Source organism: Hevea brasiliensis, chromosome 4 (genome assembly GCF_030052815.1).
Source record: "Hevea brasiliensis isolate MT/VB/25A 57/8 chromosome 4, ASM3005281v1, whole genome shotgun sequence".
Lineage (NCBI taxonomy): Eukaryota > Viridiplantae > Streptophyta > Magnoliopsida > Malpighiales > Euphorbiaceae > Hevea > Hevea brasiliensis.
In genome coordinates this window covers 115,753,643-115,896,044 of record NC_079496.1, presented here as the reverse complement: position 1 = coordinate 115,896,044, position 142,402 = coordinate 115,753,643, and the positions used below count along the sequence as shown (strand labels likewise).

Here is a 142,402-nt window from a genome sequence, read left to right as displayed (position 1 = left end):
GGTCTATCAAACTAGATGATGCTTTATGGGCATATAGGATGCCTACAAAACCCTATAGGAACTACTCCCTTTAGGTTGGTGTATGGTAAGTCTTGTCATTTACAATGGAGCTAGAACATAGAGCATATTGGGCCATTCGGACCTTGAATTTTGATCTTAAGCAATTTGGTGAGAAAAGGTTGTTACAACTTAATGAGCTTGAGGAATTGAGGATGGATGCTTATGAAAGTGCCGTATTTACAAAGAAAGAACTAAAGTTTGGCATGATAAGCATCGAGGAAAAAGGAATTCAAAGAAGGTGATTCAGTTTTGTTGTTCAACTCAAGATTGAAATTGTTCCACTGGAAAACTCAAGTCAAGGTGGGTGGTCCATATAGAGTTTCTAAGGTTTTCCCTTATGGAGCAATAGAAATTTGGAGTGAAAAATCAGGAATTTTAAGGTCAATGGGCATAGATTGAAGCATTACATAGCGGAGACCCAATACTAGGAGCAAGCTGTTACAAGCTCTCCAATCCCTCACCTCTTTTGGTGAAATTCATGAAAAGTCGACTAAGGACTATAAATTAGCCCTCTTGGGAGGCATCCCAAGTCCTTTTATTTTGCTTTTGTTGATTTACTTTCATTTTCATTAATTTTGTTTTTATCTTAAATCTCCCCAAATTCAATTTTTGACATTGTTAAATTTTGTCTCTTGTAGATGTAATTCAATGAAGAAGAAATTTGGTGAACTATTGGGAAGTAATTCTTAACTTGACAAATTTAGTCCTTCAAAAGAATGATAAGCTTTTCTTTGCATAATCTGCGGGAGCTGCAATCTAGTTCATGCAGAGGAAAAATAAAATCTGCGACAAAAGGGGTGTCTGACCAATGACTTGTATTTTTGATGAGGTTGGATGTATATCAATGGAGAAAGGTTGGTGAAGCTGCTGAAATTGCTATCTGGTTTATGCAGAGCGAACAATAAAATCTGCGGCAGTTACATGTGTTTTTGGTGAGGTTGGGTGGGTAATTTTCTAATATTTGTGCTTATAATGATATTATGGTGGTAAGTGAGTCATTTTTGCAGTTTGAGCTTCTTTGGGTTGTAGGATTCAAAGTAGAAATGTTGAATTTTCTTGGCAAATCTTGGAGATTTCATTTCTCATTTGTGGTTTGATGCAACTTTATCTGATTTTTATGGAGTTTTATGTGCTAAATGTTGATTTGCGAATTTGAGTCAAAATGGCATAGCTCTCAAAGGTCTTTTATGTAGGATCCATTTTTACATGCTTATGTGATGCACTTTTGATGAATTTTGAATATATTGATGTGTTTTTGGTGAAAATTTCTCATGGTTTGTGCTTCATAGAATTATATTTCATCATTCAGGTATCTTTCACACTTGCAATCCATGTTCTATTGCATTCTTGATCTTGTTAAACTTGTGCATAAGCAGCTGCATAGCTTATGCAATCTGCATGACCAAAATTCTTGCCATTTTCACCTTTATTGCAAGTGCATAAGGAGAGTGCATAGCTTATGCAACCTGCATAACCTCATTTTGTCAAAATTCATATCTGTCAAAACTTGCATAAGGTGAGTGCATGACCTATGCACAATTGCATAACTTCAAATCCTTCATTTTCTCTCTGTAGAAGTTTGCATAAGGAAGGTGCATAAGCTATGCATACATAACCAAAATCCTGGCTCCAATTCGGTAGAAGGTTGCATAAGCGAGTGCATAACCTATGCATACGCATGACCAAAAACAGAAAAATCATCCTTGAGGGGTGCATAAGGAAGGTGCATAGCCTATGCACCTCTGCATAACCAAGATCTCCAAAAAAATCAATTCGTAGAAGAGTGCATAAGCGAGTGCATAGCCTATGCACTCTGCATAACAGAAACAGAAAATCCCAAAGTTGCAGAGACTGCATAAGGAATGTGCATAGCCTATGCATACGCATAACCAAAATTACGAATCCCAAAATTGCGCGAGTGCATAAGCGAGTGCATAGCTTATGCACATCTGCATGACCCAAGTTTACGAAAAACAATTATTGCGAGAGATGCATAAGGAGTGCATAACTTATGCACTCCCGCATGACTTCGCTCCTCACCATTTCAGGGTCAGAAACATGCATAAGGGCGATGCATAACCTATGCACTTGTGCATAACACTTTTACGAAATATAAATCCTTTTTGAAACACGCACAAGTTATGCATAAATCATTTTCTCCTTATGCAATCTCCTACAACCCGATTCAAATTCATTTTCAGCAAAAGCCATTCCCACCACCTCCACTTCGACTCTTGAACCCCACGACCGCCCTTCATCCTCCATTTCTTTCGGCATTCTGCCGTCTCTCTCCCATCTTCTCCAGCTCTAATCACAAAACCCTAAATCCCCTACATTTCCATCTCTTCTCCAATCGACCATGGCTTCCCCACCCCATTCCTTCGCCTCTCCTCTTGAAGTCACTCCATTGTCTTGATACATCCCCCTTCAATCCTCCACCACAAGCGACACCACCACCACCTCCATCAACCACATACAAGCGCAAAATTAGGTCCAAATCCGTGCGACCCATGCCCTCTGCTCCTCCTCTGTCCAAGCGCAAAGACCCACCCACCCCATTTTGGAACCACCTCCTAAAAACCAAAGGCTCCGGCCTCTACACCTTCTTCGATGAAGGGCAGTTTAACAACCCCATTTGTATCCAAAGCGCCTTGGCCTCTCACGATACAATTCAAAAAGACGCTTTCAAAATACTCAAGGATAGGAAAGTACAACCTACTAGGTATATATCTGCTGAAGCTCTACAATCTACGGGTTTATTTGATAATGTAGTTGCATTTCTTGTGGTATGGGTTGGATGGAATTTGTGCATAAGCAAGAGGTAGTTTATCAATTCTAGTTTTGGAGTTTATTTCTTCATTCTCTGCTACCCTCAACTTGCATGATGTAGACCATAAGCCAATTATGACATTTAGATGCTTGGGGCAACATAGAGAGCTGTCATTGGATCAATTTCATAGCATTTTTGGTTTTGCAATTGATGGGTTCTTTAGAGTACCACATACTGGAGTAGAGGTAGCCAATAAAGGCATCTGGAATCCTGCCCAATTTTGGAGAATCATAACAAATCAACCCCAAACCTTCTCTGCTGGTAGGTCCAAAACATCCCAAATCCTTGACCCTGCACTTAGGTTTATTCATAGGTTGATGTCTAGCACGATATTAGGCGAGGGACTAGTTACAGTGCGTGGGCAAATCTGAACTTTTTATGTTATGGTGTGCATTTCACAAAGTTAAGGTGTCTCCAGGTTACTTCTTTTGCGAACATGTGCTGCATATTGCCACCAAATCCATTGGTGATATTGTTTTGGGTGGACTCATCACTGTCATAGCCAAACATTTTGGCTTTAATCTGTGAGCACTCAATCCCGACTTGAGGACACTTCCTATTTTGATACTGCACACTTAACCAAAACAGGGTTCCATTTATCATATTTTGATGACACTGGCCACCCTGCAGCCGAAACTGAGCCTATTGCACAACCAGAAACCCAACCTTTCACACCAGCCCCACAGCACCCTACTACCCCTACCCCACCCCCTCAGCCTACTCAGGACACTCCAGCTACCTCTGCTCAGCCCATTCCTCCTACAGCTGAACCTACCTCATCCACAGCACCTCCTCCATTCAACACTAAAGCCTTATTCACCTACCTCGACAGGCTTAGTGATGATATCTACTTTGTGGATAGGAAGCTTGACAGTGGTCTTGATACACTAAAGGATCGTCATGAGCAACTGTTTGACCTTGTCATGGAAACCAGGGACAAACAGAAAGAACTGAAGGAAATGGTGAAGCAACTCATGATTTTCCTGGGCATGCCACCCCCACCTCCATCACCTCCTCCTGCACCATCATTTCGACGATGGCGTGCGATACCACCATTATAGCAACATCCTTGGACAAAGGAAAAACAATAGACATAGATTAGTGTTTAGTTTACTTTTGTTCAATCTTGTAGGACCTTTTCTTTGTAAATATGTTCAAACATTTATACTTTGTTTTGGATTTTGTTGATTTGCTCTGAATTAGTTTCTTTTAAATTCTGTTTCCTTTGAAGTTTTATTGAATAGCTATTACATTCGTCTTCTTTGATTTTTATTGCACTTATTGCCTTTTTGTACATATTTGCCCATACTCTGTCTATATTCCCATACTTTTACTGCTGGTTGTACATTTCCCCTTGCCAATTCCCATGCAGCAGTTTTTGTATACCCTGCACAGCTATGAATTTCCTCATGCATAACCTTTGCATAGCCTGTGCAACCCTTTCTGCTACTGTGAGCGCACGAGTTGTATTTCCCTTATGCAAGCATCTGCATAGCCTATGCCACATCTATTGCCTCTTATGCGACCTTTGCATGGCTTATGCACCTTACCTATGCACATGTTACGATGACACTTAACTCCGCATAACATGCGACTTCTTATGCATCCCTTTACCTTGAATGCTCTATACGGGTAACTCTTTCCTTTTGCTCTTAAATTTCACAATTCTGGTAATTTCTCTTTACTTTGAATTTTGATAATGCACTACTTGAGACATTGAGGACAATGTCAATTTTGAGTTTGGGGTGCACATTCATTTTGATTTTGCTTCATTTTTACATTTTGAGTATAGGAACATCTCATCACATTTCATTTACATATATTGTAAATATTTTACATATACATCCATACATATATATACATAACACATCTACACACACATTATACATCACTTAGAAATTATACAAATTGCATACAAATAGACTTCCTCCATTTAGTTCATGCATTACTCATTTTAGGAATCATGCATCATGCATTAAAATCTTTTGCCAAATCCCTTGAGTATTGAAAAGTTGCCTATGAGAGTGATTTGACTTACCTTTAGTTGGGTTTGTGGATTGAAAGTTTCCTAAGAGGTGCAAAGTTTTGAAGTGTCTATCTCTTGCCTATATCTTCTTAGCCAAAAAGCCACCCAAATAGTAATATGGAGAAGGAATTGTTAATAAGGAATTAAAGGATATAAGGTAGTCAAATGATGTCTCACCAATCCTAGAACAAATTTTCTAAACCTTTCAAGGCGAAATACCAGCTTGTACTTGAAAGAGAGATGATTAGGCATTCATTGATTTAAACCTTCTCATTTTAAACCTTTGGCCCTTTTCCTAATTAAAATTGACCCTTGCAAACCCCTTTGAGCCTTTTTACCTCTAATTTTTCTTGAAATCCTTATTGTTACCTAGCCAATGAACCAAACACTCCAACCCTTTTCATGAGAATAATTATTTACAATATTAGGTACATAAAAAAAAAAAAAAAAAAAAAAAAAAAAAAAAGAGAAAAAAATAAAAAAAAAATAAAAAAAAAGGGAGAAGAAATACTTGTCACCTTGTAAAAGTGCTAGTATATGTGCTTTTCACTATTGCCATTCAAAATGAAAGAAATCCACCCAAAGTATCAAAAGAAATGAGTTTGGGGGTGGCAATTTTAGGGACAATCATCAAAAGAAAATACAAAATACAAGTTAAAGTATCAAAATGTCCCTCCATTTTATGTGTTTTGTAAACTATGCTAGCACTTGACAGTCCTCATTGTGTATTCTTCTCTCCCATATAAAAAATATATATATATATAATAAAGTGTACCTTATGTTTCAAAATTGAAAATATTCTCATGCTTTGAATCCTTTTTACCTATCTTTCTTCTTAGTCTCATTTTGAACCCCATGGCCCCACTACATCCCTAAAAAGACCTTTGATCTCTTGATAGTACTTGCTACATTAGTGGAGATAGGAGTAGGGAATTTGCCTATGGGATTGGAAAACTATTCATCTATTCATTCAATTCTATCATTCCATGTTGAGATACTTTGGTTATCAATTGTCCTAGAATTCCTTTTGAGCATGACTCTCTCTTTTGACTAGTTGGTTTGGGGATTTGAATGATAATTGACTTGATGGCTAAGCGGTGAAAGCTTGGATAAGCATTAAATTCTTTGCATTTTGAAGGATGGGTATATGGATTGTTGGTATGGCTAAAGGTGTGTTAAGTTACCTTAATGAGTGATTTTCATAACTCTTTGGATAAGGCACCCCTAAAAACTTTGCATCACATTTTAAAGTTTGCTTGAGGACAAGCAAAAGCTTGAGTTTGGGGGTATTTGATGCACATATTTTGCATAGTCATTTAGGTCTAATTTCACAATCATTTTATTTGGTTATTAGTCATTTTTAGCTAATTTCATTAGTTATTTAGTTAGTTTTCCATAATTGTCAACTTTGGATTAATTTGTAATTTTTGCTTTGTATTGTAGGAAAAAATGGTGTTTTTGAAGGACTAAAGAGAATTTTGCCATTGAGGAGTGTCTTCTCTGACAAAAGATGCCAAAAACAAGTTTTCAAGCTGAAATATGCATTGTGGCTGTGCATAACTTGCCGCATAAGCTATGCGATTCTGCATAAGGAGGAAGAACACTATTCGAACCAGCGAAATGTGCATAAGGAGGCACGGCTTATGCACATTCTCACCTCCCTTATGCGATTCACGAAATTGTGCATAACCTATGCACCAAGTCATGCGACTTCGCATAAGTAACGAGAATCGGTAGAAATGTGCATAAGGGTGCATAACTTATGCGATCCACTTATCTGATCCCAAAAGAGCTCATTAATGGTGTGAAGATTCCTTAATGTATTCCTCCTAGAACATACTATTTTAGGGCTCCATGTCAGAAAAATGATATAAATAGTCCCATTTTCTCATTTTAGAAGGAGGAGGCAAGGAGCAAAGGAAGAAAGGAGGAGGCTAAGCAGAATTTGAGGAGTCATTTCACCTTCCACACCATTTTCAACTAAGATTTGCAGATTTCTTTCTTTCTTTACACTTTTCTACACTTCTAGTGTTTAATTACTTACTTCTTAGCCTAGATTAAAGCTTTATTTCCATTTAAACTCATCATATCTTGTAAGCATTATGGATAGTGAGTAGTTTACTTTTGATTATGGAGTAAGGGTTGTAATATTTGGGATATTTTGTGGATTTTGATTGGGTAATCTATATTTTGTGGTCTTAATGAGTTTTATTCATTTCTTGTATGCTTAATGACATGCTTAATGTAGGATCCCATTGAGTAATGTTCTTAATCCATGGTTGAAGCACCGAAAGGAGAAGGCCTTGTGATAGATAATCAGGAAGTGGACTTAATTAACTTAGACCTAGAAATAGGCTAAGGATTAAGAGGATTCATAGATTAATTAAAGAACTTAATGGGTCTTAATTAATTCTAACTCCACGAAAGTAGGATTAGTTTGATTAAGGCACTCTTTGTCTCACTCGAAAGGGAATTCAAAGGATTTAAGAATTAATCTCCTTAAAACCCATTAGTTTCACAAGATTGGATAACCAATTTAAAATCCCAAAATAGCTCGAATATGAAATCCGAACTCGGAATCGCTTTTTAACATTGTTAATTTCTAATCGAATTTAATCATTCGCCAATTTAAATATTGCCATATTTGAACTTGCTTATTTCTATTTGATGCAATTTTAGTTTAATTAATACATTGTTGAATAGAATATTAATTTTGCACAATTAGATTTCACACTCCATTACCCATTAATTCATCATTTTAATCTCATAAATACTTCAATTTAGTCAACTTTTATATCGAAAATTCAATCATTAACACAACTCCTCGTGGGATCGATATTTTTCTATACTACTTGTACGACCCGTGCACTTGCGGTTGGGACGCATCATGCAAGCGAAGAAAACTTCAGAAAAAGTCTGCTATAGTATTCCCAGTTGAGCCAGAAACTGATGAAGCACCCACTAACACATTCAAGAGTGGTCATATAAAGACAGATATTGTTTCTGGAATTGATGATAGCGTTGAATCTTCTATCATTTCTGGTGAAAAATGCGAGGAAGGCATTGGCAGCGAATGCCACAGTGATGAGTTGGTGATAGGTGAAGACATCCAAATAAGAGAACTATGCATTTCTGTTCTCAGAAGTCATGGGCTGCTTGTGGGAGATTGGTGTAAGAGTGCAAGTGTTCCCACTAAAATTGTAAGAAATAATAAGGGGAGCGACAGTTTCCAATCCTGTGAGCTATGCGTTAATTTAGATAATACACTAAATATGTTGCTTTGTGATCATTGTGAAAAGGCATTTCATGCACCTTGCTGCAATCCAAAGACAAAGATGTCACCCACTGACGAATGGTTTTGTCAATCTTGTTCAAAGCTAGCTGGCAAAGTTTCACTAGAGGCTTCCTTTATGAAATCACAAAGCATCAGTTGTTGCAATGGAATTCCTGAATTTAAGTGGGGTCCAATAGCGCTCATGTTAAAATACCCTGAGCCATATACATCTCGTCCTAGAATTGGTGGTTGTTTTCAAGCAACAGTTCCTGAATGGTCTGATCAAATGTCCAAGTAAGCTTTATCTATGTTGCCCAACTTAGATTTGTTGTTTGTCTAAAATTTCCCATTTATTCATTTGTTCCTTTTTGAAAGTTCCTTTCTTTGCATGATTGGTTGCATACCTATGGCTGATGTACTGCTTTTTTTTAGTAAAATCTTTAAGCCTACAGATGGTATTATTAGTGATCAATTGAGATAAAAAAAATTTGAAGACAAGCTTTATATGAAGGTAGCAGTTCATCATTTTTTCCGAACGACCGATTGATCAGGTTTTTGTGTCATTGAAAAGACAAAACTTTGTTAGATATAGGAGCCAAAATTATGATTGACTCTAGGGCATTGGATCTAGGAACTTACTTCAAACCAATGGAGATCTTGGATGGTTAAAGCTCAATGAAGACTTTGTCCAACGTTAAAATAACTTAGAAAATGTACTGCTGCTTAAGATTCTTAGTTTGCTTATAATGGAGATTGCCACTAAAAGAATATTTTATGCGGCAAAATTTCCAAGTTAGTTATGGCCATGTTTCTTACCTTCCTTTAACACTTGCTTCAAATTTCTTATTTGGGGAAATGAGCAGAGGATGTATGTCGTCTCATCTTTTTAAATTTATGTTCCTGCAGGGATTTTGATTCCATTGGTGAGCCACTGGAACTGGATCCAGCAGAGATTGTTGGCTTACATGTAAGGGATCTGTTTAAAGTTTAAACATGGTTTAGTAGTGTTTTTCTTTCTTTTTTCGCCAACAAAGATGAAGAAAGTGTGTGTTCCTAGTCTTTTCTATTGTGTGTGCTCGGGGCGCAATATTATTATTATTATTATTTTTTTTTTTGGGGGTTGTTGTGGGGTTGGATTATTGAGCCTTGCAGTGAAAATTATTCATTGTCTCAGGGATGCCCTGCGGACAAGTATCTGGGTGCTATTAGTAATTGGCTCCAATGTCAAGAAGTCTTATATGATGGTACAGGAGAATATGCAGAAGGAACCATATGTGGGAAATGGCATCGGTAATTTCTTGAAACAGATATCTATGTATTACGTTACCATTCATGTTTTTGCGTGAAAGTTCCTAATTCCTACGAGGTTTAAGATTGTGGCTATACAGCCACTTAGATAAGGTTTACTGAATTGGCGTAGGGAATAATCAAGTTTTAGACCACCTTTTTGTCTGATTTATTTCATCAATTAATGTCTCTAGAGATGTCATGTTTTTTTACTCCAGTCTATTAAGCTTACATTGAAGTTGATGAGGTTACACGGCACCACTTTCCGAAGTCCAAACTCATGATTGGGATTGTTCTTGCTCTGTTCTTTTGGATCCATCCAATTCGGACTGCGCTGTTCCTCAGGTGAACACTTCTTATTCTTTCGCTCTCTTTATTATTGTATACAAAGATTTTTCAATGTTATCCAATGATAATGAATATTCATGCAGTTTCTTTTGTTTTTCCAGGAGTTGGAAACAAGTGAAGTTTTATTTCAATTGAAGTATATAGAGCAGGTGTGCCCTTGTTTTATGATTCATATTAAGTAATGCAATATGTTAAGGAGAAAGTAAATGTGGATTTGCTGCTTTCTAAGTTGCATTAATTAAGTCTTCCCATTCCCTTTGGTTTAAGTGATTGTGAAAGTATTTTATGAGCATTGAATTGTCAAAAACTCATTATGGGATAGCTGGTCTTCTGTTGCGTTGGTTAATCCTGTGAACTTTGAAATTTGATCCTCTGCTCCTATTTCAATGTTGGAACCTCCAAGTACTCAATATTTTTCTTTCAATGATAGACATACACTTTTCGAGAGTGCTTTTGGACTCTTTACCTGATTTCTTGAGGAATGATCACCAACTAAATTGTACCTTTTTACAGATCATGCTGAAAAGTTATGGAGGCTTGAATATAAACGTGTTTATTCAGCAGAAATTAGGATTTCCAAATCTGATACATTTAGAACTTGCTTTTCTCTTCCTTAATTTGTGGTTTCTCTTAAAGAATTTGGGTTTTGGAGTTTGGAGGGGATGTCTACCACCGTAGTGTAGCCTTGTTATTGGACCAAAAGGGAAGGAGGAAGTTTGTAGCTTGCTTCCCATTCTGTGGCATATAGCTATAGGAACATTTATGAGGTCATGATTCCTAATCCTACGTCACACAATGTCTTTTGATTACAGTGATAACCTAGGTGTAAAATGGTCACTGCATTATTTAATTTTTGGAACTGAAGTGTTAGCGTTACTCTTAAATCTTAATGAATGAACATGTTGACTAGTATTGCTACATACATGATTAAATTCTCCTTTGCTTTTGATCTTTTCTGGATTAGAATATTGAGCCTGGAATTAAAAATTCTTTAGCTTGATTTTCAGACCTCACTATTTGCTTTTACCAGTTTTTTTTTTTTTATTGTCATATTTTTTAATGTTGCATCTGCCACAAATAATTACTGTGCAGCTGAAATCTCGCCTTGCGACTAAAAAGATTGATTTTCGTGGTTAGAAAATGGTGGTGATATTTCAACACTCTTGTAAGCATACATACATACCGTTGGCAACTAAGGCATAAATCAGAAGGTTCCTCTAATAACCAATCATTATGTTTGTCCAATTTTCATACACCATCAAAGTTTCCGTTCTTCCCTACAATGGACAAGTTTTGGCATTTGTTATTTATCAGTTTGTGTGGAGAATTTTCAAGTATAATCGATGTTGTAACATGTAATTTTTTCGATAATTTTCTGTACACCATTGGCCTCATTTCTGGTCCAAACAACTGGGATGTCGAGCCCTGTTCTACATGGCTAAGTGGAGATTTTGCCCCCTGACCAAAGCTGGTGAAACTCAATCTGGAAGCCAAGCGACGACTACGAGGTATAGCATTTTGCTCATCCACACGAATTTATTCCCTGGTTTTCCTTCGCTGGTTAGCTTCAGAATTTCTTTCTGGAAAAATGCACCAAAAGAATAATTTGAAGTTATACATTGCATACGTGCTTTTTCAGTATTGGTTTATACACCATCACACTGGTAGATTTTCCTTTTTCTTGCGTTATCCATTTATTTTACGTTGCCACGATTACATTTTGAACTAATAAATTAATTAAATCCCAAAAGTGCCTTTTTTTTTTTAATATCTTTTTGCACGTTTGAGATTAGTTCGGAAGTTTTTTCTTTTTTAGTAAAAAAAAATATTGTTTTAAATAATATGAATATAAAAATTTTAATGGATTTGTTTGAAAGGTAAAAAAAAAAAGGGTAAAATGGAATTGAAATTGTTTGTAATTATTGAAATTCTTAATTAATCAAATAAAAATACAGTATTAATTTGATTCAAATGAGTTATAAGATAGAATTTATTTCAAGTAAATTATAATTTATTTGAAAATAATTTTTATATTTGATATGATATAATTTAAAAAATAAAATTTAATTAAATATCATATAATTCATATTTAATATAATTCAATAATTTAAATTCATTTATTTTACTTTTTTAAAATTATTTTTAATAATAAAATAGAAAAAAGTTCATCCGAAAATACATATGAACCAATTGTTAGGTTAACAAAACATAAAATAAATTCAAGCTCTCATAATACTTATGTTATTTTTAATAACATTTAATACTATAAGTATTATTATCATTTAAATTCATAGAAATAATAACATTAAAGAATTTCTGAAAATGAAAGTAAGATATTTGAAATAACATAACTCATAAAATTTTAATATATTATAATTGATTATTAGAAGTCTATGCCTTTTTTTATGCTTATCAGGTTCAATATTAGAACATTCAAAATTAATACAAATTAACAAATCCTATCTCAAATTACAATCTAAATAATGAATACTGATAAATAAGATAAAGCAATTTTGCATAGAAAACCACGTAGTTATTAATAAAAATAATTAAACAAGTTTCATGAAATTTTTACAAGTCAAGATATGAATATTTTAGAATTAACTAACGTTATTTATTTTCTTAGAAAAAAAGAAATTAACTCAACTCAACTAAGCTTTTATCTCAAAAATTTATGATCGGCTATATAAATTTCCTTTCTCTACTCTAAATGATTTTGGGTTAAATTTTTAAAAATATATAATACTTCTAGATTATATTGTACTATTCTTTTTAAGTTAATTTAGATCTATCTCTTTTTTTCTTTCTATACCTAATGTATTTTACTTGTTTAATTGAAACTTTCGTAAACCAACCATTTAGGGTTCTCTTGGTTCAAGTTTTGATTAAATTCAACAGCTACATTTACAATTTTAAAATTTTGATTTTGGCTGGTCCATAGCATAATCTATCAGTTTCGGTCTAATTAAGTAAAACTCTTCTAGATGTGATGATTAATAAAATTAGGATAATAATTAGCGTCACGGTACACATCTTTAATCTGAATACTTCAGTCTTTTTTCAAAAAGCGAGCAAATAAAGAAGATGATAAACGAAACTCTATGGCTTAAATCACAAACACCCTCAAAATTTGAATGTCAAATCATCTAATTGTCGATCTTAACCATTCTACAGCGAAAAGTCAATGACTTGGACAATTTCTAAATCTTTATGAATCCTTTACCTTTTGGATCCTTAATTGTGCAAGAGAATTAAAGAGAAATTAAAGAAGAGAAATAATGAAAAAATTAAAAAAATTAAAAATTTATTTTTTTTATTATTTGGATACATTGCTAAAATAGCTGAAAATAATTTATGATTTTATTATTATATAATGTTAAGAGTGTATAAGTAATTTTAATATAAATAGTACCTAATTCTTTTTATTTTTTTTCATTTCACTTTAAATTGAAAAGAAATATTTTGAATTTATGAAGAGAAATTGAAAATTTTAATTTTCTTTCATTTCTCTTCATTTATTTTCATTTCTTTTCTCTGTTTATTATCCATAATTACATTTTTTTTTTCTCCATTTCTCTCAATTTAAACAAAGGATTAGAGTTCTATACTCAAAATGAGCGAGAAATAAAAATAATATCATTATAATTATTTTATAAAATGTATTTATATTAATACTTTATTTCTTTCCACATTTAAAAAAATAGATAAATAAAAAAATATTTTTCTATTTAATGTAAAAAAATTAAGTCAAGTAAAATGACTTTCTTCTTTTTTTTTTTAGATAAGAAAGTCATTTTTTATTTTTTTAATTTTAATAGTTTTATTAAAATATGATAATATTTATACATATATATAATTAATTTAATATTATAATTAAAAAAAAAATATTTTCATTTTTTTAAAAGTATAAATTATTTTGAAAAAAAAAAGCCTAAATTTTAAAACATAATGGAGCTTGTAAAATTGAAATTTATAATGTTTGATTTTTTAAAATAGAAATTTATAATTTTTTTTTATCAAACATCTAAAATGAGGAATTAAATTCAACAAAATCTGATGGAATTCATTTCCAAAATGACGCGCGGGGAAGAAGCGGGAAAAGTAAAACCAAAATGGCGGGAAACTTGTCCGATACAGTCCTCAATTCCTCACAACTCGCTCCCGTCTTCCTTTTTGAATATTATTTCCCTCTAATTTTTGATTCTAGGGTTTCCGAGATGTTTTCCAGCACCCAATTCGATGTCACTTCCGCCTTCTCCGGCGGTGGATTTATGCCCTCCCAGTCAACTCAGCTCACCGATTCGGCTCCATCTCCTGCGAAAGTAAGTCATAGGACCTCTATAGCCGTCTTTACAATTCTTATTCTCTGTTTGGCTGGTCAGAAAGTTTAGGAAAACTAAAAAAAAAGGAGCAAAACAAACCAAATCTATAGATGAAGAAGTAATGCTCTACTGTTGGCTTATCAGATTTAGGGGAGATAAAATAATAGTAGAAGAAAAAGAAAAGAAAGGCTCACTCCAGTCAAAAAACTGCTGTCTTCTTTATTTGAAATGGAAGATCTATTTGTCTATTTGTGCTTTCAGATTGATTCATTACTTCTTTTCTTGGCCTTCGATAGGGGTTTTATTTTCTAGGTTCCTTTTCTAATCGATTTTGTTTGGCTCCAGAGTCGCGATTCCCAGGGTTTGGTTCCGGCGACAGTGAAGCAGATAAGTCAAGCTTCTCACTCTGGTGATGAGAAATCAAGTTTTGTGATCGATGGCGTGGATGTTACTAATGTATGAATTTTCAGATATTCTCATTATTTTTTTTTATTCTAAATGAAAACAACCTCTGTTTTCCTTTTCAAGGAAGATTTTTTGAGGAGTATTTTTCACTTCATGTTGATCTAGGTTACGGTGGTTGGAATGGTGTTTGATAAAGCCGAAAAGGTTACCGATGTTGGTTTCATTGTGGACGATGGAACAGGCCGAATTGGTTGTAGAAGATGGTATTATGTGTTTCTGTGATTCTATCTATTAATAGAAGATTGTTATCAAATTTGGGCTTTTAATACCTCCCACCTTCTCTATCGCCCCGTGGATTGCTTTTTAGAATTTAAGCCAACTCAAATGTTGAGGACAAAGAATATATAAAACTGAAAAATTCCAGTAGTAATTTAGATCTTGGCTCTGTTCTATGTTTTTGAAATATAATTTTAACACGTTTAATACTTTGAACAGGGTGAATGAGAATTTTGACACAACCGAAATGCAGAATATACAGTGAGTCTTCTTTCTCACTTCCCTTGGTGAACTGTTTGGACTGACAAATTTATGCCTTATTTTTACTAATAAAAAGGTCTATAACATTGAGATATTTTGGATTTTTACTGCAATCCACTCTGTAATAGAGACGGGATGTACGTTCGCATTAATGGGCACTTGAGAAGTTTCCACGGTGTAAGGCAGTTGCTTGCTTTCTCTGTGAGGTATGAGCTTAAAAAATTCTCTATTTTGTATCATTATTGCATGCCTATTTATCACTTGCTTTCTCTTTAATAGTGTATATCATAAATTATCGCATCAGGGGCAGTATTTTTAAGCATTGTGTATTTCATACAAAACTCATCATGCTTAAGATTTGGAGAGAGACTTTTTATATACATGTATGTGTGCAAACCAGATATGACTTCTGGAATTGATAGGACCAACACTCCAACACATGATTATGTGATTTGGATGTGTATACTTTTAAAACGCAATTGGCTTCCATTTCTCTTGCTTGTACTTTGCATTTAAGCATGTGTAAGTTTTCTATGGCTTCGGATTTGCTGTGCTTTGCAGGCCTGTGACAAACTTTGATGAGGTTACTTTCCACTTCATTGATTGCATACACACCCATCTGCAGAATTCCAAATTGCAGGTACTGATCATTTAGAGCTGGTAAATGTGTTCACTAATTGAAAATCGGATTATGAGCATATGTTATATTTTGGTATTGATTGATTGTGTTTTGCACTAGTTGAAGCTGCAAGGAGGTGCCTCAATTCAGTCTCACATGGTTGAATCATCTGTGAACACACCTGTGCGCAGTGGATCAAATGGAAATCAGACATCCACATCTATCCAAGTATGAGACTACTGGGCAAAGTTTATTTTCCATTTCCCTTCTTTCTATGTGTTTGGCATTACAATCTTATTCTGTTTCCTCAGTTATCCAAGCAATATAGCGTCGATGGACTAAAGGACTGTGATCAGCTAGTTCTTGAATATTTGCAACAATCTTCAAGCATGTGAGTTTTGCATAAAATAATTATCTTTCACATTAATGCATCTCTCTTTCAAGTTCAACAATGGCTGTTTTGCCTTGTGGTTTGTGAGGTAAATTGAGTAGAAATATTATTAGTGGTGTATTCTAGGAAGATGAAATTATATTTATTGTAGAATTAGGAAATTTGGATTTATATTGATTAGAAATTCTATTATTAATTAGAAATGTTTATGGAGTTCTATTGGAAAGTGAGTATTTTATTTTATTTAGGAAATTAAGTTAATTTGGAAATTTTCTAATCCTAATATTAGTAGGATTAGTTATTTTACTATAAATATATCTTTTAAATATTTTATTTAGAAAGTTTATTATTATAATAGGATAATTAATTTAAATTTATTTTTCTTCTTAGAATTTGTATCTCTTAATCATTTGGTTTGTTATTATTTTACATCAATTAGTCTAAGTGCCTGTTTTACATTGCATTTAGAAGTCCAAAATTATTTTTTTTTAATAAAAGTACTATTTTAAATACTGTTGAAAAAAATTATTTTATTATTTTAGTGTTTTTATAATTAAAATTTGTTAAATTTAATTTAAATTATTTTTTAATGATCTCTAGCTAGTATATTTCAAAAAATAATTTTTTTAACTGCAATTTCAATAACAATGTTAAACAGGCCTAAGAACCTTTGACAAAGTTGTTGATGCACAAAATTCTATTCTTGTTTCTTTGTAAGATGGCTTGTATACAAGTAAGTTAATATATAGGTTTCAATGCCTGTTTCTTTTAATAAGTTTGGTGTCAAACCGTAGGTGTCCTCCATCTTAAATTATTATTTCATTTCAATTATTTATTTTTAATTTATCATAATAAAATTTTTTAATTTTATTTTAAAAAATTCATTAGAAAATAAAAATTATTTTATTCCTTTTTTCAAAAAAAAATCATTTTACCTCTTTTCTTTTCTTCTTTTTTTCTCTCATGATCAAATTAATTGACAAAAATTTTAACAATAAAATAATTATTTACTAAATTATTTATGAATTTATATTTTTCTATTTGTTATTTTTTTGTTAATTTAAATTTTAGTAAACTTTATTTGAGCTCATAATAAATAATTTTATTTAAACATTTAATTTGAAAATACTATTTGCTAAAATTTAATTTCTATTAAATAATTTAATTCAAGGGCCAACTCTAAAATAATTAAATTCAAGCCTTAATTTAATTAGGTTATAATTTTAGTTTATTTTAAAACATAAAATAAAATAATTTTTAAACATCAATGGCAGTTTCGTAATTAAACTATAATGACATTCCATAAGTAATTTTGATTATGGTTTCTAGTTTTCACTCCATGAGCATGTAGTTAAGCCAAAATAAACTAATATCAAATAAAAAATTAATAAATAATTTTAATTAATAAATTTAATAAATATTAATTTTATAAAAATAAAATAATTTTATTAGTGAATAAATATCCATTAATTTAACTATTAGAAATTAAAATGTGTGATAAAGCGAAAGAAAAGGAAAAGAGGATAATATAGTGATTTTCTTTTTTGAAAAAGATAAAAATAATATATTTATTATTTTTTACTTTGTAATCTATTATTGCAAGTTTAAGAAACTTTGTAAAATAAAATTAATGTTTGATTTGAGAGATTTATTTTAGTGATTGAAACAGAATAATCACTTAAATTAATGGAGGTGCAATTAACTCAATTCATTCATAATACCGCACTTGACTCATGGGCAGGAGAGATTGTATTTGTGGACTGCATTGATGGAGTTATTTTCTGTGCTGCAGCGTTTTAAATTTGTTACTTCTAACTCTTCGTACTTTATTATGGTGCTAACCGATTTTCTGAACGTTCGTTGCAATTCTTTTTTTCACTTGACTTAAGTCACTTGCCATATGTGTACCAAACTTTCGGAATTTTGTTCTGTTCACAGGGGGCAAGAAAAAGGCACACACATCGATGAACTTTGCCAGCAGCTAAGGCTTCCCATGGAGAAGATAAAGTATTCTCTCTCTCTACTTGCCTCTTCCTCCAACTATTGTCATTAAGTAATTTCTTGTACTATCTACTGTGTTGTGTTTGCCAGGGGATCTATTAGGTCACTTGAAGATGAAGGCCTGATTTACTCTACAATCGATGAATTTCACTACAAAGCAACCTGACAAATTTGTTAAATTGTTGCCTGGGATATGACTGCTTCTGGTGACATGATTATGTAATGAATAGTACTTGCTGTTGGAGACTAGTGAAAAATTGTAGATATTTATCAGATCCCTGAACTAAAGCACATGTTATGCATTGTTTTGTCCTTTCAGATCATGGAATTGACAGTCCAAAGTTCAACATTTTGCGTGTTCACGTTGCTTATACTGTTAGCGTGCTAAATCATGGAAGTGGTCCACATTTATTTGTGGAGATGACTCGCAGTAGGAATTTGGCTCGACTGTTCTCTTCTTTTTCCATATTTGAGCAGAGGGTAAATTGCTTAATTTCGGAATTTCATTTTAACCATTGAGATGTTTTGCTTTCAGCTTAATTCATGATTAGTTTAGGCTCGATTAAGTTAGCATGTTCAACTATTTCTTTTCATATATTTTTATTTTTTTTAATTTATCATTTTGAATTAGCCTAAGTAAAATTAAAGATGAATAAATATCAGGAATTAGTATGTAACAAGTTAAGAGTCAAATTAATTTTTATCAATTTAATTAATTCATTTAAATTTCAGACAATAACTATAAATTGTTAATTTAATTTTTTTATTTAAAATCTTAATAATTAGTCAAAATGTAGAAAATTTGGATACTTTATGTGATGGATAAATGTTATATAATTTAATAGCTAAATTCTCTATTACTCTCTTTTTCGGACGCTTAATTATGACGATAGAAGATAAGTTAGACTAGGCAGCATCAGGTCTCATAAATAATTTAGCTGAAAAACTTTTTAAAAAATAATGTCGCTTTTTTTTTTACTTAAATGTAAATTCTTTGTTAATAACTCTAGCGTCATGGCTGCTTGGGTTCCATAAAGTTATGAAGGAGGGACAGTGCCCATTCCTGTACCCAAATTTCAAGTGGCCCTCAGAAATCTCTTCTTTCATCTAAATTTCAACGCATTTTATTTTCTCTATAATCCAACAACTTTTCATTAGCAAAATAAAATAATAATTATATTTTATTTATAAGAAAGTACACTTCAATTAATTCAAAGTTTAAATTAATAAATGACGAGAATCAAATATTACATATTAAGTTTTAATTTTGTGCTTTTCAATATGTGAAATATTTTCCTAATAAATGTTTTTAATACGTGTTAAATTCTATTAATATTTGATGTAATTGAATTATTGAGTGGTAGTGTCCAAAAACATGATTAATTAGATTAACATGTTTAGGGCATATTTAGTATTGCTGTTGAAAAAATAATTTTTTTTAGATATACTAATTAGAGAGTATTAAAAATAATTTAAAATTAAATTTGATAAATTTTAATTATAAAAATATTAAAATTATAAAATAATTTTTTTTTAAATTATTTTTTAACAGTATTTAAAATAATATTTTTATTTAGAAAAACAGTTTTGAATTTTTAAATGGAATGTTAAACAGACATTATTAATATGTAGTGATTAATATGATGTACACGTATAAATTAAAGTACATATATATATATATTAGACTCTAATACCATATAGTAAAAGATAATTTAATTTAAAAGACTAAATGAATGAATTTTAAAATTTAAACATTATGTAGTATTTAATGTATTTTCACAACTCAATCTTTAACTCTATTATTTAATTATCACTGTTATCGATAAGGTAATAAGCCTAAAATGTTATTGTATAATAAGCACAAAATTAACCTTTCTCCATCATGATATTAAATTATTAACCTGTCGGGAGCAATATTGACGTTAACATGCAAAGGTTTAAAATATATCGTACATAATTAGTTGATTGACTCGGTTTGTCCTAAACAACATTTGACACTTTGTTTAGCTTATGACAAAATTGAAGAGTAATTGTTGTAAAGTACTTGATTTGGTCAATTTATAAAATATTTCAGTTGTATTAAAATATATATATATATATATATATATATATATATATATATATATATATATATATCTTATTAAAATATATATAGAATAAATCTTACAAGAAAAATAAATATATGCTTAAAAGTGCTGAATAAATTTTCTTTTATTTTAATGTAATTAATTTTAATTAAGATTTAAATTTAAAATTTCATTTCAGTCATTGAATTAAACTCATGAATAAATAATTTCTGATTTGGATTGAGCTTAGGCAACCAACTTTCAAGAGTGTAAAATGGGGGTTGCGGAAATGTTAGCTCGGAGGGAGAAAAACGGCTATGACAGTTAGACGAACATAGTCAAACGCAATGCCGGAATTAGGGGGTGCGCCAATAGGGTCATTGCCCCAAAAAAAAAAAAAAAAAAAAAGAAAGTTCAAGAGCTTTTTAGATTTTATTTTTGTGTATTCATTGTGCCCTTCTTAATTAGATTAGTGCCGCACTCTTGGTTTAATTCATTTATCATACTTAAATCTAATTTTTGTCATAATCATAATTTAGCACATTTCATAATTTAAACTCTTAATTAAATAAATATTTTAGTCGATCAAAATAATAAATCATAGTTACTTATATATATATATATTCTATAAGTTCATGATTTCAAGATTCAAGACTCAAAACTCAACTTTCTTTCTCATTCATTAACTATTACTATTCTCTTTTTTTTTCATTTTATTTCATAATTAAAATTGATAATTTCATTTATAGGTTATTTAGTATAGATGGAAGCAAAATTTTATGATTATTAAGTTATAATAACTTGTGTTTTATTTTGATAATTATATTCGTGCATAAATTATGAATTTATAAAATCGTTACTTTATAGTTTGAATGGTGAACTAATAATAATTGAAGTTAGTAAAATTAAAAAGTTAACATTATGAGTAAAAATAAAATTATTGATGTGTATTTTAAAAAAAGAAATTCTTAAAATTTATAAGCTATTTTCTTAATTTCAATTAAAAGTGATTACTATTCTTTTTGTAAGAGAAAGCAAAATTATTAAATTTTCACTCGCCCCCCTAATGTCAATTTTTGGTTCTGCTACTGAACACACAGCTATTCGTTTGGCAACATGCCTTGATTTTTTTAACCTTTTAATAGCTAACATTTGCTTGCATGAATGCATTATGTAATTATATATATATATAATTAATTTTATACACATCTCAATATAAATAATTAATTTTGAGTTCACATATTATTAAATACTTTGATATATATGTGCATCCTTATCCTGACTCACAATAAAAGCAAGTCTCACTCATACATTTAAAGAACAATTGCTTCTTTGTGATTAATAGATGCACTATTTTTTAATACATCAAATACACCCTACAATGCCATACATTAAATATATTATTTTGAAAAAAATTAATTATATCATATACCTTTTACCAATAGTAATTAACATGTATTTTAAGTACTTAATTCATCGATTTACTGATGGTTATATACTTACTCATATCTAACAATCATTTATTTATTGATTTGGTACATTTATAAATTTTTTTTGGCAATTTTACTAATATTATTTGTCTAAAATCATGTCAAAAAATTACTATTTGGTCAAAAAATTTAACGTGACAGTCAAAATGTCAATACCCAATCAAAAAATCAAAGCAAAAAAGAAAAGTCATCACTAGGGAGCCAAATTGGCTATCACACGCCTCAGGTTAACTGTATCGAGCATGTAAGGTCCGATAACTGCATCGAGTAAAAATAGCTCAAGTATCTTAGACCAAGTAAAAGGGTGCTCGAGTTAGTTAGGCCAAACAAACACAAACAATGATGACAAAGTAAGTTTAAACACTCACCTATTAGACCAAGCACCAATTATACCAAGCATCAGTAATATTAGTCAATAATAAGGTTAAATCTTTAAGAGAAAATATCGAGATATTAGTCAAATATCTGTGATTCTTATAGATAGCTACAACGGATATTTAGCCTTCAAAATATAAATATAAATAATAGATATTAATCAGGTATACTTACTCAGCCAAATTATTTATTGAAACTTTCATTATTACATTCTCTACTGGCACAAAATCTCTAACTTGAGCATCGAAATAGCTATCTAATAGACTATTAATCTCACCATTTTCTCTGTTTTCAGGTTGGCTTGACACTTGAGCTGATTTTTCGAGTCTCACGGAAGCATCATTTACAAAAACAAGAATTAAATAGTTCTTATTGGATGTGCTTAATATAAACTTAATTTTATATAAAAACAAAATTAATTATTTGTAGATAGAATATTTATACTGATATTTAAATATATAATTAATTAAAAAATATATATAAATGAATATACAAATTTCATTACAAATATTTAATATGATTATTACTAAATTTATTCTTATATAAAACCGAATTTACTAAAAAAGAGTTTACTATTATCAAATATAATAACCTGCTTAGGCCTTTAATCATGCGACTAATTTAAAAATCATAGTTAACAATTGTCAAACTCAAACATATGCTCTAAAGCTTACTAATAGAACTTGCGGGTATTATTAAGGACTTGTTTGGTTTAACTGTTGAATACAGCCGATAACTGTTAGTTGATAGCTGTTACTATTAGTTGATAGCTGATTCATGTTGAGTGTTTGGTAAAACTATATTTAGTTGTTGCTGTTGATATGTGAAATGACCAATAAGAGTATTTATTATATGATTTATTTTATTATTAAAATAAATATAAAATTATAAATTTATTATATTATATTATTTATTATATTATTAAATTAAATATATAATTATCAAATTAATATATTGTATCATTTATTATATTATTAAAATAAAAATATAATTATAAATCTATTATATTATATTATTTATTTTATTATTGAAATAAGAAAATAATTAAATTTTTTAAAAAATAATTAAATAATTTAAAAAATATAGATAAAATAATAAAGTAATTATTATTGTTGATAAAGAAAAAGCTTATAATTAATTTTAAGTTTTTAGATATAAATAAATATTTTATATTTTATGTTATTAATAAAAAATATTTTAACAAAGTTGAAATGTGTTAATTAAAATGTTAAAATTATAAATGAAAAATATAAAAATATTAATAATATTAATTTTTGAGTTAAATAAAAAAGGATAATATGGTCAAAATAAAAAATAAAATAAAATCAGCTATCAGCTAATAAAAAACAGTTCTAAAAATAGAGCTGATATAAATCGCAATTGATAGATGTATCCATTATCCATTATCCATTACCTTTATTTTTAAAACTAAACTTTACCTGCTACCTTGAGTGTCCATCAGCTATCAATTGTATTCAACATGTGAACCAAACACCCCATAAATCTGGTTCAGAAGTTCACAAGATAGAGAAACCAAATTATGATCAGCGGGTGAATAGTTTGCTCATTAAAAAAATTAATTAATTATAATATTTATTAATGCAATAAATAAATAAACAAAATTAATTAAATTTTAAGTATTTAAAATTAAATTTTTTTGATATTTATTAAATCAATTTATTTTTAAAATTTTATACAAAAATCTATAAATGTGTAATTATTTTTTTGAACAATTATGAAATATTAAATATAAATATTATTTGCATAAAATTTATTGTATTGTTACGAAATAACAGAGATATTTTAAAACAATAAACATATAATTATCTAACTACCTCAATGGTTTTACTTTAAAGACCTTTTACGAGGAGGTTTTGAAAAGATCGAACTTGTAATTACTGTTATGATATGGGTTTTTGCATGTTCTTTTCTGAATTATTGGTTAATAAATTATAGAGAAATTATTGTAAATTTTTGTTTTCAATGATGTGGCTTTTAAGTTTCACGAATTTATATTCAAATAATTTAATTGTATTTTACATCAAGCAATTCTTACTAAGATAATGTATCCAATTAATTGATAATTATCATTCAATTAAAATCATAATAAATCATACTTAAAAATATATTTATATAATTTTGTATTGTTTGAGTGTTTATACATCTTAATATAGGTAAGAAAATCATTAATTTTCATGGGTGTATCAATATGTTGAGAACTCTAATTTTTTCCTTTTTATAAAACTTTCCTATATATGTTATGCATAAAATTATTTATATGATTCAACAAAATAATTTTTGATCTATCAAAATTTTTAAAATATTGTTATATTTAATAAATTCAGACTTGTTTGACACTTTATCGTTGACACTTACTATTTTAATTTTTTAAAATAAATAATAAAATTTTTAAAAAAATTAAATCTATCTTATAAAAACTCTAAAAGATGTACCTTTTACTTACTAACTCTTTCTTTTTTAACTTTTATATCTTCCTCTCTCATATTATATTTACAGAATATTTTTTTTTAACTGTCGCATTTTTTTTTTCTTCTCTCATTTTTAGTGATTTTATTTTTTCATTTTTATATTAATAAAACTAGTGGGCAAATTTATTTTTTTAAAGTGTGTGTATATATATATATATATTTTTTTTTTTTGAAAGGACATTTTCAGTAATAGAAATTGTAAAAACTTGATTGTAAAAAATAATTGGAGATCCGTTGTTAAATAATTTTTAATTATTATATTGGAATTTTATATATTATTATATTTTTAATAAATAATTTATTATATATATATATATATTTTTTTTTAAATTGAGTAAAGCGTTTAATTTAGATACACTACTTCAATTTAATTTTGAAATTTGGTTAAAATTTCAGTTAATATCTGAAATATAGTCGATTATGATAAGAAAAAATTTAATTAAATTTAAAAATATACAAATAATTGAGATTTAATAAAAAAAAATTAATTACATTATGATGTATTAAATATATTTAATTATAATTAAACCAAAAAAAAAATGTCGTATTTGCGGTCTTCCAACGCTTCACGTGCTAGATCCTTCCGACAAAAACTTGCTATTATTGATTCAAGGACCGGTGGTTCTGATCCATGTCCACATTAAACGTGCTAGCACACCCATGCTAGAACAATTGCATGTCCTTTTATTTGGAAACGCAGCAGCCGATAGCGACTCTTTCCTTTCAAACACAGAACAAGAGAGAGAGAGAGAGAGAGAGAGAGAGAGAGAGATAAACGTGCTAGCACACCTATGCTAGAACAATTGCATGTCCTTTTTATTTGGAAACGCAGCAGCCGATAGCGACTCTTTCCTTTCAAATACAGAACAAGAGAGAGAGAGAGAGAGAGAGAGAGAGAGAGAGAGAGAGGGGGATGGGAAGATCACTACTCCCAAACTTAAAATACAATGTAACTTTGGAGTGTTTTGTCCAAAAAATATGAAAATTACTTATTAGAGTGATCTAACTCATCTCTAGCCATACTAACAATTTATATACCCATTATATAAAATGCAAAGAATCTAATACTTACTCATACTTTCACCATTTAGCCTCAAGTCAATAATAGTTAAAGTGTCTTTATATAGAATAATGAAACTTGATGAAAGAATGAATAAATTTCTAATCTCATAAGCAAACTTCTTATCCCTATCTCTACTAATGTAGCAAGTACAATCAAGAGATTAAAAGACTTTTAGGGATGTAATTGGGCTATAGGGCTCAAAATGAGGCTAACAAGAAAAGGAGTAAAAAAGATTTAAAGCATGTGAATATTTTCAATCTTGAAAATATAAGGTATACTTCTTATTTATTTATTTATTTCTTTTCTTTTTTTTCATTTTTTAATTTTTTTTAAAGATGAGAAAAATACACAATGAGAATTTTTTATAAAGTGCATAAAATAAAGGATCTACTTTGATACTTTAATATTTGCATCTTGTATCTTCTTTTTATAACTGTCCCTAAAAATATCACTCCTAATCTCATTTTCTTTAATACTTGGGTGGATTTCATTCAATTTGAATAACAACAATGAAAAGCAAATATGTACTAGCGCTTTTACATAAGATAGACATCTCCTTTTTATTTTGTCTTTTCTCTCTTTTTCTTCTTTTTTTTTTTTGGATAGTGTACTAAATATTATTTTACCATACAGTCATACGACCGGTCATATTATATGGTAGTGAGTATTGAGCAATGAAGAAGTCGTATGTATCTAAGATAAGGGTTGCGGAGATGAGAATGTTAAGATAGATGAGTGGGCATACTAGATTAGATAAAGTCCGTGATGAGAGTATTAGGAGTGGTGCCAATTGAGGATAAGTTGAAAGAAGGGAGTTGAGCTGGTTTGGTCATGTGAAGCGTAGACATATGAAGGCTCCAGCTAGACAAGTAGAACACATTGGGTTAGAGGATAGAAAGAAAAGAAGGGGTAGACATAAACTGACTTGAAGGAGAGTAGTACAATATAACCTAGAAGCACTACACATTTCCGAGGATTTAACCCAAAATCGTTTAGAGTGAAGAAAGATAATCCATATAGCCGACCCTAATAAATTTTTGGGATAAAGACTTAGTTGAGTTGAGTTGAGTATACTAAATATTATGCATAATTATTCTCATAAAAGGGTGATAGTATTTGGTTCATTGGCTAGGTAATAATAAACATTTTTAAGAAAATTCAGGTGTAATGTAGGATTAAAGGGGTTTGTAAGAGTTAATTTTAATGAGGAGAAAAGGCTAAAGGTTTAAAATAAGGAGGATTAAGTCAAAATATGCCTAATCATCTCTCTTTTCAAGTATAAGCTAATATTTTGCCTTGAAAGGTTTTAGGATTGGTGAGACATCACTACCTTTTGTCTTATAGCTCTTTGTGAACACTCTAATCTCTAAATAACTAATTTGGAGGCTCTTTGGCTAAAAAGATATAGGCAAAGGTAAACATTTCAAAACTATACACCGCTTAGGAACTTTCAATCCTTAAACCCAACTAGAGGTAGGCTAAATCACTCTACTAACTAACTCGCATTACTTAAAGGACTTTGCAAAAATTTTATTTCATGAATGCATGATTCCTAAAAATAAGCAATGAATTAACTAAATATAAACAATCTATATGCAAATTTTCTATATGGTTGCTATATAAAGTATGGTATGTATGTATGTGTTTGTAAAATATTTACAGTATGAATGTATGATGTATGTATTGTATGAAATGAAATGCACTTAGACTAATATGCTAATTTTTTTTAAGTAAAAATAGGCAAAAATCTTATATACACCCCCAAACTCAAAGCAGACATTGTCCTCAATATCAAAATAAATGTCAAGATAGGATGGAATGCAAAAAGTTGGTGGATGAAAGTGCAACAAATTCATGAAATGTAAGTAAGTGCTAAAATAAACAATTCCAGATAATGAGCAGTAAGGCTTACTTGTAATTGCAAGAATTAAAAATATATCGTATAAATGAAAATGAAAAATTGTAAGTGTTTACCTTGAATGGAAAATGGAGAATTTGGAGGTAATTGAAGTCTAAAAAGATCCCTCAACAACACTATTAAAGAGAATGAATATTATAGAAAAAGTGGTTCTGCACAACTTAGGTTGCATAGGCTATACAGGAGTTGCTGTGAAGAGTAAATTCTACAAAATTTACTATGTAAACAGTATTTTCTGTAGAATTAGCCATGTAGCAGTAAAACTGTATAAGTTGTGCACTAGGCTATAGAATTTTTAGCAGAATGAACAAAAAAGCGTAATCAGTACTGCAAACTTAAAAAATGCATTCTAAAATAGCTGCCGGTGCCTAAAACTCAATTGAAATGAAAAATATCAGTTGCATGAACCTCGTTAACACTAAAATCAAGACTAAACATGAATAAATACACTATTTGTGTAAAATAAAAACACCAAATTCTGCTGTGAATAGTAATTTCTACACAAATATATCTGTGAATAGTACCAATTTTTTGTATAATTGCTTAGTGAACAGTAAATTTTGTAGAATTATGTAGATTGTCATTTTTTTTTTATTAAGCAAACATCATTAACACATTAAGAATCATATAAAAAATATTCCAGTATACTCTCATTAAAAATATACACTTCAAAACTTAAAAAAAATTCTCTAAATAAGAATTTGCAATAAGGAATATCTATCTCTAAAAGCTTAATTCAAGCTCAACACATCAAAATCAAAATTCACACACCAACTCAATTCTCAATTCCACAATTAATTAAGCATTCAATTCTTCAATCTAAGCATACAATTCAATTACAATTAATTAATTGTAAGTTATTATTTTCTTAACAAATTGGCATTAAAGCCGAGGTTCGTGAGATCCAAAAATGATGAACACAAAATTTGAGGTGGAGTCGTTTGATGGGAAAAATATTTTCAATTGGTGGCAAATTACTGTGAAGGATATACTTGTACAACAATGATTAATTAAGCCTTTGAATGAGAAGCAACCGGTAACTAGCAAAGATAAGAATTGGGAGAAACTTCAATAAAAGGCGGTGAGTACGATTAAATTGATATTAGCCCCTGATATGAAGTACAAAGTCTTGAAGAAGACTTCACCAGTTATTTTGTGGAAGAAGTTGGAGAGCCTATATATATCCAAATCACTCACAAATCGATTGTATTTGAAGAAGAAATTGTATAAACTCAGAATGGAGGAAGGTACTGATGTTAGAGATCACCCCAACTACTTTAACAAATTAATTACTTTGTTGGCTAGTGTTGGCATGAAAATAGATGAAGATAATAAAACTCTTTTACTTTTAACCTCTCTCCCACAAGCTTTCAAAAGCCTGGTGATGACTCTAACAGTTGGAAAAGAGACATTAAAGGTGGATGAGGTCACTAGAATTATCTTGGATGATAAGAAGTTCAAGAATACAAGTAGTAGCAATGATGGTGGAGTTTTTGCAGCAGGTTATAGTCACGGTAGAAGTAATACACGTGGAAGAAATTCAAAAAGAAATAGTAAAATGGGCTCAAGACCATGGGAAGACATTGCAGATGAAGAGTGTTACTACTATTATCAGAAGGGCTACATTCAATATATTTGTAAGAAGATGAAAGAAGACGTTGTAGAGTTCAATGAATCCAAGAAGAGTTGCGGAAAACAATAGACTACTACAATTGCAACTGATAAAGAAATTAAATATGATGTTTTAAGTGTGGATGATGGTAAGGAAAAGACAAAGGATTCGTTACAAGATAAGCGGTTAATAGATTTTGTATGTCCTTTCCATATATGCTCAAAGCATGAGTGGTGTTGGATAGAAGTTGAAGTGAGGAAGAAGAGAAAGTGAGGCTAGCCAATGACAAAAAGATAGAAGTTGAAGGTGTTGGAAGAGTAAAGATTAAATGCATGGTGATCACATGAAATTGTTTGATGATGTGAGGTATGTTCCTAAAGTCTAAAAGGAATTTGATTTATTTGGGAAAATTAGATTCTCTAGGCTATAGGTGTTCCATTCAAGGTGGAGTCATGAGAGTTAACCAAGGTGCTCTTGTGATCATAAACGGCGAGAAGCTTGGCGTGAGGAATCTCTACAAATTGAAAAGTAGAATACTAGTTGGAGATATGCAAGATGAGGCAATGGGTAATATCGATAAAAATAAGTGGAAAGAATTACCCAAACGAAAACTGACTTTTATAGAAATTGTAAAAGTTAATTCTATATGATTTAAAAATGCAGAGGGTTGAAGAAATAAGCACAAGAGAATTCAAGTCAATGTGAAAATTTGTTGTATCAGTGCCTTGAATTCTTAGCTATTAAGAATTTCCTTTTTTTAACCATGTCAGTTTTGTAAGCTGTAAAGCTTTTCCTGGCTTTTGAAAAGAATATGTGTGTGTAACAAAATGCAACTTGTAAAAGTTGTAGAAGTTTGTCGACAGAAGTTTGCCAAGAGGACTGCCTATGTGCAAACTGTAAATAGATGCCAAGCTTACTATTTTGTAGTAGAGCCAAATTTTGATAGGCAAACCTAGTTTTCATAGAAACCCCAAATTTTGAGAGAAAAAAATTAGGGAGAATTTTTTTTGTGAAGTTTTAAGTGTAATTGGGTTTAAAAATTTGAGTGATTTGTATAAGAGAAAAATATTTAGTATTTATAATTATTTTTCTAATAATTAAAAATTTATTTATGAAATAAGCTTAAGTTAAATCATTTTTAATTCTATATTCTTTAATTATGAGTTATTATTTTCTTAACATATATATGTGGATTTTTTTTTTCACAAAAGTACGCAGAGATTGATTTAAGGGTCATGGAGCTATTATCATCACTTAGCTAATTAAATTATAACTTTTGACTTTGTTTATTGCAACTCAATCGATTAAAAAAAAAAGCATAGTATAATCTTTTTTTTTTTTACATGCATTTTCTTGCATTAACAAGTTCCAAATGGGCAAAAACAACACATGACATGAAGGGCATATACAACAAAAGCTACGTACCCAAATACACAAAGGTCAAAGCCCGTAACCTAGCCCCAAAAATCAATCTAAACCTGTAAAGCACTAGCCTTAGGAAATCGTGGCAAACAAATAGCAAAACCACCAACCGAAAGCACACAGAAAAGAAAACCACCAATTGCACTTGATCAATCTCATTGGGCATCCCAAGTTGGCTAGTGTAGCAACTGATGAGAAAGATAAAGATCGTCAAGGGCAAACAACAGCACTACCATCATATCTCCAATGCTCAAATCGAAACTCAGTCGTTGCTAGACTAAAGTCTCCAAAACCAATCAACCGCAACATTTCCAGAGAAGAAGATGGTCTGAAATGTAGAGGTCCAAGGTGTTCCAGTCTATTGTAGCCTTGGATCGGCCTTGCGAAGCAATTTCGGCAGACTCCTCTACATACCACCTTCCCTTTCTACAGAAATATCAATGGTTGGCTATTACCCAATCTACACAGTGAACCAAAGATACGTTCTCACCTTGCACAGCCCCTGCAAAACCAAACTCAAATCTATACATACCGAAACAGGGATGAGGGAGAGCAGCCTTACGCCTGATTGGATAAACTAACATCGATCACTTCTCTTACCCCGAAAGGCAGAAAAAACTAAAAGAAAATCTCCTTGACGATTCCGAGAGAAAAATGCTAGGCAACCAAATGAGAGAAATTCATCTATAATCTCACTCTCTATATTTCTCTACCCTCAATAGCTTTGAAATCTAATTATTAAGCTTTGAAGATTTGAAAACAAATCAAACAATCATGCATGATATGTATATGTTAAAGATCCAATTGTCTTATTTGTTCACTATTACCGGTGTTTGTACGTCGGTTTAGTACTTTTTCCTTGTTTTGATGCTTATATATGATTATCCTTGCAGGACTATAATCACCGGATCAAATAACAATCATGATAATTATAGTTCTGGAGATGACTTCGAGCTCTTATTTAGCAATAATTTAACTTATTTAATACGGTACCGTTTAATTTATTGACAAAATTGTTTTATTTAACCATGTCATGCTAACAAATTTTAATGAAGAGAATACAGGCACTGTGTACTACAACAACCATTCAACTATAAAAACTCTTAGAGACAAAGCTATATCCAATCACAAATATATAGATTGATTCAGCCTATTAGGGTTGATTCAAACTTGCAACGTAACAACATCATCTTTTTTTTTTTTTTTAAATTGTCAAAATTTTAATTTCTTTTTAATTTTTTTTAAAAGGGAAAATTTTGGTTTTAACTTAACATAGGATCACCCTGCCTGATGGACTGACTGGTTATGATCTAATTTCAATCAATTCAAATTTTATTTATTTCTGTTCAATTTCAATTTTGGATTGGATGGATTTGATTTGGGTTCTAAATTGCACTATCGTTACTTTTATATATATGCCATAAAACAAATATATTATTAGTAAATTTTAATTCAAATATAAGAGGCAAATAACCAAAAAGACAACTATAAAATGAGCCCATTTTCTAAGTGTTTCTAATGTGGCTAACAAATAAATAAATAAATAAATCAAAAATAGACATTATAGAATTCATTGGCTTATGCTCCGTCCATTTTATGGAGCATTTTCTTGTATTTGAAATACTCAGAAAATATGTTAATAAAAATATTTAATTAAAAAAATTAAATTATTTTTTTTAAATGATTTTTTTAAATAAATATTATTTTTAAGATTTTAATAATTTTATTAAAGTGTGAAAATATTTATATAATTATAATATAAATACATATATCATTAATTTAATATAGCAATCAAATAATTAAAAATATTTTTATAAAAAATATTTTTTTTATAAAATAATTTCTGTGAAACAAATCAAACATTAATTAGAAAATAAAATTTAAATATATATACGTTAACCTCATAAAATAATTTAGAGTTGGAGCGAAACTAGCTAGGAAAAGTAGGTAAATAAACGAAAGGATAAAAGACAAAAACGATTAAGAAGTTTGTGCCCACAATTTCAATAATAGGTCTCTAAGTTGAGATAGTAAGAGCGTGTTTGTTTTATTTATGAAAATTAATTTAATTTTAATTTATAAATATTTAAAATTTTAAATAATTATATATTTAATTAAAATATTTATAAGTGATTAGTAAATAGTTAATGTGTTTGGTAAAAAATAATTTATAAATATTTTTATGATTAAAATGACCAAGAATGACATTAAATGAAATTTTAAAAATTAAATAAAGATAATATAATAAAATAATTAATAAAACTAATTTATAAATAATAAAATAAAAAGTTAAGTCTCTTTAACTTAATTTTTTTCTAACTTATAAGTGTAATTTATAAATTTAAAAATTATTATAAATATATAAATTAACCTAATTTTTAAATTTATAAACTAATTTAATTAATTCATAAGCTAAAATAAACACCCCGAAGCACGATAATGAAAATTCTATCTGATTTCTCAGGTTGATAATAGAGAAAACATTAATTAAGAGTAGGCCTTCTGCCAATGATAAGTTTGAGATTTAAGTATAAAGTTAATTAATTAGATTTTGAAGTCAATTTTTACAATTATTAAAAAAATAATTTTAATATATAAAAATTAATCTAGAAATATTTTTAATTATAAATATTGAAAAATTAAATTTTAATTTATTATATTACAACTTAAGATGATTTATTTGGATTATTATAATTCTATAAAATATGTATTACATCTGAATAAAAACAGCTCCCGTTTTGATGGAAAACAAAATTTAAAATAAATAATAAAAAAAAAGAGAAAAACAATATTTTTGTATAGAGCAATTTAAACGATAATGCTAAATTAGTAGGTTGATGGCGTACCTCCGACGTCAGTGGCCTTATCTTTTTGAAGGAAACACCTTCATACATAATAATTGTAGCACTTCAATTCATCCACCAGTCTTCAAGTTTGAATTTTATAGCCCCTAGGATTTGTCCCTCCAAAACAAGGGCAATGTCCCTCCAAACGAAGGGCAATAGGGCATTACATAAAAACCCTTTCCCCTTCATTAAACCGCATTATATAAAGAGAGTTCATCGTCCCATCTTCTTCAAGCATATATTTGTTGTCACTAATTTAAAATTTTGAAAACGTCTATTAATTGAATTACAACTTATTAGCTGATATATTTTATATTAGCTTCTCATACTTATAAAAATTACATATCTTATCTTTCGAATGAAAAATTATATAATAAAATTAATATATATAAAATAATTTTATAATAATTATTAATTATAATAAAATTTATATAAATTTTATCATAATTAATAATTATAATTAAATCATTATATATATAATAATTACACCGAATAAAAATCCTTTTCAATCGTTTCCTGTGTCCAGATTCATTTTTCAATTATTATACTTTTTTAAATATTATTTGCGTTTAAAATGCTATTCGCGCGGTAAGCTTGTGGATCAAAATTAATCAGACCCACAAAAGGTACATAAGAAATTGAAGTATTTTGCTCTAATTTTGAGCACCTGTCTCCACGGGGACTTAAATGATCAAATTTTTTCCCACGTTGGTAATAAAAAAATTTTCCCATGTGAAATGATCAGTTAAATAATCTAAATTATGAGTCGGATTGACACTAAGACTTGGATCAGCATAAAACCCCAAAATTTCGTAGTAAGCCTAACTATTTTCTAACCTAATTATAAAGCCCATATTTTGAGTTCATTTTCAAGAAATCAACCGAACAGAGTCCGGTCATAAATTGAACTATCAAACGAGGAGTTTTTAATTCACCCGACTTGTAAATATAAAATGTATCTATTTGAGGAGCTCAACTCACCCTTACAATTCTCAATCAATCAATATAATCAAATAAGAGCTTAACTCCCTCATCTAAAATAAATATCCATTCCATACATTCACACATGCCATAGTATTAAGTTTACAATTTCAAAATAATAATCTTTTACAGTTCCCAGCCAAATAAAAATACTCCTAGCACATGCGGAGTTCTAGATTCTGAATCAGTACTATAAAATACTAGTATTAGCTGCTAGTAAACCTGCAAGGAAGGAAGCAGGTTAATCACAAAGAAAAAGTCCTCCTGTAACCTAGAAAAATTGAGTGAACAGGAGTGAATATTCGACTCATAAAGTAAGATATTGATTTTAAGTACAATTTCTATAACTATCTAGCACTAATGTATCATTAAGAATGAAATGCAACACATATCAACATATTCAACCAAATTCAAATAATATTCACATAAAAAATAATTTGGAGCACTTACACACCCATATGTCACATCAGAATATATACATATGGGAGTTGATTCCATATACAATTCTCTTAATTCAATGTCTGCTAGCGAGATCAATTCGAGCTGGACTTTCTCTTAATAAACCAAATGCGACTTACTCGCCCCGACTTATCACAAAAAGGACCGGGCCCTAAGTGAGATTAGCTCTAGCCGATCTGGCCGTCCTACCTGTATCAAGTACCACCATATCACATGCACGCCGACACATGCACACAGCTCCAAATTACCCTAAGACGACACCTTTAAGAAAATGCAATATATAACGTGCTTAGTATTTAGCTACATATATATATATATATATATATATATATATATATATATATATATATATATATATATATATATATATATTTATTTATAAGTGATGCATGGGCATGCTTTGAATATACAATAATATTGAAATTATAAATAAAATCAATATCTACTCACAGTATACTAAAAGTCACTGCGGCGGCTGGGCAAATGAGGAAAGCTGAACCAGCTCACCTAAATAATCATATTACAAATTTATCATAATTAATTGAAAATAAGACTTTAAAAAGTCAAAAGACGCCCTAATTTATGCCAAAAATCTAACAGAATTTCTCTTATACCTAAGACCTACCTAACCTACAAAGTGATTCAAATAACATTTCTAAAATCACACATCTCCAATCCACATTTCTACAACATTACATAGTCCCTCCTGAGCCAGCTAAACCAGGCAAACTCGAGCAAATCATAAAATTTAGCTATAAGCTTTAAAACTATCATTCTTCAAAAACCAACCAACTAGCTCTAAAAATTCTAAAATTTTACCCTACGATCCTTAACAATGCTATAAGGCTATAGTAAGAGGAATTATAATTTTTTAAGCACTCATAAATATTTTACGGATTTTTATTCTAAACCAGGTACTAAGTAAATAAGGAAACTTAGAGTTCGGATTTACCTATGCCGATTCTGACACTTGGAATGCATCTAGGACATCTAATTTTGACCCATTTCTAAAAAGGCTCCGGCAGCCTGTTTGTCCAGTCCGAAAATATAGATTCGAGCGTTGATGAAACTTCCGAGAAATAAAGGTACCTACGCGAAGCCTACAATACTAGGAGTTAGAATAAAATTTTTATAAAATTAAATAAGCTCATTTAAAGCTCGAAAAATTACTGCAAAGTCCATGGGACTCATCAGATTTTCGATGTCGAAAAATTTTGAAATTTATATCACCGCGAAGCTCTCATCGAGTAGAATACATTGTTACCCTCGGAATCTCCGTGGGGTTCCCGGTTGGGGAGAAATTTAGCTCAAAAGTCAACATGGACTAAAGCTGGACAAACCGCTCAATAAAAATTTGTGTTCTAGATGTCTTTAGAAAGCTCTCGAGGAGTAGAACACTTTTGGGACTGGACCTGATTCAATTGGTAGTCGGATTGGCCAGAATATAATCGAGAAGACGAAGCGTTGTGCTACATGAGAGAGCAGGCTTGGCGCGATTTTTCGACCAATTGGGGCATCGGCTGGCGAAGGGGAGGCACTTTAGTAGTGTGCCGGTGAGCTAGGGAGGGAGTGGTGGCGTTGGCTAGCGTTGGGGAGGAGAGAGGAGAGAGAAATCGAAGAGGGAAGGAGGGGTGTTGGGGAGCGCAGGGAAGGGAGAAGAAAAAGGAAAATGGGCCAGTTCAATTTGACCAATTCGATCCGGTCTGATTTGATTTGGCCGATTCAATTCCAGATACTCGAAATTAAATTTTTACTCTGCCCTGTGCCTCAAAACGAGACCTGAAAATTTCAAAAAATTACAAAAAACTCGAAAAAAATTTATGGAGTTCAAATATAATTTTTAATTTGTCAAGTGATCTTTAAATTAATTTTTAAGAATCAACAAAAATTAATGTCTCTCGAAAATCAAATTCAATTTTAAAAATCCAAAAAATTTCAAATAAATTTTCATAATATTTAATACAATAAAATATTATAATTCATATATAAAATAATTAATTAAAAATTTGGGGTATTACATTAGCTATGTCTCTGGAGAGGTAGCAGCATGATACATTTATCATGGCTTGATTATTTCTAACTAGATGAAGAATAATAACAAAGATAATGGCGAAAATGTTATTTGTCCTGTCGCAAATCCAATATAACTAGGCACGGAAAATCTTCTTTATATTTTTTTTTAAAATATATAATGCATTATTGAAAAAATTCTAGAATGATTGTTTTGATGTCCGCAACAAACTTTCAAGTCTAATATACATGTCTACAAAGGCTTGAGCAAATGTTAGTTCTAGAAGAGAAAAATGACCAAGAATGTTAGATGAGTAAATTATACATAGATCAAGAATGTACCATTGAATTTTATTTGTTTGATCTTGTTCATATTCTCACATAACAATGAAATGTAATGATTTTATACAATTTTAATAAAAACGCCATAATTAGTTTGGTACATTGAATTATTTAGTTACGTACAAATTAAATTTTATACTAATAATATATTTTTTATTAGAAATTATTTAATACACTCCATACACTTGCGTTTTCACTAACAATTATGCATCTTCATTTGCCCTTCTTTATAGTCGTACCCATCGATTTTCTTAATGAAAATTATTAAGTTATCATGCATGTCAATTTAAAACTACAAACCACCACTAAACACGCAGCCATTCCTTTGGCAGGATGTAGAGATTTTTCAATATATAAGCGTTTTAGGAAAACAATAATGTGAATATTTATCACAGATATATATATGAAATTAAGCACTTAATTAATCATGCACGTGACTAAAAGTCTTTTTTTTTTGGGGGGGTGTAGTTACTATAAGATCACTGTTTTATAAGTATGAGTTTAGCAGCAAAATTCGTGCAGGATCAATTAATTTATAGAATCATAAACAGTTTACAATGAAGTAAAGATTTAATATGTTCAAACATGCAGTTTGACGTTTTAATCACATGGGATTTCTGTCTAATCAACCCAAACTATTTAGTAAGTGATGTGATGTGATGGATCACATGCTTCTTCAGAGACATGATGCTCTTAGTTAAGTAATGAAAGAGCTCCATGTTTAAACCAACCTGCCTATATATATAAGAATCACTTGCTTGGGGAAAACAAGCAGATGGAATCAGCCAAATAAGTGAAGAAGTGATTTTCCTACTCCTTTCTCACAAACACACACACACGCATAGAGAATAAGAGAGAAGGAGAGAGATGGGAAGATCACCTGGCTGTTCAAAGGAAGGTTTCAACAGAGGAGCTTGGACTGCTCTTGAAGACAAAATGCTCATGGATTACGTCGCCATGCGTGGTGAAGGAAAATGGAGCAGTGTTGCTAGAAACACAGGTCACAGATTATACATCAATATATATGTTTATACTCCTTCTGAACATTCTTTCTCTTTCACTAGCTAGATTTCAGCTGTATTATATGTAGCAGAGAAAAAGAAAAGAACCCAATAATTGCAAGAAACATTTTAACACTATATGATGACTTGCAGGTCTAAAGAGATGTGGAAAGAGCTGCAGGCTTCGATGGTTGAATTACCTTAGACCTGGCATAAAGAGAGGGAACTTCTCAGATGATGAAGAAGAACTCATTATCAGGCTTCACAAACTCTTAGGAAACAGATGGTCTCTTATAGCAGGGAGAATCCCAGGTCGTACAGACAATGAAATAAAGAATTACTGGAACACCAATTTAGCTAAGAAGGCACAAGAGTTGCAATTCACCTTGCCTAAACTAGAGAAGAAACAACCTTATCTTGCAGGACCTTCAGCAACACAGCAACAAGATGTTCAACTAGTTAACGTGGCAATTGGACCAATATTAGAGACTGAAAAATCATCATCGCTGCTGTGTGAAGGAGAGTTTCTCAAAGATTTTAGTGTAGAAGAGTTATGCCAGATTCTTGATTCAGATTACTTGACAAAGCCAAGTGATGTGAATGTTAATGATGTCAGAGAAGAAGAAATGGATGGTGTTAATAAGAGTGAAACAGCTGAGTTTCTGATGAAATTTGAGGAGAATTGGGATGGCAATGCATCTTGTGTTGAAAATGATTACATGTCACGGCTGGTTTCCTTTCTTGATTCTGATGTGGAGTGGTCGGTGATGGCATCAATCACTAACATATGTCCTGAATAATTAATTTCAATCTACTAATAATATTTTAATGTCCCGAAATCTTATAATTCAACAATAATAAATTAAAAAAGAATGTGGTTTATATATATATATCTCAGTCTTAGTATGGTAAGCTTTGTGTTCTTCCAGCTGGTGCTTTCTTTGTTCATTGTTATTGATGGGGCTGTTTTGGCTCTATATTTGATCTGTTTATTTGCTATGGCCTATGATTACTCAAATAGTTTGATTTTAGCCCACTCATCTTTTTATTTTTTAGGTAATCATGCATTGCATTGTAAGCCAGAGGCTCTGGCTATGCAGTACAAAAACAGAAATATGGACATCAAGAAACGTGGAAATGGATAAGAAAACGACAATTTGACAGATATAAAAAACGAAAATGTGAGAAAAAAAAAATATATATATATATATATATAATGCATGACATTTAAACGTAAAAAAAAATAATAATGAAATTTATGACATACTCATTGAAACACATGACAATAGAATTGAATATGTAATTGTAAAAATTATTATAAAAATATAATTATAATTAGAGATAAAAACAATAAAATTGAAGATTACATATTGTTTTTTCCAAAAATAAAAAAAGATAACATATTATTTTTCTAAATCACAGCCAATAGTAGCATGTATGCTAAATCACAGTAAAATCATAGTCAAATTTTGTTCAGTCGATCAAAACCCATAAAAGCCAACAATTAACTAAGAATTTAACCCTCAAAACTCAATATACCCAAACCAATCAGAGGTAGAGCATGGGAAAGGAAAGCTAAAGAGTTACAGTACACGCAGTTGTGCCTTATGTCGTTCCCGTCGCTACCGTCGCCACTGAGTAAGTCCTCTTCCTCCTTTGTTCTTCTTCTTCTGGTGTAGCACAATTCCAAAGCCATGGGTAACTTTATTGCGTTTTTAATAAAAATAAATACTATTTTTTAATGCTCTAAATATATACAATAATTAGCCTTAAAAATATTACGTCAATTGAAAGATGATTTTTTTTTTTTCTAACAACAATAACAACAACTATGAAATGCCTGTTTATTTATGATTTACTAAACATGAAAAAGCCACAGCCTTACATAGCCGCATGTACTTTCTTCAAATAAGAATGCAAGTAATATAATGCAATAATCTTTTTTCTTTAATATTTAGTTTATTTATGATTTAGTAACATAGCAATAGCAACTGTTGCAACAATTTTAAAATTATAATATAATTAAATTATTTAAAATACAATTATAAAATTGAAAGTATAATTAAAAATATAGCTATTTTTTAATTAATAGCATTATTATGATTTATTGAGTCCATTATTTAATGAGTTTTAGATAATAATTAATAAAATTATAATTTCATTAATAATTTGACTAATTACATTCATGAACTTAATAAACAAACTAAATATAACCTAAGTCCGTGAATTTATAAACGAACTAAATGTAAATTGAGTTCACGAACTCAATAAATAAGTTGAATGCAAATTAAGTTTAAACTCGATAAAATCTAAAGAAATCAAACTCAACTTTCAAATTTAAATTCAAATCAAAATTAAGCTCAATAGAGTTTGAGCTATTCATAACTCCGATGAATTCAACTCATTTAAACCTCTAATCTATCAAATATATTGTTAAATCATATATATATATATATATATATATATATGTGTGTAAAATGAGACTTTGATCTAAATTTGAGGCTTTCAAGTAAATCTCATTATTAGACTTTTAGTATTTAATGAATTATTTATTTATTTTATATTTATAAACATATTTTCACTTAGTTTTTTTTTTTGGAAATATATATTTTTATAATTATAACACATTTAACATGCATCGTTGAATAGCAAAAAGAGAACGGGATGTACCTTGTCTTGTCATGAACTTACGTAACGAAATTTCATTACATAAAGTCGCATATATAATTAATTAAATATCTAAATTCCAAATTTTAGGTGTAATGATTTATTCTTACCTTATATGAAGCCTTGAAAGTAATACACACGTGCATGCTATGAAATTAAATATCAATTGTTTTCCTCTCATTTTAAAAATAAAATGATATCTTCTTAAATTCAACCTCAATAATTTAGTTCCTATTTTAAAAAATAATTCCTAATAAATATATACCAAAAAAAAACTTATGAATTTAAAATAAAATTTTATTTATTTTATTTTAAATTTATAATAAATCGATCTAAATAAAAAATTTTAGTAAAAAATATTAATAAAAAATTTGATATTAAATCCCTTGATTTTATCACTAATAAACACTCAAATCTCTATATTTTAAAAATTAAACTATTTAATCCCTAATATTTACTTCCGTTAAATTTTAGGTCCTTCCATTTAAATTTTCTATCAGTCCAAGCCATTTTTCAATTATTAAAAGTAAAATTTAGGGACTAAAGTGTGTGTAAACCTAATATTAATTAAGTGTCCATTTGGGCTGCTTAGTGCTTACTCTGTGTGGGATCTAAGGCCCATTTGGCCATATATCCACTGAGCTGCTCTGATGCACGAAGTGAAATATAAGATTTAGCTGGAAATGTATAAAGATAATATTAATTATTAAATATCTATGTAATATTACTATTCGAGATATCTTCAAGAAAAATATTATCATAAATATATTAATATTTCGACAAATCTTCTCTTTTAAGCTCACTTTTGAGTTGAGTTGATTTCATTTCATTTTTTTTTATATTGTATCAGAGTTTATTTTTAATTTAATGTTGAACATTGCAATCGTTCATATTTAGATGTGAAAAGAATAAATATATTTTTTATATTTTTTATTTGAAATAAAAAAGTTATGCAAAATAAAAAGATTTATATAAATCTCTTTTCTTAATTAATTTTGAAATTGAGTTAATTTCAGTTAATTATTTTTATATTTAATTAATTTATTTATTTATTTTAAAATTTATTTATTATATATTTATCATGCGAAAAAGACCATATGTTAAGATTGTCGGGGAGGAGGAATAATATTTTCTCTCTTAAAATTTTTTATAATTATAAGATACGGTACATCACATCTGCACTTAATAATTTTTCATATAAAAGTAATCGAAAGCAACGTAAAAGATAGGCTCTCCTCCAAACGATGTGGCACGTGCTCTATCATATCCCATTTGGACACTTGTCATCTCAATGTTGGCCTCCGATGTAAAAACTCAATCCAGTTCACGTGAAGCCCTATCGGCCCTCACTCCTTGGGGGGACCATATGAAGAATCATTCCAAATCAAACTTAATGAATAATGAAAGGGCCTTTATAAGACTCAGAAAAAGCCTTTATATGTATGGCCTAAATCTATAATATGATTGGATGACAGATTCTCTCCCTTGCAACACGCCCATTCCCTCTGCAATAATTATTAATTGGTATGTATTGTGGAAAAAATAGTGCTTCACTTGTCATCATGGGTAAGGGTCAGAAACTAATTCAATTCATTATGAATTTATGAATTTATGTATAAAATAAATAGAATTTATATATTTATATTTTAAATTAATAATAAGTTAAATTTAAATAATGTTTTTATATTTATATCTAGTAGTTTATTTAAAAATTAAAAAGTTAAATTTTTTTATCTTAAAAAATATTTTAAAGCATTAAAATTAAATAAAAAAATTAATGAATATATAAGAATTCAATCCTTTTCTTGCCTATAATCTATTTCAAAAGAATGTTATTCATTGCAAGAAAAATTTATGTCCCACATCAAAAGTATATAATGTATATATATATGGATTTGAGCTCTTTATATCGAAAGAAATAATATAAACAGCACTGTCTCTTTGCTAGAGAGATAAATCAAATGAAGGCGACATGCTTGTTTCATTCTTTTTTTTTTTTCTTTTTCTTGATGGGATGCAATGGAATATGATATGCTTCTGCGAAATAAGAGCCAATTCAGTATATTAACTTAAACATAAAACAAACTAGTACAATACAAAAAACACTAACACCCAATTCCCTTCTTATTTCTATACTGAAGAAAGGAAATAACCTTAGCCTACACAAACTCACAAGTAACACAACACACCAAATCCCAACTGTAATTCCCAAATATATAAGAAATATAAAGAAAAGGATTGATCAAACCAAGCTAGCAATATATAGTACAGATAGCAGACGCAGAGCAGCTTGTGTTACATATCGCGGACGTGGAAGATATTGGGGTTCTTAATCACTATATCGTACATGTAAACAGAGGTGAACTTGGAGAAATCCCTTGGCAGAGAGATTAGGTCAATGGAAGAGTGTTTATGGAATTGGAAGAGATCAGAGTCACCCCCATAGTACCTCTCCCACCCTAATTCTCTCAGTATTTGCTCCAGGGAAGGGTAAGAAGATATGACTTGCCCAGTAGGCAAGTGCACCAAAGCCTTTCTCTTGGAAGCGCTTTGGGTGGTTATTACGCCATTAGGATTATTGAAAACCCAAACTGACATTCTTTCTTTCTTTTTTTTTTTTTTTTATCCTTTCCCACTACTACTTGTTGTTGTAGTTATAATATATATTGTTGCAGATAGGGTTTGGGGAGAGTGGGTTGGTGAGTGAAGAAGGGAAGGGGGGGTATATATATCGTTCAAGAGAGCAGAAAAAACAAAGGGGAAATACTCAGGGAGTGGAGGAGTGGGGTTGAAAGGAGTTATTATGGGAATGTTTGGGTACAGGATCTAGAGACAGTGGGTCCAAATGGGTTTGAATAAGAGGGTGCAGGGATGCTTCAAAGGTGTGATTTAGGGCACATATACCATCCGTGGGGTTGTTTTTTAATTTTAGGAGGAGAAAGAATCCTTCTTATATGTTGTGGGCGCTCTCTTTGCTTTAGAATATAGATCCTCTGGGAAAGCATAGTTCATGCAAAATTTTATTATTATTATTATTATTATTATTATTATTATTATTATTATTATTATTATTATTATTTTCCAAGTCAATCCACATTATATAAAGATGTGGAACCACTTGCATCACGAGCTGTCCACGTGAAGAGAGTGGCAGTGATTGAGAGATCTTTTTCTGTTGATGGATTAGGCAGCTGAAAGTGCCATTTGGGTGCTGCTTCCAATTTTGTTTCTTACTCTTCATTGAGGATAGAGCATATCTGCATTTGAAAATTCATTTCTTGCGTAAAAATTGGGAGTTGAGGATATAGGTGTTGAATAGGTTTTGAGGGCGTGATCAATCACTATTTTTAAGGTATTAATTGTTCATATTAAATTGTTGTAAAATTATGGCCATGTACTTTTAGGATATAATAAAACTTAAAATTTCCAGACAACAATTTATAAAAATTTCCCTTGAAAACTTTTTATATGAAAATATTTTAAAGAGACTAAAAGAGAAAAAGAAGAAATAGAAATAGTACATATGAATTGAAAAACTCATCTATATGTATAGATAATGAAAAATCATAATATTTTTTTCTAGACAAATATATCTCTATTTCTAACAGATATGACTATTTGTTTTAAATCGGCACCTCTACCAATAGATGTGACTGTTTATGTATAATAGATATATCTATTTATTACATATATATCTATTTGCTAACAAACACCTCTAATTATAATTTAAATAATTATTTTATTTCACACATATATGTACCAAGGGTCATCATAGAATAATATATATTTATTTAAATATATATTGTTAGAAGAAAGAATATAAGTAATGAAGGAAATGATTGTGTATTTGTCTGTGTCTTATTTATAGAGATATTACATCTATTTATATATGAGAATATGAGCTAATTTAGACAAGAATAATAATTAATGTAATTATGCTACCCAAATCTCCTATAATCATGCTAATTGCTGTAATTATGCTAATACCTCCCCTCAAACTCAAGGTGGTAACACAGGTGCCAACTTGAGTTTGCTTAAGAGATCCTGAAAGCGAGCGGGAGGATGTGTTTTGGTGAATATATTAGCGGTTTGGCTGACAGAGGAGACAGGAATCAAACATATGGTGCCATGAGCAACATGATGACGTACAAAATGACAATCAATTTCGATGTGTTTGGTACGCTCATGAAATACATCATTATGAAAAATCTGTATGGCACTTCTATTATCGCAATGAAGCATTGTGGCAGAAGAATGAGTGACACCCAAATCAGTTAATAACACCGTAACCAAAGTAATTCAGATGTAGCATCAGCAAGAGCACGATATTCAGATTCTGTGCTAGAACGTGCAACAACAGTTTGCTTTTTGCTACGCCAAGAGATAAGAGAATTACCCAAGAAGAAATTATGATCTGTCAGATCACCAACCCAATCAGCATCAGAGTAGCCAGATAATACTAGGGAGGAGGTAGCGAAAAAGTGCAAACCATGAAAAAGAGTGCCTTTGATATAACGAAGGATTCGAAGCAATCGCAGAAATGAGTTGAGCGAGGAGCAGACATAAACTTGCTGACCAGATGAACAGCATATGAAATATCAGGTCGAGTAACTGTGAGATAAACAAGACTCCCGACAAGTTGTCGATATAAAGTAGGATCATCAAGAGGAGTGCCATCAAGAGATGTAAGTTTGCAATTGAGCTCCAATGGGGTTGTTACTGTTTTGCTATCAGTGATGCCTGCTCGAGAAAGTAAGTCGGATGTATACTTGGCTTGAGATAGATAATAGCCATCAGAATTTTGAGAAACTTCAAGACCCAAAAAATAACTGAGAGAACCCAGGTCTTTCATTTCAAAATGCTGATTGAGATAATGTTGTAACTCTGAATTACCAGATGAATCATCTCTTGTTATTATCATATCATCAACATAAAGCAACAGAAGAACAATACCACCGCTACCATGAGTGAATAATGCAGAATCATATGGACTAGAGAGAAAACCAAGTTGAGCAAGAGTGGAACTAAATTTGGCAAACCAGTCCCTGGGAGCTTGTTTTAATCCATATAAGGCTTGCCGAAGTTTGCAAACCTTATGAGGAGAATGATAACCAGGAGGAGGATGCATATAAACCTCTTCTGTTAAATCACCATGAAGAAAATCATTTTTGATATCCATCTGGAAAAGTTTCTATTTACGAACTGCAGCAATAGCTAAGAGACTGCAAATAGATGTTAATCGGGCCACTGTAGTAAAATTTTCTTCATAGTCGATACCATAATCTTGAGTGCACCCTTTGGCCACTAAGCGAGCTTTGTAGCGTTCAATAGTTCCATCAGAACAAGTCTTGATTTTGTAAATCCATTTGCAACCAATAGGAGTCTTATTTGGTGAAAGATCAACTAAATCCCAAGTATGAGTTTTCTCTAAAGCCTGAAGTTCGTCAGTCATAGCTTGCTGCCAAAGAGGGTCAGTACTTGCCTCACGATAAGAACGAGGCTCATGAAGGGTTGCAATAGTAGAGTAACAGTGAAAATCAGAAAGATAATGAGGAGTTTCTCTTACACTGGTAGAATGACGAAGAGTAGTGCTAGGAGGAGATGCAGGCGCAGGTACTGGATCAACAACTGGTGCAGATTCAACAGGAGCAGGTGTAGTTGGGCTAATATTGAGCACATCACAATCACATGGATCAGGATTTGGAAATAGCTCTTTGGAGGAGTCAGTGAAAAATAGAGAGTCAGTATTGACAGAGTGATGAAATTTGGAAAGAGAAGAGAACATAGTATTATCCCAAAAGGTAACATGACGAGAGATGCGTAACTTATTAGAAATAGGATCCCAATAACTATACCCTTTGTGTTCAATGCCATAACCAAGAAAACAATATAGATGAGCACGGGGTTCTAATTTGGTATGTTCATGAGGTTGTAAAAGAACAAAAGAAACACATCCAAAAGGTTTAAGGATGGAATAATCAGCAGGTTGTCCAAACAACTTTTCAAAAGGAGATAAATTATGAAGAACCAAGGTAGGAAGACAGTTAATAATATAAACAACATGAAGAGCTACTTTTCCCCAAAATTTTTTTAGACATGAGGCAGAAAGAAGAATAGTACGTACAGAATCAAGAATATGGCGATGCTTGCGTTCGGCTCACCCATTCTGTTAAGAGGTGTGAGGACAAGAACGTTGAACAACGGTGCTTTGTTGACTAAGAAACTGAAGTAAAGAAGAATCCCGATATTCCATGGCATTGCCTGTTCGGAGAATTTTAATGTCACAAGAGAACTGAGTTTTAATCATTTTTGCAAATGTGATGTAAATTTGTGATAACTCAGATCGATGTTTCAAAAAATATATCCAAGTAAACCGAGAATAATCATCAATAAATATCACAAAATAACGAAAACCATTTATTGAAGAAATAGGAGAAGGACCCCAAATGTCAGAATGAATTAAACCAAAAGGAGTGTCTGAAGTAGTATTATTATGAGAAAAAGATAATGCGGGTTGTTTTGCAAGCTGACAATTTAAACAATTAAATGACTCAAACTTAGTAGATCCTAATAATCCATGAGAAATTAAAGGTTGAATTTTACTGGCAGAAGCATGACCAAGACGAAGATGCCATTGGTGAATGGAGGAATTAGGGATTGTAGCTACAGACACAAATCTCTGAGGAAGATGTAAAGATGCAAGCTCAAATAATCGACCCACTCTGCGACCCTCCTCAAGAATCTGTCCCGTTTGTGGATCCTGTGCCTGGACATCATGGAGAGAAAAAATAACATTTAGTTCTTTTTCACACAACTGACCAACAAAAATAAGATAGAGTGCCAAATTAGGGATATAATAGGTGTCAGGGAGATGAAGATTTGAGATAAACATATGACCAGTATGTGTGATATTCATTTCAGTACCATTTGCAGTATGGATTGATGGTAAGGAAGATACAAGTTTTACAGAAGACAAGAATTTAAGATTAGTGGTCATATGATTACAACATGCAGAGTCAAAAAGCCAATAAGAATTACCCGAAGTGGCAGACATGGCAGTAGGAGAATTAGAAGAAATAACCTGTTTGAATAGTGCCTCAAGATCACTCATGGTAGTAGAACCCTCAGTAGCAGCAACAGTAGTGACAGAGGAAGATCCAGGCTTTGAGACATTCTTAAATTTAGAATGCCCTCCTTTTGGTCTTGGAGGGCATGTGGGACAATATTCAAGATTATGACCGTAACCATGATAATATCTGCATTTTATAGTAGGACAATATGCCAAAGCATGACCAATTTGATTACAATGCTTACAGAGTTGATTGCCAAATTTCTGATGTGAGGATCGAGTAGTTGCAAGAGCAGTTTCAAATTAAGGAGTTTTATCCAAACTGAGATGAGTCTCTTCAAAAATAATCTCTTGAATAGCAGTATCCAATGATGAGAGTGGATTTCGATGTAGTAGGGATGCTCGAACGGCCTCATATTCTGATCGAAGAGCCATTAGAACTTGAATGAGATGAAGATGATCTTCACTGATTTTGGCCTGAGATATTTGATTCCAAATGGGTTGAACCTGGGCAAGAAAATCATTCACAGATTGACCTGCTTCTTATTTCAGATTATGAAGAGTAGTCCACAACTGATAATAGTGGGCAAGTCCAGTGGTCTGATATCGATTAGCAAAAAAATTTCAGATTTCTTTTGCAGAGAGTCATAATTAGCAAATTGGATGTGGATGGACGAGACAGAGGTATTGCGAAATTAGGTGATGATCTGATGATTTTTACTATCCCAATCCTCAAGACGGTCAGCAAATTTTGCATCAGTTTCATCGTTCTCTCTTGTCAGCATAATGATATCTCCAGTAACAATACGCCAAAGCTTGCGACCTATAAAAAAACTTTTCATTCCTTGAACCCAAAGATTATAGTTGGAACTAGTCAGAACTGTTGCAATAGGATTTGAAATATCAGATTTCTCTATTGATAACCAGATGAGAAGAAAAAAAATGGTATAATAACAGGAATGAAAGAATGAACCAGAACAGGTTGTAGAGAGAGAAGAGAGACCCCAGAAACTAGAAATAAAAGCTTTATGGCTCTGATACCATGTTAGAAGAAAGAATACAAGTAATGAAGGAAAGGATTGTGTATTTGTCTATATCTTATTTACAGAGATATTACATCTATTTATACATGAGAATATGAGCTAATTTAGATAAGAATAATAATTGCTGTAATTATGCTACACAAATCTCCTATAATTATGCTGATTGCTGTGATTATGCTACACAAATCTCCTATAATCATGCTAATTATTGTAATTATGCTACACAAATCTCCTATAATCATGCTAATTGCTGTAATTATGCTAACATATATAATTCTATATATTTCACTTTTTTTTTTTGTCACTTATTCCCTTTGTTGTCTTCTATCAATGTATAAATTCTTTCTCTTTCTACCATTTAATATATAAGTTATTTATAATATTGACTTCCTACAACTCATATATAATACTCAAACTAGAATTAACTTGAATTTTTTTTATTCAATAAAATTTTAATAGGATTAATGATAATAAATGTTAGATTACACAATGAGAGATAGTTTACCTCTCTTACTTTTCTTAGCAGAAAAATATTAATGGATGAAAAATAATAAATTTGATACATCTCTACGAAGAAGACCAATTGAAATATATGTGGAAAAAGGTCAATTCATACATAAATGTTTGCAATTCTTCTCAGGAGGACCACTGCACTAGATTTCAATTATCATTATCACTTATAAATATAAATATAAATGATCGTGGTAATTTTGTTATAGGTGAGTTGCCCACATGAGATCACATGGGCTCAAATGGTCCATGCATGATTAAGGTGGTGCTTACCTCTAGCCTTTGTCAAGTATATCATTTTCATGGACATCCTCCTTCAACATTTGGATATTTCTTTTTCTCAATCCAAAATTTAAAAGCTATTGGTCGCTTTTATTTTCAAGTACAATTTCCTTTTTATATTCTTATTTCTTGATTAATTTATGAGCAATTAAATTCTTCTTTCAATAAATAGTGTGTATATATTTAGATTTTTTAATTTTAATAAATTGTTTTAATCTTTTTTCATTTATTATATGTTTATCATAATTAATAATTATGGCTATTTCTAAGATAATGAAACTTAAAATTACCTTAAATTTGATATATTATAACTTAATTTTCATGATATTTATATTTAAAACAAGTAATTGATAAGTATGACAATTTATTTTTTTACTTATCAATCATGATTTAATTTTACTAAATATCATTCAAGAATAATTTATTCTGAATACACTTAGTTAATATATAGAATTGCATCTTTAAGATTGCACAGAAATATTATTATAAATTGGAAAAAAAATTAAATTACATTAAAGGTCAGCACCTAGTAAAAGTAGGATTTGTTTGTATCAAGAAATTTGATGTGATCCAGAAAACCTTTTTCAATATGAACAGTGATCAGGAAACACCAATTTGAAGGAAGGTAGAACCTAGGAGAAGGTATCACTTTTGCTTCCTATTGTTCCTCTTTAGCCATACCATAACATCGAAATGACACAGACCCATATCACAAAGATGCTTATTATGAAGATGTCATCTTCAGTTTAAAGAAAAGAAAACTGCGATTCCATAGAGGAGAAGCATAGGAGCATTTGTAATTTGTATAATTGAAATAGAAAATGATGATGAGTTGGTTATTAGTTGGCACTTGACAGCAGACAAGTTGCATCAGTTTCCCACATCCCAATCATATGTTTGTTCACACTTGTTTAATTTCTGGAGGACAAATTGAGATGAGCAAGAATTTTCAATGGCTCGGCTGTGTGAAGGGGACATTTCATATATGCACAAGAAGCCTTATCAGAAATGCTTTGCTTTTTATTAAATTTTATCTCATTTCTCGGAATAAATTGAGAAAGCTGATTGTTACATATATGTCAGCACTAACCTAATTTCTGGAGGATGCACTCTTTACCAACCCCAGATTGTCTAGCTGGATTGGATAACATTATTGGGATTCCTCTATAGAAGAAAAGTTTTTTAAAAAATAAATTCTATTTTTTTTTTCTTCTATAAATGTAACGCTTTGATTTGGGATAATCATGCTCTTTTTTTTAGTATGAGAATGATATAAGCATTTCATATAGTCATTTATGTTAAGTTTCATAGTTATTTTATTTTTTTTAGTCATTTTTAGTTAATAGTCAATATTTCATAATTGTCAAATTTTAGATTAATTCGTAATTTGGTTTTATTTTGTAGGTAAAATGGTATTTTTAAAGAACTAAAATGTAATTGTAAGAGTGATGAGTAAATTCCATATTGAAAAATGCTAAAAATGGAGCCTAAAAATTGAAGATTCTGAAGGCCGTTGAAAATTGTATAAGGAGCTGCATAACCTATGCAGCTTGTGTCTAAAAATGCAAGAAATTTTGAAGGTTGCCAAAAGTTGCATAGGTTATGCACCATCTTATGCAATAAACCGAAAAAATATTGCAAGTTTGCTAAAAATGTGCATAGCTTTCTGCATAACCTATATATCTTCATGGAATATAAACTTAAACTTGTCGAAACTTACATAGTCTCATGCATAGGTTATGTAATAGCCTATGTAGCTAACGGGAAAATCTCCTAGACTTGTCGAAGTGTGCATAACCTTTCGCATAGTTTATGCACCTGATTATGCACCTTCACAGAAATTCTCTGAAACTTACCAAAACATGTGCAAAGACTTGCATGGCTATCCAAACCTTTCTCTACTTATTTTCTCTAGTTTTGACTCTGCATAAGACGTTGTGTGAGCACAGTTCTGATTATGCACTTTCTCATTAATTGGCTGAGGGAGCAAGATTTTGTCACATGTGCATGACCTCACCACACACTATTTTTAGTCCATTTTGGGGTTTATGTCAGGGGGTATAAAAGTATTATTACCTCATTTTTGCTATAAGAAAAAAGATTTAGAAAGGAGGAGAGAAGGAGTTGTCAACCTCATTATTTCCATCTGAAGCTTCGATTCTTCTTCATTTCCATCATTTTCTACACTTCCTTCGTCAGGTTTCTTCAGTTTTAGTTTTTTTTTTTTTTTTTTTTATCTTTTACTTCTTCTTTTGCTAGAGTATTTGCATTAAATATGAATAGTGAGTAGTTCTTTTAAGATTCAGGAGTTGGGTATGCAATATTTAAGATATTTTATGAATTTAAACTGGTTAGACTAGATTTTATAGTTATTATAAAGTTTTATCTATTTTTTGTGTGCCTAATGACATGTTTAGTGTAGAATCTCATTAAGTTATGTTTTTAATCCTTGGTTGAAGCACTGAGAAAACCCAGTGATAGATAATCAATAAATTAGATTTAACTAACTTAGATCTAGAAATAGACTAAGAATTAAGAAGTTTAATAGATTGATTAAAGAAATAAATAAGTCTTGATTAATTTTAAACTTCACGAAAATAAAATTTAATTAATCAAGGTACTCTTTGTGTCGCTCAAAAGTGTGTTCAAAGGATTTAAAAATTAATCTCTCTAAAACATATAATTAGCATATGTTTGGCTAACCAATCAAAATCCCAAAATAGCTTAAATATAAATCCCAAAACTCCAGAATCATCTTTTACCATTATTAATTTTTAATTGTTTTTAAATGCTTAACACCTTTATTTTTGACATATTTCATTTAGGTTAATTTATTTCTCATAATTTTAGTGAATTTTTCTACTCAAGCAATCTCTTTATTAAATTTGCAAATATATATTTTTAATTCTCAATCTCTTCATTTAATTAATTGTTAGTCCAAATTTAGTATACATTTTAATCCAAACACAATTCATCAAGGGAATGATATTTTTTTTATACTACTTAAACGACTCGTGCACTTGCTGTTGAGCCACATCAGAGAATTTGGGGTGTTGAATTTCAAATTTTGATTTACCGTTAGATGAATGATATAATTTCCACTATTGAACTAAGTCAAAATAGGTGGGATTCTGCTTCTTGATTGAAAAATCACTCAAGTAATTAGACATTAATTAATAAGGACATGGGAGTGATGGGTATATGTATGCATTTGTTTACATGGAAAATTCTTACTTAAATTCAGTCTAGTATATATCCAAAACATAAATATGTGATACTCATATATTTAATAAATTGAGTCTCATTATATATTTTGTATTTTGAATTCATAGCGAATCAGGTCTAGGTAAGAAAAATTCTGTTTATGTATATTCACACATAGTGATGTTAATTAGGTAAATATATAAGATTTTTGTGGTATAATTGCTGATGTTAATTTAAATTAATTAGTTATCAGAAGCAATCTAAAAGGATTAATTATACAGAGAAGAGCATGCATCATTATATTAATGATAGCAGACAGCATAAGTACTCAATAACATTATCATATTAGTGTCATTAAAGCATGATTAAAGGGGTATTACATAAGGTATAACTTGAATTTGCAAGAGGGTATCTTGCAAAAATCTAGCTTAAATGGATATTGCAAAAGCTCAAAGGAAGGAGAATAAAAATTAATTAAGCCGTATTCCCACTCAAAAGAACAAATACTACCATTTTATTAATTATTACACATCATTAAATTTAAAAAAAAAAAATTGCCGCACATTAATTAAAACATGATTAAATGTCTTTTCAGAAACTATGCCATTATAACTTTAATTATATCATACAATTATAGACCTTTATTCAAAGAAAAGCTATCCAAAAAATCAATAAGCCAGCTTCAGCTTGTTCTTGTTCTTGAATAGGGTTGTTGTAGGCTTGAAAACAGAGGGTACAGGGAACAATAATGTAGCAGTGAATACATAAATCAATATACTTAATTGAATACATAAATCAATAGTTATATATTTAGATGGAGATAAGAATTTTCAGATTGAATTCAAAACAAGGCTTTGACAGTTTGTTAATCTCAATCCATGCATTTCCTAAATATAGTGAAACCATTCAAAAATCATTACCCATAGCCAGAGAAATTCACTCTTGACCTGCAAATTTTCAAGACCCCCTATTTCTGCTCACAATCTCCACAGCTATAAGAAGGAAAGAACTCTCCTTCATTAAGCAGAGGGCATCATCCCAAATAGAAAACCAAGGGGGGGGATTTGGAATCACCATTTTTTCACTAACATATGGATTCCAAGTCCTCTTCTTTCCTCTTCCTCGCTCTTTTTGCCCTTTTCTCATCAACCTCTATGGCCTTCAACATCACCAGGATCCTTTCTAGCTACCCCGACTTTTCCACCTTCAACAACCTCCTTACTCAGACTGGCCTTGCCCAGCAAATCAACAGCCGCCAAACCATCACCATCCTTGCTGTATCTAACGACGCCGTCGGTAGTCTTTCTGGCAAACCCCTCGATCTCACCAAGAGGATCTTGGGCGCCCATGTGGTTCTTGATTACTATGATCAGACAAAGCTTAAAAACCTTGAGAAAAAGAGCAGCATTCTCACCACCTTGTACCAGACTACTGGCATTGCAGATAATCAGCAAGGCTTCTTAAATATCACTAAGACTCCTAATGGAATCATGTTTGGCTCTGCAGTGAAGGGTGCTCCACTCACCGCGTCTCTGGAGGGCTCCGTAGTTTCACAGCCATATAACATTTCTGTGCTTAAAGTCAGTAGGGTTATTGAGGCTCCAGGGATTGATAATATTGCTCCTTCTCCACCACCTGGGGCTCCCGAGAAGGCTCCTGCTCCAGCACCAACCAAAGCCAAGTCTCCTGCACCAGTTGCTGAGGAACCAGTAGCCGATAATGCACCTATAGAAGCACCAACCGAGGCACCGACTCCTGCCGACGCACCAGAAGCTAATGCACCCATCAGCTCTCCTCCAGAGCCCAACTCAACACCAGCAGATGATGCAACGGCTCCGGCTGTCCCACCTTCTCAAGAGTCGGTTTCTTCACGTATGCATGCGGGTGGCATTGTAGCCGTCATTGGGTTGGTAGCCTGCATGGGTTTCTAAGCTTTTGATGAGAAAAAAAGGGAGAAATTTTTTTTGTTTTTAATTTTTAAAAATGTGTGATGAAAGGCACATCCTTTCAATGCAAATCCCTCCCTTTTCTATTTCAATTCTATGTACAACCCTCTAAATTCTACCTACAACCCTCTAATTGTTTTAATTCGAATTGAAACTCTCTAGCTCTTCATAAGAAAATATATTCAGTTAGCATTGAACCCTATTTGCTTAAATTGAACTTTTCTAGATATTGACAATTTCGGAGTTGAAACTTGCCGGGAGAACAACAATTTTCATAGATTGCACCCTGTGCAACATAACACACTCAAGCCTCCATTTATCAGTTTATGTGATGCGATATACCCTGCAATAATGTCTTTATTATCAATTCCAAAACAAAACATTTATTTCATTCCACCGTGTACTCAATAATTCAGTATCGTTGTTGCAGTGTCAAAAATCAATAATTCAATCATTTATTTAATAAGTTTCCAAAAATGTACGAAAGGGAAAAATAAATTAAAAATATCATCACATGAGAGTTCAATTAAGGGCTAGCTTCAATATTGGTCTTCGTTTGCAGATAGCGGAAGCCACAATAGACAGCGAAGCCAGATTTTGGACACAAAAAGCAACAAGAAATGCGACATGAGATTACGGCTAGAAAGGGTTAATCTTCTAGATATGTATATCCTTCTGCAAGGAAGAGGGATAACAAATGTGGATTATCCGCTTCAGCAACAAATTAATAGGCCTAGATTTGGCATTCAGACTAACACTTTCACTTGCATATCACATATAGATGCCGACATCATGACAATGAAGGAAACAAAGGCAGGTCACGTCCACTGCCTTATGTCACGGAGTAAGAAGTTTGCTCACCTCAAACTTACTTCAAACCGTGCGGCCTTAGTCTTCCCCCAAGACTAAGTCAGTCTTCTCACACTCAAAGTCTATATAGAGATAGACTAACAAGGATGACAAAGGGTAAAAATGGTGAGAGAGTGAGTAAAGAACAAGGAACACACTTGGAAAGAGTTTGGCAAAGGGAAAGTAACTTTACTACTCAATGAAAATTGCTTTACAAGCCTAAGGCTTACAAGAGAGTAACAAAGTGGGCTAAATTTACAAGAACACACTAAAGAGCTTTGGTATGACTTGAATGCTTGTTGAGACTCTTGGATGCCCAAATGAAGGCCAAAATCCCCTATTTATAGCCTTCATGCCGAGTTAGAGTGGTTTGGGCGGCCAAAATTCGAAAATTGGCGGGCTGGCAGAAAACTGGCGGGGAACCTCGTTTTGGCGTAACGGTTCTGAAGTTCCCCACTAATATTCTTGGCAGTTGGCAAGGCCGTCACAAGCTGTCTCTTGCCCTATGGAGCTAACCAGTGTGAATCTGTACAGGTATGTGCCAGAAACCTCGAAGATGCTTAATATTTGGGCTTATGCGAGCTTGCCAAATAGGGGGAGACTGACCTTGGGGCCCTGGCCAAGGGGGACCTAGGTACCGCACGGGGCTAGAACTCCTGTCCCGTGACAATGTGGTATCAGAGCAAGGCCCCAGACAATCCGAATCACGCCAAGCGCCCCAACGGGATCGGGGTAGGCAGGGTGCCGATGGCGACAAAGGTGTTGCTGAAATCGGGTTGGGGAGAATGTCAGGCCTCAACGGGACAGAGGTAGACATGGGTTTCTCAATCCCACATCGGACAAGAAAGGGGTCGATCCGAGGGACAAGTGCGGCCTATCATGCAGCATCTGACGAGCAACATGATGAATCTTGGCAAAGGCATTTTGGAGGATGTCTGTGTGCGAAAGTGGGTGAGTGCATTAGCAAACTAGTGGCCAACATGCTGCTCAAGTGTTTGCGTTGGGCGAGCACAACAAATGGTGTGTGGACCCCTAAGTGCGAGGGAGTGTGGCCAAGTTGCGCAGGGAAGCGACGCGAATGCACGCAAATGAGGGCGTTTGCGGGATTGGGTAGGGGAGAATGTAACGGTTCGGAAGTTCCCCACTCCTATTCTTGGCAGTTGGCAAGGCCGTCACAAGCTGTCTCTTACCCTATAAAGCTAACCAGTGTGAATCTGCACAGGTACGTGCCAGAAGCCTCGAAGATGCTTAATATTTGGGCTTATGCAAGCTTGCCAGATAGGGAGAGGCTGACCTAAGGGCCCTGGCCAAGGGGGACCTAGGTGCTGCACGGGACTAGAACTCCCGTCCCGTGACACTTAGCTCTGAGTAACAACATTGAAATGCAGTTCTGTGCATTGGTACATCATTGTGCTTACCAAGAATATATCCAAAATAATTTATTCATAGTGATAATGACCTTGATGCTATCACAACAAATAAACTACAAACAAAATCAAAATAACCGAGTTCAGAGGTTTCCACTGTTTCCACTTCAGAGTCATGTTAGCTTGGTTAATTTCCAACTCAACAAAGTACTCTCTGCAACCAAAGTACACTTGCAGTCCAATGGCTTATGGCTCATCATTTGATCTTGTCAATTATATCTGAGATGACTTTTTCCATGTCAAGATCCTTCATTGGTTTAAATGGTCTATTCATGTCCTGCAAAAGTTAAAGATACAGGCATAACTGAGAGTCTGAGACTACACAAGGAACATAAAAATTTTAGCAATATATAGGAAGAAAATGAATCAGATGCTACATCACCACATCTCTCAGCCTTTAAACAATTTAATAAATAAATAAAAAAAAAAAAAAAAAAAAAAAAAACACTGCACAAAAAGACAATGTGAAGGCAAACCTAGAGCAAGCACTATTATATTTATACAGAATGAAACAACACGATGCATCCTGTTTGAAAGGGAATCTCAGATCATGTCCATTCAGTAAACAGATCAGGAAAAGTTATAATCCCATCAACAGACCTTAACAGAACAGATCTGAATAAGCTACACTGTGGAGAAGAAAGACTTTGGGAATTCCCAGGATTAACGACTTGATAGCAAAGTGAAGACCCAATCAAAAGGAGAAATAATGCTACTTTTAACAGTATGATCAGTGAGAATATTTTGACTTCGGTGCCAGAATATTTACACAAAGACATTTGCAATTCTACATATCAATAAATATATGTGACCAGTTAGTTGATGCAACTGTAGGATCTACAACTTCAACATGTCACAAAGCTGAGACCAAAAGACTAGTAATATCTTATAAACAATTCCAAATCGTTTTCTATATGCACCCTGAAAGAATCAATTATAGCAGTCATTTTAACAGCAAGAGTAAACTTTCAGACCTTGATTGCACAAGAATGGCATTGCTGTACATTTTATTGACAGAGACATAACTAGCGTAATTTTAAGACTCAAAAGAAAACCATGCAAAAGAATAAAATAAATGTGCCACTTATAGATACTTCTATTGGAAGTTTTACCAGAACACTGATGAACTTTTCTCCACCTTCCTCCCATATTTCAAAGCAACCCCTTCTAGGCTGTCAAAAAAATGCATCAACTAAAGAAAAATGTCTACAAACAATAGATAAAGCTCAATAGTAATATACACATTATATGCAGATGTTTCTTTATGCAAAGTAAGCAGGCATACAGTACTGGTTCTTTAAAAAGCTTACTGCGCCAGTATTTTTATATGTTACTGAAGAATTATGAACCAACACAAGCAGGGAACACTTAGTACAACTCAGAGAAAGCATAAAAATCCAGTCACATCAACAGAAAACGATGAAATATGTATATGTGGAAGTTTTCAGGACTTGAATTTGCAAAACATGTGAGTGGCCAACGCCTAGTTGAAATCTATACACGGATTTGACAAAGTTTGGCTCACACATCCATGACAAACCTTCAATGATTGAAGACATTATACATATATAAAAAGAGAATCAACATCCAAAAGACCCTTACAGAAGACATGACCATAAAGTCGATGTATACATATCCTTGAATTTAATGACATATTCTCAGAATAAACTCAAAATAAAGTCAAATAACACAGAATTTAACTCTAACACAGTGACACCAAGCTCAAACTTTGCAGCATTAAATAAAAATCACATTGTTAAATGACTTTAACAAGTAAATCTTTGACTTTTCTTACAAATTTACATAAAGGACGTGAAAATCAGATGGTTTCTATTATATGGTCATTTAAAGTCCTTGAACTGAAGAAATCACAACAGTTAGGCTGAAACACACTTTTTCGAAGGAAACACAAATTTCTAAAACTAAAAATAGATCTGTTGAGAATGAGATACAGCACTTTTAACCATTAGCAAATCTGATAACATTAGCAAACATACCTTATCAGGGTTAAGTAGCACATTGATGCCAGGGACAGCATTCTCTAGACCATTTTTCACCTGTATAGCCCTTGTCTTGAATGATGTGCATTGTTTGCTGCATCAAGCAACAAATTAATTAGATCTAACACAATGATGGAATATGTTTTTGTCTTAGGCAAAATGGCATGAGCCAGGCCCATGTAGCAGAAACCAGAAACGTAGCATGTGCAATAATACCCCTAACAATCACTACATTTAGAGATACTTTATGCAATATATAAGCATCCCATAAAACTGAAACCAAGCAAGTAAGCAGAATTTTTTATTCACATCCTTGTATTTTCAAATGCGAGATTGTTCGGAAGAAAATCCAAATTCACTCAACATAGTCGTTCTTCAATGCCACAAGACACTCATTGCAGGCAAAACAAAATATTTGGTACCACTTTATATCATCTTTATTAAGCACTTCTATTATCATATTGTTATGAACTGGTAATTGTAATGTTCAAAATAATAAAAACAGGTCCGAAAATAAAAGGCACTAAGGGGTTTCATAATCTATATGGGGGTTTAACAACAAACACAACAAAAAATGCAGTCTACTCGATTTTCTCCGCAAATAAACAGGTCAATAAAAGAAGATAATAACTCCATCTTCCAAGGATTGTAAAATCCTCAACAAAATTATCCTTTTCCCGGTTTTTTTAAACAGTTCTCTTAAAGGGCTAATTATTAGATATATTGGGAGTACTATGCTCCGTCCTTGTGCATGCGCACCGGTACACCTAAACAAAAGGGATGTAATCAACACTAAATACCGGAAAAAGAAAAAGAAAAGTGTCAATGTCTTGTTGATTCAAAACCCTGTAAACCAAAAGCAAGAACAAAAACACATATCGGTAGGCTTCCAATAAAATTTTGCTTTTCAAAATGAGTTTGCCTTCTATTCTTGGACCAGAACCGCTACCAACCCTCGTACAGCTAGGGTATCTTGAAATATGCAAGCTGAGGTGCTCAAAGTACAAACCATATAACTTACCCCAGGAAACAGAAATTTATAATCTTCAGTTCTTAAAAAGCCAGTTTGTTCAGTATAATTGTTTAGGGCTTAAAATTTCAACTTTTCTCTCCTTTCCTCCGTTTTTATCAAACATAGAAATGTGACAAGAACAAGTAACGAGTCTTTTAATATTTTAAGCCCTAACTCCATTATTATTTACCTTATAGGAGATTCAACTATTCTTTAATCGAAATCAAAACAGCAGACACTCAAATCTTTCTCATCAATCAAACAGACCAAAACAATTAAAAAAAAAAAAAAAACTCACCAGTGTTCAATCACAATGGTCTTCCTAGTCTCATCGTCACCATTCTCCTCCTTCTTAGACTCTTCTTTCACTGCCTCGGCGTTAGTCTCGGTCTCTTGTTTCCCTTCAGTCTTCAACTTCTTCTTTCCCGCTGCTTTATTCATTTTCTCAGTAGGTAAATCAGCCGGCGGCAAGGAAGAGTTGGAGTTGGCTCGGCGAGTGGAGCTCCGAGTGACCCTGGTGGACGTGGCCATGAGTGCCTCATCTTTTCCCTCGGCCTTTCGCTTAGGGTATGTTTGTCTATTTTGAAAGGGAGTTATTCATGTTTGGATAAATGAAAAATAAAAGATGAATTAAAAAAAAATAAAAGAAAATAATATAAATTATCATTTTATCTTTTCTATAAATTATATTTTTATTATATACTAATAAATTTATAAATAATAATAGAATCAAACTATTTAAATAATAACAATATCTCACTTCTCCTTTCTACTTTTACATGTAACGTAGACAGAGACAACATTAATATAAATAATATAATAATAATTCTTTCCTAAATAAAAAATAACATAATAGGTTTTACAGATCACATAGTATAATTAATTTTCTTACAATACTTGGATGCTTGGCATTCTTATAATCATAATTGACATTGCCTATTGCTGCTATTATTTCAAGCAAAATCTAATTTCGATATTGATGGTATGTACTAGTAACCATTAAAATTTATATACACAAATCAAAATACTAATTAGCATTTATGCCTAATATTACATACAAAATAAGTTTACATAACACTATATATCATTAGTCAAACAACATGCAGTCAATTGGCCTTCAACTTTAGATCACTTGTCATTCACAACCCTCATCAACCATTCCAAACGCCTTGCACGTGGAACACCAAAAAATGACTTTGTTGCTGATGGATTTTTTGAAAGGTAACAATAAGCTGTCATCACGAAATCCGAATGGACCCCTATTAATTCCAACTCTGTAAATAACTCTTCCTCTTTATAATAATGGGGTCAATCACTTTCAAGAATTGCAAGAGATTTTTCTGCAATGGCATTTCCTCTTTCTAAGACTTCTGACACCCTTTCAATTCTACTATTCAACCTTTCATATTGCCTTTCTAACATCTCCATCATTGAAGCTTTGCGTTTAGAACCTCTAGAAAAAGTGCCCTAAGAATGAAGTGAAGGCTCAGGACTATTCATATTGTTATCATTGACCTCATTAGCCCAATTGAACTCACTGTAAGACATTATGATATTTTCAAATGTGTCATTTAAATCAATTTGAGATGAACTTCCCTCTCGTTGCCAGCGTCTAACCTTTTCTCTTGCACTTTCTGCATATTCACTTGTAGCTCTTTGGTCACCATAACGCTCATATAGCTTGTCATAATTATTGATTGGTGTATGCATCCACTTGCGTGCTTCCAGTTTTTCCTAAATTAAAAAAAAAATGTCATTTTATTTAGTACACAATTACTTAAATAAATCTAAAGTAATGCAAAAGCATATAAATTACACTACTAAACTTTAACTCAATATATTCTTATAAATATGATAAGCTTTACCTGAATTAATTGCTCCCAAACATCAAAAGTAGCTTCAAACAATTTTGTTACAGGATTCCAGGCAAAGCCACTAAGACCATGAAATAAATCTTTACACTCAGCAAAGGTTCACTTCAAGGTCTTCATTCGATTCTTAATGTTTGATTTTTGAATTACAAGGCCAAATGTCGCCCTTCACACCTGTAACATATTGTCAAAAGCTCTAGTATTCCATGTTCCTTCAGGTCGATTCCCTTTATGATCTTCTTCCAACATACCATTTATCAACACATTGTCCATTTCATTTGTCCATACTACATGGTCTCTTCCTGACATTGAACTTTCCTAGTTTGGAATCTTTTTTCTCCTTGGCATTTTTCATTTGCAAGAAAATTACATAACATATTTTTGCTAAATAGAAGATGTTAAACATGGAATGTAAATTGAATTCCACACATGTATATATAATAACAATAAATATCTTAGCAACATATATTTACTCATTAACGTTAAAAGATCATACATACTAGTTACACATTGCTAGTAATTGTGATTAAAAGTTATTATGATAGTCATTTCACATTTGTGATGCTATTTGTTCCCTTAACATAACTCCTATTCTATAATATGCATCTGTTGCTAAAGCACTAATGCTCACATGGTGATCAGCCTCCGCATGCAGAAGCTCACGATCAACTTCAGCAATTAAATTTTCATCTGGATCAACACCCATTAAGAAGTTGTGTATTATACAACATGCCAAGACCATTTATGTCATTCTTTCAAATGAGTAATAAGGTTCAAAGCCACTAGCTATAATGGGAAACCTTTTATTTAAAACACCAAAAGCTCTCTCGGTGACATTACGAAGTGATGCATGACGATGGTTAAATAATTCTTTAGCATTTTGAGGACCACGTCTAGAGTATTCATTCAAATGATAACGAACACCTCTATATGGTGCAATTAATCCACTCCTCAATGGTAATCCAGCATCCACAAGATAAAATTTTCCTACCAAAGGGGGAAATTAATAAATTTTTGACTAATAAGATACTTAAATGCAAAAGCTTTCCATATTCAATTACACTTACCTTATGGAATTAAAAGTTTATCCTCTCTATCTAATGCATTTTTTAGGATTCTTGAGTCAAAGGCAGTTCCTTCCCAACCAGGCAACACCTAAGTGAATTTCATATCAAAAGAACATGCTGCTAACACATTTGTGTAGGCCATTCTTTTCTCCCTCTAAATCTAGGGGCAAGTTCTCTTGGCACTTTAACTTGAATATGTGTTCCATCTAATGCACCAACACAATCCTGTATAGACAAGTACATACGCCTACATCTTTTTAGAAGTTGCATTAACTAAATAAAATACGTAATATATATTCATTTGATCTGAATTTTGCTTACCTTGAAGTACAGATAGAATCTATTATTATTCAAAATTTGAGGGGGAACATCAACTCCAGTTGGTTGGTTAAGGAACTCGGCTTCAAGTGCCACTACTACTCTCAAGACGTTATGAAAATGACGACTTATGATCTCACCTGACTGATGAAAAAAAAATTCCAATGCACGATTTTTAAAGTTTTGACCTAAAATATGCAAGAACTTAGCTACTTACTCTTCCACTTTAGCACGTCTAAAGTCTTTAAGTAAACCAGTAGCCTTGAGCTTTCCACAAAATGCACCAAATGCCACGGGACCCATGCGTACAATATCATGACAAATGACTTCATTTGCAACGAGCTCACGCATTAACTTATGTCGTAATGCATCTCTTTCCGCATTTATACTACTTAAGGGTTTGACAATAATCATTGCTTAGATGTCCAATAACCATAAAAGATTAATGATATAACATAATAATTGAACTATAGCCTCTACTCATTGTCGTTGCCAAGTGTCCATGACATGTTTCCACATATTTTCAAACTCTAAAGCATCATTTGTGTTGGCTATTGACATGTCGTCACTTGCATCATCTATATTATCGTCTAGGTGATTTCCTCCACTATGTTCCCTATCCATCTACAAATTAAAATATTAATAAACATCTCCTAAATAATCAAACAAACATAAAAGCATTGAAAATATGGCATAATAAGATAAAGTAAACAATTTCATAACAAACACATCTATATTTACTTATACTTTTTTTGTTAGATTTTATAAAGTTCAAGTTTTAGGTAATTGATTTGTATAATGATTTCCTAAGGTAACCTTAAATATGAAACTTAGGCCAACATAATGAAAGTAGTACCATAGCTAATGAGTAGCATGAATTTAAAAGCATTATAAAGTAGAAATTGTGTACCTCAGATTCAATATGTGATTCAAGAATTGATAGATTTCTAAATTCAGTAATAAATAATTCAGGAAGAATCCACAAATGTCCAAAGAAAGCGCACAAGTGAAGCAAATTTCTAAATTACAAAAAATAGTACAAAGTCATAAATAAACAAACAAACAAACAAACAAATAAATAAATAAATATATATATATATAAATAAATATATATATATATATATATATATATATATATATATATATATATATATATATATGTCACGACCCAACTTATGGGCCGGACCAGCACTAGGATTTGGGCCTACATAAAGCCCCCGAGGCCCGTAGTAAACCTTACTGTTCTCAAACCCATGACCAGGCCCACAATTTAGACCCAATATGCATATAAAATAATTTAAGTTAAACTGTTATAATTTTATTTCGGGCCAACTTAGCCTAGTAATTATCAGAAAGTAAAATTAGGGAAGCCCAGCTCAACCCTGTTACATTATTTACAACTATTTAAAACTCATTAAAATTTTTCATTTGTTAATACAAAAACTTAAATTATCAAAAACTAAAATTAGCATTAACCCTGACAGGCTTAATGCTACTACTAGTACATGCGGGGTTCTAAATTACAAATTTAGATAAGAATAATACAGTTAAGTAATTTTTATTTTTATAACCTGCAAGGAAAGGAACAGGTTATTCTGAAAAAGGTCTTCTCCTGTAGCCTGAAAAAATATGGTGAACAGGAGTGAGCGTTCGACTCAGAGAGTAAAATATCAATTTTAATCATAATCTCTATAGCTATCTAAAGCTAATGCATCCTGTAGAGTGAAATGCAACATCGTCATAAATTTCATACAAAACACATCAAAAAGGCAATTTGGAGCACTCACACACCTGAGAGTGTCAAACAATACATATATGGGAGCTGATCCCCTATACAGCCCTCTTAATCCAACCTCTGCCAGCGAAGATCTAAAGCCGGACTTTTGCTTAATAAACCAAATATAAGGTTCTAGCGAAGAACTCAAGCCGTGTCTACCCCGAAAGACCGGGTCCCAGCGAAGATCTCAAGCCGTGTCTACCCGTCCTGTCCATATCCAACACCATACCACACGCAAGCCAACGCACGCACACTGCTCCAAATTACCACAAACAACATCCATGGCACTTTAACAGTTGTGAATGCAACATAAAACGTGCCTAGAGTTTAACTACATAGACACATATTTATAAGTGATACATGGGCATGCTTGAACATATAATAATATCGAAATTACAATTAAAATTAATATTTTACTCACAGTACACCGATGACTATTGTGGCTGCTGGATGCAGGAAAATAGCTGACCTCGATCACCTAATAATTATATTATAAATTCATTAGTACTAAGTCAACATAAAACTCTAAAGAGACAACAGATAACTTAATTTATGCCAGAAATCTAGCAGAGTTTCCCCTATACCTGGGACCTACCCAACCTGTAAACGGGTTCAGAATACACTTCTATATCCACAAATCTCACAATCGCAACTCAATCACATCACAAGGCCCCTCCTGGGCCCACCCAAACAGTCAACGACCACAATTTGGAAAATTACAATTTAGCCCCTATAACTAGCCCTTTTTCAAAAACTACCCAAACGAGCTTTAAAAATTCTAAAGTTTTGCCCCGTGGTCCTTAATAATATTATAAGGCTATTGCAAAAGAAATTATAATTTTTTGATCATCCACGAATATTTTATGAATTTTATTCTAAATCGGTATTAGCCGAAAATTAGCAACTTGGAGTTCGGGTTTACCTATGCCAATTCTGACACCTGGAATGCTTCTAGAACGCCTGAAAATGTTAGGATTAACTATAATATTGATCACGTTATGAGACGGGCTGCCAAGCAGCCGGATCTGGCTAAAAATGCAGTCCCAATGCTAGTGAGCTATCCTGTATCCGATAGCACCTAAATTAAGTCCAAATTTTATTAATAATTATCATAAAATTATTTTTAAATTTTGAGAATAGAAAAAGTTCAAAAATCTTACCAAGTGATTTGAACCGTCCAATTATCGCCTTTTTCAAACGGTGTCCGATCGGAGCGGGATCAGTCCTATCTCGAAGATCTGATCGTCCTGAGTCCATCGGTGGCCTCGGATTTTCAATCCAACGGTCGGATCGCCGAAAAAGTGGCCGGAAAGCCACTACCATCGCTTTCTCTCTACTCTTTCTCTCTCTTTGTTTCTTGCTAGAAAACTCCATTAAAACCGGCGAGTCTTGGTCGGACGAGGAACCCAGTGCTGCCAGAAGCTCGCTGCCGGCATCCCCTGTCTTCCCGTCATCGGAGATGGCCGGAAACGGCCTTGGATGGTCCTTACCGTCGCTCTCTCTCTCTTCAATTCTCGTTGCCGCCGCCATCTTCCATCGCCGTTTCCTGTCCCTGGTAGTCGCCGGGTCACACTGAAGCCGCTGGGGTGGTCACCGACAGTGGGCCCCTTGCCGGCAAGAAGAAAACAGGAGGGAGGAGGAGAGTCGGGGAGAAAGAGAAGGAGAGTTGGGGGGGGTCTGCTGCGTTTTTCAATTTCTGGGGTTTTTTTTTTTTAATCTTTTAATTACATTATTAGTCCCTCAACTTTTTAGGGGTTTACAATTAGGTCCAAAATTATTTTATTATGTTAAAGTTTAATAAAATTCTAGTAATGATAAAATAAATATAATCTAGGAACTTTAATTATTTTATCCTCATTTAATAAATTAACTTTAATTAAATTATTTATTATTATCATTATCTTCCTTTATTTTAAAATCAATTCAAATAAATCTTATGATATTAATAACATAATATTTCCTTTTTATTTTATTTATAATTTAAAAATTTATATATATATATATATATATATATATATATATATATATATATATATATATATATATATATATATATATATATATATATATATATATATATATCGCATGCCTTACAACTACTAATTTTATACATAAAAAAAAATCATAATGAGATTTAAAGATGTGGATGATAGATAAATTTGGTGTGAACTTGAGAGAGAGAGAGAGAGAGAGAGATTAATAAAATAAAATTTAAGAGATTAAATTATTTGAAATTGAGTTAATTTAAACAATAAAAACTTATTTTTTTAATGAACTCAAATTATAAAAATTAAATTATTAATTTTTAAGTTGTATGAAAAATGATAATATGGTCCAAATAAAAAATAAAATTGAACCAGCTATCAGCTAATGAAAAACAACTCTAAAAATAGAGCTGATACAAACTATAAACGTACAGGTATCGTATCAGTTACCTATCAGTTATCATTTCTATTTTTTAAAATTTATTAAATACCCTAATTCACCTATTTAAATGTCTTTCAGATACACCTAAAAGATAAACTAAATACCCACTTAATACTAGTAAATTTCATAACTTATCTTGTAATATTATAAGATTAAAAATGAAATATTAATAAAAATAAAAAAAAAAAGCTCCAATTTCTCTTTCTTCTCCTATAAAAATCACATCAGATTCATAACTTATCTTCTATATGTGGGAAATAAGGTTTATATAAGTTTAAGAAATAAATAAATAAATAAATATATATATATATATATATCGAGGGTTTGTTGAAAGAAAGAAATAGCTAATTGACGCATTCTTATAATTAACCTAGTTCATTTCAAATATTTTTGTTTAAAGGTAAACTTGGATGATGCATTGAAATCATAAACTTGCAGGTATCTACATGATGTTGCTGCTAGAGGATTGGATGTAAATATAAAACATTATACATAAATATTAAGTTTCCTACTAGAGAAGGAAAGAAAGGGAAAAGTAGGTTATTATCCCAAAATTTTTTTTCTATAGATACATGATTACCAAGGACCAAAAGAAGTTTCTTTTCAATTCAATCCAGGACCACATTCGTTAAAATGCTCTCACCAAGATTTAATAAACAAGTGGGGAACAAAATTGAAGGATTTTTTCTTCAAAGAAAAAACTAGCCATTACAAAATCATGAAGTTCAGTGTGTATAGGGCTGAACTCTGGCCCACTCCCAAAAATTTCCCATTTTTTTCCCTTTCTCCTCGCCACATTGATCATTGAAAAAGAATTTACCTGTAGCGTTGCTAAAGAGAAAAGGGAGATCCCAATATTCCAATGAGCAGTCCACTAAATGCCCTTTGATTCACTTCCAAGCCTCAAACCTGTAGCCCACCCGGCAATCCCAATAGCATAGGCATAAACCTGGCAAGAAACATGGAGATAAAACCACACTGGATCTGCAGATTGGAAGAGTCTCAGCTAACGTGCTATTATAACTCCAATTGGAAACAGAACTCCCCAGCTCACAGCATTCAGCACCCCATGAATCTGGTAGGAAAATCATCAAATGACCATAATTTGGCAACATCCCACAATAAATTCCTACATATCTAGTCTATAATTTCACTTCTTATATGTAATCCAAATGCTTTCTTTTTTATTGCCCTTCAGTTAGTATTATTGACTGGTTTTTTAGGGGGCATCTTGTTAATTTTAATTTCATTTTCCTGATCAACAAAAGATCAAAAACTATGAAATTACCCATGTTCAATTATAGCAAGAAACAAGCATGAAACTTGGTGTGCTCAGGTTTCCCAAAATAATTAAACATAAAAAACTTTGATTTTTAAGGAAAATTTCTATTAATATAAATTTCCTTGTTGAAAAACAAATCATACAAGAAAACAGTAAATAGAAAGGGCAGCAAGCTTTGAGGTGCTAAGGAAAAACATGCTTACCAAATTTATCGATTCCAAGTTGGGCATAGATTGAAAAGAAAATCCATCAACAAAATGAATAAACCACCATGTTATGTAGAAGGTGACAGCAATGGGGAATAAGATTACATTGCAAAAAAAGTGAAAGAAAAAATAAAATAAAATAAAATAAAATATATAATTAAGCAGCATCTATTACGGCATTGAGCACAATAAGCAGGACAGTATACAAATTCAATTATCAGCATTACATATTTTAGAGGAAAGAAAGGATATGCAAGGATATGTCATTGGCTTACTATAGCAAAAATCAGAAACAAAAAATCAAGTTAATAATAATAATAATTATTAGAAAAAATACTATTTTAGCCCTCATCTTCTCTCAAGAACAGAGATCTAATGGATGGACATGGAAGTGGGATGTTGAGAAAAATCATCACAATGCTGCAGTAATCTTTACTGCAATTGCTAAAAACAGGTCCGTTGAAGAATTTGAAGCCAAACGTTAAGGTTGAAGTGAAAAAAACAATTTATGGACATTCACCATTACAATATCGAAATGGGCTCAATATAGGAAAACAATATAGATCTCCCTCTAAATCGGCAAAATACCTATTTATCCTCCATTTATAGAGCTACAAAAGCAAAACCCCTAAAAAAATAAGATGGGGGTACAAACCTATAGGAGAAGCTGATGGAGAAAGAGTTAACAATCCGGTGTCCAGCAACTCTCTTTAATTTTCGATGTTTCAAATCTTCCTTTCGTCGTGAAGGAACAATCCAACAAAGATAAATCAATGCTTGAGGAAGGAGCTTTAATGATTTTTGTAGCTGTAGATGGGATTGAAAATTTTGGTAGATGGTTAGATTTAGCCAGTGAACCCTACCATCTGTGAAAAACGAAAAAAATAATGCAAAAGAGGGCAATGAGCTCAGAAGGATAATTCTATAATTTCACTAGTTAAATGGTAGATTTCTCATCTGATTCCTTCTTTTCTCTCCAATTTGGAGAGAAAATTTTCAGATGAAAATAAAGGCTATTTTCCTTCCTATCTTTATTTTCCGCTGTCTATCCAAACAAAGGAAAATGTCAAATCAATCCTATTTTCCCTTGGTTATTTTCTTTCCCCTCCCCATTCCACCTATCCAAACAAGCTGTTAGGAGCCATAGAAGGGGAGAGGAAAGGGGAAATGTCCGTGCAGTTTAGCTACTTTTCTGTGCTCTCTGACTCTTGCTATTCGTGTGTGACCACTAACGTATGTGAGAAGAAACCTACTCGTTTTCCTGCACTTTTTATTTGGCCGATTTCGTACGGACGGATCGGTGGAATCACATTATAAAATTACTCAACAACAATGGATTATAGGTTTGCTCGATAATTCACTGGATGTGACTATATCGAAGGGATGTACCAAGAGTTGAAAGGTTGGGATGCTGGCACGTGAGTCATTTTTGGTTTAATGCTATGGTAATTAGTAAGTGGGAGATAAAAATAAGTGGGAGGGAGATAATAACCCTTAGATTTGAGGGAAAATTATTGTCACACCCGTCATTAACGTATAGAAGTTGATGTAACATGAAAAAATTGATAGAATTTTCCTTAAATCTATAGCTGAAAGAACATATGAAACATGTTAAAAATATACCTAGTATGCAAAACATGTTAAAAATATATCTTGTATACAAAACATGTTACTATAGCTTCATGCTTATTAAATATATTTAAATACACAAATATACATATACCATCTTTGTGAGGATCAAAAGAAAATACGTACACCACAGAACTTCTAGCTGCCTATACATATGTGCAGTAATCTAAATAAATAAATATACATAAGAAATATATTGGCCCGACCTCTACTAGACTCTATAGTTGATGAAGTAGAAGAGAGGACAATACTGAAAGAGAGGCTGCTAGTGCTGGAATCAGCAAAAAAGGATCTGAAATATTAAAAATTAAGAGGATAAGTACAACTACTCAGTAAGCTGATAAATAAATAACTAAAGAAAACAAATAAGGTTTTTGTACTTAATAGTATCAATTTTACAATATTTGAATAGGTCAACTAAATAAATATTATTTAATTTAAATCATGTGAAATCATAAAATTTACAATATTCTCATACACTCGCAATATGCTTTCTGTAGATAATACTGGCATCTCAGGCGCAATAATAAACTCTGGCAGCCTGAGAGCAATGCTAGCATCTTGGGCTCTACAATGATAAAAATAATCCAAGAGCAATAAAAATATTAGTCATACACATATGCAGAGCTACCCCTAAAGGGGACGACCACTTGATATATGCCCCAAATGTTATATGTATATCAAGCGTTGTCCCAAAGACAATATAAATATAAGCTTAGCTGAAAATAAATTACCTGTTATCAAGGTGCTATTTATTCGGTACATATATTGAGTGTATTTAACCATTTATTCAGCTGTAAATTGTAAATATTATTTATTCAATAATAAAACATAAAATTAACATTTTCTATTCCCATTTTCATAATTAGAAATAATATAAATAATTTATATTTAATAAAATACTAATATTATATATTGATCCACTCACTCGTACTGAAAATAGACTGAAACCTAAATCGCTGGAGCACCCCTAATATCTATTACAGGAGCTGAATCCTCTTGTAAGGTTAAAGAAAATTAAAGTGCATCAAGAAAGAAATTTAAATCCTAGGATGGAAATATGAAATATGAAATGCATGATCTTATTCTAAAAAAATTATGAGAGAATCTATATATATTTTAGTGTAATTCAAATGTTTCCAAAATTTCCAACGGCTCTAACAAGCACTCTATAAGCTACAACAAATCACAGGATAATTAAAATGTCCATTTAAAACTTGTACAAAGATACTTATACTTTTCTTCATCATTTCTTCATTTCCTGCACATTCATCTGTTCATAATATCTCTATTTACAACATCCCTTATAATTTCTACCTTTAAAATGAAATTTAGCAACACAATAATAATAAACTCCAACTCATGAATTCATTCTTAAAATAACATACCTAAATTGGAATTAAATATTAAGCTTACTCAACAAATCCTAAGACATATATATGCAATTTCTTTACTCAATTTGTAACACCCCTATTTGCATAGCCTGGTAAATTATACTGTTCCGGTGACCAGTGTCGGTCCGGATAATTAAGAGGATTAAAAATATGTTTAAGACACCTAGAAAAACCCAGAATAAAATAATTAGTAATTGCCAAATAGTTAAGTATAAAGAAGAAAAACAAAGCATAAGAAGTTAAATGAGCCGGGAGTCAAAGCGATGGGTGACCTTCCTGGGAAATGACTGCAAGGTCAGTCTTAGCTCAAATTTCGAATCAGAAAATGTGACGCCGCGGTCCTTAGGACTATTACGAACACAGTGGAAAAGAGAAAATCACGAAAAAGAGTTGTTAAGCAGGTCAAATAATTAGGTCAGGGATTCGGAAAAAATACCGAATAACTTGCAAACCGAATTGAACCAGCGAGGGGCGATTTGGTCAGTTCATCCCTAGAGCTGACTCCTGACCTAACTGTCAAATAAAATCGGAGAAAAGAAAATTTGGGGATCAAGAATTAAATTAAAAAACTAATGAAAAAATAAATACAAAAGAAAAAGAAAAAGAAAAAAGTTTATTACATCATGCTTACCTCATTGGATGATATCATCATGATGTCAAAACTCATTTTAATTTTCCTACCTAAATTGACCAAGTCAAAAGCATTTTTTAAAGAAATAAAATACCTAAAAAAAAAGAAAAGAAAAATCATTTTGGTCTTCTTCCCTAGTTGTCGCCCTACCTCTCTCTCTCTCTCCACCATGGATGAACCTCCATGAAAGCTTGAGTTCAAGCTTTAAAACAACCATTTAACCCTACTTTGACCCCAAACTAGTCCATAAAAACTTGTTAGATCAACTTGAGGAAGCTTTAAAAGAAGGAAAGAGAACAAGGAAAAAGCAGCAGAGTGAGCTGCTGATTGTTAGGACTACACTGAGGCTTTTGTATGGGTATTTAGTTATACCCTTGTAATTAGTTGATGTAAATAATGTTATAATCATATGTATTTTTTTGTAATTAAGCAGTTGTACAGTCATATGTAAAAATATTATCTTTTGACTTATTATGGCTGTGAACTATATTATGAATGAAATCAAATATTTTCAATGCAATGAGAATGGATTTACTTAAATATTTTGCAATTATCATAAATTATGGAGATTGGTTGGATTTGTGATGTTTTGAGTTTTGGTGGTTGCAATTGGGTTGAAATGAATTATTTGGAAGTATTTTTACAGGTGTTTGAAGAACTGTTTTTCCCAAATATATACGGCATTCTGCCGAAAATTTTTCAAAATTTGCATAAAAATAAAAGTGGACAAAAATTTTAACTAGTCTTTAAACTTTAAGTAAATGTTTTTAATACCTGCTATAAAAGCTCACCACTTTCAAAAAGTAAGAAAAAAGTTTTTAAAGAAAAAAAGTTTTTAAAATCCCATGTAGTATATTTAATGGGTTACCGGTAGGCAAAGTACGGTAATTCATTAGATGTACTACGTGATTATGTTACATCTTACTGAGGGATAGGGTGTGACATGTTTAGTGGTATCAGAGCATGGTTTTGAAATGAATTTTGATTGTGCATGTACACATTTCCTTTAATAAGTACAACTGCTCAAGTGTCCTAAATTGATACATATGACATATTTGCATCATAAATATGAATTAATGGAGAGAATTCTCCTTGTTTAGGTTATCCCGAGAAAAGAAAATTTTCTGAATAGAAATGGAAGAGGGGAATAAACCAGTAGAACAATCAGATATGGTTGATGCATAAGAGGAGGTCTCAGCTCCTCGGAGTGTCGAAGGCTTGACTGTACCAATTTCACGGGTACAAATCACTGCACAAGTGGCACAGCAAATGGCCATCTTCTTCCAATAAATGGCTGATAGTTTGTCAGCCCAAGCTCAAACCTAAGCTCAAGCCCAAGTACAGACTCAACCCCCACAAGGCCAGTATGAAATAAAAAAGAGTGAGAAATCTATGGGTCAGAACTCGAATAGGCAATTGGGGAAAAGAAAAAAATTTGAGGAACCCCAAATTTATAGATATGACAGAGGCGGATCTTCAAGGTGAAAGCAATCGAGAACCCGTTGGCAAAGAATTCGAAGTTCCTACCCTATCCGTGTCTGTGAAGTATGTGGCAAGTTACACAGAGGTATTTACTATAAGGTTACTGGAGCTTACTTCAATTGTGGTGGAATCGGGCATTACGCCCGAGATTGTACTAGTGCATATCGATTTATGCCACATACTACACCAGAGGAATCAGTCCAAGGTTCTGATTTTAGAGGCTCATTAATAGTCAGTAGGGGCAGAGGCAGAAGTAGAGACAACACTTCGCGTAATCCTAGCACAATGGACCAACCTGAGCAGAGGAATACACTAGAAAGATTGAATGTCATGCATCGAGGGGAAGAAGCAGAGACTTCGGATGTAGTTGCCGGTACGTTCTTAACTTTTGAAATGAATAATTATGTACTATTTTATTCCAACTCTACTTATTTATATGTTAATACTAAAATTATATGTTCTACTGCTATTTCCTTGCATGAAAATATATTTTGATGTATTAGTAATTAGTCTTTTAGGATAAGAATTACGATAATAAGTGTGATTGGAATTAATTTTGAAAAAGTTTATAGTGAGAGACATCTCCTAGACTACAATAAATTATAAAGTTAATTATTAAGCCTAATTAGGTAAGGCAAGAGGACCTAAAAGTAAGTTATAGTAATATAACTACCTTAGATGCGGGTAACGGTATTACTACTGATAGATGTCAGTGGGTACCATAATGAAAATAAGTTTAAGATATTAGTGGATTTGAAAGAAATAAGATATAGGAAAGTTTGATCTACTGGGATGTATCGTAGTAACTATGCAATATTCTTGATATTTGTGCTGTAAGCTGCAGATTACAATACTGACTTGAGATTTATTGTGTAGAGCTACGTACTACCCTATAATGCACCAAGATAAGAATAGTTACAAACGGCATCTGTTTTGGTAAAATTCTGCCAGGACAGAATTTTATTATTGGGAGGGAGTTTGAAAATCCTAACTCGGGATTTAAAACTCTAAAGTTAGAATATCGAAAGGTTATAGTACAGTACAAAATCAAGTAATGACTACACATCAGTGCAAAATAAGCTATGGAATATTAATAGATAAAAGAGTTATGGAAGTAAAAAGTTGAATAATTAGTTTAGATATAATAAAGAAATATTACGAATATTATCAAGATTATTGACTAGAATGGTCAGAAAACCAATGATTAGGTAAATAGTATTGGTTAAAGTGCTATGGACTATTATTTAGACTATGAAGCTATGTAGAAATGTAAGAAAAATATGAAAAAATAACACGTATGACTATTTGTGGACAGATAGTGGACACAATTTCGAGGAAGAAATTTCTTTTAAGGGGGGAGAATTGTAATACCCCTATTTGCATAGCCTGGTAAATTATACTGTTTCGGTGACTGGTGTCGGTCCAGACAATTAAGAGGATTAGAAATATGTTTAAGACACCTAGAAAAATCCTGAATGAAAATAATTAGTAATTGTCAAATAGTTAAGTATAAAGAAGAAAAACAAAGCACAAGAAGTTAAATGAGCTGAGAGTCACAGCGATGGGTGACCTTCCCAGGAAATGATTGCGAGGTCAGTCTTAGCTCAAATTTCGGACCGAAAAATGTGACGCCGCGGTCCTTAGGACTATTGCAAACATAGTGGAAAAGAGAAAATCACGAAAAAGAGTTGTTAAGCAAGTCAAATAATTAGGTCAGGGATCTATAAGAAATACCGAATAGCTTGCAAACCGGATTGAACCGGTGAGGGACGATTTGGTCAATTCACCCCTAGAGCTGACTCCTGACTTAATTGTCAAATAAAATAGGAAGAAAAAAATTAAAAAATTAATAGAAAAATAAATACAAAAGAAAAAGAAAAAGGAAAAAGAAAAAGTTTATTACATCATTCTTACCTCATTGGATGACATCATCATGATGTCAAAACTCATTTTAATTTTCCTACCTAAATAGACCAAGTCAAAAGCATTTTTTAAAGAAATAAAATACCTAAAAAAAAAGAAAAGAAAAATCATTTTGGTCTTTTTCCCTAGTTACCACCCCACCTCTCTCTCGCTCTCCACCATGGATGAACCTCCATGAAAGCTTGAGTTCAAGCTTTAAAACAACCATTTAACCCTACTTTGACCCTAAATTAGTCCATAAAAACTTGTTAGATCAACTTGAGAAAGCTTTAGAAGAAGGAAAGAAAACAAGGAAAAAGCAGCAGAGTGAGCTGCTGATTGTTGGGACTACTCTAAGGCTTTTGTACTGGTATTTAGTTATACCCTTATAATTAGTTGATGTAAATAATGTTATAGTCATATGTATTTTTTTATAATTGAGCAGTTGTACAGTCATATGTAAAAACATTATCTTTTGGCTTGTTATGGCTGTGAACTATATTGTGAATGAAATCAAATATTTTCAATGCAATGAGAATGGATTTACTTAAATATTTTGCAATTTTCATAAATTATGGAGATTGGTTGGATTTGTGATGATTTGAGTTTTGGTGGTTGCAATTGGGTTGAAATGAATTATTTAGAAGTGTTTTTACAGGTGTTTGAAGAACTGTTTTTCTCAAATATAGACGACACTCTACCGAAAATTTTTCAAAATTTGCTTAAAAATAAAAATGTACAAAAATTTTAACTAGTCTTTAAACTTTAAGTAAATGTTTTTAATACCTGCTATAAAAGCTCACCACTTTCAAAAAGTAAAAAAAAAAAGTTTTTAAAATCCCTTGTAGTATATTTAATGGGTTACCGGTAGGCGAAGTACGGTAATTCATTAGATGTACTACGGGATCATGTTACATCTTACTGAGGGGTAGGGTGTGACACAATTCTCGAATAAAACAAACTTTACTATAAATTATTCAATAATATTAAGCAACTATGGAGCTCATAATATAACTTAACAATCTAAAAAAGAAAAAAAAAATCAACTTCAAAATCCTAATATAGAGAAGTTGAGGTTTGACTACCTATTGTCCATATCATTCATTAGTTTCATTGTTAACCTAAAGGAATATCAACAACTTATTAAATCATGGAAAGAGGAAGCTATTATTGCTACCTTGATTAAGAAACGACAAAGAAAGAACTAAAAACGCTAGAATTGAAAAGGATGGCTACTGTTCCTCGTTCTTCTCCTTTACTTGGAATAGAGCTTGCAAGTTGAAAAAGAGAAATATGGCTCATGAGAAGGATCTGTTGTGAATAGGGACTTATGGCATGTGAAAGTGATGTAATTTAGCAAAAATTATAATTGGAGAGTTAGGTTTTTGTAAGAGTTTTCAATTCCCCTGTTCCTGCTCTAACACCCGAGGTTTGGTATTTTAACCTCTTTACTCTGTTTCCTTTTTAATATGTAGAAAATTCTACTTTTTGTTTTTTACTTTTCTTTCTTTCTTTTTATTATTTGTTGTTTTATTATGATTGGACCAAATGTTATAATTTTCACCTCTTAAAAGAAATTTCATCCTCGAAATTTATATATCTAGTGGAACAAACAAGTGTGGGTACTAAGCCCACATATCATCCTCTCTCTCTCCTAAGTACTTTCTTTTTTAGAGTGGTTGCTCCAACGAATCTTAACTAATAGAACCACTTTGTTCCTCAAGACTTTCTATTCTCTGCCAATAATTTTCATTGGTTCTTTCTCATAAGTCAAAATTGTTATTAATTTTTGTATTTTAATAAAATTAATTATTTAATTTTTATATTTTAAAAATATATTATTTAGATTATATATTTTATTTTCGTTCAATTATTTAATTCTTTAAATACATTTTCCATTAGTTAATATATCTAATAAGTCGATTCCATCATATATATTATATTTTGAATCTATAATAAATTAAATTTAAAAAAAAAACATTTAATATCCTCTGACTATCATTTTTAAGAAAAAAATATATATATATATATATCAACAATAATTTCAACAATTCTAAACAGACTCGACCTATATTTTTGATATAGGCGCAACTCATATGTAACACCCTTATATGCATAGCCTAGTATATTTCACTATTCCGGTGACCGGTATCGGTCCGGACAATTAAGAAAATTAGAACCACATCTAAGACACATAGATAAGCCCTGATTGCAAATAAGTAGTGATTGTCAGATAGTTAAATATAAATAAGGAAAACAGAACATAAAAAGTTAAATGAGCCGGGAGTCACAGCGATGGGTGACCTTCCCGGGAAGTGACTGCGAGGTCAGTCTTAACCTGAATTTTGAACGAAAAAATGTGACGCCGCGGTCCTTAGGACTACTGCAAACACAGTGGAAAAGAGAAAATCACAGAAAAGAATTGTTAAGTAGGTCAAATAATTATGTTAGGAATCCGGAAGAAATATCGAATAATGTGCAAACCGGATTAAACTGACGAGGGGCGATTTGGTCAATTCACCCCTAGAACTGACTCCTGACCTAATTGTTTAATAAAATTGGAGAAAAGAAAATTTCGAAATCGGGAATTAAATTAAAGAAATAAAGAAAAATAATTGAAAAAGAAAAAGAAAAGAAAACTTTATTTACATCATGCTTATCTCACAAATATGTTATCATAAATGGATTTTCTTATTTTCCACCAATTTTGACCAAGTCAATTAAGTAAAAATACACCTAAAATACATAAAATTAAAACAAAAAAATTCACTCTTCTCTCCCACAAGTTTCGGCAGCCTCACCCTCTCTCTCTCCTCCATTGCTAAAACCACCATTAAAGCTTAGCAAAGCTTGAGTTCACCCAACTAAACCCTAAAATTCCCCAAATTTAAACCACAAAAGCTTGTTATCTTCACTTGAGGAGGCATTAGAAGAAGGAAAGAAAAGAAGAAAAGGAAGAAAGTGAAGAATTGAACATCAAAGAAAGGTTAATAGTTTGAATTAAAAAATTTTAATTTATTACTTGTGTTCTTGGTGTAAGTAACTTAGAAATTAACTTAAAATCAAAAGAAAACAATTGTTGGAGAACCAAAGGGAATTTCAGCCAGCTTATGTTAGGGTTTGAAATGAATAATTTTGATGCAATTGATTGGTTATTTTGGTTGAATGAAGTATGTAGACATTGAATATGCACCTTGGATTTCATTAGATATTAAATTTATGTAATTAGGGTTCTTGGCATCTTGGAAAATTGGGAAAAATTTGTGGAATTGGTCAATTGGTGCCATTGACCTTACTTGAGTTGAGAAATGGTTAATTGTGACCATTTGTGGTGTGTGTGAATTGCTAGAACCAAGTTACAATTCGGATTTGGTTAGTGATCAGATTCTGGCAGCTTGACCTAGGTCCTTTTCAGGGATCAAAACTGAAAATTTACTAATCCAATTGGTGTGAGGCCAGTTGGGAATAAAACTAGACACATAATGGACCATTTTTCATTTAGGAAGCATGCCCAGAAAATAACCATAGCCTAGTGAACAATTAGGTCAAAATTGGGTATAGTGCACTGCCACTGTACCAAAATGACCAAATAAACAGTTTTTGTTCATTTGGCCATAACTGGAGCTATACAGGTCCAAATGGCCTGATTTTTGTGGTATTGGAAAGGTATGACATAGCACTACAACTTTCATGACTAACACTATCCCAAATTCTGTCCATAACCCAGTCTTTTTGCCACCCAAATTTAGTAATTCAAAACTGCCAGAACCAAATTAGGTGCCCAAAAATTCTGGGTAGACCAATCCTGCCAGCCATGTTCAAATGGCCATAACTTGGGCTACAAAACTCCAAATGGAGTGATTCAAAAAAGAGAATTAAAGTTAAGCCAATAAGGAACAAGTTTTATGAAAAACACTTTGCCAAATTCTAACAGAAACATGACCAATAGAACAGTACAAAATAGGACACCAAATCTAGAAAATTTGAAATTGTGCTTAGAAAACCTAAAAATCTAAGGAGCAACTAAAACCAACAAAATTGGTAACCAAAATGTGGTATGTGGGTAAAATTGAAATTCCCATACCTATTAAGCATAAGAAAGTCAACAATTTGACTTGAATAGTATCGTGAATAGTAACCCCGAAATACAAATTTGCAAAGAACGTTAATTTAAACATATTAGGGCTAGACATAAGTAATTGTGAATTTATTTATTGGATTTATTATAATTTGTGATACTGAAATACTGTAAAATTGTGTGTTTCAGTTGAAAAAAATACTGGGAAAGAATCTGAATCACCGAGTCAAGGCCTAGAGGCGACTCGTACGAGGTTTGTGCACAACATAAAATTTTTCTGTAAATTCTCTTGACAATTTGTTTTGATGAATAAATTGTGATTTATTTTGATTGCAAATTTGTGACTGAAATGAATATTATGCTTTTGACCTAAATTGCTGGAAATTTAATTGTATGTGTTTGAATTGTCAATAAATGTTAAGTAAATTGCTAAAATAGTTTTGAAACCAGAGTGTCATGACCATATATTTGAATGCCTCACTAGCATGACTAGTGGGAGGAATTAGTTTTGAATTTTGATTCCCTCTCTGACTGAAGTGTTGAGGTGTGTGCCAGTAGAGGAAGAAATTGAATGGGTACCCATAGATTGAGCTAGCTAGCCTTGAGATTCCTCATAAGCCTTCGGTTATTGAGATGAACATTGTTCTGATAGCATGATATAACTGTGTGTTTTTATGAAATCTGTTTTGAGACTTCCTAAATGAGATTGTTTTGGACTAAAAATTTATAAATTATATTTTATATCTATTTTTCATTTTCAGTACCATATTTGAATAAATGTGATTGAATTATGCATAAAATGTTATTTTAGTATGTTGTGCACCACTGAGTCATAGTAATCAGTGATGACTGTTCATTACTGTCGCAGGTAGAGAGACTGGTAGAGCAGCTGAATGAGCTGCTAAGGAGTACTGAGCTACTTTTGGATATTTTATCGGGTATAATTTTATACCCTTATTGTATATATTCATTTTGATGTAAATAACTGTATTTACCTTTGTAAATGGGTCTTGAGCATATTGTACATATTTTGTAATAATATTATTTTGAACTTCTTGATATAATTTTTGTGTTGATGAATGTAAATGAATTTTTCTTTAATACAATGTGTAAGAATTTAATTATTACTAATTTTGGAAATAATTGAATTGACATTTTGAGTTGTGAAATATTGATTTGAATTATGGAGTTGGGAGAAATTGGGTTGAGTTGAATTTGGTGGTTGATTTTGGTTGAAGTGTTATATTAGAAGTGTTTTCAATAGGCAAAATTTTTTTGTTTTCTCAAATACAGTCGGCACTCTGCTGAAATTTTCCTAAAATTTGCGGAAAAATGGAAATGGATAAAAATTTTACATGACTTTTAAACCTTAATTAAATATTTTAAATTCCTACAAAAAACGCTCACCACTTCCAAAAAGTAAGAAAATAGTTTTAAAATCACTTGTAATAAATTTAATGGGTTATCGGTAGGCGAAGTACGGTAATTCATTAGGTATACTACGAGATTATGTTATGCCTTACAGAAGGGTAAGGTATGACATCATATCCTTTTGATCTTTTTGTATTTTTTCTTGGAATTGTGCCCTCAATGGAATGAAATTAAATCACTGCTAAAAAAAAAGGACAATAATAACTTGAGACCGTTAGGCGGTGGATTTACATGTGCATTTGCTTGCCATTGTAGTCGAAACCGAAGAATACAATAAAACAAATAAATCCTATATTGTTGAATAGTTAGAGAAAAGGAACATCAATTTATCTAGAGTTTCTGGATAGAACTTTCTAGCAAATAAAAAGCAGGGTCGCCTCAGTCCATTCCACAAACAGGGTGTCCTTCTCACTCTCTGCATTTGCAAATAAATATAACCCGCTTCAATGAAAACATTTTCATATCTTGTTTAGCCATTTAATCCAATACTGCAAAAACAAACTCCATACCGTTGCATCACTTGTGAGATGCAAGGCCTCATCAGTAGACTACAATGGGTAAGAAAATAACTCCATCAATAAGTATAGCTGATATAAGCTCGATCTTATATAAAACAAGTTTAATACTACTTATAGCGGAGATTCACACTCTCTTGTATAAAGTCCACCTTGCACCAAAGGATACGCAGTCATACCGTAATGTCTTTCAGGAGGTCGTAGGCAATGTCAGGGGCCCTATAAGCTTTTGGATGCCATTTTCTTTCAGACCAATCAACGTATGTTACTGACCATTTAGCAATCCCATTGGGATCAATCATCTGAACGACAAGAAATAGCAAAATGATTATCAAACTGAATATGTTTTTCAGGTTTATGAAGTTTAGAGTTCGAGTTTTAATAAAAACCGAAAGGAAATGACAAAGAATTGTAGAGGTTTAAGGTTTCCAGTACTGACATTAAAAAGGGTTGGCAAGTAATGCTCATCAGCATAGCAGTTGCGCCCATCCATGTTTGGCTGCAAACACAACAACACAAATGCAAGATATAAACAATTAGTATTCAATTTCCATCTATGATCAATGGGAAAATTCTTGTTTATATCTGATTTAAAAGACATAAAGTGTATGATGAGACTTATATGTATTTTTCTTACCTTGCAGTAGAGCCTAAATTTTGTGTAATACAAGAAGTCTGACATAACTACTATAGCATGCTGCCGCTTCATGGTGAACCACTGGAAGTATCAAATTATAATTTAGCTGAAACCTACAAGATCAGAAAAATGATTCAGTACAAAAACCTTGAACCAACACTTAAATTACCTGTGATCCCTTTCGAAAATCCTTCTTGTCAACTTCAGGCATCATATGCTCTGAATACCTGCCACTTCCATCAGGGCCAAGGTCTTCGAAGCTATAGAGAGAGACGATTATAAGGAAATAACAGGTTAATGTTTCCTTCTTCTTCTTCATTAGCAGCGATAATGCATCCTTACAGAAGACAACAACTTGCATACCTTTCAATATAGCTAACGTTTGTGAACATGAGATAATTATACACATAGTCAAAGGTATGCAGCGGCACACAACTGAAAAAACAAAAGAATTAGACACTCTTTCATCACGGGAAGATAGAGAAGTAAAGTTGCATATTCTGTAAGAGAAATACCTTTCAGAGAGCAAGACAAACTGTTGGTTATTAGGATCTAAAAGTGCACGAGCCAGTAGTCTCTTCTCTGCATCAACCATGGAAATTTTTCCCCATTCCACCTGTAAGTAATAACATTTTTTTTCGGTTTACCAATGAAATTATTGTGAAAGAAACTTGGAAAAGTGCTCGGCAACTACAGGTGAAGCAATTGATCTATTACCTTTTCACTGCGAATGTCTCTGCCAACAAAAAAACGACTCACATGAACGGCTGTTTCCCTAGAAGCATGCACATAAACTGAGAATCTATCTTCATGGCCCTGCCGAAAGGTTGAAATAGTTGTGAAAGCTAATTAATTAAAGAAATAAGAAAGACACCTACTAGGGAACAGTCTTTGCTTTTTTTTTTTTTTTTTAAGTAGCTTTCGTGCATGGAGATCAGTGCTCTCGCGGGTGTCGAATCTAAATAGTTTTCCTTCAATTTTGATGATGTAAAGACAGAACATGGTCTCAAGCTATTTATTATGAAATTTATTATCCTTGTCTAACCTATGGTTATTATTGGGCTCATTAATTGGGTCTCTATTGCATTAAAAAAAAAAAAAAGAAAGGCTTACATAAAAGAAGCTATCCCAGAGTCTCTCAAAGGGTAATGAGCCTGGAGTCAAAAACATGAAAGCAATTTTGGGGTTATTTGAATAAAGAGGGGGTTTCTTGAGAATTTCCCTAATCACAACGTGAGATGCAGTCTCGTCATCAGTTAATTCCCTGGAAGGAATAATCTGAGGCTTCTCGTACCAAGTACAACTCTTGGAGGCCGGAAACAAGTAGCAGGACGCAGAGCTTCCGGGTCGAGAAACAGATGCAACGATCAAGAAAATGCTCACAATACAAACCATTACAATTATCCTCTTTGCCCTCTTCAGATTCTGTGCCCGTTGGTGTCGATACCCAGACATCACTGCTACTGGAAAATGCCTCTCCTCTCACACTGCTTTGCCATGCATTAATCCAATCAAACACCCTTCATTATTATAAAGCAACAGAAAAAAAATGATAATATTATCGATTTTCAAGCTCATATGATATTAATGAAGAAGAAGAAGGGAGAAATGACAAACCTTATTGATGAGAATGGAAATCTGGAATCGTGCAAGCACAAAAGTAGGGTTAATGATTTATTAGAATGATAATGATACCATAATAATAATTACTTGGTAATTAAGTAGTTATTAGTACGTGTTCACTCTCTCCTCTCTTTCAGTGTCTCCTTCCTTAAAAATGCTCACAGTTGCAGACTGAACCCTGCTAATTTCTCCACGTAATTAGTATCAAATTTAAATTTTCGGATCATATATACATGAATTTATTTCATGTGCCATTTTTCTATCTTTGACTTTTCTTCTGTCCTTTATGACAGTGATAATATTGTTTTTTAGGAAAAAATAATTTTTCTTTTTCTTTTTTTTTTTTTAACTATATATATAGTAGATTAGATTTTTTATGATTTATTTCAAAATTAAATGGTTTTATATATTTTCTCAAAATATTTAATGATCCACCAAACCGAAACGCAGAAAGACACGTGGCAGCAACCAAAGTCTACGTGTTCGAACTGTTAGCTACTTTCCTCTCTCTCCACCCTGCAGCTTTTCACGATGGATTTGGTTTTTCCAAATTGCATAAACGCACCATCTTTCTCCGCTTATAATCACGTAAAAAACTACACTATCAACGTTCCAAGATTTCACACTTAACGGTTCAAACAAGAAACAGATGCTCGCCGATTCGAGTTTCGAGTCTTGCGGCGGCGCCGTTCACGGCTGAAAATTCCAGAACTGGAACCGCCACCTCAGACACGGGGACTAATAAGAACTCAGCGTCAACGACGGAGAATGAGAACAAAGCTTTCTTTACAGTTGCTAGGTAAGTCTCGCGTCGCTATGGAGCCGCTCCACATTGAGCGCAGAGTCTGCATTCCTTTTCGCAAGTACTCTCCCGAGACAGTATGAATCATAATATACCATCAATTTATCATTTTTTTTTTAGATTAACAGCATGTTTGCTATGAACAAATTTAAGACTCCGTTTGGATAGGATAGGTGTGTATTTGAAATGACGGCGGATTTGGATTTGTGTTACATGTGAGAAATTAGAAAATGTCAAACATAATATCAAATTCAAATACCTAATCTTTTGAAATTTACACCAATCTTAAATTTTGACTTGATTCAAATAGATAGAATTTGTATGTGATACATTTGCAAATGGGATAAATTCCATATTCACTTGTTCTGCACGTAATGTTAAATAAATTTCAGGTTCCTAACATTTGATATGAGAATGATTTTTTGTTGCTGTGAAAATAGGTGAGGAATAAGGTGTTGGAATCTAGAGGGGCTACAATGTCTCTTATGTTACGTGGAGGGGAGATAGCTTGGAATTTGGGATTGTACTGGTCTTCCTTGACGTATGATTGCTTGGTAGTAAGGGACAAAGAGGTTGTTCCATATCTTGCTTGTCAGCTGAGGAACCTCTTGTGCGAATTAGGGCCTTCTTTTATCAAGGCTGGGCAGGTTTATCACATGTTAATCCCTAAGAACTTATGGGTTCATTGAATTATTCTCTGCCATTTTAATTTTTATAATTTTAAATTGCAAATTCTTTTTGTGACTTTTTGAATTTCAGGATGGATTTCTCAATTTACCTGATAGTAGTTTTAGACGTCAGCATTCACTTGATTATTTACGCCTTTTGCCAGTTTCTCGCCAACAGGCCTGATATCATTAGAGAAGATTACATGAATGACCTCTGCATTCTTCAGGATGATGTTCCTCCTTTCCCCAAGCAGGTAAAAGCATATGCTTTACTGGCAATTAGTTTGTATATGCAATGAGTCTATTTCCTTGTAGCATTCCCTGGATTGCATTGTTTTGCGTAACTAGTTTGAATAATTTTATAGGTAGAAGAGGAATTGGGCCAATCTCTTGAAGCTGTATTCACTAAAATTTCAATACAAACAATAGCAGCTGCAAGCTTGGGTCAAGTTTACTGAGCAACCTTACGAGATACAGGCGAGGATGATTCAATTAAGATTCTGTAAGGTTAATAGTAGGCAAGCTATCTTGCCAAGGGTATTTTTTTTTAGTTTTTTTTCCTTTTCCTTGTGTTCTTTAAATGTACATTAGATGATTAATAGAACATACACTAATAACATATGTACTGTGGATGATGTACCTTATTTCATTTTCTGTAATTGCAAGTTTATGACTGTTTTACTCTTTATAAATGTAAAGTGTGTCACGAGGTGGGGCAGTAAATATTATAAAAGGTTGCTGGAAACAGTAAGCTTTAAATTAGAAGACAAACATCTAGGTGTTAAAAATTGCTCTTGCAGGATATATCAAGGTACTGCAAAATTTTCTATATAAAAAATATAGAGTCATTTTATTTGCAGGTGCAAAGGCCTGAAATAGAGCCTATAATCTGCCGGGATCTTTTTCTGTTCATAACTCTTGCTTCATTCCTAATTGGTATCAGCTTACAGAAATTGGGATGCAATTCTGAGCTGATAGTTGATGAATTCAGTGAGAAACTTTTGGAGGAGCTTGATTACCCCTTGGTATTTTTCAAAACCATCCTTAATAATCATGTTTTACACCTTTAAACCTACATAAAGAGTTATCATGAGCCAAAACATGTCCCAGCATTTTGTACACTTGATATCTATTTCCACGGCAGCCAAACTGATAGATTTTTTTCCCTTTCCCCTTTAGCAAAGATATATATATGTTTTTTTATATGTTTTACTGATAGTTCCATTTTCTTACTCAGGAAGCCCGAAATACTGAAGATTTCCTGGAAAACTTCAAAGACGATCCTATTGTTAAAATTCCTCAGGTTTACAGAAAGCTTTCTGGTTCACAAGATTTAGTAATGGAGTGGATAGATGGTATTTGGTGCACAGACCCACAGGTTTGGCTATCAAAATCATTGTGCACATTCTGTCTCTTCTTCTTCTTCTTCTTCTTCTTTTTTTTTTCAATGCATGAGATAACGTATTGCTTGATGTAACTCAGGCTATCAAGGAAGCTGGCCTTGATGTAAATGGATTTTTAACAGTTGGGTTGAGTGCTGCTTTGCGGCAATTGCCAGAGTTTGGGTTATTTCATGGAGATCCACATCCTGGGAATATTTTTGCTATGTGAGATAGACGTATTGCATATGTGAACTTTGAGAATGTTGCAGTACTTAGTCAGGTGACGTGTTTGTTTCCAAGACATGCAGGAAGAAAGACACATCCATGTAAAATAAGGCCTCATTTCTCCTTAAATTTTAAAGTTTAACATATACGGGAACTGATGTTAAAGAGGAGAATGACTCTTAAGCATTGCTTAATGTTAGTATAGAAGGAAATTATTTTAACACATCAAGTGGGAAACTGTAACTTCTAGTTAATTTTACTTACATTGAAGCATTCATTTTTACTGCCTTGCGTACTGACATGATTTCTATATTTCAGCAAAATAAGCAAATCCTGATTGATGCTATTGTGCATGCTGTAAGTGAGGCCTATGCTGAGATGGCAAATGATTTCACTAGGCTTGGCTTCTTGGCTAGTGGAACTGATGTCTCTCCTATCATTCCAGCTTTGGAAGCAATTTGGCAGAATTCAGTTGGGAAAGGACTTTCTGATTTCAATTTCAGAAGTGTTACTAGTAATTTTATGGCCTGTAATCCTTCTTTCAGCTTTTACTCTAGTTTGTTTGCTGACACAATACAACATATCACTGGATGATTCCATAATCTTTGTCACAGAATCATTGGATTCGACATAGCTAATTTGGGGTTTTAAATAATTAAATGCTTGTCATAATTAGACTTTAATTACACTAATCATGAGTTACTATTCAGTATATACTCTGCAGGGAAATTTAAGCAGTTGATTTACAATTATCCTATCCGTATACCAGAGCAATTTTCCCTTGTTATCCGTTCTTTATTGACTCAAGAGGGCATCTGTTTCACCCTGAAGCCAGATTTTAAATTTCTTAAGGTGAAGATTTATCTTTCCTTTCTTCTATTTACCTTTTCTTTTCATAATTGTTTAATGTTTCCTTTGTTGCAGCTTATGGGCATTTTTATTGTTATATTGCATTGGAAGAGTGTATGGCTTGTAATCTTTTCATAGTTTGATCCAGCTTGATCAGTACAGGGTTTTTTTGGCTCTTAAAATGCTTGAATGCTTGTGTTACACTTTGTCTAATCAAAAGTTTCATTTCATATCTGATTAGGTTGCCTACCCATATGTGGCAAAGCACCTACCAACGGACCCAAATCCAGCTCTTCATGAACGCCTGATACAGGTGAGTTCAAATCTATTCTTAGCTACAAGTTATCTCCTGCATATAAGGTTTAGGGTGCATATATTTTACTTTTTAAAACTTATATTTAGATGTTGTTTTCTAGAGTCATTCTGTGCCTGTTGCCTATAAATGGATTATTTTTCACTTTCAGAAACTGTCATTACTACAATATTGCATGAGTACTGGAGAATTTATTAACCAACTTTGGTGTATCGGTGTTATTTTTGTTTTCTGTCCTCCATATACTTATCACATCACCATGGTTCTTACTTGCCACTGGGTCCACATTGGCTTGACATGCTAATACATCGATTTGCATATCATGATTTGTGTATATAGTGGCCAGACTTTCTCATTATTCATTGTACATTATACTCTAAAGTTTCATTTGTTTCACGAAAAATAATTCATATTTGAAAAATATTTTTCATGGAAATCATTTTCTCAGAAAATGTTTATAAAAATATTTCCGTTGTTTGGTATAACATTCAAAATCAGTTGGAAAATAGTTTTTAATGTTTAGAAAATCATTTAGAAAGTGAAGTTGGGAAAATGACTTCCTGTTTTGAAAATGAGAAGTCATTTTCCCTCTTTTAAGGGTTTTTTTTGGACCAATAATTTATTTTCTTTTAATCAAAATTTATTTTCCTTCAAACAATAAAATTTAATTTTTGATTAGTGAACAGAATTAAATTTAATCCTTTACTTTGCAATGGTAAAGTTTTCTTGAAATGCTATGTGAAATTCACAGAAGGAACATTAAACAGTGGGTTACTTCTAAATTCATCATTTTCTTAACGCCCACAGTATTGCAAAGTCACTGAATAAAAAACAATAACATGATTCCCTGGCGTCTATCATTAAGAGGAGTAGCATAACTCTTGATTCGAATGTGCCGTAATATCCAAACAATAGCTCTTGGAGAGTCAAGGCTTAACCCATGTGAACAGGGACACACCTGCCATGCCCCAAGTGCTGAGTGGTACTAATTGGGAACGCTGACTGAGTGATTGGTTAAGTTTGAATGCCTAATCAGTAATGATTTGCTCTTCTGTGGCAGCTTTTGTTTAAAGATGGTGTTTTCCAGTGGAAACGGCTTGAAAGCCTTATTGTTGTTGCAAAGGAGAATGTAGCTAAGATGAGCAGCAACCCTGCATTGCAAGTAAAGAATATGTCTCTATCTTTTCATGGCCCAATACAACTAATTTTGCTTCAGATTTTGAAGAAGCTATTTTAACCTGTATATATTTTCGCTCATCAGGCAAAATTCAAGAAATTTGCAGGTGGTAAGGAAGCTAGATCTGACAGACACTATACGAGACGGAGCTTGTCTTTTCTTTACTGATGAAGGAATTCTTACACAGCTGCTTTTGTCCCTGACTGAAGATTCAAAACTTCACATTGAAGAGGTTTGTCCGTAGTGTGTATAACTTGTTTTCATGTTAAAGCTGTAAATGCCATTCTTTTGACACAATTTTTGGATTCGTTAATCTGTATTCTGAAATGCCATTTGTCTTCTGTAGCTTATGGATGTTTATAAACTGATTGAGGATGAAGTAGATATACCCTCAGTCGCTGTCGAAGTTGTACGAGGTAAAGTATCGTCGACCTTTTGGATACGATTGACCCATTGCTGTTGAATTAGTTGTTCCGTTTGCATAATAAAGCCAAATTCCTTCTTTCTTTTCCTCTTATTCTACTCTTGCCACTCAGAAATTTTATGCCTTTCGAATTGCAGGCATTCCAACTGTTATCCGGGATCTCATGCTTTCATGGAGCGATTCTGTCCGATCTGATAGATGATTAATGCTTGGTGCAACAACATAAAAATTATAAGGGGTGTAGCTACTATAAACTTTTATTTATGCGCGCACTTTAATTGATACTCTATAAATCTTAATATAAATATTTGATTTAAATGCTGGCAGACTTGTTCTTGTAGAAGGTTAAGTTTAAGCTAAGAATTAAACTATACATAACAAAAAAATAATTCTAGCATGTTTAAAGTTGAGTTTGAAATTAGAACATGTCAAGTGTTTTGACATTGTTGTTAAATTACTGTTTTAAAAAATTAATTTTTTTTTAAATATTTTTTAATTAAAAAATTAAAAATTAATTGAAAATTAAATTTAATATATTGTACTTATAAAAATATTAAAATAATAAAATAATTTTTAAAAATTATTTTCTTAATAATATTTAAAATTATATTTTTTTTCTTAGAAAACGCCTTTAACTTTTCAACTTCAATGTCAATAGGATACTAAAAGTTTATATTTCAGACATTAGAGAATCGATTTGGTCTCCCTTTGCAGCCTATCCTATGAGTTGAGTCCAATTGGAATTAGTGGTCCGATTTGATAATCTAATCCTATTTAGCCCGCTTGTTAAGAAAAGTTATAAAATTTTTTTATCATTAGATTCCATCAAATCTAAAGCCCGAACGCATTGTTTTCGATTTCAAATTATCCTTAAAATCAGGCTTATGCCATTCAATTTAAGACCCTCTCAACCAAAATCGTTAATCGGTATGTGGCTAGGACTACTATGGGCTACATGCCAAAACACAAAAGTTGAAGGTCTCAATTAAAAAAGATAATTTTGTAAGGAATTCAGTGATAAAAACTTCTAAAGCTTGAAATTGGGTTTAGCCTAAGCTATTAAGATAAGGGTTTGATTTAGCTAATTATTATTAATTTTTTTATTTAAAATATATATATTTTAATTTATAAGTCAATTTAAAATTAAATAATTAATTATTTATTTGATAAAATTAAAAATTTTAATTTATTAAGATGATATTAAAATAAAAATAATATTTATCTTTTTATAAAATATTAAAATAATATAATTTTTTACTTAATTGATACAATTTTAAAATAAGTTATTTATTATTTATTTTTAAGTAAATTTTTAACTAATGAGTTTTTTTTTTTTTTTTTTTTGACTGAGTTAACGAATCCAAATTTACTTGTTACAGTTAATAGGTTTACCAAACAACATCTAAGATTAACTTTTAATAAATAAAAAGTGGAATCGAATTTCAGGTTGCACATTGCAGTTGCTCATGTTGCGAGAGTGAAACCAGGAAAGAATTCATCTCGGACATTCGGTGGCTTTCGTCTCTGCGATTTCCCAGGTGAACCCTAATTTTCTCTTCGCTAGTACTTATAATTACATCAAACATTGAGACAAATTTTAATTATTCGCCTTATTTGGTGAATTACATTGAATTTTATTAATTTTGTGTGGTCTTGAACTCCAATTCTCTCAAATTTTGGGAAAATAAAAGAACTGGGAATGGATTTCTCCATTGTGATTCTTGACCTTTTTTTTTCTTTTTTTTTTTTTGTAAATGATTTTTATTTGTCTAAATCTCCTACCCCAACTAAGTTTTGAACGCTTTTGAGCCTTTGCCCCCCCTCAATTTTAATATTGGATGTTAAACATAGTATTGGATTGAAATAAACTGGAATTTATTTCTGTTTTGTCTGTGGGCAGTTTCATTCATGAAGAGTGGAGAGAAAATATCTTTCTTTGGACACAGAAATGTACCACTTTCTATCGCTGTTCTTGCCGCATTCTATAGATCAAAATTATATAATCTGTATCGGTGAATATAGCCGGTGATCTTATTCCTGTATAAAGTTGGGTTGGCATGTGGAGTCGCTAACTTATTAGTTAGCAACATCTTTTGGGTAGGAAATTTTGTGGCTTTTTATTTTTAATTTTTTGTATTTTTTTAATGCCATTTAAATGAATTATATTTGATAAAAGGCTTGTTGCTTTTCTGAGTTCTTGTTATTCTTTTTCATCAGGAAAACCATGCCCCGTAAAGTAAACTATGGGGTTGATTATGATGAAGATTATGATGATTATGAGGATTACGACTATGAATATTATGTGGAGGACAATGGTCAGTAACAAAGCAATTATATGGATGTCTCTGTGTGTATACATACATTCATACGTTGATTTGAAAATTTGAATTCCCCTTCTTGTTGTTTTAACCAGGCTTCTGCTTTTGATCCTTTCTTTCTTAAGCCAGCTGCCTTCCTATTTTTGTACTGAATATGTTGGACATTCGAGCTTTTATAAGTATTCTAGACTTCTTTTTGCTTAAGATACTTATTGTATGTTAAAAAGCAAATTAAATAGAAATTGAGGGTGAGTTTTGAGAAGGGGGGGGCGGGGGTGTTGTGTCGACAGCAAGCGATAGCAGTATTGAATATAAGATGGAAGATTTATGTATATACCAATAGAGATAAAATTTGATCATTACCATAGAGTTTTCTAGAATCTGTTTATTAGATCATTGCCTCTCTCCCATTACTACTTGGTTGGCATCTAATCATGCCTGGCTTTTGTCACATCCTGTGGGTTGCTGTTGGCCTTTCTGGGCATCTTCTTCTTGCTCTCTCTATCTTTGTACCTGCATGAGATGCTTGATTTGCAAATAGTGTCTTTGGTCTTTTATTAGAAGTATTCAACTTCTCCTGCCATCACATAATCACTCAAACAATCAACTAGGTTTCTGATATTCTGTATATTCTACATATGCAACATGCTTGACTTTTTTTTCTGCAATAGGTGAAGCACGCGAGCCTAAGCAAGAACTTACTAGGCGTGGGCAGTGGTCTTGCGCCATTTGCACGTATGATAATGACGAGAATATGTCTGCATGTGACATTTGTGGGGTGATTCGTAATCCTACTGAGGGCAACTACATCAACAGTGATAAGAGAACAGGTGTGCAAGTTTTTTCTTTGGCTACAGTTTATATGCATTTAATGTTCTATGAAGATGTGAGCAACTGTGTGGATTGATCTTCATGCAGTCTAATTCCAATGTTACATGGAAATCTTTTTTTTTTTTTTTTTGGCTTCCTGGACAAGTTTAGGACATAAAACTGTCAGGCATGGGACATGGTTATGGCAGTGACTCCCATGTCTGATATGTTTTTTGGTTTGATACTGCGCAGAGAGCTTGCATCACAGTCCTTGTTAGTTGGTTTCTTTCCAAATTGTTCTCCTTTTATAGAATAGATCTCTTTCATGCAGCTGACAGTATGTGCAAGGATTCTGGCGTATCCATATTGGCCAAGTCTCTTTTTGCATCATTGCCACATCGGACACCCCACAAGCCTGTAATAGCTCAACTGCAGAAAGATGATTTTATGACAAAAGGGGGCAGTAACTTTCTCAACTGTGAGAATTTCCAAGGAAATTTTCATGAGTTCCATAAGGCTTTTAGTTCTCATAGTCACTCCCACATTAAAATAGGTCTAAACATGTTCGAGAACTGTAGATATTATACACTGTAGTTCTTAAACTTGAATATCCTTTGTCTAAGCTTCTGGCACTGAAGTTGGAGTCATTTTGCCATTTTGCTTTTTGAAAATGTCATATGATATGCTCTAACCTTGCACCTATTAATTATACAGCTCCTTTCAAGTTTGATGTCCCATCTCCAGATGATTTGGTTTCTAATGGATTGCATTCCTCGAAAAGGGGCTCAAGAGGTATCCTTCTATGGATGCAAATTTGATAGATCACTTTATATCCAGCGTTAAGAAAATCTTCTTTTTTTTTTTTTTTTTTTTGCCCCCCCCGACTGTCAAGAAAATCAATTTAAAAAATTTTCACTTTATCTAGCCATATGAAGAACTAGGAGACTGTGCATATTTGCAAATGAGAGCTTAAGTATGTGTAGAAGCATTCTCATGTAGTGGTGTCCTCTTTTTGTTGAGTGTCGCATAATTTCATAATCAAAAGAACAAGGAAGCCACTGTTTTGGGGCCAGTGAATTAAAGGCATTTTTCTAGTTTAAGTTTTATCATGGTAAGATCAATTCCATTTGTTTACTATTTTTCAATGCACAAATGAATGTCTTGTCTAGCAGAAGTAGAGGCTGAGTGAAATATTGTTATTGCAACTTGTAAAGTCTGGGGTATGATCTAACAAATGTATAGGCAAGTCATGTTCTATTCTGATGACTTATATGAAAAATGTGAGTTAAAGAATTAAAAGAAAGAAATGGTATCTCTTGTATTGAAAAATATGTCTGATTAGATGACCATATGTTCCACATGCAACTGCAACAAGTGAAAATATAATGTTTTAAAGTATCTTCTGATCAACCTTGTAGTTTCAGCTATATGGTGTTTAAGAATTTTAAGGATTGCATTGGATTCTGGGATAATTAGAAAACACTTTCTCTTTATTTATGTTACAATTTTATTTTCTAGTAAATTAAGAGGATTTTTTCTGCTGCATATTATGTAGAGCATGACTTGGAGGAGAGTAGTACAACATGACTTAGAAGCATTACACATTTCTGAGGATTTAACCCAAAATCGTTCAGAGTGGAAAAAGCGAATCCATATAGCCGACCCCAAATTTTTGGGATAAAGGCTTAGTTGAGTTGAGTTGAGTTGTATATTATGTAGAGCATACTGCCTTTTCTACAATACCACTGAGTTGGCCTTTTTAGGATACTGAAATTTTGAAATTTTATTTTATTTCTTTTTATATAAGAATTTGTGGCAATTGGCAAGTCCCCTATCTGATAGCTTTCTAAATTAATTCAACTTAGAGACTTGCTTATAACAATGGACATGTATTTAATTTTCGTTTTATGCAAACTTAAATGTTCTTGTATTTGTGCATGTACAATTTTGTTCCTTATCATCGTCCTGTTTCCCTGAAAATATTGATCTCAATGTGATGTTCTATTTTGTGTGAATTCTTAAGTCCCATTTTGTAAATGCAGTTTTGCTTCATTTTGATTCTCTGCTTTTTGCTTGTAGCCAATTCTCTCTATCTCAAATATCCAAGAGGTTCTTTGGGCATAAATGAGAAGAATGGTGCAAATAATGCACAATCCACTGTCAAAAGGCCAGATAGTTCTTCTCTTTTGATGCCAAAAGGCAAACAAGGTAGTGTGAATGAGAGCATTTATGCAATGAATGGAATGGCCTGTACGCAGTCAAGTTTTGAAAGTTCAGATAGTTCTTCTGCACTTATGCCAAAGTCTGGACCTAATAGTATGGACAAAAGCAATTGTTCAAAGAATGATTCACTCAGCATCCGATCAGGTGATGAAACTTCAGAGAGCTCATCTTCATTGATGCCAAAAGGCAAAAATAGTAATGAAACATCAGAGAGCTCATCTTCATTGATTCCAAAGGGCAAACATAAAAGTTCGGATGATAGCAGTTCGTCTTCAACGATTATGGCTGAGCCTCATAGGCTTACCAGTAATTTGAACAAGATGACTTTGTCTGATAAATCTCAAAATGTGACCAGCAATAATGCTTCAAAAATCAAGTCACATAAACAGTATGAACCTGATAAATGGATGCTACCTGACAAAGCAGCAGACCAGTTGACTCAACTGAATCTTGCAATTGTAAGTCAGACCTTGGTTTTAGTCATATAATCCAGCGAACTGAGCTGTTAATCCCCTTGATATGAATATTTAGATAAAATATCTAATTGTTGAACCTAACCTAATATGTCATTGCAGGTTGGCCATGTTGATTCTGGAAAATCAACACTTTCTGGTAGATTGCTACATCTTTTAGGACGAATAACCCAAAAAGAAATGCACAAATATGAAAAAGAAGCCAAGTTACAGGTAATGTCACAAGGATTTTGTGTGTTATATGCTCATGTTGTTAAAAGAAACTTGTTTTGGCTGGATTGACATAATTTTTAATTCAAGCAGGGAAAGGGGTCGTTTGCTTATGCTTGGGCATTGGATGAGAGTCCTGAAGAAAGGGAAAGAGGAATAACTATGACAGTGGCCGTTGCTTATTTTGATTCCAAAAAATATCACGTCGTTGTGCTTGATTCCCCAGGCCACAAAGATTTTGTTCCAAACATGATATCTGGGGCAACACAAGCTGATGCTGCAATTCTTGTTATCGATGCCTCTACTGGTGCTTTTGAAGCTGGTATGGACAGCAAGAAGGGCCAAACGAGAGAGCATGCACAACTCATTAGAAGTTTTGGTGTTGATCAAATTATAGTTGCAATTAACAAAATGGATGCTGTGGACTACTCCGAGGATCGGTTTAAATTGGTTAGAGCACAACTTGGAACATTTCTCCATTCTTGTGGGTTTAAGGATTCCCTAGTGTCATGGATTCCATTAAGTGCCATGAAAAATCAAAATTTAGTATCAGCTCCTTCTGATGTCCATTTGTCATCCTGGTGAGTTCACTTGATTACGTAACAGTTCAGGTTATTACTCCTTTTGTAGTAGGACTTTCACCTTTTTAATTTACACAAACTTCTTACCTTAGTATGAAGCTGGGAATTTTCTGAAAAATGCCAATTTCATTTAAATATAATAATAAAAAAAAAACTGCAGGATTTTGATGATTGACCATAGTAATTGAATTGCAGGTATAAGGGACCTTGTCTGTTGGATGCAATTGATTCTTTTCAACCTCCTACAAGAGATTTCTCAAAACCTCTGCTTATGCCCATATGTGATGTTATTAAATCACCTTCATTGGGACAGGTGTCAGCCTGTGGTAAATTAGAGGCTGGAGCTCTTCGGACCGGAACAAAAGTATGTAATTTTACTACTAGTAATCACTTTAATAATGGTAAATTTGGAAAATCATTCTGAAAAAGAAGAGGTGGTAGTGCCTTGTCATTGGGAATTTCCCTAGTAAAATCCATTGAACCTGTAGATGCTTGTCATGCATAGAAAATTAAGTCCTTTGTTTTTTTTTGGCTTTTTTTTTCTTTTACTTGTAGAGTTTGCTGCATCATTGGGGAAAATGTCATTATGACTTTGTGTAGGTCTAGTGCTTGTATTAATTTAATATTATATCTAGGACTAGAATGCAGATGATTATTTGTTTTAATAAAAATTATTCTGGTAACCTTTTTGATGAATTTGTATTGGAATTAAATAAATTAAACTTTTTTTCTTACTTGTATTAGTATAACTGTGGCTTTAATGAGTGGTTGGTCTGTGGTGATGGATGCAGGTTTTGGTTATGCCATCAGCAGATGTAGGGACTGTACGCTCCCTAGAGCGTGATTCTCAGGCTTGTTCTGTTGCAAGGGCAGGAGATAATGTGGCTGTCAGTCTATTGGGCATTGATGGGAATCATGTGATGGCAGGTGGTGTTCTTTGTCACCCTGACTTCCCAGTTTCTGTTGCGAAACATTTGGAGTTGAGGGTGCTGGTTTTAGATTTTGCAACCCCAATTTTGATTGGCACTCAAGTAAGTAAGCTCCTATTTACCAGACATCATCTTACTTTTTCTTTTCAGAGTGTTGGCTTTTGAGGTGACGTTCTAATCTTCTAAATGGAACTTACAGCTGGAATTTCATGTACACCATGCAAAAGAGGCTGCAAGGGTAGCAAGAATTGTATCATTACTCGATCCAAAGACTGGCAAGGTGACAAAGAAGGCACCTCGCTGTCTTACTTCAAAGCAACAAGCAGTGATTGAGGTGAATTAAAGATGCAAGATAATTGCTTTGCTTAAAATTTTCCCTGTAACAGCGCCAAAGTTGGTCTTACCTTTGTCTGTTGTCTAATTTCAGGTTGTTTTGCATGGGCCAGTTTGTGTGCAAGAGTTCTCAAGTTGCAAAGCTCTTGGAAGGGCATCTCTGAGGGTATCAGGTAGAACGATTGCTTTAGGTGTTGTAACCAAGATAATTGAGGATCAGGAGGAGCAGCTGCTATTACTTTAGAGAGATTCCTTAATGGTTGCCACAGGTGACAACCTCGAAATTGAAAGTCGCAAAAAAATGCTAAAAGTGGAGTTAAATCTGGTGCAACAGTAACAGTTCATTTTTTAGTTATATATTTAACTGTATTACTTTGATGTCAATATGCCTGTACAATGGAATTAGCAGTGCCCATGTATTGATTTTTTCTATGCTGTGTCAGCAGAGGTATACTATATTATGTTTGCTACACCGTAATGTAACATCCAATATAAAATTTAATTGCATTACATTGCATTATGAACCATGAATTGATGATGAGGTGATGATTGTTTAGAATTTGGCTGCTTATATTTGTAAGATAGGATAGTTTAAGCTCAACATATACGAAGTATGTGCTTGTGCAATTGTCATATACTTGAAAGCAAAGACATGCTTGTCGTGTCCAACTGCATCATTGCTTTTAGGGAACTAAAAGTGGAATAATTAAAGTATATTCTCTTCTTTTAGTGCTAGTTTTATTAAGGGAATTCATCTAATGTGCTTTCTCTGTTAGTTTTATTAAAGTTGACTTATCGTAATGAATGAGATTATATATCAAATGAAGAAATCTATTTGTAAATGAGTTATATCAGAAAAATTATCTGTAAATGAAATAAATTTTATTATAAAATTAAATTCAATAGGCCTTTAATTCAGAAATGTGATTGCGAGTTTTCGAATTTAAATTAATATTATAAATTAAAAAATGGATTTGATTGTATTTAAAATATTATAAGTTTATTCTGCCTTGACTTTGGTGGAAAACTTTTTGACATTGTGGAACCATTGATCAATATATTATATTTAAACTCGAAACAGTTTTAACATCACTAATTTAATACTAATTAGTATATTTCACTACACTAACATCACTAAATAAATTATTGTTTATATGGACAATATTACTAATTTCCTACTCTAATTAAGATTATTATAAAAAAAAATTAATCAAACAAGAGATAAGTGTTATATAATATTTGTACCTAATTAAAATTTTAGCCGGATTTAAATACCTTAATTAGTTTAGTATATGAATTTTTTAAATTTATAATATAAAAAATTATGACAAAAACTCCATTTTAAGTCTACTTTATATTAAATTTCACAATTAAAATTACTATTCAAAAAATTATCATTCGAGATGATGTTAATATTTTTATAAATATATTAAATTTAAATTTTAATTAATTTTTTTATTAGTATATTGAAAAAGTATTTTTTAAATATTGATGATGACATTAATTAGGAATATATTCGAATCAGATAATTACCGTTCCCTATGGCAATTAGGTCATTTACTTATATATATATATATAAAGAATACGTCATTTCCCTTGCCTTATATTTGTTTATTTATATTTATATTTATTTATTCTGCAATGGAAAATGAAAGAGTTACGAAGTCAAGCTGTATAAATGCTTTCAGAGGTAACGAGGAGAGACCCCTATCATACCTACTCCTTTGAAACTGACTGCCCCCCAATTGCACATGATCTCTGCGCGCAGACAACAAGCTCTGTCTTCTCCTTTTCACATCTCTTAGGTGTTATCCCTTTGTGGCTTTTCCATTTCCAATCCAATTTTAACCTATACAAGGTAAGAAGGTTTCAATTTTTCTTTTTTCCCCCTTTTCTAGTTGATCGTTTCTACTGCTTTAACTTGGGTCATGCAATTTTTGTTCGCATAAATCATAATAAAGGCCTTCCGGGTTCTGTTTGAGTTGATTGTTTTATTTTACTGAAAACCCATAACTGTGATTTTTTTTTTTCACGTACTGCTAATTTTGATTTATTTTGTCTAATATCGATCTTTTCTTCATTTTTATCATTGACACCTTCACTTTAATTTGGTCAATTTTTTCCTTCTCTTTTAGATGCTTTATTAAGCACAATAACTATTGAATCTGGTTGGTTTTTTGGTTCTTTAATTGTCAGTGAATATGGAGTATTAATCTATGTCGCTTGTAATTTCTTTAGATTGTTTGAATTACTTGGTGTCATCCAAGCAGCCATCATTTTGGACTTGTTAATCCAATTCAGTCTTGAGGTCAATTTTGATGTAGTTTTTTGGGTATGATGTAGATCCCTTTGATATTTTAATGTTAATATAACCATGGACTTATAACCATCTGTGTTGGCTCTTGAATTTTAAGTGTCTATCATTTAAAGGTATGTTAAATGGTAATCCTAAAAATGTACGAAGAGTGGAGCATAATCTCCATTTTGGCTTCTGAAGAGAAGTGAGATTTAAATATGATGACTGGATTCTCTTTATCTTTGTGCTTGACACAAAACTTAATTCGTTTATGGATATTACTATTCAATTATAAAATGAATTGAACTGAATTTTATTAATGAAATTCAGATGGATTCTATTCATGTTTTGTTTGGGTAAGAGATGCAGTTATCTGAGTGATCTGTAGCAAAGAAAGTGTTTGTCTTCTAATTTGAGTGGGATGTTTTCAACATGATGAACAATTTGTTGTTCTTCCTAGCTGGTTTTTCACTGTTTCTCACTGCTTACCTACTTTTGTTTTTAGTTCCATGCGCAGCTATTTATATTTGTATGGTATGCTGGATTGGGGCTTGTTTCATTTGGTTTTGAAGAAGGAGCTTGGTTAATTTTTTCTTGCTACATTCTGGATATATCTACCTTTTTTGGGCCAAGAAAAGGAAGACTGTTGCTGTGTGCTTTTAGATTTTAATTTGAAGGGTTGATCATGGCATTGGAACCTTATTATCAAAGAGGTACGCAGGTTGGTAGTTTCAACATGGAAGATATTCAGTTAAATACGAATTGGGAAGAAGTGATTTGTCCTATATGCTTGGATTTCCCTCACAACAGTGTACTCCTTCAATGCTCTTCTTATGATAAAGGCTGCCGGCCTTTTGTTTGTGATACAGACCATTTGCACTCAAACTGTTTGGACCGTTTCAAAAGTGCATGTGGTATGCCATTTCCTTCAACATCTGATGAATCTCCTACAACAAACACACAGCGTATGGTAGTGGAGAGCAGTTTTAGACTAGCTTGTCCCCTTTGTAGAGGTGAAGTTACTGGCTGGGTGGTGGTTGATAAGGCTCGTGTACACTTAGATGAGAAAAAGCGTTGTTGCGAGGAAGAACAATGTACTTTCACAGGGACCTATTTGGAACTATGTAAACATGCTCAACTAGAACACCCTCATGCCCGTCCTTCAAAAATTGATCCTGCTCGACAACTTGATTGGGAGAATTTCCAGCAGTCCTCTGAGATAATAGATGTTTTGAGCACTATACATTCAGAAGTCCCACGTGGGGTTGTTTTGGGAGACTATGTGATTGAGTATGGGGGCGATGAGACTGGAGATGAATTTGAGGACTTTCCTGGGGATGAAGGCAATTGGTGGACTTCTTGCATCTTGTATCAGGTATTTGATAACTTTAGAAGTTCAAGAAATAGAAGAAGGTCAAGAGTAGCTGATACAAGGAGAGGAAGTCGCCGCTTGAGTTATGATAATTCGAATTCTGATGAGGGTTCTGTGACATCTGTGGAATTTGCTGAGTATAGACTAGATGAGACTGATGATGAGTTTGCTAGTGCAAGTGGCCCCTCTAGGGGTAGCTCTGGTCATCGCAGGTTAGTAAGACTTTATTTTATGCTCCTATATTTCATCATCTCTGATTTTCCTATGGATTTTCATGCTAATACATTATGTTTAGTTTGATATTTTTCCATTACATGTTGCTTAGACATATTGCATATCATTTTCTGTGATAGAAGATTATTTAAAAATAAAAAATAAAATTTTGCATTATCTGACAACACTTACCCTGCGCGTAATTTATTTGTCTTTATTTTTACCTATGTCCGCATGGTGCTATTACTCGAGAACATTAATATTCAAAATTTTATTGTTGTTATGCTGGATGATTTGTGGTCAGGAAACCAGATTAAATATTCTTTTTGTATAATTTGGCCTAGTGTTAAAAACCACATTCACAAAAGCTGTGAGCAGTGAGCCTTCTTTCATTCTTATCTCTCTCTCTCTCTCTCTCTCTCTCTCTCTCTCTGGTTAGAAGTAATGTTCGTCATTAAGCGGCAACTTTAGCAGTTAAATTATTTGGAAGTTGAAGTTATAATGACATGTCATTATGATGACATTTCCAAAAGGCACATGCATATCCATGGACATATGATATATTTGATGGTTTTTGGAATAGATGAATAATTGGAACCAAAATAAGGGCACCCTTAAGACCTGTTCAACACAATTTAACTGGTCAAATTTGACATGATTTTTCTGATTGGATTAGTTGCTTTCCTTTTTAACGTTTATATTGCTAGATTCGGAATATTTACATTTTTCAAATTAATATTTATTCAATTGTTGGTTTTATCATATTACTTATAGTCTATACCTAATGTCCCTTATTCCACAGTTCCCGAAGGCGTCGTTCCCGTTTTCATGACAATTAGGTATGTACTGCATGAACACTATGGACAATTCTTCCACTTTTTAGTCAATCCTTTATGTTTACTAACATTTACAATATAGATCCTTTATCTCATCAATCTCAACTATGTATTTGTGCTTATTAATTATTGGTGATATACCTTATCAGTGCACTCAATATATTGGCAGCTCATTAGTGAAAAGTGAAAGTATTGAAAGAAAAGTGATAGAGATGCTGGAAATTAAGGTAGTAACATTGATAAGTTACATGTGGATCGGATCTTGTAACATATGTAAATAGATCTGCTGGTTAGACCTGAATTTTTTTGTTTGACTGGTTATATGGTGACTGAATTTGTTATTGGGATGATACCTTTGAATTCGAAATTGATTGTTAATTTGCATATTAGGATTTGATTTAGTTGTTCATCCATAAAGAATGTGATCTCTAGTACTTATGGCTTTCCAGGCCAAGGGGCTTTTCCGGTTGGCCAATTCAGCTATCATATGTGCTTTGTGTTATAATGATGTGGATTTATTTGAAGAAATTCACTTGTCAATTGTGGTTCAAATGTATAACTATCAAGTACTGTCACCAGGGCAGTGTCCACTTTTTTAAGCGAGCTTACCAAAGAAATCTCTTTTGGCACACACCTGCGACTTGTAATATTAGGAATTTAGCATTGGATTATTGGGTTATTAGTTCAATATCAGTGAAGCAATCAACACTGGAGTAGCCTTATCCTGACAGGAAGATCATTCAAGAGACAAAAATGATCGTTTGGTCACATTATAAGCTTGTTTACAGGCTCGTTGTCATAGCCAAATACGGTCCGCCCGATACGCTAATCTCTTCAACTATCGTGTGATCGGTCAACGTCTGGTTCCGAACAATCGAATAGAAATCAGTCAAACCTGAATTGATCGAATTTTTTAGCCAAAACTGAGTTAGCTTATATCTCCTTTAAAACCATCTATTTTCAATTTTAATCTCTTCAAGTTTTGGAAAACCCAAGGAGGTACCAAGGCACCTTACTTTATACGTAAATTTCAACAAAAAAAAAATACATATAAAAATAAACTACTGGAAATCAGCTCATTGAACAGGTAAAACTACTAGTTAATTTAGTAAATTGCACACAGTAACATATAAAACCATACAACATGTTTCATGGAAAATCACACGCTCTCAACATCTAGCAGAATGTGGTCTATAATATTAAATTAATCACAAGTTATTAGTTCCCAGACTAATATGGAACATTCTTGGGAAGGTTTCTAATAACATTATTCTTCAACCCAATTTTGGTACGCATGGTCTCCACACCTGATCGATTCATTTCCTTCATCACTTTCATCCTCACCATCTGCTCTTTTGACTGCAAAGTGGCCAATCCCATGCTTCTGTACCTGAAAAGTACACTCCAGCAATCACTGTCTTTGTACTAATTTGTCAAACAGGGGAACAAAAGGAATTGCACAATTGAATTCAAACCATTTGTTATTCAGGACAAATTATTTAAACAACGAGATTAGAAGCTGACCTAGAGGCCAGTGCAGCTGTAATGGCCCCGCTATTGGCAGGTGAAGGATGTGGTTCCTGGCGATAATAGCGCAAAAATTCCCGAGAGCCAAGGGTTTTTGATGATATTTTATTATCAGAACTTGTGGTTATGATGAGCTCTGAACCACCACTCCCAAGTTCCACAGTGTTGGCCATATCACCCGAGGTAGTCAGCTGTTTCCCATCCTCGTCCACATAACTGTAACCACAAAACAAAATGCGACATATTAAACATATCTGCAAATGAACCTGAAGATGATCCATCAAATGAAATGACAAAAAGCCAAGTCACCCAGAAACATAAAACTCTGCTTCTAATTATAATTACTGCTAATCAAAATGATAAAATAAAAAAAAAAATCTAGCAAAGGACTAGATCTAAATTATCATTCCAAAGAGGGGGAGGAGAGGGAGGGCATGAAAAAGACATAAACCTGCTGCTATAATCATAGAATTCTTCTAACTCCACTTCTTCATCATCATCACCATCACCATAATGTACTTTACAATGACTTTTAGCTACCATATGTTTCCTAACTGCTTCTAAGCTGTTAAAAGGATGGCATCTATCATTGCAGTACAAACACATGAAATCCCTCTTCACCTGGACAAAGAAAGAGAGAATAGAAGTGAACAACTTAGGTAAAAATAAATAAAATAAATTGTAAGAAGAAAGAACAGAGAATTTAATATAGTACCTTGAGACCCAGATAAGTAAGAAGGCCCTTAGGATCCTTCAAATACTCAACATCAGGAATAAAAAAGCCATGCCGCTTGTGCATGTGAACCATGCAACTTTCTAAGTCATCATGCTCTTGATCACACATAAAACAACAAGATGGATCTAACAAGTGATCATTTTCATCCTCATCCATATCTTCATCAGAGGCCTCATTTACATTCAAATCAGTTAATGACTTTGTCGCCTCAGCAACCAACTCTTCCTCCGGATCAACCTCTTCCCATTCATCATCATCTTCACTTACTTCATCGTCTACTTCCCTTTGTGAGGGATGGTTACTCATGACACGATGGGGAAGTGATTTAATCACTGCCTTATCCTCATCTTGATTTGTTCCTTGAGAAGCACGCATGATGTGGCTCCGTGATTTAAGATGCTGAGCATGAGCTTTGGCACTTCGATATCCCTTACCACAGAGAACACAACTATATAGCATGGGGGTCTCTTTTGATTTATCCTTCTCTTGAGCAAGTGCAGACTGTCTAGCTAGAAACAATGCTTCAGTCACTCCTGGAACACCAGCTACCTAATATATTTTTTGCAGGAACAAGGACAGATTAAGAAATAAGCATTTAAGTCAAAAAGGTGATACTACATCATTAATATTTATGATTCTCATTGACAGACAGAGAAACAGATGACAAATCTGTCAGGATGATCACTGATTGCCCAGCAAAGGTAAGACTCTTTTGCTAGAGTAGCCGGAATCATACGTTTCTAAGTTCAAAAAAACTCATGCAGCGGCACTTGTCCTTAATGAGTTGTTATTTACGTGCAAAACTCACTTTCTACACAACCCAAATCACAATAATCCCATTACTTGGAAAGAAGTAAATTGTTTAGCTAAATACAACTGGTAACAAAAACTATAAAAGCAAGTTATTCACTGAATCAAATCCAGCGAAAATGAACCACAAATAGCACCATAATGTCTCCTCAACTCCAATTACGAAAATGAACATATCAACATTAACAATCATGACTTCTAAGAATTAGTTATGCAAGAGTGCAAACAAATCCATTGCTCTGATGAAAACTTATATAAATCTATCAGCCATAGAAAGAATCAAAAACCGCATTAAAAAAAATCCTAAAAAAAGAGAGGAGATTTTAAGGGAAAAACAAGTTGAGATTTCACCCAATTGAAAGCCACGATCCATATACAAAAAAGGAAAATATATAGAGAGAAAGGAAAGAGAACCTTGCGTTTGAGATTGTAGCGATGCCAATCGGACTTGTAATGGAGCTTTTGTTCGGCATCGTCATGGAATTCTTTATTACAAGCGTTGCAAGTTAACCCTGGCATTTCTTTTCTTCTTCTTCTTCGATTTGAGTTTTAACTCCTATTAGTCCCAACTGCGTGCAGATGTTATAATGGAAGGAAAATATACGACGGTTCGTTGTCGTAGTCGTAGTCGGCGTCGGCGAGACGGTGGTATTATACTCCAGCCGTTTTTCGCAAGCGCCTATGCAACTACAACCACAAATTATTCACTATATTTTTCCCCGACCCGTTTTATGTTCTGGTATCCGACCCACTTTACTGCGTGATCCGATCATACGAAGTTACGAACGTCGGCCCACCAAGGATAATCGGTTGCTCATGTTTGGATTGGGCCTTGTTTTTATATATTTCACATAATAATAATAATAATAATAATAATAATAATAATAATAATAATAATAATAATAATAATAATAATAATAATTTTTAATCGTTTTTAAAAAATAACAAAATATAAATAGGCAATAATTAAATGTTGTTCACCTAAACTTGTTTTGCGATTTGTAATATATATATATATTTCAATTTATTTTAAGCGGAATACATGTAAATTAAAAAGGAAGCTTCATTTATATTCTATTTAATATATTAACATGTTTTCTTTTATTCATAAGAAATTTTATTAATTAAGTAAAAAAATTGATGGTTATATAATGAGAAGTAAATCTCTCACTTAAATGATTCTACTTAAATTTTTTTTAAATTTTAATTAAGATTTAAATTTAAAATTTTATATATTTTAAAATGACTTTAATATTATTAAATTAAAGTTATAATTAATAATAAATAGATTATTATTTAGTGTTTAATCTAATAAAATCTTATTGAAATAAGTTTAAGGTAGTGTTTAGTATAAATTAATTTTATAAAATTTTATTAAATTTATTTATAAATCTAAAATTTAAGTATTCGATTTAAATAAAAATTTATTTATAATTCTTAATAATTAATTTCATAAAATTTATTATAACTAAATTAAATTTCATCAAAATTGTTAAAATTTATAAATAAATTATAAATTTAAAATTATATATATTTTGAATCACAAGATTTTACTTTTATTATATATTATTTTATTTTATTTATTTTAAATATAAAATTTATTTCATTTGAAATGAATTTCATATTTAATATAAAATATATTAAATAAAAAAATTTATTTATAAATAAATTTTATTATGAAAATTATTTATAAATAAAATAAATTTTACTATAAAATTGAATAAAACAGAAACTAAATAATATATTATCAGATTTAGAATATATTCTTGAATTTATATAAATAATTAATTAAATATAATATATATTTTATAATAATATTTATAATAATATAATATTTATATATTATATTTTAATTAAACATATTTAAATACTTTTTATTAATAAAAATTGAATTTGAAATAAATTTTACTACTTTTAATAAATTTAAAATAAATTTAAATATTAAAAAAATCAATAAATTTCAAATTTAAATAATTTTTTTTTCCGAATGTCCTAATCTCATTCATAAAATGGACTTATATTAATACGATTTATTTAAAATATATATATATATATATATATATATATATATATATATATATATATATTAGATTTTTTTTTAAATCATTAGAAAATAAGCCCGCAAAGGAATATGTGGGTACTTGTAGTGACATCTAAAGACGTACTGTCTGTCGCCACTTATACTAACCGATATCACACTAACAGCTACAAAAACTCAAGTGGATCAAATCTAATTATTCCTTCTTGTCACGCATATGGCCTCCATTTCCAGAACTCAACGCGCCGCCGAGCTCCGATCCGGCGGCAAAATAGTCCGAGCTAGGCGAACCGTTGCTCCCAGGACTCCCTACGAGCGGCCTCCTCGATTCCTGCCCAATTCGCCTCCTCAAAACCCTAATTGGCTCTCAAGACTCATTTTGTCTCCTACTCGTATGATTGCTAACGGTGCCGGTAAAGTTCTTTCCTCTGTCTTCGGTCCCGTCTCCTCCTCCTCCTCCTCCTCCTCCTCTTCGTCTTCTGGTGGCGATTTCACTTCAGGTATAACGGTCATATTTATGTATTCCATTAGCATTTTGACAATGAAGAAATAAATTGTTTTGAAATTTTTGCTGCTTAAAATTTCTATCAAATTAATGTTCAATTCAATGCAGTAGTGGACCTTTCTAGTTGTTTGTAATGTAATTACCTCATTAGCACGTTTGGTATCGATATTTTCCCCCCTCAGAGGCTACCCTGATCTTTTACTACTAGAATTAGTTTCTGTATAGCCCTAGAGATCTATCTTTTCTGTTCCTTGTAGTTCAAACTAAAGCTGTATGTTAGGAGTAGTATCAGAGAGCCAGTGGTCTGAATGTTGATGTATGTAAAACAGTTGGTATTTTTTCTATATTGTTGGCTGTGCTGTGGTTGTGCCACTTTGAAAAGGTAGAATGAAAGCTGGCCTATGTTTTGTGGCCTTACTGGATGGTTTCTTTGTTTCAATTTTGCAGAGGATGATGCAGATGATGCCAATGATGACAATGTTATCGCTTCTCAGGATGCTACCAGACTGGAAAAGGTAATTCTGCTACTGGTCATATACTTGCATTGTGTTAGACATGGTAGTGTGTCGTGAATTGTGGATGATTTAAATAAGACATTATTGAACAATGAGTTTTCAATATGGTTATGTTGCATTGTATAGAGTTAGGATATCAAGAGGAACAGTGCTGTAGAAAGCTTTTTGTCTAATACTTTCCTTTGGCTGTTCTTGTTGTCTTCTATTTTTAGCCTTACCAATTTATTTATTGCTTTATTCTTGAAGAAATGGAAATTGTTGATGAATGCAATAAAGAAAAGTTCTCTTCATAACATATCATGTTGCATTGTTTGTGTATTATTTTCCATGTGATCATATTAGTTTAGGTTATTCATGTAGCACTTAAAAGGCTTTGGTGTAACGGTAAAGTTACTCTATTTGTGACCTAGAGGTCACGGGTTTGAGCCATGGAGACTGCCTTTCTACAAAGCAAGGGTAAGTCTGCACACATCAACCCTTCCCAGAGCTTGTGGGATGTTTAATGAATTGGGTCACCCGTCTTTTTCATGTAACACTTAAAACCCTTATTGTGACTGCACAAGCGCCTTTTTAATTATTTATTTGTAGTTTATGGGCACTGTTATATTATGGTGGTGCTGTAGTCGATCTTATTTGTGGTCCTTAATTATAATATAACTGAAGTATGATAATATACTAATTGCCTCAAGTTTTATCAGATATCTAAATTTTATTTTTTGCTTAAATTGGAAGAATCAGACATTTGAAAAGATAAATGCCTCAAGGAAAGATCCCCAGGTTTTAGAGTGGAAGAGTGAAACAAAGCGTGCAATTGAACAGATTATCATGCGGGAAACTTTCTCGAGGTAATTGAGAATTCTTTAGTTTCCTTACATATATTATATGGATGCTGACGTGATTGTTTTTCCAAGCTTTTCAATCTATCAACTGATTTTTACAGTTCAAGTTCAAGTCTGAAACACATAATAGTATTTTTCATGGTTTACTACTTTATCAGACTTTTGCAATCATGTTATTCTTCTACTTCTAAGTTTTCTAGTTTCAACATATTATTCTTCTTTTATTTCTCTTTAGAACCATGATTTAACTTCAAATTCTGAATTAGAGTTCACCTATGACCAGGGAAGAATGCGATAGATTAATACATATTATCAAATCAAGAGTTGTGGATTCTCCCATCACTGGAGGCCTAGCTGGGAGACTAAATGAGATACCTGACTCGACAGGTTTCAGGGGTATTATTTCTTCAAAAACTTTGGAAAACAAGAAAATAACATCTTTGTCTTATGGTTTTTCTCATTTTTTCAGATGTTGATATGCCTGATATCTGCTGTGCAGCCATTTCAGTGGCTAAAAAATGGATAGAGGAGAAGAAATTGGTGTCAAATTCAAAGTCAGAATTGGAGTGTGGAACCTGTACTCTGAATACTGCTATGTTGCCACAAGTTAGTAGTTCTTTCCCATATAACTAAGTCTTGGTCTCTTGGACCATAGAATTTATCACTATTATAGAATTTGCTCTTGGCTCTAGATTATATAGGTTTGTGTTGTTTCTGGTTAGATTATCTGGTGTGCCCTGATGCTGTGTATTTTAAATATGTAATGGCATTTTTTGCGCATTGTTAATTCTTTTTCAATGAGTGCGCTATCGTAATATATAGCAAAGATATTAAAGTTTTTGCTATCTACCTATAACCACTTATTGTCTCATCCTGGTTCACTTGTGTCCATCTATTGGCAAATCTCTATACTTAATTTTGTTTTATTTATGTAGATTGTGTTTCGACTAGACCAACGAACTAAAACATGCAAATGCAAGTATCTGTATAACTGCAATTAGCCAATTGGCGGACTTCACCTTTTGTGGACTATGCACCATTGGCGATGGCTATGCAAGTTAAACACTGTTTGCATCTCACGACTTATTTTTGCATGGCAGGTTACAGAAGATGAAGTGGGTTCACCTGCGGACATAGCCAAATCTTACATGCAAGCACGCCCCCCGTGGGCATCTCCATCCCTGAGCAACATTCAGTTACAATCTCCATCACCAATGGGGATACAGCTTTTTAAGGAAGAAAAACCAAATTTATTTGGTGGCAGTTCTATGCCTTCATCCAAGGTGCCATTTAGAAGCTCCTCTCTCTCTCTCTCTCTCTCTCTCTCTCTCTCTCTCTCCCTCTGCGACTATATCTGTATAGTCATGGTTATTTTATACTATATCTGCATAGTCATGGTTATTTTATTTTTGTTTGGTATAGTGTGGATGACTTGGATTTTGATGCTAAAAGCTGATCTGTTTCGAAAGGTGTCTTTTTATTTCAATATTTATTTGGATATTGATCCTGGTGAATAAAGTTTTTGAAAGCCGTGTTCAATAAAATGTGGCACAGCTTTTATTGGATGATCCTTATTCTTCAAGGATGATAAAATACAATTTATATAGGATCAAAACAGATAACAACTCCTTTCAGAGTTAATTGTTCATTTGGAAATGGGGTTGAACGCTTCTTGACACATGCTAATTTCTACATGAACATCTGGGCCAATTTTCTGACATTGTTGAGGAGAGACGAGCAGGGGAATTGAGATATGGTTGGTTGGAATTTAATTTGTGATGAAGCAAAGAAAAAAGAAGAGGCAAAAAGAAAAAGAACCAGGAAAATTGTGTGGATATTTATAATTGTTTTTCATTTTTTACTAGGTTAGCTTACTTTTTCTTATATGATGCCTACTCAATATTTTGTTTTTTCTATGTTGAAACTTAAATGCAGCTGTTTAGGAATTCCTCCGCCACTGGTTCTTGGAATATACTGGAGGAAGTACGAAAAGTGAGATCTAAGGCAACTGAAGAGATGTTGAGGACTCGACCATCGTCAATAATTGATTGGCCTACATTAGCTTCAGATGACAAAAGGAGCCCTTATTCATTGGTACCTGATAAAGCAGAACCTGGTATGAAAATTAATGCATAATTTTATTAACTCTGAACGTTTAATAGATGCGCCTTTGAGGGCTGTTGAACACCAAATCACAAAAATGCTTTACTTGTTTGAAGCAACCTCTTTTGGTTAATTCTAGTTTACTACTTACAGCTTCTTTTCTGCCTTTTCAGTTTCACAGATAGCACAACAAGGATTGCAGAATGAAGCTTCTCCACCAGATGTAGCTACCTCAATTTGCAAACAAAGTCAGGTACTTGAGTGTTGGGATTAGAAATCATACAAAAGTTCACTATTTCCTTTTGTTTTAATCTTTCTAATTTTGTTGCAATGAGCTGATTTGCGGTTTAAAAAATGTCTGTTTATAATGGATAACTCAGTATAAATATTTGAGTGTAAAGCGCTTGCTTTTTTTTTCTTAACCTTGCATTGAATCTACCAATATTTTTATGAGTAAAACAAATATTCAGATGTCTAAAGATCTTATTAATATTTTCATGAAGTATCTGGGAGCAACACAGATCATTGAAGGAGTTGAAGGTATCTTTTCTAGTTCTACTAGCATTTTTTGCTCTTTTTGTTTCATCCTCAGCTAAATTATTTATGTCATGAATTAAGACTGTTTAATTTATGCTTGTGGAATGTCGCAGAAGGGAGCCATGGACAAAGACTCGAACCTTCAGAATATATGAAGATTTCACGACCATGGTGAATTTCCCTCTCTTGACCTAGCTGATTTTCTCTTGCACTTTGGTACATGGTTAGTTCCAATGCCATTCGTTTTCTTATGACTTCATCTATCTATATATTGTAGTGGTGATGCTCATGTTGATGAGCCCAACGATGCTGATGGGGTTTGCGAACCTTTGAACCATACAGTTGCGGGAGATACTCGAGGCAAGTGTTCTGGACCTGATTGCCTAATTGTAACGAACTTTTTCATTGATGACGTGCGATATGCATGCCTTGTTAAGTGTAAATCCATGAATTAGGAGTTAACTAACACCCTTTATTAATCCAACAATTATATTAATATATTGAAATATAATTTTACAGATCGTTTCATGAAATTTTAACTTTCTTCTGCTCTGTAACTTTCAGATTCAAGTGTTGCAAGTACTATCCATTGTCAAACTAATATTTTCTCTACATGCAATTCCAGATTCAACATTACATGAAATAAATTGTTCAACCATGGCAGAAGTTGCTGAAAGGAATGTTGCAGTTACTGCAAATGGTTTCCCTCCTTCAGGATCTAGGTGAAAAAGAGGCTGTGTCTTTTCTTTTTAGTGCTATATCGTTTATAATAGTTCGTACTGAGGCCTATTCTCACTTGTGCAGTTTGGCTGCAAGTCTGCAAGGAGAAGAGAAGTCTAAGCCATCTGATGAGCAGCACCATTTGGTTGATTCTGCCCATGACAACTTAACAAGAGGTGCTCCTGTTGGTGAGACTTGTGAGCATTTGAGTGAATCTTACATGGAGGTGGCAATTGTGAATGAAAATGGCACGGAACCTGCAGGTTCCCAAAATAGTTCTAGCTTGCACCATGAAGAGTTATCGCAGGATTTGCCCCCACCAAATTTGAAGCGTAATGCCGTCAAGAGCAATGATGTTGCGGTCATTGAGAAGCGTACAAGGAAACGGATATATAGATCACGGGTTTAATAATCTTTTTTATTGCATCTGTATTTTACTGTAAAATGGACTGTAAACTAGTGTAGAAGAAAAGATGGCACCACGACAGGCATTTGTAAACTGTAGGGACATGGATAATTGTTAGTTTAGTATTTAACCGAGCAGGTTTTTGGCCATTGAATTGGGTGGTGCCAAAACCGGCGTCTGTAAACTGTAATGAGATGGATAATTGTTTAGCATTTAACCAAGTAGGCGTTTGCCTTAAAGCCAGGTGGGTGTTGTGTCAGATCTTGCATACAAGCCGGTGTGCATGAACCGTACTAATCTAAAGATTTGCATTTTGAGTTATATTGATCATGTGTTATAATTCATATAAACTTATATATTTTGATTTGGTTTCGTTTTTGAAAATTACTAAATTAATGTAACCTAAATAGATATTTATTAAAGACAATGAAGAAGCATCATTAATATCTTTATTGTAAGAAAAAATAAAAAATAAAAACTTATTAAATTGAATATGTTATGAACTCAACTCGTTTTATTGTAAAATCATAAATATTGATTTTATTATTTATTTTATTAATTTCAATTCTAATATAATCTTTTTAATTTGAATAAATACATTGAACTCAATTAAATCAATCCATGTACACCTCTCCCCCCATACAAGTATTAATGTCTTTAGTCCGGAAAATTATTCGTGATCATCATCTCAAGATATGTAAGCTGTGGGGAAATTGAATATGGAAAAAAAAAAAGAAAAAAAGGATAATATGGGCTGTTGTTAAAAAATTATTTTTTTAATATATGATACGTTAGAGAAAAAAAGTGATTATAGGAATAAAAAATTGCCTTCGTATTTACCATAAATATCAATAAATAATTAGTTCAGTGAGGGGATTGTCAAACCAACGTGGGCCGGTTTAGACAGGTTGTCCCGTAGGAGAGGCCCAATTTACAGCAGTAATTTCTTTATATAACCTTGGCAAGTGGCAACGCAGCTGCAGTGGGTCGGTCACTGTAGCTTAACTACTGTGTAATATCTCCATAGTTGGACGCATTAGTGAGTAGGAAGCAAAGCAATGGATCCGTACCCTTCGTCCTCGTCTCTAATAGCCCAGAAAACCTGGGAACTTGAGAACAATATAATCACAGTGGATACTCCTCCTGCCTCCACCAATTCGGCGGCGGACGCCTCGTCGGACTCCATTTTCTACTACGATGAGACGGCGCAAGCTAAGTTCCAGCAGGACAGGCCATGGGTTAACGATCCCCACTACTTCAGGCGCGTCAAGATCTCTGCTCTCGCGCTTCTCAAGATGGTGGTGCACGCTCGATCCGGTGGTACCATCGAGGTCATGGGCCTCATGCAAGGAAAGACTGATGGTGACGCCATCATTGTAATGGACGCGTTTGCTTTGCCTGTTGAAGGAACCGAGACTAGGGTTAATGCCCAGGCCGATGCCTATGAGTATATGGTCGATTACTCCCAAACCAACAAGCAGGTTTGCTTTCAAAATTAGCTTCTCTTTTTTTTTCCCCTCTGGATTTCCTTTGGCTGAATAGCTTTTAGGGCTTTTAGGAACGTATACGGTTGTTGATAATAGCTTTGCGAAGATAAGCCGTGGATATATTGGAGTTCATTTCTGCAGAGCGTTTGCATTGTAGAAATCTTACGTGGTCGAAATGTCTGAAGTCTCAAACTGGATTTACCAAATTCGATTGTCTAAAAACCTGAAATTAGAGTTTTTCTATTTTATGTGCTCAAAGAAATATTATGTGGGTTGTGTTTGACTCGTTTGGTAGTTCTTCTACATAGGAAATATCAAATATGTTTTCTTTTTAGTTCGTTGTCCTTAGTCATGTCTGTGGCTTTCTATCAAATAAACGTAGCTTTTTCACAATGAATGCTCTTGTGTAGGCGGGGCGGTTGGAGAATGTTGTAGGGTGGTATCATTCTCATCCTGGGTATGGATGCTGGCTCTCGGGTATTGATGTTTCAACTCAAATGCTCAATCAGCAGTTTCAAGAACCCTTTTTGGCGGTTGTTATTGATCCAACAAGAACTGTATCAGCTGGTAAAGTTGAGATTGGGGCATTCAGGACATACCCAGAAGGATATAAGCCTCCAGATGATCCTGTCTCTGAATATCAGACCATTCCTCTTAATAAGATTGAAGACTTTGGAGTGCATTGCAAGCAGGTTATTATATTGGTCATTACTTTTCCCTTCTGGGTTTCTTTGTATTTTGTTATTGGCTAACGTTATTGTCCTTTGCAGTATTATGCTTTGGATATCACCTATTTCAAGTCCTCTCTTGATTGCCATCTTTTGGACCTTTTGTGGAACAAATATTGGGTGAATACACTGTCATCTTCACCTCTCTTGGGTAATGCAGACTATGTTGCTGGACAAATTTCAGATTTAGGTAATTTCTTGGTTATATTTTTTGTATAATTTCTTTTGTATAATTTCTTTTGCTCTTGTTAACCTATCAGTTTGGCTGCCACCTTTTATTTTGTTTGCCGAGAACTGCAAATGGTTAGGGAGTCTGGTAATTAGGTTGATTTAGTGCATAAGATTTTGTCCCATTAAAGTAGACTTTGTTTATATTGTACTTGAGATAAATAGAGTAGTTTTTCCTGTTGTCTATCAAGATGAAATAATAATCTGCTCTGTGCATTATGCAGCTGAAAAGCTGGAGCAAGCTGAGAATCAATTAGCTCACTCCCGTTTTGGACCTCTAGTAGCACCACCTCAAAGAAAGAAAGAGGTTAAGTGTATTTTTATTAGTTCAAACAAATATATATAGTTTGATATTGATATTGTTGGTTTCTTTGGCTTTAGTTTTGATTTTTTTTAAGCATTTTTTAGATGCAACTTCTTATTGTCTCATTTCTTCAAAATATATCATTACCATAGATGGAAATCTGGTGATTATTAACCACTGTAGACATTATTTTGATTGTTGAATGGCATATGTGCTTACTTTTCTTATTTCATTTAGATGTAGTAGTATAAGAGTGCATAGGACATGGGCCTACATTTGCACATTTGCTCTAGGCATGTGCATGTTTGCTTTAAGCATTTGTGACGATGTGAGTCAATAATTGGTATGCATATGAGTTGAAATACTGGGGATGTCCATAAATTCTTTATGACAGAATTGTCTTTCAGTTTCACATGCATTGGGCATGTGCACAGTGCTGTGGTATGCATGTTAATCCATTAGGCTTAGTTATTCTACATTAATCTACAAAAATTGGTGCAAAACTTTCTTTATTCTTGATGACAAACAATATAGGTCAAACAGTAGGACAGAATTGTAAGTATAGTTATTGAAGGCACAAGGTGCATTAAGGTGCAAAAGGAGTCCTGGAGCTTAGGCGCAAACACAAGCCTAAAAGAGGTAAAGCACACAATAAAATAAGATACTTAGGCCTATGTAAGACAACTATTCATAATAATAACATGAAATATTTAGAATTTTAGATCCAAAATTTTTGAAATCCAGATAAAAATAAAACTAAACTATAGGTGTTAAAAAGTCTTAAACCGTAATTTTATATTCCACTAGATGGCAATAATCCCTAAAACAGCCATAAGACAGCTACTCATCATCAAATTCAACAGTCTTCTCCATCATATCATCATCAAGTTGAGATTAATGACTTCCAATTTTCTCTTTTTCATTATCCTCTTTATGTTCCTCTTCAAAATCAGTATCTTTCTCTTGTCTCTAGATGCTAGAGGAGTGTTGGCCCATAAATTAGAAGATGGTGTTTTTGCTTTTTCCTTTGGCCTAGCATTTGGAGTGGCTATAGATATGACATAGGAACCATCTAAGTCCAACAGCTTTTGGACAGAATGAACCTGATTTAGTGATTTAGAAAACCTTAAAACTTTTTCCACCTCCTTTTGTAGAACAGTTGTCATGCCTAATCTAAAGCAATGCTGCTTCTTTCGTTCTTTTTGTTGTTTTAATTTGATGGAGTGTGAATGATCTCAAAATATGGTTGCTTGCAAAGGCAGATCAATGGTTGTGATATCAAGATCAAAAACAGAAAATGACAGCATTCAGAATTGAATATTGCAGAGGTTCATACTCATGAAGGTTGCTTACCTTTTAGGGTTTTAGGTGCTAGGCCCGTGCCCCTTGTGCCTTGTACCTCAGGCATGCCTTTAATGACCATGCCTATAAGCATGTTGATGCATCTCTGTGACATCTTAATATTTTGGGTTTGCTTTAAACATAAGCTTATTTAAGTTTTTGATCTTTTTCACCGAAAATTCTCCTATTATCACAATAAGTTGATCTTCTACATGGTAAATTGACGCTTTTCTTCTTCTCCATGTGAAATGCTGATCCACTAATGCTAAAAGAAGAGAGAGAGAGAGAGAGAGAGAGAGAGAGAGAGAGAGGAATTCATGGTTTCACTAGCTTATCCTATGCATGTACTATTTCTTATCATGCTGTTTGACCACTGGTGTCTGTGGCGGCAGATGCTTGTGTGGTTATCCCACAAATAATTGATTTTTGATTACCACTTCTATTAATTGCAGGAAGAATCTCAACTTGCTAAAATTACTCGTGATAGTGCCAAAATAACTGTGGAACAGGTCCATGGTCTAATGTCACAGGTAACTGGTCAATTTGCTTCCTGGATGTCCACTTGGAACAGTTAAATCATTTGGGATTATAAAATTTCTTTAAGAATATCTACTGCTTGTGCTAAACATGAATTTATTTGTGCTTTAGGTTATTAAGGATATTCTTTTCAACTCCATACGTCAATCTAGTAGGCCGCGCACAGAGGGCTCTGGACCTGAGCCAATGGTGGAAAGCTAATCTAGGCTTCCTAGTGATGCAACTGAAGATGGATGTTCCCTTCTCCTGCAAGAGAAGGTTAAGATTTTTATTAAGAAGGGAAAGTGAATCACATTAACCCAATTTGCAGGGATTTTGTCATGTTTCTGGCTGATGTAAATTCATTTCATATCCGTAATTGATTTGATCGGAATTTCGTTTTCTTCATTTGGTGATTTATACATGTCTACTGCTTAGCAAGTTATCATAATTGCATAGGGGTGAGCAGACAAATCGTAAAATCAAAGTGGATCGGTTGAAATTGAATTGCAAATTAGGTTAATCAAGCTGTTTATGTTTGAATATTTCAAAAAAAAAAAAAAAAAAAAAAAACAGTTATTCGGTTTGGATATGGTCTACTTTTTAGCTCTCAAGAGTTATTGGTTAATCGAACCAAATGTGTTACAATATATAAAAATTAATTTCTTAGGTTTTATTTGTTTTAATATAAAATATTTTTCAGATTAAAAAGAAAATTAAGTCAATTTAAAAAAAATAATTTATATATATATCATTAATTTAATATGAAACAATAAAAAATATTTTTTATAGAACATATTTTCTACATATAACTATTTTTTGTGAAACAATGAATCTTTAGTTTTTTATTTTCAAACTTCTTTAGGTGTGAGCAGTTTATATGGTTTCAATTAGCTTACTTTCTGTAAAAATTATTAAATACAGTTAATCATTATATAATCATCAGCTGAAAGAAATGAAAATGTGGTTCACTTTTTAAAATATATTAAAGATTTGATTAATTTCAAACTGGAATTCAAGAATTTTGAAAATGGTGGTTGCTGTTGAGAGAGCAATTGTGTTAGAAACTTGGGATTTCGCGACTCCGGCTGTCCATCGACTCGAAAGAAAAAAATACCACATGAGATTAGGGTTAGAAAAATTCAAAAAGCCATAGAAAAAATAAAACTAATATTGAGTATTTGAAGACGCCTTTATTGCTTGAAAAGAAAATTCAAGAAAAATATTATTGATATATTGGATTAATATGAACCGCAAGTGATGCAGGGCAGTGCAGTAGCCACAAGGCAATCATTTATTCTGACAAGAAGTTGAAGAAATGGATGGCTGATGAAGAAAGCCAAAAGAGAAACGAAAAAACTGATGGATCATATGGAAGGAAGTGTGACACGCAGCATCTTTAATCCAATGAGTTAGGAAGAAATAACTTCACACATCACATGTAAAGAAAGCAAGCAAGCACCTTGTGATTTTCATTTTCTTTCTCTGATAGGTTTTTTCATATTATAATAATTTGGATGTTGAAGTTTAAAGTCCTTTTTTCAGAATCCTCATTCCTCATCACCATCTCCATCTACAAGAACATGTATGCATATAAAAAAGCCTTTCCAAATCTTCCGCTTTTTATCTCTTAGTGGGTCTTGTACAGACCCTCTTAGCCATTCAAGGTTAGATTCTCAAGATGAGATAACAAAAAGAGAGATGTTTTCACAGGGAAAGGTCCTCTTCTTCAAGAAGCATTACTTGTGACAATGTCACATGAGAGTAACTCTCCACCACTACTACCTAACCTTTTATCTTGTTTTGCATTTCTATAGCAAGCATGTGAGACACAGCATTTCTCTAGAGCCTTTGGTGCAAGCATGCATGCTTCTGCCCCCACTCTTATTAATTACTTGGCGTGCTTCAATTGACTGCTTGCTTTTACAACTAAATGGCCATTCATGTTTCCCCTTCCTCACAAAACTTCTCTCTCCAAACCCATCCTTGTTTAATTTCATGCTTACCCATTCCTGTGAAAACACCCATCTTTTTTTCACAATTCATCAAATCAAATTTATTTTATTTTGTTGATAAAGGAGAATTATTTTTGGGCACTCAATTTAAGAGATATATATGCTCTAGCCACTTTAGTTCAGTTAGTGGTTGTCCACTTCCCATCTACTCCAAATGGAACAATCAACCGACACCGTTTCAAAGGAAGGGAATACTGTTATTTCTTATACTGATGAGATTATCCTACCTTACTAATATCAAAGTAAAAGATAAGTTCAACTTCCCAAAATCTCAATTTCAATCATATCGAATAATTAATCAATTTCGATCTTAATTTTTTTATTTTTATGGTTTACATATAAATATAATGTAGAATTAGTTTCATTTTTTTATGGGAAATATATTCCCTTGGTGTCTTTAGGTGCCTGTCTTCAAACAACAATTGCCTACTATCTTCTCAGAATCTTCTGAATGAGGTACAATAATAAAAAGCAATGGTGGCAAAGAAACTGGAGGCTTTAGGCACTCCATCACCATGGCATCTTTCTGTGGTGTAACGTTTGTGCATCTCTTATTGTTCAAGTGGGTCAAGAGGTGTAATTCTCAAGAACACAAAAAATAAATAAAATAAAAAAATTAGTTGATGGGGGACCTTGTTAGCCAAAATCATCCCCAATCCAAAAAGGGATTTTGTGAGTGGGAATATGATCCCCTTAAGCCTATCTTAATGTGATATGCCATTTTCTTTCCACTGCAACACCACACCCACCTCCTGCATGCTTTGTCCTCTTTTGCACTGAAACTTTCCCCCTTGTTTTAGCACTCCAGATTTGCAGCTACAAGGGTTGTGCATAATTTTATTTAAATCATAAATTATTTTTTATATTATTATTATTATTAAAAAAATAAAAGCTAGAGGTTTTAGGGAGGAAACCGAATTTGTACGTTTTTGTACGGAGAATAATGGAGATTAAATTAATATTGTGATGTGGACAAAGCATAATGCCTTGTGAAGACCGCAAAATTTAATAGACAAACATAACGTAATTCCCTCTGGAGTTTTCCCATTTTTAGTGGATCACTTTCAACTCCAAGCCTAACAAATGATCCTGCGAAAATCTCTCTTTTTTTTTACTTAATTATTATAATCTTCTCACACAAAATAGTATACTATTTAAACAAATTTTAATTCAATTTAAAATATAAAAATTAGACAAGAAAGACTCAAAATTATATAAAAATATGTATGTAATTGAAATAATAAATATATGAATTATTATACAAATTTAATTTAATTTAATAATTTTTATATTAGACTAAATTTATAAGAAATACATTCAATTAGAATATGATAATAGTCTTTCGTCACTAATTCATACGTACGTGTATTTTATTTTTAATAAAAAAATATATCACTTAAAACTTCGAAAGGTCAACATAGAAATTAATTAATTAATTAATTAATTAGTTATGGGGGTGTGAGGCGAAATTCATGGAATGTGTGTTTCAACTTTCAAGGATAAGAAAATGAAAAAAAATTGCAAATTGGGGGTAGGTATTAATTGCTTGTAGGATATGCCAACCCACTTAAATTAAATATTTCTATTATATGAATTTAAATATGAATATCTAATTTAATAATTATTAAATTATTTTTATATAAAATCTAATTTGTAATAATAACATTTTAAAAAAAAAAATACATTAAAAATAATATATTCAAATTAATTATACTACCAACCTGATTAATTTTCTTATACTTTCAAACGTATAGGAAATGGCAAAGATTTCAAGTTGAGTTTTATCATTTTTTTTTTATCAAAATTATTCATTATTATGGTGAGAAAAAAAGAGAACGTTCCATTGTGGTTATATATATATTGAATGATAATAGCTCCATTTTAGACTTTTCATTGATTCAAATCTATGGTAAATCTTGTGCTTTCTCATTTAATATCCACGTACAAAATTCTACGCCCATTTGAGGAAGAAAAAGCCTTAGGATGAGGATGAAGCTCTCATTGAAGTTGCTGTTAGCATTTATAGCAATGAAAAATGAATAAGAGATATTTCATCCTCAATAATGCAAGATTTTTCTACAATAATGTCAATTTATATGAAATTGCCTTTACACATATATGCATTTAAAGAAAGATCAATTTTTGAATAGTATAATTTTAGTATTTAATAATGGGTGTGGTCAAGATTAAATATTTACATATTGGTTTAATAATATATATTTTAATTAATTTTATATGAATTTTAATATAAATATTCAATTTAATGAATGTTATATTAATTTATATTTAAATAATTTTTTATTGATTTAACTTTAATTGAAAGTTAAATTAAGACTTCATAATTTTAGAGATGATTTTCATATAAGTGAATTAATAATTTTAATTTAAAAAATTATAAATTTTAAAATTAAATAAAAATCGTGAACATTGCATCACCCACCTAATTGGAGGTATCCCAAAGCTACATGGGAGTTTAGTCAAAATGTTGACCATTCTAAACAAAATTCATCAACAACTCTCCAATAAATTTAGAGGACTATTATCTAATTAGAGGCTAAAAGATATAAAAAGTCATAAAAGAAGAAGGAAATTAAAAATCCCATTTCCATTTGCCAACATCAGCCGGTAAAAGACGAGCATGTTTTAGGCCTTTGGAAACGAAATCTAACGGCTATCATTGAGTGAGTCATTTTCAAAAGTGCCCATTAGGTTAGATAAGTAGGAGAGTAGTTATGTTGGTACAAAGTACAAACCTGCCAATTGGGCATTGGGGATGACTTGACTTTCATCCCACCGCTCCACCACTCATATGATCATACCCCTTTGAAAACAAGGCCGGCCTTGCAAAAGTTCTAATTATAAATTTTATATGTTTTGATTACAAAAATTTTAAAATAATAAAATAATTTTATATGATTATTGCGATACATATTATACCCGTTAAGATGCTTATGAAAATTATTCTATCTGAATTTAAATTTAATTAATATTTTTAAAATTCGAACTAATTTCAAATTCGATTAAAATTTATTATTAACTATTTAAATTTATCTGAAACTCGATTATTATTACTTAAAAAATATTCGAATCTATTTAATTTTATATTTTTAATTAAAAAATTACATAAAAATTATTTTTATTAATAATATATATTTAATAATTTTGTAAAATATTTTAATTTTATTTTATATAAAATAAAATATATAAAATTTTATAAATATTATTATAAAAATATATATTTATATTTAATTAAATATTTATATAATTAAATTCGAATAATGGATACATAACATGTAAAGCTTGAACCCATCATAGATATTAAATTTCGAATTTAAATTCATTTCAAACTCAATTTTATACTATCAAAATCCATCTTATTAGGGTTCGATGAAATTGAGTATTTACAAAAACTCGACTCATTGCTATTTCTGATGGATAATATGTAAATTTTAATATAATCTCTATAAAATTGGAGAATTTTCTTTGTCAAAATTAAAATAATTGTGATCTCATATAATTTAGTGATCAATATTTCCTATGAAAATGATAAATAAAAAAATGATAATAGTGTTCATATTAACTAACGAAACAATGACTAATACATTAACCTAAGAAAGATAACTATCCTTTTTTTTTTTTTTTAATTTTTTCCTCTATTTCGTACGACAACAAGGTCAAGCTCATGCTGAGTTTTATATTTAATGAGAGATAAATCATGTGAGGGACCCACAAAACATCAAACTTTGAATACGTAGGAATTTAAGTTCTACTCGTAAATTTGGATTTGGCTTTCAATTCTTAATTTTTTATTTTTAAATAATAGTTAAGTAAATTTTATTTTATTTTTTTATTTTTATTTCATTAATTTTTTTTGTTAATTTTTGCACATTTATTATTTATAGAATTTCGAAGGAATTTGAATAGTTGTAGGCCAAAAGTCAAAAACATGACTAAAATGCGCCAAGTTTGCTGGGCAACTGGTAAAACCTCACCGCTTATTATCCAATTCAATTTCTTATGAGACTCGCAAACTAATTATTTTTTAGAATTTATAATTTTGAAGATAAATTTAATATTATCATAATATTTTATATTCACATTGAAAATTAAAAAATTACATATAAAAAATAAAATATTTCATTTATAATTTAATCTTGATATTTAAATTTTTATTAATAAAATAGATAATAAACCCACTTATCTAATAGATAATTTTTTTAATTAATTATTATAGTGAATCATGTATTAAATTTAAATTAAAATGATAATCACAATTAAAATATATATATATATATACTTTTTGCAACCAATTCCATATATCAAATGTGTTGGCTTGGCCAAGATCCTCCAAAGCTTTGAAATTTAAAAAGTATACCCAAACCCGGCACCCAATTCCAATTGAGTCCCTGCGCGTGCTAACAAACAGACGGTAGTGTTTGTGGGGACTGAAGAAGACATTCCCACAAAATCCAAGCGAGTGAGGTTTCCCACCTTAAGCCACCGTAGACTCGAACCTAATCTGATTCGGAAGGAAATATTGCGCATTGATTTGTGTTAGATTTGTGTTTATGTTCGCTCTACGTGCATATTAGCTCGCTTGTTTGCGCGCTCTTGTTTATAAGTCATTACTGTTGATAGAAAGTACGTGCGGATTTTATTTAAAAATAAATTTAATAAATATTTATATTAAAATTTATATATTTATAAATAAATTAAACATTATTTAATTAAATTATATATAAAATTAAATTTATATTAAATATACTCCACTCAAAACTAAGGTGAAATTATTTTTATTTTTTTGCCATAGTTATCATCCACCCATCCACCTTAAAGTTGTATAGATGAGAATGTTAAGGTGGATGAGTGGCCATATTAGACTAGATAAAGTCCGTAATGAAAGTATTAGAGAAAAGGTAGGAGTAGTGCCAATTGAAGATAAGTTGAGAGAAGGAAGATTAAGGTGATTTGGTCATGTGAAGCGTAGACATACGGAGGCTCCAGTTAGACAAGTAGAGCACATTAGGTTAGAAGATAGAAAGAAAAAAAAAAGGATAGACCTAAATTGACTTGGAGGAGAGTAGTACAACATGACTTAGAAGCATTACGCATTTCTGAGGATTTAACCCAAAATCGTTCAGAGTGAAAAAAGCGAATCCATATAGTCGACCCCAAATTTTTGGGATAAAGACTTAATTGAGTTGAGTTGAATTGCCATAATTATCATGCCTTAATAAAAAAAAGCCACATTGTCTGCGCCTCACCTTTTAAGTCAAATAAATACTATTTATTTATTTATAATATGAACATCATTTTAAGTACTAATGATAATTTTCATAAAAAAAAAATAACGTGTTATGCATTGATAACTTTTTCTCATACTCCTTTTTTTTTTTTTAAGCTCAAAATTTTTAATTTATCTTATCAATTTTTTTGAGTAAATTTCAAAAAATAAATTAAATCTTAATTGTTGCTGTCTTGAATACCTTTGACCAAGGATCAGTTGGTCATTGCTCAAATTATCTGATTGAATGTTCAAGCTATTTGATGCTTGAATCCCTTGATCGAGTGTCTAAGTAACTTGATGCTCAGGTTCTCCACTTAGGATTCCATCCGACTTTTTGATCTAATCATTTAACTGAGCTTTTCTTGATGGATTATATCAATAAAAAAATAAGAGTTTTAATTAATTTTATTGAGTAATTTTTTTTCATATCATATAATTTAAAAATAAAAAATTATTTTATATTACATAATTAATTAATTATTATTTAATTTATTATACTTTCATTGAAATAAAAAAAAGTAGGTTTGATTCTTTAATTTAATCTAGGGATATGTCATATGACGTTTATGATTAAATAGAAATCACCTTCAAATAGAATTAAAACTGCTAAAAGAACAAAATTATACGTAGAATTGAACCTATAAAGTTGGATGCCAATTTGACTTGAGGGACGAATTTGATCCGGACGAAACAGGCCCACGCCCGTGCCTAATATGGTAGTTGGGGGGCGGGCGCAGGGTCCTTCCTAACTCAAGCATCTTTCTCCACTCGTTCAAAACAAGATCATGAAACGGGCGTGTGGCAGATCAAAATTGACATAGGGCATAAAGTCCCAAGTGGTAGGCCCTACCTCAGCATTTACTTTTACAACCCGACTCCTCGTATATATAACAACCGGAGTAGCCTCCTTCAAAGGACTGAGAGAGAGAGAGAGAGAGAGAGAGAGACTTTATTTCTCTCATTTCATTGCATTTTTTTTTCTCTCTCACTCGCTTTACGCTTCGCATCCCTTCTACTTCTTCTGTTATGATTCTCTGAAACCAATCCCCCTTCTCTCTTTCTTGCTATATCATTTGTAGCTTTTGATTTATCGAGTATGGCTACCAAGGGAGGCATCAGTCTCGAGGAGATCAAAAACGAGTCCGTTGATCTGGTATTCTCGCTTTTCTGCTGTGATTCTTGTTTTCATTTCCTTTATTTCAAAAAATCAGCTCAATTCCATTGTTAACACTCAAAAAACGTACAGAGACTTGTAAGCATGTTGTTTTGGACTTGGAAACCACAAACGACGAGTTTTGTTTTCCCCTTTGGTTACGTTATGTGCTCATTTTACCTGCAACTACACGATCATGTTTGATCATTTCTCTCTAAAAGCTTTAAGATATTGTGATGTTTATATCATAATTCTATGCGATAGCCGAAGATATTAATTTGTTTTTTTTTCCCTTTCATTTCCTATTTTCTGATGGCTATATTTGTTTTTATTTCTCTAAATGATTAATTTCTTTAAAAGAAAAATTCAATATTTCCTTTTTTTAAATTCTATAATGAAATAAATCATATTTTTATACTTTATTAAGTGAATTATTAATCTTTAATTTAATAAAAAAATTTTACTTTGTTAATAATTATTATTAGATAAATAAGTAAATATTAATTTAATAATTAATATGAAACCTTTTCGTCGTTTACTTGCCCTTGAGAGAATCTGATTTGTTTTTTACTTGAAAAGATATGGTTAGTTCCTTCTTCTATTTCTTTTTTCTCCGGTGATGTTGTCGGCAATCGCGTCGAGCCTTGTGGGAGCAGTAAAGCTCGGGATTTTTAGTTGGCTTTTGTGACGTGGGTAGGTATTGACTCATTTTCTTTGATTTTGTTTTTAAAGTGGAAATACGTGATTCTCTGGCTTGGGCGTGATTCAATCACATGAAAAAAGCGGGATTATAACTCACGCATCTTTGAATTTGCGTCCATTACGTGAATTATGCTCCCAGCAATTCTTTCATTCAATTTTTTATTTATTTCCCACTTCCCTTTTTTGTAATAATTAAGTTTTGCCACTGGCTCGTGGACAAATTATAGTATTTTTTTTTCTGATTTCTATTTTTCAAAGAAAAAAGGTATTCGGATCTGGGTTTGCTTTCGTGGCACTTACTATATGCTCTATTCTGTTCTAATAATTATTAATAATTTAATAATAATTAATTATTAATAATTTAATTAATTATTTATATAATTATTAAAATAAAAATATTTAATAAAATTTTATTAATTTTAATTAAAATATTTTTTAATTTTTAAAAATTATAAAAATTAATTTTTTAGAAAATATTTTTTTAATTTTTAAAAATTAATATAAATATTATATTAAAATGAGCGATGTAAACCCTGCCGAACAGGGTCTATGCGTGTGCAGTCTTCCATGTTCTGTTAGTACTTAATAGAGGTGATGGTCAAGGCAGAGAGACGAAATATTTGACTTTTTAATGTGCGAGAAATTTTGGTTGACCTTTGCCTCTGTTCATACATGACATGGCTCAAAGAGCTCATACTCAGAAAACAGTTACGCCGACCGCTTTAATAATTTTGTTTGATACTTGCAATAAATTTTTGTGGTTGGCATGTGAAGACAACGCGTATAGTAACCACTGCTTTATTTACTCAAAAGAGGTAATAGTGAATAATATTTCATTTTTACTCTGATTTGAGAGGAAAAATATTAAGGTAATAATAATCGAATTACGCGAAATTTGGATGAACTGCAAGGATTCACTAAAGACCAAAGCTTTTAAAGACCCTTCTGTTTGAAAATCTTTGCGTAGCATCTTTCCATTTGCTCCTATCCAGTAGGGTTTGTGCTAGTCTGTGAGATCAGAGGAGACTTTGCTAAATAATCATATTTTGCTTGCAGGAACGGATTCCCATAGAGGAAGTGTTTGAGCAGCTGAAATGTACCAGGGAAGGTCTTACTTCAGAGGAAGGAGCCAATCGGCTTCAAGTTTTTGGGCCAAACAAACTAGAAGAGAAAAAGGTCAAATTACCAATCTAAATTATCACTAAAAAAAATTTCCACTGGTAGTCCTAGTGAATCATTTTTTTATTTTCAATGAAATTTCAGTTTCTCAAATTCAAATAATTCTATGTTTTGCAAACAGGAGAGCAAAATTCTCAAGTTCTTGGGTTTTATGTGGAACCCATTGTCATGGGTCATGGAAGCAGCAGCTATCATGGCCATAGCTTTAGCCAATGGTGATGGGAGACCTCCTGATTGGCAGGACTTCGTTGGGATTGTTGCTTTGTTGTTCATAAACTCCACAATCAGTTTCATCGAAGAAAACAATGCTGGAAATGCAGCTGCAGCCCTTATGGCTGGTCTTGCTCCCAAGACTAAGGTGAGAAGCGCATAGCTAACAAACATTAGCTGCTTGCTTCAGTTTTTGGAACTACCCTCTTACAAAATTATTTCAATTTTGTCTCGTGGAAAAATGTAGGTTCTGAGAGATGGTAGTTGGACTGAGCAAGAAGCTGCAATTTTGGTCCCAGGGGACATTATCAGCATTAAATTGGGAGATATAATCCCTGCTGATGCCCGTCTTCTTGAGGGTGATCCTTTGAAGGTTGATCAATCCGCCCTTACTGGAGAGTCACTTCCTGTTACTAAGAACCCCTCAGATGAAGTGTTTTCTGGTTCAACATGTAAACAGGGCGAAATTGAAGCAGTAGTAATTGCTACTGGTGTGCATACCTTCTTTGGTAAGGCTGCCCATCTGGTGGACAGCACTAATCAAGTTGGACATTTCCAAAAAGTTCTAACTGCCATTGGTAACTTCTGTATTTGCTCAATCGCTGTTGGAATAATCATTGAAATTATAGTAATGTATCCAATACAGCATCGCAAGTACAGACAAGGAATTGACAACCTATTGGTTCTTTTGATCGGAGGGATTCCCATTGCTATGCCAACTGTTTTATCTGTCACCATGGCTATTGGTTCACACAGGCTATCTCAGCAGGGTGCAATTACAAAGAGAATGACTGCCATTGAGGAAATGGCAGGCATGGATGTCCTCTGCAGTGACAAGACTGGAACTCTGACCCTGAACAAGCTTACTGTTGATAGGACCCTGATTGAAGTATTTGCAAAGGGCGTGGATAAAGAGTATGTGATACTTCTTGCAGCTAGAGCTTCAAGAACTGAGAATCAGGATGCGATTGATTGTGCAATTGTAGGGATGCTTGCAGACCCAAAGGAGGTATAACCTTTACTGTTGCTTTCTCCTATGCTGCCTTGCTCTTAAGTTTTCACAAGAATGATGAATCAAGTTTCTGATCATAACAATATTGGTGACTGGTCAGGCAAGAGCTGGTATTAGAGAGGTCCATTTTCTTCCATTCAATCCTGTAGACAAGAGAACTGCCCTTACATACATTGATTCTGATGGAAACTGGCACCGAGCTAGCAAGGGTGCCCCTGAGCAGGTAAATTTTGCTTTTCATTGTACTAGCGTGCAGACCATCAAACTTGGATATAGGGAGAGAACTGCCAAACTGATGTGGTTTTTGTGTTTTAATGAAGATATTAGCCCTATGCAATAGCAAGGAGGATGTCAAGAAGAAGGTTCATGGTGTGATTGATAAGTTTGCTGAACGTGGGCTTCGTTCTTTAGCTGTTGCAAGACAGGTCTTCAATTTAATCCTTTCATCTACCTCCTGTTTCTGGTTTATAATAAAAACAATAATCTTATATCTTACTCGATTAAATGTGCAGGAAGTACCTGAGAAAACAAAGGATAGTCCAGGAGGCCCATGGCAGTTTGTTGGATTGTTGCCTTTGTTTGATCCTCCCAGGCACGACAGTGCTGAAACCATCAGAAGAGCTCTCAACCTTGGTGTGAATGTTAAAATGATTACCGGTAATGATTGTTTTAACTTTAAACTAACTTGGATAACTTTTTATTATATTATTATTTTTTCATTTCATTGCTTAGATATTTTATGATGTTCCCTAAACATCCAGGGGATCAACTTGCCATTGGTAAGGAAACTGGTCGGAGGCTTGGAATGGGAACAAACATGTATCCATCTTCTTCATTGCTTGGCCAAGACAAAGATGCTTCTATTGCGGCTCTCCCTGTAGATGAGTTGATTGAAAAGGCTGATGGGTTTGCTGGAGTTTTTCCAGGTGATTTTTTTAGTTGCTTTATTCAGCGTTGACATCCATTTTCTTTGGTGATTACTTTGTCAGAATATTACGAATTGGTTGTCATGTTGTTGCTGTCTTCTTCTCTTCAATATAGCATCCAATTTTAACACCACCAGCTTCGCTTGCTTTTAATGTCCGTAATTTTATGCTTTTGTTTGTCCAATTGGTTGGCATTATTTATTTATTTTTCCTGTCCAAATGTCCCATTTTTGCATAACCAATCACTGATTACCTCTCTGTTTTCGACTTTGAAGTTTTGTTTAAAAAAGATAATCATGCTTCCTTGTTTTTGACATACTCTCTTTCTATTTTAACAGAACATAAATACGAAATTGTTAAGAGGCTGCAGGAGAGGAAGCACATCTGTGGAATGACAGGAGATGGTGTTAATGATGCCCCAGCTTTGAAGAAGGCAGATATTGGAATAGCTGTTGCTGATGCTACAGATGCTGCCAGAAGTGCTTCTGACATCGTCCTCACAGAACCTGGGCTTAGTGTAATTATTAGTGCAGTGCTGACCAGCAGGGCCATATTCCAAAGGATGAAGAACTACACCGTGAGTTAAATTTTCTGCTATTTTTGTTGCTTATATTCAAAGGTTTTAGCATTTTAGTAAGTGTCTGAACTTACTATATGTTGTCAATTATTTGTTGCAGATATATGCAGTCTCAATTACAATCCGTATTGTGGTAAGTACTACTACATGTGAAGTTAACATACTATTGTGAAACTGCTCTATTCCTTTTTTTTTTTTTTTACTTATGTTGTCCTGTTTGTTGTTTGTTGTTTTATGGCAGTTTGGCTTCATGTTTATTGCCTTGATATGGAAATATGACTTTGCTCCATTCATGGTTCTAATTATTGCCATTTTAAATGATGGTGAGCTCGAGTAACCTTTTTTTTTTGTAATTTTTATGCGTTCATTTCTACATTTTACCATTGGATTTAGCATGAGCAATGGTCTGATTTTTGTGAATCATCAAACCTCTAGGAACAATCATGACAATATCAAAAGATCGAGTGAAACCATCACCACAGCCGGACAGCTGGAAACTTAAAGAGATCTTCAGTACTGGTATTGTTCTTGGAGGATACTTGGCACTAATGACAGTGATATTTTTCTGGGCTATGTACGAAACCAACTTCTTTTCGGTAAGAATACTGAGCAGTTAGCTCCCTTTTGAGAGGCAGATGGAGAAAAAGCTTTGATTCCTCTTTCATGTTTTAGATATTTATGATTTTATTGCCAATGCAGGACAAGTTTGGCGTAAGATCATTGCATGGCAGGGAACGTGAAATGATGGCAGCTTTATACCTACAAGTGAGTATTGTGAGCCAGGCCCTTATTTTTGTCACAAGGTCTCGCAGCTGGTCCTTTGTTGAACGTCCTGGACTTCTTCTAGTCAGTGCATTCGTAATTGCTCAGCTTGTAAGGCTTCAATCCACTAATCTCTACTGGGCTTAATTTGTTTTTGGATTAAAGCAGAGTTATCTGACTTTTCGATCAAAGCAGAGGCACTGTCTTTTCCTGTTTAATGTGGAAGATTCAATGTGTCATGAGAAATCTGCATTTCTATACTAAGGCACGAACCATTCTGTAAATGGCAGGTAGCTACCTTGATAGCAGTTTACGCAAACTGGGGTTTTGCTCGTATAAAGGGTTGTGGCTGGGGCTGGGCTGGTGTAATCTGGCTCTATAGTTTGGTTACATATGTGCCACTTGATCTGCTCAAATTTGCAATCCGTTACATTCTCAGCGGCAAGGCTTGGGATAATCTTTTGGAGAACAAGGTGTGTTTTTTTTCCCCTGATGATAGAATCCTGAGGCCCAATCCGATTCTTCTTTTCACTTGAGATGCTCATTTGCTTTCTTGTTAAAACAGACTGCCTTTACAACAAAGAAAGACTATGGGAAGGAAGAGAGAGAAGCTCAATGGGCCACAGCTCAGAGGACCCTTCATGGCCTTCAACCTCCTGAAACCAACAACCTCTTTGCTGACAAAAATAGTTACCGAGAACTTTCAGAGATTGCAGAGCAAGCCAAGCGGAGGGCTGAAGTGGCAAGGTAATCTCATCTCAAGCAATAATATACACTGCATTAATTTTCTTGCCTGATAATTTGTTCCCACACATCAATATCATCTTCTTTTATTCTGGGGAGTTCCATTAAGGAAAGTATTGTTTTTGCAGGCTGAGGGAGCTACATACCCTGAAGGGGCATGTTGAATCGGTGGTGAAGTTGAAAGGACTTGATATTGACACAATTCAACAACATTACACAGTTTAAAGAGCCAAATTCCTAAAAGAGACTAATCTTCTCCTGAAGAATCCAAAAAAATTGCAAATGATGACGAAGAAATCTTAGTTGAAAATTTTTTTTGGATTAGAATTATATTACTCTTGCTGTAATACGTGGGTACTTTTTTTTTTCTTACATAAGGGTTTCTTCATCCGCATTTATGGCCAGAGGAGAGGAATTCTCCTTTGGAAGCTAAGCATGGTCGTTTTCTCCTTTTATACATTTTCTCCTTGGTGTGCAATTTTTCCATGTTGTTGACATCTATTCTATCTCATGCCTCTGCTTAAGTATACAACGACAATAAAAGCTTTGACAATCATCAAAGTACCCTACCAAATGGTGTTGATTAGCGTGGCCCAGTTAATTGGCGTATCATCTCACACTGACCAAGAGAAAAGAGACTTGAAAGGAACCCAAGACAAATTACAGTACCAATTGCTCTCCAACTGTCATTTGTTTTTAATTTTCTTTCAAAATGGAAGGAAATGAACTGAAATAGGTTTAGTGAAAGTTTTATTCTCTAATACACTCTTCACGAACGAACAAAAAGGTATATAACGGCGAAAGTAAATATAACTTGCTCGTTAATGTGACATCCAAACAATGCAAAATTTAATTTCACTTTTAATTTTCCTTCCTCTAATTTCACTTCTCTTCCCTTGCGTGCATGACATTAATATAACTTCTAAGTTATAGCCTCATTCAGGAAAAGCTGGTCTTCGAGATGCCCTTGCAAGAATTAATTAAAAAGTGATAAATTGGCCATTTCTCCTTTTTTCCCAAATAAAAAATAATAATTAAAAAATAATTATCAGGTTAACTAAAACCAGAATGAACATTATCTACAGTAACAATGTCTTCAAGCAGTGAGTATATGAAAGATACAAATGTAAAGCCACAACGAAACGATTTTATGTCCCAACTTCCTCATGGATAGGGTAATAGCAAAATGTTCAATACCCCAGTTTGATAGTTGGCTAAATGCTTGCATAAAAATTAATCATACTGCTATACAAACTGGTGAAACCAAGTTTGTTTCCACTCGTATGGCACCAATTCACAACTCACCAGTAAGTCAAATCATGATTAACCAGGAGGATCCAGTATGCTAAGCAACAGTTTTTGAGTTACTACATGCCATATAGCTTTGTACACTGGAGTTTTGCGCCAAAAATACTATTAAATTATTAAGTGGGGCTCGTTTCAATAGATATTTGCTGAATGGCTCGAGGCAGATTCAATACAATTTCTGCATAAGCTGAGACAGAGACACAGGGAACAAATTAAATAAAAAAAAAAAAAAACAACAACAACAAATACAGGCTGTCATATTGAGAATGGCAAAGCAGTAGTCTCCAAGAAAATTATACTAAGATGTTCCTGAAACAGATATCAGATCCTTAACTATGGTGTAAATTGTAATATGACTCTAAAATGTTAGCAAAGCAAGTCAAGGAAGAGAATATGTAGTACCATTAATAATACCCACCTCCAGTTTATTTGACAATCAACTTTAGTTAGCACCAACTTTAGACATGCACTCAAAACACACTATTAAAAGTAATCACAATTCAAAAAAGTTCCCATTTTCAACCCCTGAAGTGCAAGTTTTATTCTATTTCTGTATGTGCGTGTCCTTTTTTTTTTTTTTAAAAAGTAGGTAAATAAGAGAAGATCCAGAACAAAAGACCTCAGGCAAACATCATCCACTGGTAAGTTAACCCTGACAAATAAGAAGCTATAGATTTGAAGAAAAGTAGCACCTTCTGGTAAACTCATGGTTCTTAAGGCATCCTCAGCATAAGATAGGCGAGCAGGGCTTGGGTGACTTCCAAGTGCTCCATTTTTCTTGAATTGATTCATTGGCCATGCAAATACTCTGACTCGAGTTGGAAGTACAGATACAAGGTCTGCATATCTAAGACTGACTCTCACCTTGCTGAACAAGATATAGCATTATAGAAGATCAGTTTATGAGTACATATGATATATCAATAAAGCACAGTACAAATCCGAAACACCATACCACCAAATCAAAATTTTAGACCAAATTGTCAACTATTATTGCCAACTCCATGCTTAGTTTTATGAATTTAACAAAACAAACACTAAATTTGTGCACAAATTGAAGCATAAGGGGTTGTTAAACCTACAGATGGGAACAAGACAAACTGTTTCCATTATGATCTTTGAAGTAATTGTCAGCACAGCTAAAATCCAAATGCATAATTTTAAACAAACCACAGTAATGTTGAAAAAAGTAAAATATGAAGAAGTTCCTAAAAATGAACCAACCATTCAAAATCATCCAGTACGAATTCTATCATATGGTAGGGAAGGCTATGATATAGCTCTCCAATTTGATTTCCATACAATTCCTTGATAAGCCGTACCTACAGAATAATAGGTAAATAAAGAAGGTAAGATATAGTAAATTAGAGCATTTTACTAAATCATAAGTTTTGTACACTGGAACGTAGCTGTAAGCTGTAGTACAAAATACTTTGGCAACGCTAGAGCTGGAAGAACAAATCATTACCTCAACAATTTCCAACAACCACGATGTACATTTATGTTATGTTTCCATCTCATATTGGAAACTAACAAATCAAATCCCAACTTCAACAGGTATGCTTTTTTTTTTGGCAATTGAATCAAGAGAATCAAAAAGGAGAATGGAAAATGAGAATTGCTAGATCAAAAGGAGTGTGCATTATAATGTATCAATTCTATTGTTTGTGCAGCCTTTTATGGCAGATATTGGAGCACATATTCATTTCTTCTATATTTTCAGAGAGAGAGAGAGAGAGAGAGTGAGTATATGATTTATTCGAAGCTGCCACAGGTATGAGAATGATGCATAATTATTTTCATATCTAGGGAGTAGCAGGCTAGCAGTTGATCTACCTCATGGCTGGATAAACAAATGTTTGGACTTTTGCAATTATTTTTTAACAGGAATTACTAAATACTAAAAACATATTGTGAAATCATATTTTTTTAGAATGAGTTGAAGGAGTAGCGATATTATAATAACTAAAATAGTAATAAGGGCCGAGTAACGGGTAACCCTGATACCCGAATACTCTCGAAGAAGAAACTTACTTGCCAACTATACAAGCGATACTTGGATCACTTTCAAGGATAAGGATCTCGAGATATCCGTCATAATCATAATCACATACGTTTAAGGAATCAACCAGCAAAGCAGACTCCTAATTCCACTCAACTACAGAACTCCTAATCCTAATAGGAGACTATCTCAAAGGCCTATATAAGGATTATCAGGTATGCATAATATTTAGTTTTCCATTCATCTGATTGTCCAGTTCCCATTACTGACTTAGGCATCGGAGCAGTAGTCATCTAGCCCACCCGGTGCTCTTCTTTCTTGCAAATCCTATCCAACATCCATTACCCGCCAAAGAGGAGAACAACATCAAGTAGGTATTGATGGTACAGAGGAAGCAATAAATAGGGGTTTATTGGGACCAAAGCTACGAGACCAAAAGAGCCATCCGATCTACAACTATAGAAGAAACAAAAAATGGGGCCTATTACTTTAGATCTAGCAGGCAAAATTAACTCCTAAAGATTAACATCAGAACTTCAGAATTAAAAAGAGGGGAAGATATGTACAAATTAAAAATTAGGGCCAATCTATACAAATTAAAAATTTTTTAGGAACCTGTCAAGAGGCTAGAATTTTGAAAGACAATGTGTGTTTATAAACAAAGATCAATTTTTCAGCAAGAGGAGCTCAAATATAAACACCCATGTCCCAACTACTAATAGTGCATGGCTTGGACTATAAAATACATGCTAACACCATACCTGTTCCCGCCTATCAACATATGCTTGAAGAAGTTCTCCAACATAATCGATAAATCGCTGGAAGGAAATTGTTGAGCAACATTGAGATCGTTTAAACATTGCAGCAGTTCAAATCAGAAAAGACAAGTCAGGCAACCAACCTTACCATAGCATTGGAAGAAAGAAGATCATTTTCTGCTTCTCGTATTGGCAGAAAGAAAGGAATTGTATGTTCCTGGACAGTCATCTTTTCAAGAAATGACTTGCTCTCAAGCACACAATGGTACAGCTCACAAGGTTCTCCTACGAAAATAGAGAAATAAACAAGTCAGCTTCCCTCTTGCATAAACAATGAATGGTATCTACCAAAAGGAATAAACCAATAAAATAAATTAACATGTTTTCACATGCATGAAAGGATTTCTGCATTATAATAAAAATAAAATTTCAAACATGATGATATTAACCACATATTCAACTCTCAAATGGAAGTCTATTTTGTAAGCAAATATGCAACATTCCATTGTTAAAAAAGACTGGAAGAGATGCAAGGACCTTATCATCAAGAGTGAAAAGTAAGAACAAAATTTGAATATTCAACATTCAGTTAAATATAAGCACAAAGCTCAAACATTCAAACAAGCTAAATTCATGTTTTCCTGTAAACATTGTTTAGAAGAAGACTACATGAATGGGTACCGATCTACAATAAAACTGCAATCTAAATCAACCTCATATATGTAGTCACAGAAGACCATTAACACTAAACAGCAATTGTTGTCATATAAAGCATGGATTGATATTTGATGGGAATGGCATAATTATACCTCTTCTACTATAAACATTATAGGACAAATTAATTTGGAATACCTGCATAAGATGTTTCATATTGAATGCCAATTCTTGCCCCATCTAAGCAACAAATCACCTGTTTGCATAAAATTCAAAAAATGACTCACTTCAACAAAATTTATTACCAAAGATGCCAAATAGTTAGTCTCAGAATTTGAACTCATCTAAAAAAAATTAGTGATATATAGATTTGATTTCATTTATATTTTCCATACCAATAAGTTTCACTTAGGAATAATTTTAGAATTGACGAATTGACTCAGGACATAATTTTCTGTTAGTAACATAGAGGCCAACTGGCATGGAGAAAGTTGTGGTACATAGATCAGTATTCAGTAGAATTGGAATTTGAGAATAAGATAAAGGGACTTAAACCTAAACTGACATGGATAACAATAAACAGCCAAATTAAAAAATAAAAAAAAGGATGATTAAGAAAGAAGTACATAAAGAACAAAAAGAAAAAGAAATAGACAATTCGTTGTGAAAGGTTTTAGTCTCAAGTGCAATTTACATATAGAATTTATCACTAGAAAGAAAAATTACCTTATTTCCAGCTCTATATGCATTTTTTTCTTCATAATGATGAACTGGCATCGTATTCGAGTCTCCTGGCATTTGCTTTCTGTCAGCCTCCATGTGAACCTGATGAAAACCCATGATTAACATATTAAAAATTTGATCATAACCGACATGAAACATAAAACCGTACACTGACATGAACCAGATGGTGGAGGAAAAAGCACATTGAATGATGTTATATACTAAACAAAGAAGGATAATGTAAACTTCGACATTGGTTGTTTCGCTTATATATTTCAACAATGGATTATAATGAGAACTATAAAATCCAACTACTTCAAAATGGAGTTGTACCCTCTCTCTTATTGTAGCTAATAGTCCATCATTCCAATCTTCGCCATCTACATAGAGTTCTGCAGGGAAAAAAAAAAAAGAATATTCAAATCAATGACCGGAGAATAAGTATGCTTAAACTAGATGTTAATAAAGAAAAGATCAGGAAGAGGGAAATAGAGACTAAAGATGGTGGTTGGGTCGCGATACGGGTATAGGCACGCAATACGCCACTTAACTAGATATAGGATACAATGGGGAGTAGACTTAGTTGGTATGCCAATTCGGAACGAGTACATAAATTATATCAATTTGGTTCGTGGTATATAAATGCAATTATCCAGATATCTAAAATACCCAATTAAATAATTTCCTTCTTTCAGAATTTTTAAATTTTTTTATGATGTGTACATTTTACGAGATTAATATTAGTAAAAGAAAATTCCAAAAATCTTTTGTTTACATTATACTATTAAATTTTCATTAATGAAAATATAAATAGAATGGACTTTTAATTGAAATTTAACAAACATATATTATAAAATTGATAAAATTCAATGGGCCTTAGAATTTGAGCTTGATAACCAAGGCCTTATTATTTAACACTTTATGGGCCTTATGATGGTTAATAGCACATGTAAGCTGCAACCAACAACTCTTTTTTTTACTATAACCCAAGCCAACTAAGATAAGAACAATGCAGAGACAGATGCATGAGGATTCTTCTTCTTCTTCTTCCCTTTGATTTTGTGCAGAGCAGAGCGAAACCAGATTGCTTGATTTGTCAATTTAGATCACGTTCCCGAGCAATTTGGCACACAAACATCCCGCGATTTAGGATGCGAGATCTGGGCCACAGAATACGGGGGTTAAGCGAATCTAGCAACTATGGTCAGGTTCGCAGGCATTTAGAAATCATCACCTCAAATAGAGATAGATCATCCATGCATAAAACATGAGTTTGAGATGCAACATTTTTCAATTTTTCTGCATGATACATGTAATAAAAATTACCTTGAGTTTGAGAAGCGCGAGCAGCTTCAAATTCTTTCTGTAGACGCTCAAATATCATCTTGTCAGAATCCCTATTGAAATCAATGTAATTAACAAATCAAATATCATCATATGAGCACATGTTGTTGCGTGACGCAAAGTGAAACTCAAAATAGCACACACTCACAGTTTTAATCTCCTAATCCTAATAGAAAAATTAAACTACTAACTAGGAAGTTTAGGTAAACCTAAATACATTAGGAAAACCTAAATAAAATAGAAAAACAATTAAATCCTAGTTGAAGTAGGAAATTAGAAATACTGCTAAATAGAATAGGAAACACAAAAGAAACTAAATCTAAATTAATATCTAGCTGAAATTGGAAGTAAAACTGAAATAGGTTTCCTTCGGAAGAGTTTTGGGCCAAAAAACATCAGTTTTTCCTCAAGTCCCACTGCCAGACTGTTGGGACAGAACATCACACGCCCTGGGCGTGTGATTAGGACCTGGTACATGCCCTGGGCATGTGAGTGTGTACTTCTCTGTGAAAGATTGCTTGCCACCACGGTTTGTCCCAAAAATCCCAAAATAGCACCGTTATCACCATGACTGCAATAATGCATAAATGTTGCCTTTTGCTTTTCATTAGCATGTTTGACATAATTCTAGACCTTCAATAGGACATTAACCACTTTAAAATTGATGGCTTCTTGGAGGCAGAAAAGGTATCATAAATGCCAATTGATTAACACGATAATCTATTGAAGAACATAGATAACCTTCAATGGCTTGATTTCTCTTACCTATCCAAAATTTATTTTATAGAATGGCTTTTCTCCGTTAATAATTTCTCAGACAGGAAATAAATATTGCATTGGTCACAAGTAGAATACACACACGCATGCTCACATGCGTGTGCATATGTGCAGGCACGAACACACATATTTCAAAGAACAAGGAATAGCACAATAGAGATTGTCCACGTTCAAATTTAAGCGTCATTAATGTTGAGTGTGTTTTATAACTTACTATAGACAACAAAAACTACTAGGAATAATGGCTTTGATTAACTCGGATAGAAGGAACATGACTTTGCATGCACACACTAGTGTGTTTGATTTTCCATCCATTCAATCATAGATATCCAATGGTTTTCACAATCCTAGGAAATGGTAAAAAAGTCCAGAGAAGCACATTGATGAAGAAGGTGAATGATTCCTTTAAACATTTACCAGAAAGTTATACCTAGAAAGACGCTCGGCCAATTCTGCATGCCTCTTGAGAACATTTGAAACTGTTGATAAGAAAAATAAGCTTCTAGAAGTACCAAAAAAATAAAACCATATTCATAAGAAATAAACAACTAGGGATCAGAAATAGATACATCTAGCTCGTGTAGTCTCCAACCGAGTATCTTCGTCTTGCAAGAAATTCTGCGACACAACAGGACACTATTATAATCACCAACAAAAGGAAAGAAATTCATAAGCAATTCATAAATCCTTTGAAAATGTAATTACCACTTCTCCCATTACTTGGTATTGACGCATCGGAATCAGTTCCACTTGCTGCATAATCTCCACATTTATTAATTATCAATTCACAAACAGATTAACATTTGCTAAAATTAATCGAAAAATAAGAATTACAAAAAAAAAATGGTCAAGATTAAACGCAATATTAAATTGAGAGGTTGATTGATAATTGGGTGATAAAAATACATTAATCTAATTCCAAAAAATGTAAGATGATCAGCTAAAGATAAAAGTGATAAAAAAATTAAGGGTAAAAATGAAAAGCGACCTTGCGAGAAGAGTCTCCTGGAAATGGGTTCTTCTTTTGCCTCTTCCTCTGCGACTCTTCGGTGTCGCTGTCCATTGACGATAGTTAACTTAGAGATTTTATGGAAGGTAGAATTAGAATTACAGTTCAAACGCCCAGAGATGAGACACAGAGAAACAGAGACTGAAAGAGAGACTTTTTTAAGAACGCCCAACCACCCGGATCACAATTTCGATCCTAGGGTTCTAAGACTCGGGTGGATGTTCCGAATCCGACCCGGTCTACCATATTCTACAATTTTATTATTATTTATATTTTTATAATTATCAAATTTCAAAATGTTTTCAGGATACAATTTTCGAATTAATTACAATAATTTTATATGTAAATATATTTGATAAAATCTCTTCAAAATACTTTATATTTTATTTTTTTATTATAATTAATTACAACTTAAATTTAATATTTTATATTGTTAGAGGTTACTCAAATATTACTGTATTAAAAATAATGGGTAAATCTTTAAATATTAAATTTTGATATATAACACATATAAAAAAATATTTGGTATAATTTAAAAGAACATAAAAAATTGAAAATCTATACTTTTTTAAATATAATTTGCTTCTAAAGAAAATTGTAATATATATTTTATTTTTATTTTCTATTATCACATAATAATTTTATTTATATTTTGTTTCTCAATTTTAACTTATATTTTTATTGTAAAAAAATTCAATAGATGATAGATAACATATTAATCAGAATTTTACAAACTATTTCTTATAAGGGTAATAATATTACCAAACTCAAAATATTTCTAGTATTTCTTTTACTATTTTTTTATAATTTATCTATTAACAAAACATAATCTATATATAATAAATAATATATAAAAATGTATAAAAAGGAGAAAGAATATTGATATTGCTCAAAATAGCCTTTATGGTTGACATTATTTTTGAAAATATCAATTATGGCCACAAATATATTATTTGTCACTAATAACATAAATAACAATAAAATGTTCATATATGTATTAAAAAAATAAAAAATTAAAATATTTAATTTCAAA

At 32.5% G+C, this 142,402-nt stretch overlaps 14 protein-coding genes and 1 pseudogene across 26 annotated transcripts; 10 read left to right on the top strand and 5 right to left on the bottom strand.

Moving 5' to 3' along the window:
• The first annotated feature begins 2,570 nt into the window (after positions 1-2,570).
• LOC110653195 (uncharacterized) lies at positions 2,571-9,484 on the top strand. Its single transcript, XM_058146376.1, has 4 exons — positions 2,571-2,828; positions 7,811-8,484; positions 9,097-9,157; positions 9,365-9,484. The coding sequence occupies exons 1-4, from the start codon at positions 2,571-2,573 to the stop codon at positions 9,482-9,484; spliced, it is 1,113 nt and encodes a 370-aa protein (XP_058002359.1).
• A 4,426-nt stretch (positions 9,485-13,910) lies between these two features.
• On the top strand, positions 13,911-18,449 carry LOC110657273 (replication protein A 32 kDa subunit A). 2 transcript variants are annotated; one of them, XR_009148404.1, is made up of 11 exons: positions 13,911-14,147; positions 14,493-14,603; positions 14,718-14,815; positions 15,048-15,089; positions 15,218-15,295; positions 15,651-15,729; positions 15,829-15,936; positions 16,020-16,099; positions 18,038-18,106; positions 18,191-18,319; positions 18,420-18,449. XR_009148404.1 is itself a non-coding variant. In XM_058146164.1 (10 exons), exons 1-10 carry the CDS (start codon positions 13,938-13,940, stop codon positions 18,264-18,266), a joined length of 951 nt encoding a protein of 316 aa, XP_058002147.1. In that variant the 5' UTR covers positions 13,911-13,937; the 3' UTR covers positions 18,267-18,449. The 2 variants fall into 2 exon arrangements, 1 of the variants encoding a protein (XP_058002147.1); XM_058146164.1 differs by having other exon boundaries at positions 18,191-18,449.
• Positions 18,450-37,931: 19,482 nt separating this feature from the next.
• On the top strand, positions 37,932-39,003 carry LOC110657291 (transcription factor MYB1-like). Its single transcript, XM_021814447.2, has 2 exons — positions 37,932-38,173; positions 38,328-39,003. Exons 1-2 carry the CDS (start codon positions 38,041-38,043, stop codon positions 38,972-38,974), a joined length of 780 nt encoding a protein of 259 aa, XP_021670139.2. The 5' UTR covers positions 37,932-38,040; the 3' UTR covers positions 38,975-39,003.
• A 3,881-nt stretch (positions 39,004-42,884) lies between these two features.
• Positions 42,885-43,520, bottom strand: LOC110657290 (flowering-promoting factor 1-like protein 2). The gene has a single exon (XM_021814446.2). It carries the CDS (start codon positions 43,437-43,439, stop codon positions 43,137-43,139), a length of 303 nt encoding a protein of 100 aa, XP_021670138.1. The 5' UTR covers positions 43,440-43,520; the 3' UTR covers positions 42,885-43,136.
• A 10,472-nt stretch (positions 43,521-53,992) lies between these two features.
• On the top strand, positions 53,993-54,880 carry LOC110657317 (fasciclin-like arabinogalactan protein 3). The gene has a single exon (XM_021814472.2). It carries the CDS (start codon positions 54,041-54,043, stop codon positions 54,878-54,880), a length of 840 nt encoding a protein of 279 aa, XP_021670164.2. The 5' UTR covers positions 53,993-54,040.
• Positions 54,881-57,121: 2,241 nt separating this feature from the next.
• LOC110657320 (uncharacterized) lies at positions 57,122-60,774 on the bottom strand. Its single transcript, XM_021814476.2, has 4 exons — positions 60,482-60,774; positions 59,169-59,265; positions 58,284-58,343; positions 57,122-57,448 (listed from the first exon to the last, which is right to left on the bottom strand). Exons 1-4 carry the CDS (start codon positions 60,712-60,714, stop codon positions 57,368-57,370), a joined length of 471 nt encoding a protein of 156 aa, XP_021670168.2. The 5' UTR covers positions 60,715-60,774; the 3' UTR covers positions 57,122-57,367.
• Positions 60,775-81,871: 21,097 nt separating this feature from the next.
• On the bottom strand, positions 81,872-84,687 carry LOC110657274 (glycosyltransferase BC10-like). 2 transcript variants are annotated; one of them, XM_058144789.1, is made up of 11 exons: positions 84,448-84,687; positions 83,944-84,350; positions 83,548-83,646; positions 83,346-83,446; positions 83,194-83,265; positions 83,000-83,090; positions 82,831-82,911; positions 82,633-82,692; positions 82,373-82,495; positions 82,188-82,226; positions 81,872-82,093 (listed from the first exon to the last, which is right to left on the bottom strand). In XM_058144789.1, the coding sequence occupies exons 2-11, from the start codon at positions 84,283-84,285 to the stop codon at positions 81,968-81,970; spliced, it is 1,134 nt and encodes a 377-aa protein (XP_058000772.1). In that variant the 5' UTR covers positions 84,286-84,350; positions 84,448-84,687; the 3' UTR covers positions 81,872-81,967. The 2 variants fall into 2 exon arrangements, with proteins under 2 accessions (XP_058000772.1, XP_021670130.1); XM_021814438.2 differs by having other exon boundaries at positions 83,944-84,317.
• Positions 84,688-84,910: 223 nt separating this feature from the next.
• LOC110657321 (protein ACTIVITY OF BC1 COMPLEX KINASE 1, chloroplastic-like) lies at positions 84,911-90,619 on the top strand (annotated as a pseudogene).
• Positions 90,620-91,676: 1,057 nt separating this feature from the next.
• Positions 91,677-98,697, top strand: LOC110657323 (uncharacterized). Of its 6 annotated transcripts, none has more exons than XM_021814478.2 (13): positions 91,677-91,831; positions 92,194-92,390; positions 92,511-92,608; positions 93,283-93,441; positions 93,753-93,974; positions 94,136-94,213; positions 95,501-96,102; positions 96,220-96,330; positions 96,421-96,908; positions 97,104-97,272; positions 97,700-97,939; positions 98,037-98,171; positions 98,265-98,697. In XM_021814478.2, exons 3-13 carry the CDS (start codon positions 92,518-92,520, stop codon positions 98,412-98,414), a joined length of 2,445 nt encoding a protein of 814 aa, XP_021670170.2. In that variant the 5' UTR covers positions 91,677-91,831; positions 92,194-92,390; positions 92,511-92,517; the 3' UTR covers positions 98,415-98,697. The 6 variants fall into 6 exon arrangements, with proteins under 6 accessions (XP_021670170.2, XP_021670172.2, XP_021670173.2 ...); XM_021814480.2 differs by having other exon boundaries at positions 97,700-97,943; positions 98,265-98,409; XM_021814481.2 differs by lacking the exon at positions 93,753-93,974.
• A 1,074-nt stretch (positions 98,698-99,771) lies between these two features.
• On the top strand, positions 99,772-103,271 carry LOC110657324 (uncharacterized). Of its 2 annotated transcripts, none has more exons than XM_021814485.2 (4): positions 99,772-100,028; positions 100,972-102,050; positions 102,854-102,890; positions 103,057-103,271. In XM_021814485.2, the coding sequence occupies exons 2-3, from the start codon at positions 101,152-101,154 to the stop codon at positions 102,888-102,890; spliced, it is 936 nt and encodes a 311-aa protein (XP_021670177.1). In that variant the 5' UTR covers positions 99,772-100,028; positions 100,972-101,151; the 3' UTR covers positions 103,057-103,271. The 2 variants fall into 2 exon arrangements, with proteins under 2 accessions (XP_021670177.1, XP_021670178.1); XM_021814486.2 differs by having other exon boundaries at positions 103,037-103,271.
• Positions 103,272-103,966: 695 nt separating this feature from the next.
• On the bottom strand, positions 103,967-106,676 carry LOC110657325 (cytoplasmic 60S subunit biogenesis factor REI1 homolog 1). The gene is made up of 5 exons (XM_021814488.2): positions 106,375-106,676; positions 105,130-105,699; positions 104,866-105,035; positions 104,412-104,630; positions 103,967-104,277 (listed from the first exon to the last, which is right to left on the bottom strand). Exons 1-5 carry the CDS (start codon positions 106,477-106,479, stop codon positions 104,118-104,120), a joined length of 1,224 nt encoding a protein of 407 aa, XP_021670180.2. The 5' UTR covers positions 106,480-106,676; the 3' UTR covers positions 103,967-104,117.
• Positions 106,677-108,099: 1,423 nt separating this feature from the next.
• LOC110657326 (protein KAKU4) lies at positions 108,100-113,866 on the top strand. 4 transcript variants are annotated; one of them, XM_021814490.2, is made up of 13 exons: positions 108,100-108,498; positions 108,951-109,018; positions 109,757-109,863; positions 110,141-110,253; positions 110,327-110,463; positions 110,958-111,140; positions 111,793-111,973; positions 112,134-112,213; positions 112,464-112,500; positions 112,611-112,668; positions 112,775-112,857; positions 113,123-113,219; positions 113,302-113,866. In XM_021814490.2, exons 1-13 carry the CDS (start codon positions 108,216-108,218, stop codon positions 113,624-113,626), a joined length of 1,752 nt encoding a protein of 583 aa, XP_021670182.2. In that variant the 5' UTR covers positions 108,100-108,215; the 3' UTR covers positions 113,627-113,866. The 4 variants fall into 4 exon arrangements, with proteins under 4 accessions (XP_021670182.2, XP_021670181.2, XP_021670184.2 ...); XM_021814489.2 differs by having other exon boundaries at positions 109,751-109,863; XM_021814492.2 differs by having other exon boundaries at positions 108,101-108,498; positions 110,357-110,463.
• A 720-nt stretch (positions 113,867-114,586) lies between these two features.
• Positions 114,587-118,635, top strand: LOC110657328 (COP9 signalosome complex subunit 5b). The gene is made up of 6 exons (XM_058146163.1): positions 114,587-115,104; positions 115,521-115,802; positions 115,881-116,028; positions 116,291-116,373; positions 118,164-118,241; positions 118,360-118,635. Exons 1-6 carry the CDS (start codon positions 114,682-114,684, stop codon positions 118,447-118,449), a joined length of 1,104 nt encoding a protein of 367 aa, XP_058002146.1. The 5' UTR covers positions 114,587-114,681; the 3' UTR covers positions 118,450-118,635.
• A 7,813-nt stretch (positions 118,636-126,448) lies between these two features.
• LOC110657329 (plasma membrane ATPase 4) lies at positions 126,449-133,272 on the top strand. Its single transcript, XM_021814495.2, has 16 exons — positions 126,449-126,682; positions 128,441-128,560; positions 128,685-128,921; positions 129,021-129,782; positions 129,886-130,008; positions 130,106-130,210; positions 130,298-130,442; positions 130,547-130,711; positions 131,050-131,288; positions 131,389-131,421; positions 131,530-131,611; positions 131,724-131,884; positions 131,988-132,161; positions 132,341-132,523; positions 132,616-132,797; positions 132,923-133,272. Exons 1-16 carry the CDS (start codon positions 126,626-126,628, stop codon positions 133,017-133,019), a joined length of 2,865 nt encoding a protein of 954 aa, XP_021670187.1. The 5' UTR covers positions 126,449-126,625; the 3' UTR covers positions 133,020-133,272.
• A 556-nt stretch (positions 133,273-133,828) lies between these two features.
• LOC110657330 (uncharacterized) lies at positions 133,829-141,555 on the bottom strand. Of its 2 annotated transcripts, XM_058146161.1 has the most exons (13): positions 141,349-141,552; positions 141,066-141,113; positions 140,930-140,978; positions 140,791-140,839; positions 139,566-139,636; positions 138,573-138,631; positions 138,243-138,341; positions 137,715-137,772; positions 137,011-137,147; positions 136,866-136,922; positions 135,327-135,424; positions 134,795-134,970; positions 133,829-134,289 (listed from the first exon to the last, which is right to left on the bottom strand). In XM_058146161.1, the coding sequence occupies exons 1-13, from the start codon at positions 141,421-141,423 to the stop codon at positions 134,219-134,221; spliced, it is 1,047 nt and encodes a 348-aa protein (XP_058002144.1). In that variant the 5' UTR covers positions 141,424-141,552; the 3' UTR covers positions 133,829-134,218. The 2 variants fall into 2 exon arrangements, with proteins under 2 accessions (XP_058002144.1, XP_058002145.1); XM_058146162.1 differs by lacking the exon at positions 136,866-136,922 and having other exon boundaries at positions 141,349-141,555.
• Between the last annotated feature and the right edge of the window lie 847 nt (positions 141,556-142,402).

Excerpts from the sequence above, each read along its gene's own strand:
- LOC110657325 (XM_021814488.2), bottom strand. The coding sequence starts at position 106,479 with ATGCCAGGGTTAACTTGCAACGCTTGTAATAAAGAATTCCATGACGAT. Across the intron at positions 105,700-106,374 it reads GCTACAATCTCAAACGCAAG|GTAGCTGGTGTTCCAGGAGT; the intron begins GTTCTCTTTCCT and ends AAAATATATTAG. Across the intron at positions 104,631-104,865 it reads TTCTATGATTATAGCAGCAG|TTATGTGGACGAGGATGGGA; the intron begins GTTTATGTCTTT and ends TTGTGGTTACAG.
- LOC110657329 (XM_021814495.2), top strand. The coding sequence starts at position 126,626 with ATGGCTACCAAGGGAGGCATCAGTCTCGAGGAGATCAAAAACGAGTCC. Across the intron at positions 128,922-129,020 it reads GTCTTGCTCCCAAGACTAAG|GTTCTGAGAGATGGTAGTTG; the intron begins GTGAGAAGCGCA and ends GGAAAAATGTAG. Across the intron at positions 131,612-131,723 it reads TATTGCCATTTTAAATGATG|GAACAATCATGACAATATCA; the intron begins GTGAGCTCGAGT and ends TCAAACCTCTAG.
- LOC110657291 (XM_021814447.2), top strand. The coding sequence starts at position 38,041 with ATGGGAAGATCACCTGGCTGTTCAAAGGAAGGTTTCAACAGAGGAGCT. Across the intron at positions 38,174-38,327 it reads CAGTGTTGCTAGAAACACAG|GTCTAAAGAGATGTGGAAAG; the intron begins GTCACAGATTAT and ends GATGACTTGCAG.
- LOC110657317 (XM_021814472.2), top strand. The coding sequence starts at position 54,041 with ATGGATTCCAAGTCCTCTTCTTTCCTCTTCCTCGCTCTTTTTGCCCTT.
- LOC110657274 (XM_058144789.1), bottom strand. The coding sequence starts at position 84,285 with ATGTCTGGGTATCGACACCAACGGGCACAGAATCTGAAGAGGGCAAAG. Across the intron at positions 83,266-83,345 it reads TTTGTCTTGCTCTCTGAAAG|TTGTGTGCCGCTGCATACCT; the intron begins GTATTTCTCTTA and ends TTGTTTTTTCAG. Across the intron at positions 82,094-82,187 it reads ATCTCACAAGTGATGCAACG|AGAGTGAGAAGGACACCCTG; the intron begins GTATGGAGTTTG and ends TTGCAAATGCAG.
- LOC110657330 (XM_058146161.1), bottom strand. The coding sequence starts at position 141,423 with ATGGACAGCGACACCGAAGAGTCGCAGAGGAAGAGGCAAAAGAAGAAC. Across the intron at positions 137,148-137,714 it reads ATATGAAACATCTTATGCAG|GAGAACCTTGTGAGCTGTAC; the intron begins GTATTCCAAATT and ends CTATTTTCGTAG. Across the intron at positions 136,923-137,010 it reads TTCTTTCTTCCAATGCTATG|CGATTTATCGATTATGTTGG; the intron begins GTAAGGTTGGTT and ends ATTTCCTTCCAG.
- LOC110653195 (XM_058146376.1), top strand. The coding sequence starts at position 2,571 with ATGCCCTCTGCTCCTCCTCTGTCCAAGCGCAAAGACCCACCCACCCCA. Across the intron at positions 2,829-7,810 it reads CTACGGGTTTATTTGATAAT|CGAAGAAAACTTCAGAAAAA; the intron begins GTAGTTGCATTT and ends GCATCATGCAAG. Across the intron at positions 8,485-9,096 it reads TGGTCTGATCAAATGTCCAA|GGATTTTGATTCCATTGGTG; the intron begins GTAAGCTTTATC and ends ATGTTCCTGCAG.
- LOC110657290 (XM_021814446.2), bottom strand. The coding sequence starts at position 43,439 with ATGTCAGTTTGGGTTTTCAATAATCCTAATGGCGTAATAACCACCCAA.
- LOC110657320 (XM_021814476.2), bottom strand. The coding sequence starts at position 60,714 with ATGGCCACGTCCACCAGGGTCACTCGGAGCTCCACTCGCCGAGCCAAC. Across the intron at positions 59,266-60,481 it reads ACCATTGTGATTGAACACTG|CAAACAATGCACATCATTCA; the intron begins GTGAGTTTTTTT and ends TGCTTGATGCAG. Across the intron at positions 58,344-59,168 it reads TGCTACTTAACCCTGATAAG|CCTAGAAGGGGTTGCTTTGA; the intron begins GTATGTTTGCTA and ends TTTTTTTGACAG.
- LOC110657323 (XM_021814478.2), top strand. The coding sequence starts at position 92,518 with ATGCCCCGTAAAGTAAACTATGGGGTTGATTATGATGAAGATTATGAT. Across the intron at positions 92,609-93,282 it reads ATATTATGTGGAGGACAATG|GTGAAGCACGCGAGCCTAAG; the intron begins GTCAGTAACAAA and ends TTTCTGCAATAG. Across the intron at positions 93,442-93,752 it reads CAACAGTGATAAGAGAACAG|CTGACAGTATGTGCAAGGAT; the intron begins GTGTGCAAGTTT and ends TCTTTCATGCAG.
- LOC110657324 (XM_021814485.2), top strand. The coding sequence starts at position 101,152 with ATGGCATTGGAACCTTATTATCAAAGAGGTACGCAGGTTGGTAGTTTC. Across the intron at positions 102,051-102,853 it reads GGTAGCTCTGGTCATCGCAG|TTCCCGAAGGCGTCGTTCCC; the intron begins GTTAGTAAGACT and ends CTTATTCCACAG.
- LOC110657273 (XM_058146164.1), top strand. The coding sequence starts at position 13,938 with ATGGCGGGAAACTTGTCCGATACAGTCCTCAATTCCTCACAACTCGCT. Across the intron at positions 14,816-15,047 it reads CGAATTGGTTGTAGAAGATG|GGTGAATGAGAATTTTGACA; the intron begins GTATTATGTGTT and ends TACTTTGAACAG. Across the intron at positions 15,090-15,217 it reads ACCGAAATGCAGAATATACA|AGACGGGATGTACGTTCGCA; the intron begins GTGAGTCTTCTT and ends ACTCTGTAATAG.
- LOC110657328 (XM_058146163.1), top strand. The coding sequence starts at position 114,682 with ATGGATCCGTACCCTTCGTCCTCGTCTCTAATAGCCCAGAAAACCTGG. Across the intron at positions 116,029-116,290 it reads TGGACAAATTTCAGATTTAG|CTGAAAAGCTGGAGCAAGCT; the intron begins GTAATTTCTTGG and ends TGCATTATGCAG. Across the intron at positions 118,242-118,359 it reads TCCATGGTCTAATGTCACAG|GTTATTAAGGATATTCTTTT; the intron begins GTAACTGGTCAA and ends TTTGTGCTTTAG.
- LOC110657326 (XM_021814489.2), top strand. The coding sequence starts at position 108,216 with ATGGCCTCCATTTCCAGAACTCAACGCGCCGCCGAGCTCCGATCCGGC. Across the intron at positions 111,141-111,792 it reads GTTCTATGCCTTCATCCAAG|CTGTTTAGGAATTCCTCCGC; the intron begins GTGCCATTTAGA and ends ACTTAAATGCAG. Across the intron at positions 111,974-112,133 it reads ACCTGATAAAGCAGAACCTG|TTTCACAGATAGCACAACAA; the intron begins GTATGAAAATTA and ends CTGCCTTTTCAG.